This window comes from Symphalangus syndactylus, chromosome 6, assembly GCF_028878055.3.
Source record: "Symphalangus syndactylus isolate Jambi chromosome 6, NHGRI_mSymSyn1-v2.1_pri, whole genome shotgun sequence".
In the NCBI taxonomy this organism is placed as follows: domain Eukaryota; kingdom Metazoa; phylum Chordata; class Mammalia; order Primates; family Hylobatidae; genus Symphalangus; species Symphalangus syndactylus.
Genome location: NC_072428.2, coordinates 51,610,793 through 51,753,495, shown reverse-complemented (window position 1 = coordinate 51,753,495; position 142,703 = coordinate 51,610,793). Strand labels below are relative to the sequence as shown.

Sequence of the window (142,703 nt, the reverse complement as noted above, 5' to 3'; positions counted from 1 at the left end):
GACTCTCCAGTGACCTTCAGACACGAAATTGGATGATAAGCATGTTGACAGTTTCCAAGGCTGTACCCTATTTAATTATAAATTACGAGTGTTGTTGCTTGTTTTAATTTTCATAACGTTCGAGAAATACAACTGCATAAATCACAGGACCATTGTATATAGTTCTGTCCAGAAATTCACAAAATTTTACACCAATACCAAAAAATCCCATTCTCAACAACATATCTGCCTATGGTATTTTAAGAGTTATGCAACACAACATTTTCTGCATTTGATGTTATTGAAATCATAATGATTCTTCAGGGAATGGCGGAATTGATGCAATCCTCTGCCTCCAAGTACAGCTGAGTTCGAGCTTTTCTATAATTAAATGCAATGTTTAGAATTTTTTTAGTAGTCGTATAATTTATCAAGAAAATAGAAGAGATTTTAAAATTATGAATGGGGTTTCAAAAAAGAAGATAATCATGCCACTTTTGGATTGATTAGATTACGATAATGGACTGCTAAGTAATGGCAAGAACAATCAAAATGATTAAATCCCTAATTCAGTAACGCTCCACAAAGGTGGCCCCACCCAGTCACGACTGGTTTATAGGTGAGCTCTGTTTGCTGTCGCTCACTGATTTACCAAATATTGGGTAAATAATAATCTTTTTTTTTTTTGAGGAGTCTCGCTCTGTCCCCTAGGCTGGAGTGCCATGGCACAATATCGACTCACTGCAACCTCTACCTCCGAGGTTCAAGGGATTCACCTGGCTCAGCCTCTCAAGTAGCTGAAGACTACAGGCACGCGTCACCACACCCGGTTAATGTTTGTATTTTTAGTAGAGATGGGGTTTCACCATGTTGGTCAGGCTGGTTTTGTACTTCTGACCTCAAGTGATCTGCCCGCCTCAGCCTCCCAAAGTGCTGAGATTACTGGCATGAGCCACCTCACCCGGCCCAATTTTACTTGTTTTTATTAATCTTTCTTAAATGTACGTATAGCTCACATTTATTTCAATATAAATCGGACCAGAGACATCAGTTTTGTCCTTGAGGCAGGGATAAAATCCATCTATAAAGCAACATATTTAATTTTTCTATGTCCCTCTTAAGGTGATCCTTACATGGCAAATACAGCCGGTTCTCAAATAACATCTTTTTTTTTGTTTTGTTTTTTGAGACACAGTTTTGCTCTGTCACCCTGGCTGGAGTGCAGTGCTACCATCATGGCTCACTGCAGCCTCAAACTCCTGGGCCCAATCATTCCTCTCATCTCAGCCTCCTGAGTAGCTTGGACTACAGGTGTTTGCCACCATGCCTGAATAACTTCTGTATTTTTTGTAGAGGATGGAATTTTACCATGTTACCCAGGCTGCTCTCAAAAGCCCAGGGGCTCAAGTGATCCACTCGCTTCAGCCTCCCAAAGTGCTGGGATTACAGGCATGAGACACTGTGCCCAGCCTCAAATAGTATCATTTATTATAATATTAATTTAAAAAATGGACTTCTGGCAGGCCAATGTCTGCGTGGGGTTTGCATATTCTCCCCATGTCTGTGTGAGTTTTCTCTGGATACTCTTGTTTCCTCCCACATCCCAAAGATGTGCACATTAGGTGAACTGACATCTCTATGGTCCCAGTATGGGGGTGTGCCCTGAGCCCCGGATGGGGTCCTGTGGAGCGTTGGTTCCTGCCTCACACCTTGAGCTGCCGAGATAGGTTCCCGCCACCTGCCACTCTGAACTGGAATCAGCGGGTTGGAAAATGAATGAATACAAATTATTGAAAAGTAAAAATTCACAAAACATGTGGTAATCATACAAATGCAAGACAATAACGATGAGAGTACAAAATAGATCAGCCTGCCGTGTCTGTCATTATTGATTTTTTAACGGTGTAGTAGTAGCAGGAGGCGCTCCTTACAATTTTTTCTTTGCAAACATTTATTCCTTGATTTAACTTACCACAACTACGACCGCCATCACTCACTGATTCACCAAAAATTGGGTGAATAATAATCTTACTAGGTTTTATTAGGCTTTCTTAATTGTATGTACAGCTCACATGTATTTCTAAGTTTAATATTCTGTGTTGAATCTTTATTTAGAAGTTTGGTGATGTCTTTGTGACTCTTGTTCATATGAATTAGCCTATGATAAAATTAATTTTATTATACAGCATTTCACTTGAAGTCATCGTTTTGGGCGCGGTGGCTCATGCCTGTAATCCCAGCACTTTGGGAGGCTGAGGCGGGTGGATCACCTGATGTCCAGAGTTCGAGACCAGCCTGGCCAACATGGTGAAACCTTGTCTCTACTAAAGAAATACAAAAAATGTGCCAGGCATGGCTTCAGGTGCCCGTAATTCCGGCTACTCTGGTGACTGAGGCAGGAGAATTGCTTGAACCCGGGAGGTGGAGGTTGCAGTGAGCAGAGATCATGCCATTGCACTTCAGCCTGGGCGGGAAGAGTGAAACTCTGTCTCAAAACAAACAAACAAACAAACAAACGAACGAACAAACACACAAACTAGTAGACACCTTAAAGTTTCTCAAAGTATGTTCTCAGACTAGCAGCATTAGCATTAATTGAGAACCTGTAAAAAATGAAAATTTAGACCTCAAACGACTGAATCACAAACTCCAGTGGTGAAGCCCAGAGATTTGTGTTCTTTCCTTCACATTCCCATGAATCGTTGTTCAGGTTCAAATGAGTGATAATGTGTGGAAAGTCTTCTCTCAAGTAGGTTTCTCTGCTGGGGGACACAGGAGATAAACTGTCTGAATTGCCGTGTATCTTTCCTTCACCCTGGCAGAGGGGCCACATCCCAGCTGGGTACAGAATTGTTGGGCTGTAGTCCTTTCTCTCAGTAGTCCTTAACTGCTGGGCCACTGTCCGTTCCAGCATTGGAGATAAAATAGTCTAATCCCAGCATCATTCTTCTTCTGTAGATTATATGTTATATATATATATATATTTGTTATATTTTAAGTTCTAGTGTACAACGTGCAGGTTTGTTACACATGTATACATGTGCCATGTTGGTGTGCTGCACCAGTTAACTCATCATTTACATTAGGTATATCTCCTGATGCTATCCCTCCCCCTCCCCCAACCCCACGAGAGGCCCCAGTGTGTGATGTTCCCCTTCCCGTGTCCAAGTGTTATCATTGTTCAATTCCCACCTATGAGTGAGAAGATGTAGTGTTTGGTTTTCTGTTCTTGCGATAGTTCGCATGACGGAACAAGAAATACTATTTGCCCCAGCCATCCCATTACTGGGTATATACCCAAAGGCTTATAAATCATGCTGCTGTAAAGGCATATGCACATGTATGTTTATTGTGGCACTATTCACAATAGCAGAGACTTGGAACCAACCCAAATGTCCAGCAGTGATAGACTGGATTAACAAAATGTGGCACATATACACTGTGGAATACTATGCAGCCAGAAAAAAGGATGAGTTCCTGTCCTTTGTAGGGTCCTTGATAAAGCTGGAAATATGTTCTTTTTAACTGGATGTTTGTAAGATGTTTCTCTTTCTCCTTAGAGTTCAAAATTTTTACCAGCAGATGCCTCTGTGTTTCTTATTTCTCTTCACTCTAGTCCAGTATTTCTCCATTTTTTCATCAATCCCCACTTATGGAGCCTTTTAAGACACTTTTTCCTAATCGCTGTCACATAAAATTTTTTTTATTTTTTTTTTATTTTTTTTTTTATTATACTTTAGGTTTTGGTATACATGTTCACAATGTGCAGGTTTGTTACATATGTATCTATGTGCTATGTTGAATTCCTGCACCCATTAACTCGTCATTTAGCATTAGGTATATCTCCTAATGCTGTCCCTCCCCCCTCCCCCAACTGCACAACAGTCCTCGGAGTGTGATGTTCCCCTTCCTGTGTCCATGAGTTCTCATTGTTCAATTCCCACCTATGAGTGAGAACATGTGGTGTTTGGTTTTTTTTTTTTTTAAACAATAGAAATTTATTTTCTAACTGTCCTGAAGGTTAAAATGCAAGATCAGGGTGCCAGAATGGCCTGATTCTGATGAGAGGTTTCATCCTGCCTTGCAGATGGCTGCATTCTCACTGCATCTTCACATTGCAGAGAGAGTCGGCAAGAGAGGCAGAGAAAGGGGTCTCTTATAAGGGCACTAATCTCATGATGGAAGTCCCATCCTTATGACCTCATCTAATCCTAATTACCTCCCAAAGATCCCACCTCCAAATACGAATACATTGAGGTTCAGGGCTTCAACATATAAACTTTGGGAGGACACAAACACTCAGTCCATGACCTAAGCCATCCAGGGAGTGGTAATTGTTATGAGAAAAATAAAGCAGAGCAACTGGCAGAGTATGACAAGGCGTAATCAATGGAACCTTTTTGGGAAGTGATACCTGAATTGTTTTCACATGTCAGTCCCTTAAATCTCACCACTGTTTTCAGGGTTTCATGTCTTCTTTTGTGGCACCTCACTCTATACACTTGGATTGGATCTTAGGGGTGAGCAAGTCCCTGTTTTACAGTGTGTCACTAAAAGTGATTCAAAAGATGGCATCTGGGGTTGGGGCGCAAAACCCAGTTCCAAAGTCCAGCTGACAGTTATCCTAAGGGTCCGGGCAGAAAAGCAGAATTCAGGGATAAGGCAACAGTTCAGAATCCAGGGTCATCTACCGTAATATGAACGGTGCTCCTGACAGATGTGCAACATAGTGGCCCTGAAACATCCTAGAAGCTGGAGCAGAGTTACAGGTTCACAACAGACACTGGGAAGTAGGGCCTGAGAAAGTCCCTGAACCACCTGTAAAAACTCTCCGGCGACCAAACTCTCTTACTGCCCCTGTGGCTCCTCCCTCTCTTGTCTACAGATGAGGCCCACAGGTAAAGCCTCTTTACTATTAACTGCAAATATCGAGGGTTTGGATGTAATTCAGGTTGACCCTCCCCTGTTCACAACCTGTGACTTGGGCTTGGGTAATCACGTTTCACACTTCACAGCTGTGGGCTCAGCGTATCCTGCAGCTCCCCGTGGAGCCCCTCTTACTGAGAAGGGCCTCTCCACATTGCCTTCTGGAGACCATGGTTCTGGAAACTCCTGTTTCTCCTGGTTCCCTGGAGTATGGGGAACAGTGGGCATGGTGTCCTGGTGCCCGACCCTCCCCTCCAGGTGGGCCAACAAGCATTTCTGTCCAGTTCACAAAGACAGGGCCTGATATTCTCCCACTTCATGGCTAACACCTTCTGGTGGTGGCTGTGCAGCAGCTGATAGTAATGATGATGTTTAGTATTAACCTATGCACAGGTGCTGCCTGTAGCACACTGTAAAGTGCTGTCTTTAAATGGAGACCTAATCTTTCAAACAAGGCGCAGTGCTCAAAACCAGCTCCGGCGGCGAACGGGAAGGGCATTGTGGTACAGAGCAGGTAAGGAGAGGATCCCCATTCTTTCTGTCCATCTTCTCCATCCTCTTGCAGGCATGTTCAGCATCTTTCACCTTAGAATTCTCAGAGGCTCCACCTGCTTGCTCCCCAGGTTGGCCTCAGCAGCTGTCCGAGGGGGTAGGTGGGCACAAAGCCCTCGGGATGGAGAGTCTGCTGACCATTCACTGATATATATATATATATATATATATATATTTTTTTTTTTAGTTTTTTTTAAAATTATACTTTAGGTTTTAGGGTACATGTGCACAATGTGCAGGTTTGTTACATATGTATCCATGTGCCATGTTGATTTCCTGCACCCATTAACTCGTCACTTAGCATTAGGTATATCTCCTAATGCTGTCCCTCCCCCCTCCCCCAACCCCACAACAGTCCTCGGAGTGTGATGTTCCCCTTCCTGTGTCCATGAGTTCTCATTGTGCAATTCCCACCTATGAGTGAGAACATGCGGTGTTTGTTTTTTTGTCCTTGCGATAGTTTACTGAGAATGATGCTTTCCAGTTTCATCCATGTCCCTACAAAGGACACGAACTCATCATTTTTTATAGCTGCATAGTATTCCATGGTGTATATGTGCCACATTTTCTTAATCCAGTCTATCGTTGTTGGACATTTGGGTTGGTTCCAACTCTTTGCTATTGTGAATAGTGCCGCAATAAACATACGTGTGCATGTGTCTTTATAGCAGCATGATTTATAGTCCTTTTGGGTATATACCCAGTAATGGGATGGCTGGGTCAAATGGTATTTCTAGTTCTAGATCCCTGAGGAATCGCCACACTGACTTCCACAATGGTTGAACTAGTTTACAGTCCCACCAACAGTGTAAAAGTGTTCCTATTTCTCCACATCCTCTCCAGCACCTGTTGTTTCCTGAATTTTTAATGATGGCCATTCTAACTGGTGTGAGATGGTATCTCACTGTGGTTTTGATTTGCATTTCTCTGATGGCCAGTGATGATGAGCATTTCTTCATGTGTTTTTTTGCTGCATAAATGTCTTCTTTTGAGAAGTGTCTGTTCATGTCCTTCACCCACTTTTTGATGGGGTTGTTTGTTTTTTTCTTGTAAATTTGTTTGAGTTCATTGTGGATTCTGGATATTAGCCCTTTGTCAGATGAGTAGGTTGCAAAAATTTTCTCCCATTCTGTAGGTTGCCTGTTCACTCTGACGGTAGTTTCTTTTGCTGTGCAGAAGCTCTTTAGTTTAATTAGATCCCATTTGTCAATTTTGGCTTTTGTTGCCATTGCTTTTGGTGTTTTAGACATGAAGTCCTTGCCACGCCTATGTCCTGAATGGTATTGCCTAGGTTTTCTTGTAGGGTTTTAATGGTTTTAGGTCTAACATTTAAGTCTTTAATCCATCTCGAATTAATTTTTGTATAAGGTGTAAGGAAGGGATCCAGTTTCAGCTTTCTACATATGGCTAGCCAGTTTTCCCAGCACCATTTATTAAATAGGGAATCCTTTCCCCATTGCTTGTTTTTGTCAGGTTTGTCAAAGATCAGATAGTTGTAGATATGTGGCATCATTTCTTTTTTTTTTTTTTTATTATACTTTAGGGTTTTAGGGTACATGTGCACAATGTGCAGGTTTGTTACATATGTATCCATGTGCCATGTTGATTTCCTGCATCCATTGGCTCGTCATTTAGCATTAGGTGTATCTCCTAATGCTGTCCCTCCCCCCTCCCCCCACCCCACAACAGTCCCCCGAGCGTGATGTTCCCCTTCCTGTGTCCATGAGTTCTCATTGTTCAATTCCCACCTATGAGTGAGAACATGCGGTGTTTGGTTTTTTGTCCTTGCGATAGTTTACTGAGAATGATGTTTTCCAGTTTCATCCATGTCCCTACAAAGGACACGAACTCATCATTTTTTATGGCTGCATAGTATTCCATGGTGTATATGTGCCACATTTTCTTAATCCAGTCTATCGTTGTTGGACATTTGGGTTGGTTCCAACTCTTTGCTATTGTGAATAGTGCCGCAATAAACATACGTGTGCATGTGTCTTTATAGCAGCATGATTTATAGTCCTTTGGGTATATACCCAGTAATGGGATGGCTGGTTCAAATGGTATTTCTAGTTCTAGATCCCTGAGGAATCGCCACACTGACTTCCACAATGGTTGAACTAGTTTACAGTCCCACCAACAGTGTAAAAGTGTTCCTATTTCTCCACATCCTCTCCAGCACCTGTTGCTTCCTGATTTTTTAATGATGGCCATTCTAACTGGTGTGAGATGGTATCTCACTGTGGTTTTGATTTGCATTTCTCTGATGGCCAGTGATGATGAGCATTTCTTCATGTGTTTTTTTGGCTGCATAAATGTCTTCTTTTGAGAAGTGTCTGTTCATGTCCTCTGCCCACTTTTTGATGGGGTTGTTTGTTTTTTTCTTGTAAATTTGTTTGAGTTCATTGTAGATTCTGGATATTAGCCCTTTGTCAGATGAGTAGGTTGCAAAAATTTTCTCCCATTGTGTAGGTTGCCTGTTCACTCTGATGATAGTTTCTTTTGCTGTGCAGAAGCTCTTTAGTTTAATGAGATCCCATTTGTCGATTTTGGCTTTTGTTGCCATTGCTTTTGGTGTTTTAGACATGAAGTCCTTGCCCACGCCTATGTCCTGAATGGTATTGCCTAGGTTTTCTTGTAGGATTTTAATGGTTTTAGGTCTAAGATATAAGTCTGTAATCCATCTTGAATTAATTTTTGTATAAGGTGTAAGGAAGGGATCCAGTTGCAGCTTTCTACATACGGCTAGCCAGTTTTCCCAGCACCATTTATTAAATAGGGAATCCTTTCCCCATTTCTTGTTTTTGTCAGGTTTGTCAAAGATCAGATAGTTGTAGCTATGCGGCATCATTTCTGAGGGCTCTGTTGTGTTCCATTGATCTATGTCTCTGTTGTGGTACCAGTACCATGCTGTTTTGGTTACTGTAGCTTTGTAGTATAGTTTAAAGTCAGGTAGTGTGATGCCTCCAGCTTTGTTCTTTTGGCTTAGGATTGACTTGGCGATGCGGGCTCTTTTTTGGTTCCATATGAACTTTAAAGTAGTTTTTTCCAATTCTGGGAAGAAAGTCATTGGTAGCTTGATGGGGATGGCATTGAATCTATAAATTACCTTGGGCAGTATGGCCATTTTCACGATATTGATTCTTCCAACCCATGAGCATGGAATGTTCTTCCATTTGTTTGTATCCTCTTTTATTTCATTGAGCAGTGGTTTGTAGTTCTCCTTGAAGAGGTCCTTCACATCCCTTGTAAGTTGGATTCCTAGGTATTTTATTCTCTTTGAAGCAATTGTGAATGGGAGTTCACTCATGATTTGGCTCTCTGTTTGTCTGTTATTGGTGTACAGGAATGCTTGTGATTTTTGTACATTAATTTTGTATCCTGAGACTTTGCTGAAGTTGCTAATCAGCTTAAGGAGATTTTGGGCTGAGACAATGGGGTTTTCTAGATATACAATCATGTCATTTGCAAACAGGGACAATTTGACTTCCTCTTTTCCTAATTGAATACCCTTTATTTCCTTCTGCCTGATTGCTCTGGCCAGAACTTCCAGCACTATGTTGAATAGGAGCGGTGAGAGAGGGCATCCCTGTCTTGTGCCAGTTTTCAGAGGGAATGCTTCCAGTTTTTGCCCATTCAGTGTGATATTGGCTGTGGGTTTGTCGTAGATAGCTCTTATTATTTTGAGATACGTCCGATCAATACCTAATTTATTGAGAGTTTTTAGCATGAATCATTGTTGAATTTTGTCAAAGGCCTTTTCTGCATCTATTGAGATAATCATGTGGTTTTTGTCTTTGGTTCTGTTTATATGCTGGATTACATTTATTGATTTGCATATGTTGAACCAGCCTTGCATCCCAGGGATGAAGCCCACTTGATTATGGTGGATAAGCTTTTTGATGTGCTGCTGGATTCGGTTTGCCAGTATTTTATTGAGGATTTTTGCATCAATGTTCATCAAGGATATTGGTCTGAAATTCTCTTTTTTGGTTATGTCTCTGCCAGGCTTTGGTATCAGGATGATGCTGGCTTCATAAAATGTGTTAGGGAGGATTCCCTCTTTTTCTATCGATTGGAATAGTTTCAGAAGGAATGGTACCAGTTCCTCCTTGTACCTCTGGTAGAATTCAGCTGTGAATCCATCAGGTCCTGGACTCTTTTTGGTTGGTAAGGTATTGATTATTGCCACAATTTCAGAACCTGTTATTGGTCTATTCAGAGATTCAACTTCTTCCTGATTTAGTCTTGGGAGGGTGTATTTGTCGAGGAATTTATCCATTTCTTCTAGATTTTCTAGTTTATTTGCATAGAGGTGTTTGTAGTATTCTCTGATGGTAGATTGTATTTCTGTGGGATCCGTGGTGATATCCCCTTTTTCATTTTTTATTGCATCTCTTTGATTCTCTTTTCTTCTTTATTAGTCTTGCTAGCGGTCTATCAATTTTGTTGATCTTTTCAAAAAACCAGCTCCTGGATTCATTAATTTTTTGAAGGGTTTTTTGTGTCTCTATTTCCTTCAGTTCTGCTCTGATTTTAGTTATTTCTAGCCTTCTGCTAGCTTTTGAATGTGTTTGCTCTTGCTTTTCTAGTTCTTTTAATTGTGATGTTAGGGTGTCAATTTTGGATCTTTCCTGCTTTCTCTTGTGGGCATTTAGTGCTATAAATTTCCCTCTACACACTGCTTTGAACGTGTCCCAGAGATTCTGGTATGTTGTGTCTTTGTTCTCGTTGGTTTCAAAGAACATCTTTATTTCTGCCTTCATTTCATTATGTACCCAATAGTCATTCAGGAGCAGGTTGTTCAGTTTCCATGTAGTTGAGCGGTTTTGACTGAGTTTCTTAATCCTGAGTTCTAGTTTGATTGCACTGTGGTCTGAGAGACAGTTTGTTATAATTTCTGTTCTTTTCCATTTGCTGAGGAGAGCTTTACTTCCAACTATGTGGTCAGTTTTGGAATAGGTGTAGTGTGGTGCTGAAAAAAATGTATATTCTGTTGATTTGGGGTGGAGAGTTCTGTAGATGTCTATTAGGTCCACTTTATGTAGAGCTGAGTTCAATTCCTGGATATCCTTGTTAACTTTCTGCCTCGTTGATCTGTCTAATGTTGACAGTGGGGTGTTAAAATCTCCCATTATTATTGTGTGGGAGTTTAAGTCCCTTTGTGGGTCACTCAGGACTTGCTTTACGAATCTGGGTGCTCCTGTGTTGGGTGCATATATATTTAGGATAGTTAGCTCTTCTTGTTGAATTGATCCCTTTATCATTATGTAATGGCCTTCTTTGTCTCTTTTGATCTTTGTTGGTTTAAAGTCTATTTTATCAGAGACTAGGATTGCAACCCCTGCCTTTTTTTGTTTTCCTGTTGCTTGATAGATCTTCTTCCATCCCTTTATTTTGAGTCTATGTGTGTCTCTGCACGTGAGATGGGTTTCCTGAATACAGCACACTGATGGGTCCTGACTCCTTATCCAGTTTGCCAGTCTGTGTCTTTTAATTGGAGCATTTAGCCCATTTACATTTAACGTTAATATTGTTATGTGTGAATCTGATCCTGTCATTATGATGTTAGTTGGTTACTTTGCTCGTTAGTTGCTATAGTTTCTTCCTAGCCTCGATGGTCTTTACAATTTGGTGTGTTTTTGCAGTGGCTGGTACCGGTTGTTCCTTTCCATGTTTAGTGCTTCCTTCAGGAGCTCTTTTAGGGCAGGCCTGGTGGTGACAAAATCACTCAGCAGTGGCTTGTCTGTAAAGTATTTTATTTCTCCTTCACTTATGAAGCTTAGTTTGGCTGGATATGAAATTCTGGGTTGAAAATTCTTTTCTTTAAGAATGTTGAATATTGGCCCCCACTCTCTTCTGGCTTGTAGAGTTTCTGCTGAGAGATCAGCTTTTAGTCTGATGGGCTTCCCTTTGTGGATAACCCGACCTTTCTCTCTGGCTGCCCTTAACATTTTTTCCTCCATTTCAACTTTGGTGAATCTGACAATTATGTGTCTTGGAGTTGCTCTTCTCGATGAGTATGTTTGTGGCATTCTCTGTATTTCCTGAATCTGAATGTTGACCTGCCTTGCTAGATTGGGGAAGTTCTCCTGGATAATATCTTGCAGAGTGTTTTCCAACTTCGTTCCATTCTCCCCGTCATTTTCAGGTACACCAATCAGACGTTGGTTTGGTCTTTTCACATAGTCCCAAATTTCTTGGAGGCTTTGTTCATTTCTTTTTATTCTTTTTTCTCTAAACTTCCCTTCTTACTTCATTTCATTCATTTCATCTTCCATCAGCAATACCCTTTCTTCCAGTTGATCACATCTGCTACTGAGGCTTCTGCAATCTTCCCGTAGTTCTTGAAACTTGGCTTTCAGCTCCGTCAGCTCCTTTAAGCCCTTCTCTCCATTGGTTATTCTAGTTATCCATTTTTCTAATTTTTTTTCAAAGTTTTTAACTTCTTTGCTATTGTTTTGAATTTCCTCCCATAGCTCAGAGTAGTTTGATCGTCTGAAGCCTTCTTCTCTCAACTCGTCAAAGTCATCCTCCATCCAGCTTTGTTCCGTTGCTGGTGAGGAACTGCGTTCCTTTGGAGGAGGAGAGGTGCTCTGCTTTTTAGAGTTTCCAGTTTTTGTGCTCTGTTTTTTCCCCATCTTTGTGGTTTTATCTACTTTTGGTCTTTGATGATGGTGATGTACAGATGGGTTTTTGGTGTGGATGTCCTCTCTCTTTGTTAGTTTTCCTTCTACCAGACAGGACCCTCAGCTGCAGGTCTGTTGGAGTTTACTAGAGGTCCACTCCAGACCCTGTTGGGCTGGGTGTCAGCAGCGGTGGCTGCAGAACAGCGGATTTTCGTGAGACCACAAATTCAGCTGTCTGATAGTTCCTCTGGAAGTTTTGTCTCAGAGGAGTACCCGGCCAATTGAGGTGTCAGTCTATCCCTACTGGGGGGGTGCCTCCCAGTTAGGCTGCTCAGGGGTGAGGGACCCACTTTAGGAGGCAGTCTGTCCCTTCTCAGATCTCCAGCTGCATGCTGGGAGAACCACTACTCTCTTCAAAGCTGTCAGTCAGACAGGGACATTTAAGTCTGTGGAGGTTCCTGCTGACTTTTTGTTTGTCTGTGCCCTGCCCCCAGAGGTGGAGCCTACAGAGGCAGGCAGGTCTCCTTGAGCTGTGGTGGGCTCCACCCAGTTCGAGCTTCCTGGCTGCTTTGTTTACCTAAGCAAGCCTGGGCAATGGCAGGAGCCCCTCCCGCAGCCTCACTGCCTCCTTGCAGCTTGATCTCAGACTGCTGTGCTAGCAATCAGTGAGACTCCGTGGGCATAGGACCCTCCAAGCCAGGTGTGGGACACAATCTCCTAGTGTGCCGTTTTCCAGGCCCATTGGAAAAGCGTAGTATTACGGTGGGACTGACCCGATATTCCAGGTGCCGTCTGTTACCACTTTCTTTGACTAGGAAAGGGAACTCCCTGACCCCTTGTGCTTCCCGAATGAGGCAATGCCTCGCCATGCTTTGGCTCATGCACAGTGCCCTTCACTGACTGTCCTGCACCCACTGTTTGGCACTCCCTAGTGAGATGAAATCGGTACCTCAAGCAGAAATGCAGAAATCGCCCGTCTTCTGTGTCGCTCAGGCTGGGAGCTGTAGACCGGAGCTGTTCCTATTCGGCCATCTTGGCTCCCATAAAATTTTAATAGTAATCCGAGCTACTTGGGAGGCTGACGCATGAGAATCGCTTGAGCCTGGGAGGTGGAGTTGGCAGTGCATCAAGATCATGCCACTGCACTCCAGCCTGGATGACAGAGGCAGACTGTGTCTCAAAAATAAATAATAAAAAGGTCTATTAGATCCATTTGGTCCAATATTGAGTTTAGGTCCTGAATATCTTTGCTATTTTTTTGCCTTGATGATCTGTCTAATACTGTCAGTGGAATGTTGAAGTCTCCCACTATTTTCGTGTGGGATTCTAAGTCTCTTTGTAGGTCTCTAAGAACTTGCATTATGAATCTGGGTGCTCCTGTGTTGAGTGCATATATATTTATGATAGTTAGGTCTTCATGTTGAATTGAACCCTTTACCATTATGTAATGCCCTTCTCCGTTCTCAGGAGATGAGCGTGGTGCAGAAGTTCGGGGATCCAGGAAATAATGCAGTATAATAGATAAACAACTTTTAGCATGTCTGTATTTATTCAGTGCCTGGCTGAGAATCTAGCACATAGTAAGTACACATAATCATTCTTTCCCTGCCTCTCAGGTTCCATTCTCCCCATCTCTAAATTCAGTTTCCAGAGTAGGAAGATTTACTCCTATTTTTGTTCCTGCAGTACCCTCTAAGTAACGGCTGAAACGGTTTCAAAAATAAAATTATGTGACAAGAGCCCAGTAGAGGCTCCTTAGGATGTGCCTGCTGTGGACAGCAACTACCACCAGGTCAGCCTGTGATCACACAAGCACTATGAAAACGTATAATACCCCGAGGAAATTCGCCCTTCTGAAGGAGGTGGAATAAACCAAAACAGACATGAAAATGCCACTGGAGGTTGACGGCCAAGTGTGTGCACCACTATGCTGACAAAGTAACAGCCAGAAAAGAAGATCAAATGAAGCAATGTAAATCTTAAGTAGAAAAGAGAAGCCTGAAGAGGACCTGTTAAGCTAAGGGTGGCCATTTGGTACTTTGAGAGTAAAGAGGATTTTGCTTCTGGGAGGCAAAGAAGAGAGGTTAAAGAGCTCAATGACTGGGGCCTGGTCTATGGGTGAAATTGTGGGTACCTGAGTAGTTGCTTATCCACTCAACCCAATCTAGACAACTTCTCACCTGCCTCATGAATGTTCTCCTGTCTCGGTCCGGGTATCTTCAGCATCTCAGAGAATTAACTTCCATTGCCCTTCTTTGTGCTCCTGAGAGAATTACCCTCATTCAGGGTATTTTAAAATATCATCTCTCCAGCCGGGCGCGGTGGCTCACGCCTGCAATCCCAGCACTTTAGGAGGCTGAGGCGGGCAGATCACGAGGTCAGGGGATCCAGACCATCCTGGGTAACATGGTGAAGCCCCATCTCTACTAAAAATACGAAAAATTAGCCGGGCGTGGTGGTGGGCGCCTGTAGTCCCAGCTACTCTGGAAGGAGGCTGAGGCAGAAGAATGGCGTGAACCCGGGAGGAGTAGCTTGCAGTGAGCCGAGATTGTGCCAATGCACTCCAGCCTGGGCGACAGAACGAGGCTCCGTCCAAAAAAAAAAAAAAAAAAAATCATCTCTTCAATGTGTCAGCAATGTGCCTGTGAGAACGCTCACCTCATAAATCATTTCTTCTCTCTGATTTCACAAAAAGTCTAATTATCAGAGGATCTATCTCAGGAATAGGAGCATGTTAGATTACCTGGCAATGTTTCCCCTAACTGATTTAAGACTTTCTGAGGTGTGAGAATTATATTTTTTCTTTGTGTTTTTCCAGATTTCAGTACATGACAGCACAGTGCAGCTCCTGAAAATGTTTAACAAAACAACCAAATGACAAAATATTGGATGAGTGTGAAGTATCAGGGCAGGGTAGTCGTAAATAAGTCCCTTTTATTCCTTGGATATTTACAGTAGTCAAGATTGGAGCCAATGTAGAACCTTCTTTGGAGGTGCTCCAGGCTCAGAGCTCTTTGGCACATTGACAGGTAAAAAGGGTCCCCATGCCCAGAGTCTCCTCATTCTGCCATCCCAGACAGCATTTTCCATTCTACTGGCATAGCCCATATTTATGACTGTGGTTTGGTGGTGTGCTGGTAACCCAGCTAAAATACACACACAAAGATCAGTCAATCAATTAAAGCCCTGCATTGCAGTGTTTGCCAGTTTCAGCAGTGTATGTACTCCCACCAAGGTCATTTTCAAGGTATCAACATGACATCACTGAATGTGAAGTTTGCAAGGAATATGCACAGATGAGCCAGTACAAGTGGCTCCACCCCACACTGCTTTAGTCTCTCCAACTCTGTCTACCCAACTCCAGACAATAGTACCAATATTTTCAGCCACCTGCTTTAGTTCCCATGACATGTAGTCTAGATAGGGCCTTTCCTATCTAGACTAAAATTTTGCTCACAGCAATAAAAAAATCACTTACCTGCTTTAAATGGAGTTCTCTTGGGTTAGAACGGGATGAGTGACAATGAGGCTGTCAGAATGATGGGTGACAGGGAACTGAGATTTTATGTGTTGGCTTGAAAGCCTGAGGGGCTGCTATTATCCCAGGGAGCCCAAATACAGAATCGTCTTTTCAACATCTCCTCAATTCCGTACATGATGGCCAAGTCATTATGGCCCTCCAAGCCTGCCTAGTCCACCTTTTCCTCTAAACTTCCATCCCTTCTTAAGTATGCTCATGTACTTATTCCTAACAAAAGATTGTTAGCATTGCTACACCAATTATTCCTGTTTCCATTTTATGCGATCTGGAAAACATTAATCCCATTTTCTTTTTTAAAATTTTACATATTTTAATTTTTTTTTGTAGAGATGGGGTCTCCCTATGTTGCCCAGGCTAGTCTTGATTTCCTGACCTCAAGTGATCCTCTCATCTTGGCTTTCCAAAATACTGGGATTACAGGCATGAGCCACCATGCTCAGCCTGAAAATTATATTATTTAAAAAACACTTTTTATCAAAAGTGTTCCTTTGGAACTTGAATTAAATTTATGACATTTTCAAAAAAGCCATTCAAACTTTGGTATTTGTAATATTTTAAATATTTACATGGGAATAACTAAATATCACTTAAAAATAAATTTTCCCTACTTCTGTAAGTCAAGGTCAACTATGAAAAACATTCTGTACCCCCTTTTTCTTTGGCCACCAAATAATCCACATTTAATTTTCAGTTATCTTATTCACTAAAGCTCTTCCTGCTGATAAACTTATCTCTTTATGTATTCTTTTCATATCTTTTTATTTAATTAGTCCAAGTAAGTGTATATATACATATTTGTAAGGGAGAAACAGTTTTATGTTTAAGAAATATCTTTTTGTTTGTCACAGGGTATTTCTCAGTTCCAGGGACATGTTTAGTGGTAATAATAGTTATTGGGTGCTAATGATTTGGCTTGTGGGGCCTCTGACCATCTCTGGTCTTGTTGAACTGCAAGCAGAGGCTAGAAAACTGTTTACTGTGAATACTTTTTAGAGGCCTTCTGTTGGATTTTTAATTTGACCCACCAAGTGAGTTTAGTTGAGGGCTAATTAGAAGGATGGTCTTTCTTGGAACTGAACAGTTTTTCTAAACATTCTGCTAGTACTGCATGACCCGTTGGCATGACTGTTAAAGTGCCCCACATCTGCTTAGCATCCTCCAAGATCCTTTGGGTGTGTTCCACAAGATCCTTTGGCTCTTGTAAATAATTAATTAGCACTCCCAAGAGTGCCCTGTGGGACCCTCAGGTTTTTTGCCATTCCAGAACTACATTGTTTTCAACTGACCAACTTGCTTGCTGGGCCATGTCTCTTTCTCTGATCACATTCAAATGTTAAGCTCCACGGAAATTTAGATTTTTTTTTGAGACAGGGTCTCACTCTGTCACCCAGGCTAGAGTGCAGTGGCATGATCTCAGCTCTTGGCTCACTGCAACCTCCACCACTGCCCCTGCCACCCCTCCTGCTTTCAAGTGATCCTCCCACCTCAGCCTCCAGAGTAGCTGGGACTGCAGGCGTGTACCACCATGCCCAGCCAAGTATTTTTGTATTTTTAGTGGAGACAGGGCTCACCATGTTGCCCAGGCTGGTCTTGAACACCTGAGTGCAAGCCATCTGCCCGCCTTGGCCTCCCAAAGTGCTGGGATAACACACGAGAGTCATTGTGCCCAGCCATAAAATTTAGATATTTTATGCTTTGTTTTAGTGTTATAATAAATAAAATTGTTTGTAATTGTATTTTAAATTATTTGCTGGTTTTATATAAAGTATAATTTATTTTTGTATTTTAAACTTGGTGTCCCTGACCTTGCTAAATCCATTTATTAATCCCAAGTGTTGTGTAGATTCTTAGGATTTTTTTTTACATACACAGCCATGTCATCTCTTAATAAATACGGGTTTACATCCTCCTTTCTGACCTGAATATCTTTTATTTAGGTGTTATTATTTGATTTTTGCTTTTTTTTTTACAATTTACTTGCACATACACTGACTGAAGGACATCTTGATTGCCAGTTTTGGCAATTATGAATAAAGCTGCTATAAATATCTGTGTGCAGGTTTTTGTGTGGATATACATTTTTAACTCATTTGGGTAAATACCCAGGAGCATGATTGCTGGATTGTATGGTAAGAGTATGCTTGGTTTTGTAAGAAACTGCCAAGCTGCCTTCTTAAGTGGCTGTACCATTTAGCATTCCCATCAGCAGTGAATGAGAGCTCCTGTTGTTCCACATCCTCGCCAGCATTTACTGTTGTCAGTGTTTTGCATTTTCACCATTCTAATAGGTATGTAGTGGTATCTCATGTTGTGTAAATTTGTAATTCTCCAATGACATGATGTTTGGTACCTTTTCATATGCTTCTTTGCATTCTGTGTATCTTCTTTGATGAGATGTCTGTCCAGATCTTTTGCCTTTTTTATTTTTTTGAGACAGTCTCTGTCACCCAGGCTGGAGTGCAGTACCCACAGAGAGAACTGCCACAGGGGCAGAGTCACACAGAGAGGGTAATGCCTAGTGGAGCCATAGTAGTGGAGCCACCTCAAAGTTCCACTTGGGTAATGCCCAAAAGAACTGTAGTGCTGGGCTTCTCCCAACGCTCCAGACCTGTAGAATCACCAACGTGCAACTCTTGCTCGAGAGAGCCACAGGCACTGAACTCCAACCTATGAGAGGTACAGCATGGGCTGCATCCAGCAAAGACATGGAGGTCGGGTCCCCAGTGTGTCTGGAAGGCAGGGCATGGAGTCAAAAACTGTTCTCAAGCTTAAAGTTTTAATGTTATTTACCTTGTTTGGATTTGGGCTTGCTTGGGACCCATTACCCCCCTTTTTTTCTTGGCTATTTCTCCCTTTTGGAATGAAAGTCTGTTCTATGCTTGTCTCACCATTATATTTTGGAAACACATAACTTATTTGATTTCACAGGCTCACAGCTGGAGAGAAATTTGCCTCAGGATGAATAGTACTTTGGGTCTCACTTATATCTGATTTAGATGAGACTCTAGACCTTAGAATTTTGAATTGGTACTGGAATGAGTTATAACTTTTTGGGGCTATTAAGATGGAATGAATGTATTTTGTGTGTGAGAAGGAAATGAATTTGGTGGGCTAAGGATGGAAAGTTATGGTCTGAATATATTCCCCAAAATTCATATGTTAAAACTCAACCACCAATGTGATAATATTAAGAGGCAAGGCTTTTAGGTGGTGATTAAGTCCTGAGGACAGAGCCTTCCTAAATGGAATTAGTGAACTTATCAAAGGGTTAGAGGGAACTAGCCTAGGCCCTTTTTGCTCTTCTGTTTCTTTTGTCTTGTGAAGATACAGTGCTCAAGGTGGCATATTGGAAGAACAGACTAGGCCCTCACTAGATGCCACCCATGCAAGCACCTTGATTTTGCAATTTCCAGGCTCAAAAACTGTGAAGAATAAGTTTCTATTATTTATAAATTGTCCAGTCTCCGGCATTTTGTTATAGCAGTAGAAATAGACTAAGAGAGTAACACTAGAGGCCATTAAACATGTGGTTTATTCAGGATCCTTATAACAACAACAGAGCCTAAACCATCTGAACTCCTGACTACATTGATCAATACCCATGCTGAAGGCCTAGCAAAAGACAAGGTCTTCTTTTTTTTTTTTTTTATTATACTTTAAGTTTTAGGGTACATGTGCACAACATGCAGGTTAGTTACATATGTATACATGTGCCATGTTGGTGTGCTGCACCCAGTAACTCATCATTTAACATTAGGTATATCTCCTAATGCTATCCTCCCCCCTCCCCCAACCTCACAACATGCCCCAGTGTGTGATGTTCCCCTTCCTGTGTCCGTGTATTCTCATTGTTCAATTCTCACCTCTGAGTGAGAACATGCGTTGTTTGGTTTTTTGTCCTTGCAACAGTTTGCTGAGAATGATGGTTTCCAGCTTCATCCATGTCCCTACAAAGGACATGAACCCATCATTTTTTATGGCTGCATAGTATTCCATGGTGTATATGTGCCACATTTTCTTAATCCAGTCTATCATTGTTGGATATTTGGCTTGGTTCCAAGTCTTTGCTATTGTGAATAGTGCTGCAATAAACATACGTGTGCATGTGTCTCTATAGCAGCATGATTTATAATCCTTTGGGTATGTACCCAGTAATGGGATTGCTGGGTCAAATGGTATTTCTAGTTCTAGATCCCTAAGGAATTGCCACACTGACTTCCACAATGGTTGAACTAGTTTACAGTCCCACCAACAGTGTAAAAGTGTTCCTATTTCTCCAAATTCTCTCCAGCACCTGTTGTTTCCTGACTTTTTAATGATCGCCATTCTAACTGGTGTGAGATGGTATCTCATTATGGTTTTTATTTGCATTTCTCTGATGGTCAGTGATGACGAGCATTTTTTCTCTGTCTTTTGGCTGCATAAAGGTCTTCTTTTGAGAAGTGTCTGTTCATGTCCTCTGCCCACTTTTTGATGGGGTTGTTTGTTTTTTTCTTGTAAATTTGTTTGAGTTCATTGTAGATTCTGGATATTAGCCCTTTGTCAGATGAGTAGGTTGCAAAAATTTTCTCCCATTCTGTAGGTTGCCTGTTCACTCTGATGGTAGTTTCTTTTGCTGTGCAGAAGCTCTTTAGTTTAATTAGATCCCATTTGTCAATTTTGGCTTTTGTTGCCATTGCTTTTGGTGTTTTAGACATGAAGTCCTTGCCCATGCCTATGTCCTGAATGGTATTGCCTAGGTTTTCTTGTAGGGTTTTAATGGTTTTAGGTCTAACATTTAAGTCTTTAATCCATCTTGAATTAATTTTTGTATAAGGTGTAAGGAAGGGATCCAGTTTCAGCTTTCTACATATGGCTAGCCAGTTTTCCCAGCACCATATATTAAATAGGGAATCCTTTCCCCATTGCTTGTTTTTGTCAGGTTTGTCAAAGATCAGATAGTTGTAGATATGTGGCATCATTTCTGAGGGCTCTGTTCTGTTCCATTGATCTATGTCTCTGTTGTAGTACCAGTACCATGCTGTTTTGGTTACTGTAGCCTTGTAGTATAGTTTGAAGTCAGGTAGCATGATGCCTCCAGCTTTGTTCTTTTGGCTTAGGATTGACTTGGCAATGTGGGCTCTTTTTTGGTTCCATATGAACTTTAAAGTAGTTTTTTCCAATTCTGGGAAGAAAGTCATTGGTAGCTTGATGGGGATGGCATTGAATCTATAAATTACCTTGGGCAGTATGGCCATTTTCACGATATTGATTCTTCCAACCCATGAGCATGGAATGTTCTTCCATTTGTTTGTATCCTCTTTTATTTCATTGAGCAGTGGTTTGTAGTTCTCCTTGAAGAGGTCCTTCACATCCCTTGTAAGTTGGATTCCTAGGTATTTTATTCTCTTTGAAGCAATTGTGAATGGGAGTTCACTCATGATTTGGCTCTCTGTTTGTCTGTTATTGGTGTACAAGAATGCTTGTGATTTTTGTACATTAATTTTGTATCCTGAGACTTTGCTGAAGTTGCTAATCAGCTTAAGGAGATTTTGGGCTGAGACAGTGGGGTTTTCTAGATATACAATCATGTCATCTGCAAACAGGGACAATTTGACTTCCTCTTTTCCTAATTGAATACCCTTGATTTCCTTCTCCTGCCTGATTGCTCTGGCCAGAACTTCCAGCACTATGTTGAATAGGAGCGGTGAGAGAGGGCATCCCTGTCTTGTGCCAGTTTTCAGAGGGAATGCTTCCAGTTTTTGCCCATTCAGTATGATATTGGCTGTGGGTTTGTTGTAGATAGCTCTTATTATTTTGAGATACGTCCCATCAATACCTAATTTATTGAGAGTTTTTAGCATGAAGGGTTGTTGAATTTTGTCAAAGGCCTTTTCTGCATCTATTGAGATAATCATGTGGTTTTTGTCTTTGGTTCTGTTTATATGCTGGATTACATTTATTGATTTGCATATGTTGAACCAGCCTTGCATCCCACCATGATTATGGTGGATAAGCTTTTTGATGTGCTGCTGGATTCGGTTTGCCAGTATTTTATTGAGGATTTTTGCATCAATGTTCATCAAGGATATTGGTCTGAAATTCTCTTTTTTGGTTATGTCTCTGCCAGGTTTTGGTATCAGGATGATGCTGGCTTCATAAAATGTGTTAGGGAGGATTCCCTCTTTTTCTATCGATTGGAATAGTTTCAGAAGGAATGGTACTAGTTCCTCTTTGTACCTCTGGTAGAATTCAGCTGTGAATCCATCAGGTCCTGGACTCTTTTTGGTTGGTAAGGTATTGATTATTGCCACAATTTCAGAACCTGTTATTGGTCTATTCAGAGATTCAACTTCCTCCTGATTTAGTCTTGGGAGGGTGTATTTGTCAAGGAATTTATCCATTTCTTCTAAATTTTCTAGTTTATTTGCATAGAGGTGTTTGTAGTATTCTCTGATGGTTGATTGTATTTCTGTGGGATCCGTGGTGATATCCCCTTTTTCATTTTTTATTGCATCTATTTGATTCTTCTCTCTTTTCTTCTTTATTAGTCTTGCTAGCAGTCTATCAATTTTGTTGATCTTTTCAAAAAACCAGCTCCTGGATTCATTAATTTTTTGAAGGGTTTTTTGTGTCTCTATTTCCTTCAGTTCTGCTCTGATTTTAGTTATTTCTAGCCTTCTGTTAGCTTTTGAATGTGTTTGCTGTTGCTTTTCTAGTTCTTTTAATTGTGATGTTAGGGTGTCAATTTTGGATCTTTCCTGCTTTCTCTTGTGGGCATTTAGTGCTATAAATTTCCCTCTACACACTGCTTTGAACGTGTCCCAGAGATTCTGGTATGTTGTGTCTTTGTTCTCGTTGGTTTCAAAGAACATCTTTATTTCTGCCTTCATTTCATTATGTACCCAATAGTCATTCAGGAGCAGGTTGTTCAGTTTCCATGTAGTTGAGTGGTTTTGACTGAGTTTCTTAATCCTGAGTTCTAGTTTGATTGCACTGTGGTCTGAGAGAGTTTGTATTAATTTCTGTTCTTTTCCATTTGCTGAGGAGAGCTTTACTTCCAACTATGTGGTCAATTTTGGAATAGGTGTGGTGTGGTGCTAAAAAAATGTATATTCTGTTGATTTGGGGTGGAGAGTTCTGTAGATGTCTATTAGGTCCACTTTATGTAGAGCCGAGTTGAATTCCTGGATATCCTTTTTAACTTTCTGTCTCGTTGATCTGTCTAATGTTGACAATGGGGTGTTAAAATCTCCCATTATAATTGTGTGGGAGTTTAAGTCCCTTTGTAGGTCACTCAGGACTTGCTTTACGAATCTGGGTGCTCCTGTGTTGGGTGCATATATATTTAGGATAGTTAGCTCTTCTTGTTGAATTGATCCCTTTACCATTATGTAATGGCCTTCTTTTTCTCTTTTGATCTTTGTTGGTTTAAAGTCTATTTTATCAGAGACTAGGATTGCAACCCCTGCCTTTTTTTGTTTTCTATTTGCTTGATAGATTTTCCTCCATTTCTTTATTTTGAGTCTATGTGTGTCTCTGCAGGTGACATGGGTTTCCTGAATACAGCACACTGATGGGTCCTGACTCTTTTTCCAGTTTGCCAGTCTGTGTCTTTTAATTGGAGCATTTAGCCCATTTACATTTAACATTAATATTGTTACGTGTGAATCTGATCCTGTCATTATGATGTTAGTTGGTTATTTTGCTCGTTAGTTGCTGCAGTTTCTTCCTAGCCTCGATGGTCTTTACAATTTGGTGTGTTTTTGCAGTGGCTGGTACTGGTTGTTCCTTTCCATGTTTAGTGCTTCCTTCAGGAGCTCTTTTAGGGCAGGCCTGGTGGTGACAAAATCACTCAGCATTTGCTTGTCTGAAAAGTATTTTATTTCTCCTTCACTTATGAAGCTTAGTTTGGCTGGATATGAGATTCTGGGTTGAAAATTCTTTTCTTTAAGAATGTTGAATATTGGCCCCCACTCTCTTCTGGCTTGTAGAGTTTCTGCCAAGAGATCAGCTGTTAATCTGATGGGCTTCCCTTTGTGGGTAACCCGACCTTTCTCTCTGGCTGCCCTTAACATTTTTTCCTTCATTTCAACTTTGGTGAATCTGACAATTATGTATCTTGGAGTTGCTCTTCTCGAGGAGTATCTTTGTGGCGTTCTCTGTATTTCCTGAATCTGAATGTTGGCCTGCGTTGCTAGATTGGGGAAGTTCTCCTGGATAATATCTTGCAGACTGTTTTCCAACTTTGTTCCATTCTCCCCGTCATTTTCAGGTACACCAATCAGACGTAGGTTTGGTCTTTTCACATAGTCCCAAATTTCTTGGAGGCTTTGTTCATTTCTTTTTATTCTTTTTTCTCTGAACTTCCCTTCTCGCTTCATTTCATTCATTTCATCTTCCATCAGCGATACCCTTTCTTCCAGTTTATCGCATGTGCTACTGAGGCTTCTGCAATCTTCGCATAGTTCTCGAAACTTGGCTTTCAGCTCCATCAGCCCCTTTAAGCCCTTCTCTCCATTGGTTATTCTAGTTATCCATTTTTCTAATTTTTTTTCAAAGTTTTTAACTTCTTTGCTATTGTTTTGAATTTCCTCCCATAGCTCAGAGTAGTTTGATCGTCTGAAGCCTTCTTCTCTCAACTCGTCAAAGTCATCCTCCATCCAGCTTTGTTCCGTTGCTGGTGAGGAACTGCGTTCCTTTGGAGGAGGAGAGGTGCTCTGCTTTTTAGAGTTTCCAGTTTTTGTGCTCTGTTTTTTCCCCATCTTTGTGGTTTTATCTACTTTTGGTCTTTGATGATGGTGATGTACAGATGGGTTTTTGGTGTGGGTGTCCTTTCTCTTTGTTAATTTTCCTTCTACCAGACAGGACCCTCAGCTGCAGGTCTGTTGGAGTTTACTAGAGGTCCACTCCAGACCCTGTTTGGCTGGGTGTCAGCAGCAGTGGCTGCAGAACAGCGGGTTTTCGTGAGACCACAAATTCATCTGTCTGATAGTTCCTCTGGAAGTTTTGTCTCAGAGGAGTACCCAGCCTAGTGAGGTGTCAGTCTGTCCCTACTGGGGGGGTGCCTCCCAGTTAGGCTGCTCAGGGGTGAGGGACCCACTTTAGGAGGCAGTCTGTCCCTTCTCAGATCTCCAGCTGCGTGCTGGGAGAACCACTACTCTCTTCAAAGCTGTCAGTCAGACAGGGACATTTAATTCTGAGAAGGTTCCTGCTGACTTTTTGTTTGTCTGTGCCCTGCCCCTAGAGGTGGAGCCTACAGAGGCAGGCAGGTCTCCTTGAGCTGTGGTGGGCTCCACCCAGTTCGAGCTTCCTGGCTGCTTTATTTACCTAAGCAAGCCTGGGCAATGGCAGGCGCCCCTCCCCCAGCCTGGCTGCCACCTTGCAGCTTGATCTCAGACTGCTGTGCTAGCAATCAGTGAGACTCCGTGGGCATAGGACCCTCCAAGCCAGGTGCGGGACACAATCTCCTAGTGTGCCGTTTTCCAGGCCCGTTGGAAAAGCGCAGTATTAGGGTGGGACTGACCCGATATTCCAGGTGCCATCTGTTACCCCTTACTTTGACTAGGAAGGGGAACTCCCTAACCCCTTGCACTTCCCGAGTGAGGCAATGCCTGGCCCTGCTTAGGTTCATGCACAGTGCACTTCACTGACTGTCCTGCACCCACTGTTTGTCACTCCCTAGTGAGATGAAACCGGTACCTCAAGCAGAAATGCAGAAATCACCCGTCTTCTGTGTCACTCAGGCCGGGAGCTGGAGACCGGAGCTGTTCCTATTCGGCCATCTTGAGAGCTTTGTTTTTAACCCCCTTGATGTTTGCTTAGCTTTTTGAATCCGTAAATATATGATTTTTATCTAATTTGGAAAATTTTAGTAATTATTTCTTAAAATTTTTTTTCCATTCTCTCTCACATTTCACTTTGGGACCCAAAGCAAACTTTTTTTAGACCTTTTGATATTGTTTCACCAGTACGTGTGGCCTATTCATTAATTTTTCTGTTCTTTTTTCCTATATCTTTAGTTGGGTAATTCTACTGATGCATCTCATATTTAATTATTTGGAAAGGGCTACTTGGTCAAAGGTAAATGCATTTGTAGATTTGTTAGATATTAAAGATATAACACCATCAGGGTTGTGCCAGTTTTTCATTGCCACCAACAATTCATGTGTGTGTCTTTTCCCTCCTGACCTTGCCAGCAGAGTATGTTGTCAAGCTTTTGAATATTTGTCAATCTGATAGTTTGGTTGAAGTGTGGTTGAGCATCCACAAAAATGGCCACTAACAATTCCTCCCTCTGCTGAACACATGTACCATTCCTCCATCATGACATGTTGTTTATTACTCATCTCTTGGAATCTAGGATAGCTTTATGACTTGCTTTGACTAATAGAATAAGGTCAAAGTTATGCATATGAATTCTGGAGCTTATGCTTTCAGAGGCCTTGCAACTTCCATTCTGCCCTCTTGGAGGCCACCAGCCATTTAAATAGCTTATGATAGACAAATAAATAAGAGACCATATGGTGAGAGATGCCATTGAGGGAAACTAAGGCACAGCAGCTGACAACTATAAAGGCAAGGATTTTGCTTTGTTTACTTATTTGCATTGTAGACTTCAATTCTGCTTGGCATACTATAGGAACACAATAAATATTTATTGACTGAAAGTATTATTGAATAAATAAACTGATACTATGAATGATAGAATTATGTGACATCAGTTGCTGGATGTAAATTTTAAGGTGCTTAGGTACCATAAAGGCTGGAGATTCTCCAGCTAGAGACACCTGGTAGAGTTTTGGAATGTTTGAATGGTGTAGGACGATGCCAGGAGATACTATTTGGGGCCTATCTCATTGTTCAGTTGCAGAAAAGCCTTTCTTAAGAATTTCTGGCTGGGCTCAGTGGCTTACACCTGTAATACCAGCACTTTGGGAGGCCGAGTGGGCAGATCACCTGAAGTCAGGAGTTCGAGACCAGCCTGACCAATATGATGAAACTCGTTTCTACTAAAAATACAAAAATTAGCTGGGTGTGGTGGCATGCACCTGTGATCCCGGCTACTCGGGAGGCTGAGACAGGAGAATCACTTGAATCTGGGAGGCAGAGGTTACAGTGAGCTGAGATGGTGCCATTGCACTCCAGCCTGGGCAACAAGAGCAAAACTCCATCTGAAAAAAATTTTTTTTTTCACCTTCGGGTGGTAACTAAGGCCGTTAGGCATTTTGCTGTAGGTGACCTTTCCAGCAATATTTCCCATTTCATGTTTCACAACTGTTCCTCAAATACAGAACATAATTCATCATTTACCCTCCTTTTGTCATTCTCTGCTCTTCTACCTCTGAGTCCTTATTCTTGATTTTTCTGCCAGGAATATCCTCCTTCTTTGACTGATTGGTGAATGTGTACTTAGATCTCAAGAATCATCTGACGTCTTTGCTCATTCATAGAGCATGTTGTAACCATCCTTATACTAGGTAGTTTATGCTAATTTTTTTTTCTAATTAATTTTTTTTCTAATTAATTTTTCTAATTAATTTTTTCTAATTAATTTTTAAAATTGACAAGTAGTTTTATACAATATGATGCTTTGATATACATATACATTGTGGAATGGCTGAATTAAGCTATTAATATATGCATTAGCTTACATAAATTTTTTTGCACTGAGAACACTTGAAATCTACTCTATTCCCATTTTTCAAATATATAATATATTGTAATTATTGTACACCATGGTGTACACTAGATCTCTTGTACTTATTATTTCTAACTAAATTTGTGTCTTTTGACCAACATCTCTCCAGTCTTTCCCACCCCACAGTCTCTAGTAACTACCATTACACTCTTTGCTTTTATGAGTTCAACATTTTTAGATTCTATATGTAAATGAGATCATGCTGTATTTGACTTTTGGTGCCTGCCTTATTTCACTTAACATAATGGCCTCTGGGTTCATCCATGTTTTTGCCAATGACAGGATTTCCTCCCTTTATAAGGCCAAATAGTATTCCATTGTGTACATATCCCACATTTTCACTATCCTTTCATATGTTGATGGTCACCTATGGTGATTTGATATCTTGGCTACTATGAATAATGCTGCAATAAACACGGGCATACAAATAGATTTTTGAAATATCAGTTTTCTATCCTTTGGATATACACCCTGTGGTTAGATTATTGGATCATATGGTAGCTCTATCTTAAAATTTTCAGAAACCTCTATATTGTTTTCCATAATAGCTGTACTGTAATAATTTATATTTTGCCTACATTTATTTGTGAGGGAATCTGGAAGACAGACAGACAACATTAGGAGTAGGAGAAGGCAAGTAACATGAGTTTCAAAGGAGTAGTAGCTTCTAAAAGAAAGTGAATGAGCATTAGTCTAGAACAAAGCCTGGAAAATGTTTTGCATTTGCAGTAAAAATGCTCCCCAAATGGGCGTAAATCTTTAAAATATTAAGGGCTCCCATAGGTTCTAAATAAATGGCACCAAAATGCTAATAGAGAAAAATACTTAATGAGGGGGCTTTGCTTTTTCATTTTTATTTATTTTTTTCACTCTGTACCATAAATTCCACAACGGCACCTGTCTTCACTCCTTTATATCAGTGTGCCTGGCACAGAGTAGGTTTCAAGTTGAAAAAATTTTGATTTCTTTGCAAAAAAGATTTATAAATAATTATTAAAATATAAAAAATTTCCATCAATAATACCATACACAACGTAAAATGAAAACATTGCCATAACAATTTTCTTCTTGTGAATATCAAATATTTAATTAGAATAACCCATAACACCTACAAAAGTTCATATATAAGTATATTCATGACAGAATATTTTTAATAGAGAATAATGGAAGCTATATAAATGTTCAACGATAAGGGAAGGATGTAAACATATTGTGGTATGTCACCAGTGTGAAATATTTAGTCACCCATTTTATCTCAAGAAATATGTATAGAGTACTATGTATGTGGCATTGTGCTATACTGGAGACAAATGCAGCTGTGTTAATGGACCTGTGTAGTGATAAAAGTGTACTGTATTTGAGATTTCTGCTAAACAAGTAGATTTTAGCTATTCTTGCCACAAAAACTAGCAAAAATCAGTAACTATGTAAGCTAATAAATATGTTAATTTGCTTCACTTTAGTAACCATTTTACTATCTATACTTATTCCATAACATCATGTTGTGTACCTTAGACATACACAATAAAATTTATTTCAAAAAGCAAGAACAATTTCTTGAAATGGGAAAGAATAAAGGAGCTATGTGGGTCATAGAACATTTATTTCTATGAAAAATTTCTATATTATGAAATTAAATAAAAGAGCATGCTAAATATAAGACAACATAAAAATCAATAAATGGCCAGGCACGGTGGCTCACGCTTGTAATCCCAGCACTTTGGGAGGCCGAGGCGGGCGGATCATGAGGTCAGGAGATCGAGACCACAGTGAAACCCCGTCTCTACTAAAAATACAAAAAATTAGCTGGGCATGGTGGCAGGCGCCTGTAGTCCCAGCTACTCGGGAGGCTGAGGCAGGAGAATGGCGTGAACCCGGGAGGCGGAGCTTGCAGTGAGCCGAGATCGCGCCACTGCACTCCAGCCTGGGTGACAGAGTGAGACTCCGTCTCAAAAAAAAAAAAAAAAAAAATCAATAAATGGGGGGGAAGCTTAGAAGGCTATCAGTGAAAATGTTCTATGCATTATAGAATCAAAGTATTAACAAAATGATATAAATACATTTTAGATAGGCTTGATTTTGTTTAGCATTCTACTATGGTGCTGTCAATATAGTTAGCACTTAACCCATATTTGTCGAATTGGTGGAGAATGAGTAAATGAATGCTTGAGAAAATCTATAGAATTTCAGCTCCTAAAGGGTTTCTGTGCCTTCTGGAAGTCAGGGTTGAAGCGGATGGTATGGAACAAGCTTTGGGGCCTTGCTGAAGGTCTCTAATCACATTCCCACTCCGCACTGACTTTCTCCCTCTGAAACCACTCTCTCACCAAATCCTCTCTCCTGGACTCATGGAGCCTCTCAAGCATGCTTTTCATGGTGGGCTCCCAGCATCCATGCAGTGAAAGAGTTAAGAGAATTACAGTGATGTCACTGGAAGTAGAGGAGCTCCTAGGGGAGAAGGAAGTCACGTGGATAAGACCATGGTCCCTGAAGATGCTGAGAGAAAGAATAGTTTATCCTGCGGTTCCTCCTCCAGCTTGGTCCGCTGGTCACTGCACACAGTCTATGGTGTGGGGACACTCTGGGATCAAGACAGGGGCATGGCTCCAGTTGGCAACTCCTGATGACTGAGATGGGCTCTTTGGGGGTGAGGAGAGGTATAAGGTGGCACTGACAGCATAGCCTAGTGCTTCTGTGGGCCCTACCCCTGGGCATGAACCGTGGGGTTTGACTGAGTGTGGGGATAAAGGAGGTGAGAGAAATATTGAGTTTATTGATGAGAAACAATGATGAATTGCCTTCATCATTTGGCCACTCTATAGAGGTCATATTTGGAATTCTCTATCCCCTGAGAACAGAGTCAGAGACAGTGGACCAACATGTTACTACAGAAGATTTGTGGCCTCCTGGAAATACTATTGAAATGAGAGGCAAGAGGCTTGCTTCTAGACTTTCTTAACTCATTTCCTCTCAGTATGTAAATCTTCATTAAAATTTGTGAGAGTGAATATGTGGGATGGTGACTGTATGAATGAACATGTGTGAAATATGCACCTGAATGGAAGAGTGAGTGTGTGAGGGAGGGTGTGTGTGTGTGTGTGTGTGTATATATTTTCAGCTGGCAGAGCTGGAATTTGACCCAGGTAGGTCTGACTTGAAAGCTCTTATTTTTCCTATGTTCACTGTCTTACATGTTTTAGGAGTTGTGGCATAAATAGGAGAACTGGAACAGAGTGGGGTGGAAGCCCAAGAATGGCGGTTTAGGTAATCAATATAACGAAATGGAAGTTTTAAATACCGATGGAAGCTTTGCTAGCTACTAACAAGTTGTTTGACTTAGGACAAATTATCTGTTGGTTTTTTTGTGAATAAATTATTGATAATTTCAATTTCATAGGTTTGATGTGAAGATTAGAAATAATAATTATATATGATATGCAGTAGGTATTTAATGGTTGCTATTATAAAGCTAAGAAGTATTAGTAACAGAAATTGGAGATTATGAATGATAAGAAATGAAAAGTGACATTAGATTGGGCAATCGTAATGTGACAGATCATTTTAGAGAAGGAAACTTTTGTGGCATGTTAGGGCTATCGGTTCCATGGCAGTGGGTGAAGATCAAGAGGGAGGTGAGAGGATTACTGAAGAGAGAGCATATCCTTCCTTTTGTGACACTGAGGTGAAGGGGAGACAAGACACCCGAACATATTTACTCAGTAAGAACGATGAAGGAACAGAGAGGGAGAGGTTAAAATTACTGGAGAGTGACTGACTAATGGGGAGAGGTACTCAGAAAAAACGAAGGGTTGGACGCCAGTACACAGATGGAGGGCTTAGCCTCCAGCAGCAGGAAGAGGAAAAGGACAACTTGAGTACAAGTAAATTTGTAGGTGGCAGAGTAAAGGCGGTGGAGTTTAAGGGAATTTATAACTGATGACTTTGTTTTTCTCCTTGAACCAGCAGTCAGGAAATCACCAACACACGATGAATGGGATCGAGTGGCATAGGGCAGACATGAAGTGATTAAAACCTGGTCTGGAAAGCCAAATTCCAGCTCCATCATTTGCTAGCCCAGTGACCTTTGGTAGGGGTGCTACTTAAATTCTCAGAGCTCTGTGTGCTCCCCTATCAGCAAAACGGGGGAAATGACAACAGTTACCTCAGGCTGTGGTGACTGTAATAATGCACATAAAGCCTGCAGCACAGCACTCCTCCTAAATGATCCCTGTCTCATTCTCCAGTCTCCTCCGTGCCCCATCCATCTTACACAATACTGCAGGAGAGAAAACTACCTAAAATGTAAATTTACCATGCCATTCTCTCACTACAGATCCTTCAGTGACTCTCACTACTTTAACATCAATCTAAAGCCCTTAGAGTAGGACTCAAATCTCTCAATGATTTGGCCCCTACCTCACTCCCCTGCATTATTTTCTACAATTTTATTATCCCTCTCATGTCCTCTTTGTGGTAACCCTGCATCATTATAATTTTCCTCCAAACTCTACGTCTTTTCAGATCTCTACGACTTCATTCAAGTTCTTCCCTCATCACGTTTCTTTACTTGGCGAACTCTTATTTATTCTTCAAGGCAGCACTCTAGAAAGCCTTTTCCAAACCCCTAGGGAGTTCTTCCTCTTTCCACAGCTCCCTGTGCTTAGCTTTTCTTCTACAGTGTGCATATTAGATAGGTAGACATGTTGCTTGATTGTCTGACTACCCCAAGTAGGTCTTCAAGAAACCGTGCCTGGCATGTACTCAGTAAGTCTTGTTAAATTGATAGGTAACTCAGTTGCCACTTTCCTTTTGAGATGCACATCACATTCTGGTGTTCAAAGTGGAAACTGAAGTGCTTGTTATTCACAGCTCCTAACCATTTATAACAACCCGAGACTGAGATCTTTGGAATTCTAGGGCCAAAAAGTCCTCTTTTACGAATAATGTAATCCATTCTGTCCCTAACTTTAGTTTTAAGGTGATAAAAGAGACATCCAGAACAGGGAAGTAATTTTATTGAGATCACATAGTTCATGAATAGAATGGCAAAGAATTTTAGACCACATCCCCTGACTTCCTGAACAGGACACTTTTCACTACTCCATCCAATGAAAAATAATCTGTTCCCTCCTTCCCTACTCCAACCCCATTCAGCTTCTTGGGAAGACAGAAGAGGTGACTGCCGAATCCTACATACCAACGCTCAGGTGACCTTCCCTGGGCATGGCAACCCACAACTCCACTGGTAGCAGTCACTCACTCTTCATTCTGCTGGGCATTCCTGGCTTAGAAGACCAGCACACATGGATCTCTCTCCCCTTCTTTATTTCCTACCTTGTTGCTTTCCTTGGGAACAGCCTCATCATCTTCATCATCATCACTGAACGCAGCCTCCATGAACCCATGTACCTTTTCCTCTGCGTGCTGGCTGTGGCTGACCTCATCCTGTCTACTACCACTGTGCCCAAGGCCCTAGCCATATTCTGGTTCTATGCTGGAGCAATATCCCTTGATGGCTGTGTTACCCAAATCTTCTTTATCCATGCTACCTTCATTGAGGAATCAGGAATTCTGTTGGCGATGGCACTTGACCGCTGTGTGGCCATCTGTGATCCACTGCACTATACCACAGTGCTCAGTCGTGCAACAATCATAAAGATTGGCTTGGCTGTGGTCCTGAGAAGTTTCTGTGTGATAATCCCAGATGTGTTTCTGGTAAAGCGGCTGCCTTTCTGCCGTAGCAATCTGCTGCCACATACCTACTGTGAGCACATGGCTGTTGCCAAGTTTGCTTGTGCTGATATTCGTGTCAATGTTTGGTATGGCTTGTCTGTCCTTCTCTCTACTGTAGTGCTAGATGCCTTGCTTATCTTAGTGTCCTATGGCTTCATCCTCTATACAGTCTTCCACCTCTCCTCCCAAGGAGCTCGGCAAAAGGCTCTGAGCACATGTGGCTCCCACCTCGGAGTCATTTCCCTGTTCTACTTGCCTGGTATTTTTACCATAATTACCCAGCGGTTTGGGCACCATGTTCCTCTCCATACACACATTCTGCTGGCTAATGTCTGCATGTTGGCTCCTCCCATGCTGAACCCCATCATTTATGGGATCACGACCAGGCAGATTCAAGAGCGTGTGCTCAGTCTTTTGTCCTCAAAGAGGAAATGATGTTAGACTTGACTAATCTGATGGTATGTTTATCACTATAGGGCTTTGCTTTTTTTTTTTTTTTGCCTACTTTGTAGAGAACTACGAATTAAGATTCCACTGACTATAGATAAAGTGACTGATCATGACTTTGAAAATCAGATTATCATGTCACCTTGAAAAGTGTAGTGTTTAGGGAAGAACATAAGCTTTGGATCAGGATTGGGTTTGAATCCTGGCTTCCTTGATAACAGTGTGTTTGACCTTGGGTAAGTTACTTATTCTCTCAGAGACTCTTCCTGGCACATCCTTAGGGTGCCAGTAAAAGGACTATCAAAACAGTAATAACCAAATTAAACCATAAGAAAACTTTACGTACTAGGGCATTACAGTTAAAACACTTAGATAGACTCTATCTTAATGTAATCATATACATATATTTGATATCATTTGAAATACATTTTATTTTAAATTAGATACGGGAGGATGTCATAATCATTGCATTTCTTGATTGTCTTGATTGTACCTTTATCATAGGCCTATGATAAAAATAAATAAAATAAAGTATGAACAGGACCTTGAATATACATGAGACAAAATAAGCAGTGGATACATTTTAAATTTTCTTTCTTTTCTGCTCTACTGACTTTATCTTTAAAATTGTAGTATAATATCTGTTTTTCCTAATTCAAAAGGAAGTTGTAGAATCAAAAGAGATTAGAAAATTCAACTAGTTTGTTTGAATTTTAAAGGGCAATATTAATGAGAATTAGAATTAGTGCTGATAGAGTCTTTCCTCATTTCTCAGGAGAACTTTTATGTGACACACAAGGGTATACCTGGATTACTTGTTAGTGACTATTGGTGGCGGTAAAAGTTGAGATTCTGTGAAATCTCTACTACTTGATTTATTTTGGTGGAGACCAAGGAGGTATATCATCTGTATAATATAATGTGTATCTCCAAGTATAAAGGTAACCTGATATCCCAAGGTATTCAGATTTTGAGAACTGAGATTATTTAGGTTGATATCATTATGACAGTCTCCTCTCATCAGTATATCAATGAAAGGGTGCAAATCATCATTTATACTGGTCAGCTCTAAGGCAGAAACATAGAGAAGCAGAAAAGCTGATTTTATAATCTGCCCTTCTTTTTCTTCATATTTCTCCATGAACCTAGCAAATACAAGCCCACCATTCCCCAGTACATCCTCATTTGCATAAACATGAATTCTCTTCCATATTCCTGCTCCAGTTTATTACCCAAGGAACTGGTCGACTTTGTCATTTATCTTGATTTAGTTGTCATCTGAGGATTTAGGACCTGGGTCTTTTCCGTTCTTTTTATCTTTTCTTCATAGGATTCTTTTCTGTCCTATGTTAAAAGATAGACCATTACTCATCCTTAGAAACAACTCTTTGATCAATAAAGTCTTTTGAAAGTCACTGACTTCTTTGTACAGTATCTAAATTTTTCATGAAATATTTAGTAGAAATGGTGCTGAGGGCAACCTGAGATTCTATTTTAGATAAGGAATCGGAGTTCCTGGAATGCTAGGGCTCTCTCACAGTCTATTGTGATTCAAGTTTAGAGCTTTATTGTTCCAACCTTAAAAACTTAAACTAAAGTATGCTGTCAGCAGGTGATGCTGTTACCTCAGTCCTGGCTTTCATATCAATTAGGGTTCAACTGGAGAAGCAGAAAGAGTAGTAGATGTACATTAAGAGACTTATTGCAAGGAATTCACTTGCACAACTGTGGGGGCTGGGAAAGCAAGTCCTATATCCATAGGGCAGGCAGTAGGAAGGCAGGCTGGAACTCTCAGGCATGAGTTAAAGCTGCTATTCATAGGTGGAATATGATCTTCAGGGAAGCTTCAGTTCTGCTTTTAAGGCCCGATTGAATTAGGCCCACCCAGATTACATAGGATAATCTCCTTTACTTAAAGTCAAATAATTATGCACTTCAATCATATCTACAAAATACCTTCACAGCAACATCTAGGTTAGTTTGAATAACTAGGGGCTTACAGCTAGCCACCAAGTTGGCATATCAAAAGACCACCACACTATTTAGATTGATATTTCCAACCCCATGTTTTCTTCTAGGAGTTGTGTGGTTTCAGGTCTTAGATTTAAGTCTCAACTAATTTTGAGCAAAAATTCTTTAAGAACTTTTTAACTCTCTTGTGCACACTATCTCAGGCAAGGTGTCTCCCAAGTTTACTCCATACATTTTTACTAAGCATCTGCTAAATTCAGATGAGTCTCCAACAAATAATTGAATACTATGGTAGTTAATATAATCTATTTAAATATTAAAATATAAATCCCATGACATTAAGGTAGTTGCAAACATCTCTAAACTCCCTCACCGCTGCTTCTAGTTCCATATCATTATGTCCTCTTTGGAAAGAATAAGGGGATGGCCTTTCCTTCACCTTTAGGGATACAAGGAGAATGTTGATGAATATCATGTGGCAAGTATGGGGGATGTTGAGTGAAAACACATGGATGAAAAGAAGAAGATATAAGGGTCAAGTAACCAGTGAGATCTTCTATAGACTTTGGATTAAAATATAGTTGCAATCTGAGCTGTAAGACTTAGTTCATCTCTGCTTGGGAAGTGTTAGTTTAGTTAGGAACTTAGAGAGGAAGGTACAAGATGGGGCTCCTGGGGAAAGGAAGTAAGAACAGACTGTTGGGCCAACAGGAAAACTTCCCAATGTAGGGGAGAAGACTGGGGTGTAGGGCCTTCCACAATCTACCACAAATGCATATGGAGCTGACATCTCCCATGTCATTATCTCTTGGGTACCTAAAGTTGGGTGTGGTGGCTGTCAGCACAGCACAGACTCCTAAGCAGTGAGGAATTATAGAAATGACACCCACATTTTAGCAGAATTCAGGGCCCTCCCATAATCCTAATCTTGTGGTCTTTCTTTAGGTTTTGGTCCCTGAGCAAGGAGGGGATTAGTTTTAAGGAAGGACTATTATCATCCTTGCTTCCAAATTAAACTATAAACTAAATTCCTCCCATGTTTAGCTTGGCCTATGCCCAGGAATGAATGAAGACAGCCATCCTGTGAGGCTAGAAGCAAGATGGAGTCAGCCACATTAGATTTCTCTGTCATAATCTTTACAAAGGCGAGTTTTCTCTTTTCAACTTTTTAGATTCGGGGGTATATGTGCAAGTTTGTTACCTGGGTATACTGCATGATGTTGAGGTCTGGGTATGAATGATCCTGTCACCCTGGTACTGAGCATAGTACCCAGCAGTTAGTTTTTCAACTTTTGCTCTCCTCCCTTCCTCCCTTGTCTAGTAGACCCCACTTTGTTGCCATCTTTATGTCCATGAGTATCCTGTGTTTGGCTCCCACTTAGAAGAGAGAACATGTGGTATCTGGTTTTCTGTTCCTGCATTAGTTTGCTAGGACAAAGGTGATTTCAAAATTTTATTTGCATTTTGTTTTAACATAGTTATGATCCACCTTCTGAAATTATACAATTTGGTGTCACTGTCTTCACTGAATATATCATGGGCATCTCCCCCATGTTATTAATAATTTTATTTTGAAATGGCTGTGTAGTCTTCCGTTGACTAGTTGGACAGTAGTGCTAATTGTTGATCACTAATGCTATAACCAATTTTCACTGTTATTCATTGAAGAATATCTTTATGCATAGGGCTATTTCCCAATGTCAAGTTATTTCCTTAGGATAGATTCCCAGAGGTGGGATTATTGAATTAAATAATACGAAAATCTCTGAGGCCTTTGTTACATATTGACAAAATGATTCCAGAAATGTTTGTATCCATTTACATCACAACCAGCAAGGATAAATGTGACCATCTTGCCAGTATTGAGTATTATCATCTGACTAAATATTTGCTAATGTGATAATGAAAAAGTAGCATTGTTTTAGTTTGCATTTATTTGATATCTAGCACAGTCGAACATCTTTTCATGTTAAGTGGTTATAGTTCCTCTTTTGTGGATTGTTAATGTCCTTTGTTCTATCTGTTGAGGTCTATTTAATACATAACAAGGTCATACAAATTTAAGACATTAACCTGGAAAAAAAACCACCAAAAATAATATAGTCATTTCTTTTTTATTTTATCTCAAAAGAAAACTCATTCAAAAGCATAATAAACCAAAACAATTATACTCCTAGATATCTGACTCCCAAAATATACAAGTAGAACACTCACACACCCATATGCAAACATATGTCTATTCACCAAAAGATATATAAGAATATTCATATTTATTGCATACAGTACAAAAATGATATCAAGACTGTCAGGTAGTATTGCTTCCTTGGGAACACATTTTACAAGATTTTACAGAAGCTCTGACAATGTTCACCATGATCTTAGAGGTGGTGTAATAGCTACCTCTATATATTATTTATATTTTTATAAGTATATATATTTGTGAAACAAATATTACTTATATTTCATTTTATTTATTTTATTTTTTTTTAAGTTTTTATTTATTTATTTTTATTATACTTTAAGGTTTAGGGTACATGTGCACAACATGCAGGTTAGTCACATATGTATACATGTGCCATGTTGGTGTGCTGCACCCAGTAGCTCGTCATTTAACATTAGGTATATCTCCAAATGCTATCCCTCCACCCTCCCCCCGACCCCACAACAGGCCCCAGTGTGTGATGTTTCCCTTCCTGTGTCCATGTGTTCTCATTGTTCAATTCCCACCTATGAGTGAGAACATGCGATGTTTGGTTTTTTGTCCTTGCGATAGTTTGCTGAGAATGATGGTTTTCAGTTTCATCCATGTCCCTATAAAGGACATGAACTCATAATTTTTTATGGCTGCATAGTATTCCATGGTATATATGTGCCACATTTTCTTAATCCAGTCTATCATTGTTGGACATTTGGGTTGGTTCCAAGTCTTTGCTATTGTGAATAGTGCCACAATAAACATACGTGTGCATGTGTCTTTATAGCAGCATGATTTATAATCCTTTGGGTGTATATCCAGTAATGGGATTGCTGGGTCAAATGGTATTTCCAGTTCTAGATCCCTGAGGATTCGCCACACTGACTTCCACAATGATTGAACTAGTTTACAGTCCCACCAACAGTGTAAAAGTGTTCCTATTTCTCCACATCCTCTCCAGCACCTATTGTTTCCTGACTTTTTAATGATTGCCATTCTAACTGGTGTGAGAGAGTATCTCATTGTGGTTTTGATTTGCATTTCTCTGATGGCCAGTGATGATGAGCATTTTTTCATAAGTCTTTTGGCTGCATAAATGTCTTCTTTTGAGAAGTGTCTGTTCATATCCTTCGCCCATTTGTTGATGGGGTTGTTTTTTTCTTGTAAATTTGTTTGAGTTCATTGTAGATTGTGGATATTAGCCCTTTGTCAGGTGAGTAGGTTGCAAAAATTTTCTCCCATTCTGTAGGTTGCCTGTTCACTCTGATGGTAGTTTCTTTTGCTGTGCAGAAGCTCTTTAGTTTAATTAGATCCCATTTGTCAATTTTGGCTTTTGTTGTCGTTGCTTTTGGTGTTTTAGACATGAAGTCCTTGCCCATGCCTGTGTCCTGAATGGTATTGCCTAGGTTTTGTTCTAGGGTTTTTATGGTTTTAGGTCTAACATATAAGTCTTTAATCCATCTTGAATTAATTTTTGTATAAGGTGTAAGGAAGGGATCCAGTTTCAGCTTTCTACATATGGCTAGCCAGTTTTCCCAGCACCATTTATTAAATAGGGAATCCTTTCCCCATTTCTTGTTTTTGTCAGGTTTGTCAAAGATCAGATGGTTGCAGATATGTGGCATTATTTCTGAGGGCTCTGTTCTTTTCCATTGGTCTATATCTCTGTTTTGGTACCAGTACCATGCTGTTTTGGTTACTGTAGCCTTGTAGTATAGTTTGAAGTCAGGTAGTGTGATGTGTCCAGCTTTGTTCTTTTGGCTTAGGATTGACTTGGCAATGTGGGCTCTTTTTTGGTTCCATATGAACTTGAAAGTAGTTTTTTCCAATTCTGTGAAGAAAGTCATTGGTAGCTTGCTGGGGATGGCATTGAATCTATAAATAACCTTGGGCAGTATGGCCATTTTCACGATATTGGTTCTTCCTGCCCATGAGCATGGAATGTTCTTCCATTTGTTTGTATCCTCTTTTATTTCATTGAGCAGTGGTTTGTAGTTCTCCTTGAAGAGGTCCTTCACATCCCTTGTAAGTTGGATTCCTAGGTATTTTATTCTCTTTGCAGCAATTGTGAATGGGAGTTCACTCATGATTTGGCTCTCTGTTTGTCTGTTATTTGTGTGTAAGAATGCTTGTGATTTTTGCACATTGATTTTGTATCCTGAGACTTTGCTGAAGTTGCCTATCAGCTTAAGGAGATTTTGGGCTGAGACGATTGGGTTTTCTAGACATACAATCATGTCATCTGCAAACAGGGACAATTTGACTTCCTCTTTTCCTAATTGAATACCCTTTATTTCCTTCACCTGCCTGATTGCCCTGGCCAGAACTTCCAACACTATGTTGAATAGGACTGCTGAGGGAGGGCATCCCTGTCTTGTGCCTGTTTTCAAAGGGAATGCTTCCAGTTTGTGTCCATTCAGTATGATATTGGCTGTGGGTGTGTCATATTATTTTGAGATACGTCCCATCAATACCTAATTTATTGAGAGTTTTTAGCATGAAGGTTGTTGAATTTTGTCAAAGGCCTTTTCTGCATCTATTGAGATAATCATATGGTTTTTGTTGTTGATTCTGTTTATATGCTGGATTACGTTTATTGATTTGTGTATGTTGAACCAGCCTTGCATCCCAGGGATGAAGCCAACTTGATCATGGTTGATAAGCTTTTTGATGTGCTGCTGGATTCAGTTTGCCAGTATTTTACGGAGGATTTTTGAATCAATGTTCATCAGGGATATTGGTCTAAAATTCTCTTTTTTTGTTGTGTCTCTGCCAGGCTTTGGTATCAGAATGATGCTGGCCTCATCAAATGAGTTAGGGAGGATTCCCTTTTTTTCTGTTCATTGGAATAGTTTCAGAAGAAATGGTACCAGCTCCTCCTTGTACCTCTGGTAGAATTCGGCTGTGAATCCATCTGGTCCTGGACTTTTTTTGGTTGGTAAGCTATTAATTATTGCCTCAACTTCAGAGCCTGTTATTGGTCTATTCAGAGATTCAACTTCTTCTTGGTTTAGTCTTGGGAGGGTGTATGTGTCGAGGAATTTATCCATTTCTTCTAGATTTTGTAGTTTATTTGTGTAGAGGTGTTTATCGTATTCTCTGATGGTAGTTTGTATTTCTGTGGGATCGGTGGTGATATCCCCTTTATCATCTTTTATTGCATCGATTTGATTCTTCTCTCTTTTCTTCTTTATTAGTCTTGCTAGTGGTCTATCAATTTTGTTGATCTTTTCAAAAAACCAGCTCCTGGATTCATTGATTTTTTGAAGGGTTTTTTGCATCTCTATTTCCTTCAGTTCTGCTCTGTTCTTACTATTTCTTGCCTTTTGCTAGCTTTTGAATGTGCTTGCTCTTGCTTCTCTAGTTCTTTTAATTGTGATGTTAGGGTGTCAATTTTAGATCTCTTCTGGTTTCTCTTGTGGGTATTTAGTGCTATAAATTTCCCTCTACACACTGCTCTGAATGTGTCCCAGAGATTCTGGTATGTTGTGTCTTTGTTCTCTTTGGTTTCAAAGGACATCTTTATTTCTGCCTTCATTTCATTATGTACCCAGTAGTCATTCAGAAGCAAGTTGTTCAGTTTCCATGTAGTTGAGCAGTTTTGAGTGAGTTTCTTAATCCGAATTTCTAGTTTGATTGCACTGTGGTCTGAGAGACAGTTTGTTATCATTTCTGTTCTTTTACATTTGCTGAGGAGTGCTTTACTTCCAACTATGTGGTCAATTTTGGAAAAAGTGCAGTGTGGTGCTGACAAGAATGTATATTCTGTTGATTTGGGGTGGAGAGTTCTGTAGATGTCTATTAGGTCCTCTTGTTTCAGAGCTGAGTTCAATTCCTGGATATCTTTGTTAACTTTCTGTCTCGTCGATCTGTCTAATATTGACAGTGGAGTGTTAAAATCTTCCATTATTGTTGTGTGAGAGTCTAAGTCTCTTTGTAGGTCTCTAAGGACTTGCTTTATGAATCTGGGTGCTCCTGTGTTGGGTGCATGTATATTTATGATAGCTCTTCTTGTTGAATTGATCCCTTTACCATTATGTAATGGCCTTGTTTGTCTCTTTTGATCTTTGTTTGTTTAAAGTCTGTTTTATCAGAGACTAGGATTGCAACCCCTGCCTTTTTTTGTTTTCCATTTGCTTGGTAGATCTTCCTCCATCCCTTTATTTTGAGCCTATGTGTGTCTCTGCATGTGAGATGGGTTTCCTGAATACAGCACACTGATGGGTCTTGAGTCTTTATCCAATTTGCCAGTCTGTGTCTTTTGATTGGAGCATTTAGCCCATTGACATTTAAGGTTAATATTGTTATGTGTGAATTTGATCCTGTCATTATGATGTTAGCTGATTATTTTGATTGTTAGTTGATGCAGTTTCTTCCTAGCCTTGACGATCTTTACAATTTGGCATGTTTTTGCAGTGGCTGGTACCAGTTGTTCCTTTCCATGTTTAGTGCTTCCTTCAGGAGCCCCTTTAGGGCAGGCCTGGTGGTGACAAAATCTCTCAGCATTTGCTTGTCTGTAAGGTATTTTATTTCTCCTCACTTATGAAGATTAGTTTGGCTGGATATGAAATTCTGGGTTGAAAATTCTTTTCTTTAAGAATGTTGAATATTGGCCCCCACTCTCTTCTAGCTTCTAGAGATTCTGCTGAGAGATCAGCTGTTAGTCTGATGGGCTTCCCTTTGTGGGTAACCCAACCTTTCTCTCTGGCTGCCCTTAACATTTTTTCCTTCATTCCAACTTCGGTGAATCTGATAATTATGTGTCTTGGAGTTACTCTTCTCGAGGAGTATGTTTGTGGCGTTCTCTGTATTTCCTGAATTTGAATGTTGGCCTGCCTTGCTAGATTGGGGAAGTTCTCCTGTATAATATCCTGCAGAGTGTTTTCCAACTTGGTTCCATTCTCCCCGTCATTTTCAGGTACACCAATCAGATGATGTAGATTTGGTCTTTTCACATAGTCCCATATTTCTTGGAGGCTTGGTTTATTTCTTTTTATTCTTTTTTCTCTAAACTTCTCTTCTCACTTCATTTCATTCATTTGATCTTCCATCACTGATACCCTTTCTTCCAGTTGATTGAATCGGCTGCTGAGGCTTGTGCATTCATCACGTAGTTCTTGTGCCTTGGTTTTCAGCTCTATCAAGTCCTTTAAGGACTTCTCTGCATTGGTTATTCTAGTTAGCCATTTGTCTAATATTTTTTCAAGGTTTTTAACTTCTTTGCCATGGGTTTGAACTTACTCCTTTAGCTTGGAGTAGTTTGATCTTCTGAAGACTTCTCTCAACACATGAAAGTCAGTCTCCATTCAGCTTTTTTCCGTTGCTGGTGAGGAGCTGCATTCCTTTGGAGGAGGAGAGGCACTCTGATTTTTAGAGTTTCCAGTTTCTCTGCTCTGTTTTTTCCCCATCTTTGTGGTTTTATCTACCTTTGGTCTTTGGTGATGGTGATATACAGATGGGGTTTTGGTGTGGATGTCCTTACTGTTTGTTAGTTTTCCTTGAAACAGTCAGGACCCTCAGCTGCATGTCTGTTGGAGTGTGCTGGAGGTCCACTCCAGACCCTGTTTGCCTGGGTATCAGCAGCAGAGGCTGCACAACAGCAGATATTGGTGAACAGGAAATGTTGCTGTATGATTGTTCCTCTAGAAGTTTTGTCTCAGAGGAGTACACAGCGGTGTGAGGTGTCAGTCTGCCCCTACTGGGTGGTGCCTCCCAGTTAGGCTACTTGGGGGTCAGGGACCCACTTGAGGAGGCAGTCTGTCCATTCTCAGATCTCCAGCTGCATGCTGGGAGAACCACTATTCTCTTCAAAGCTGTGAGACAGGGACATTTAAGTCTGCAGAGGATTCTGTTGCCTTTTGTTTGGCAATGCCCTGCCCCCAGAGGTGGAGTCTACAGAGGCAGGCAGGCCTCCTTGAGCTATGGTGGGCTCCACCCAGTTTGAGCTTCCTGGCTGCTTTGTTTACCTACTCAAGCCTGGGCAATGGCGGGCGCCCCTCCCCCAGCCTCGCTGCTGCCTTGCAATTTGATCTCAGACTGCTATGCTAGCAGTGAGTGAGGCTCCATGGGCGTAGGGCCTTCTGAGTCAGGCGTGGGATATAATCTCCTGGTGTGCTGTTTGCTAAGACCGTTGGAAAAGCACAGTATTAGGGTGGGAGTGACCCGATTTTCCAGGTGCTGTCTGTCACCCCTTTCTTTGACTAGGAAAGGGAATTCCCTGACCCCTTGCACTTCCCGGGTGAGGCAATGCCTCACCCTGCTTTGGCTCATGCTCAGTGTGCTGCACCCACTGTCCTGCACCCACTTTCTGACACTCCCCAGTGAGATGAACCTGGTACCTCAGTTGGAAATGCAGAAATCACCCGTTTTCTGTGTCACTCACCCTGGGAGCTATAGACTGGAGCTGTTCCTATTCGGCCATCTTGGCTGCACCTACTTATATTTTAATAGCCTCAAACTGGAAATTACCTAAATGTCATTAACAATAGAATGGATAAATAAGTTGTAGTATGTCTATGCAATAAAATATAAAACAGCAATGGTATGAATGGATTGCAATTACAAGAAATAATAAGGATGAATCTTATAATGTTAAGTTCCAAACATGAAACTAAAATGAAGCTAGACTTCAAGATGGCCAAATAGGAACAGCTCCGGTCTGCAGCTCCCAGCGTGATCGACGCAGAACACGGGTGATTTCTGCATTTGCAGCTGAGGTACCTAGTTCATCTCAGTGGAACTGGTTGGAGAGTGGGTGCAATCCATGGAGGGTGAGCTAAAGCAGGGTGGGGCATCACCTCACCTTGGAAGTGCAAGGGGTCAGGGGAATTTCCCTTTCCTAGCCAAGGGAAGCCATGACAGACTGTACCTGGAAAAACGGGACACTCAAGCCCAAATACTGCGCTTTTCCCAAGGTCTTAGCAACTGGCAGACAAGGAAATTCTCTCCTGTGCCTGGGCCGGCAGGCCCCATGCCCATGGAGACTTACTCACTGCTGGCGCAGCAGTCTGAGATTGAACTCTGAGGCAGCAGTCTGGCTGGGGGAGGGGCATCCACCATTGCTGAGGCTTGAGTAGGTAAACAAAGGGGCCAGGAAGCTAGAACTGCACGGAGCCCACCACAGCTCAACAAGGCCTATGGCCTCTATAGACTCCACCTCTGTGAGCAGGGCATAGCTGAACAAAAGGCAGCAGACCACTTCTGCAGACTTAAACGTCCCTGTCTGACAGCTCAGAATAGAGCAGTGGTTCTCCCTGCATGGTGTTTGAGCTCTGAGAACAGACAAACTGCCTCCTCAAGTGGGTCCCTGACCCCCATGTAGCCTAACTGGGAGACACCTCCCATCAGGGGCTGACAGACACCTCATATGGGCAGGTGCCCCTCTGGGATGAAGGTTCCAGAAGAAGGATCAGGAAGCAATATTTTCTGTTCTGCAGCCTCCGCTGGTGATACCTAGGCAAACAGGGTCTGCAGTGGACCTCCAGCAAACTCAAACAGACCTGCAGCTGAGGAACCTGATGGTTAAAAGGAAAACTAACAAACAGAAAGGAATAGCATCAACATTAAAAAAAAGGACATCAATGCCAAAACCCCATCTGTAGGTCACCAACATCAAAGACCAAAGGTAGACAAAAAGAACAAAAATGGGGGGAAACCAGAACAGAAAAGCTGAAAATTCTAAAAACCAAAGCAACTCTTCTCCTCCAAAGGATCACAGCTCCTTGCCAGCAACGGAACAAAGCTGGATGGAAAATGACTTTGATAAGTTGACAGAAATAGGCTTCAGAAGGTTGGTGATAACTTCTCTGAGCTAAAGGAGCATGTGCAAACCCATCGCAAGGAAGCTAAAAACCTTGAAAATAGGTTAGACAAATGGCTAACTATAATAAACAGTGTAGAGAAGACCTTAAATGACCAGATGGAGCTGAAAACCATGGCACGAGAACTTCATGATGCATGCACAAGCTTCAATAGCCAATTTGATTAAGTGGAAGAAAGGGTATCATTGATTGAAGATCAAATTAATGAAATAAGGTGAGAAGAAAAGGTTAGAGAAAAAAGAGTAAAAAGAAACGAACAAAGCCTCCAAGAAATATGGGACTATGTGAAAAGACCAAATCTACGTCTGATTGGTGTACCTGAAAGTGATGGGGAGAATGGAACCAAGTTGGAAAACACTCTTCAGGATATTACCTAGGAGAACTTCCCCAACCTAGCAAGGCAGGCCAACATTCAAATTCAGGAAATACAGAGAACACCACAAAGATACTCCTTGAGAAGAGCAACCCCAAGACACGTAATTGTCAGATTCAACAAGATTGAAATGAAGGAAAAAATGTTAAGGGCAGCCAGAGAGAAAGATTGGGTTACCACAAAGGGAAACCCATCAGACTAACAGCTGATCTCTCAGCAGAAATCCTACAAGCCAGAAGAGAGTTGGGGCCAATATTCAACATTCCTAAAGAAATGAATTTTCAACCCAGAATTCATATCCTGCCAAACTAAGCTTCATAAGTGAGGAGAAATAAAATCCTTTACAGACAAGCAAATGCTGAGAGATTTTGTCACCACCAGGCCTGCCTTATAAGGGCTCCTGAAGGAAGCACTAAACATGGAAAGAAACAAGTGGTACCAGCCACTGCAAAAACATGCCAAATTGTAAAGATCATCGATGCTATGAAGAAACTGCATCAACTAATGAGCAAAATAACCAGCTAACATCATAATGACAGGATCAAATTCACACATAACAATATTAACCTTAAATGTAAATGGGCTAAATGCCCCAATTAAAAGACACAGACTGGCAAATTGGATAGAGTCAAGACCCATCAGTGTGCTGTATTCAGGAAACCCATCTCACGTGTAAAGACACACATAGGCTCAAAATAAAGGGATGGAGGAAGATTTACCAAGCAAATGGAAAGCAAAAAAAAAAAAAGTAGGGGTTGCAATCCTAGTCTCTGATAAAACAGACTTTAAACAAACAAAGATCAAAAGAGACAAGGCCACTACATAATGGTACAGGGATCAATTCAACAAGAAGAGCTAACCATCCTAAATATATATGCACCCAATACAGGAACAGCCAGATTCATAAAGCAAGTTCTTAAAGACCTACAAAGAGACTTAGATTCCCACACAATAATAATGGGAGACTTTAACACCCCACTGTCAATATTAGACAGATCAACGAGACAGAAGGTTAACAAGGATATCCAGGACTTGAACTCAGCTCTGCACCAAGCAGACCTGATAGACATTTATAGAACTCTCCACCCCAAATCAACAGAATATACATTCTTCTCAGCACCACATCACACTTATTCCAAAATTGACCACATAGTTGGAAGTAAAGCACTCCTCAGCAAATGTAAAAGAACAGAAATCACAGCAAACTGGCTCTCAGACCACAGTGCAATCAAATTAGAACTCAGGATTAAGAAACTCACTCAAAACTGCACAACTATGTGGAAACTGAACAACCTGCTCCTGAATGAATACTGGGTAAATAACGAAATGAAGGCAGAAATAAAGATGTTCTTTGAAACCAATGGAACAAAGACACAACATACCAGAATCTCTGGGACACAGCTAAAGCAGTGTGTAGAGGGTAATTTATAGCACTAAATGCCCACAAAAGAAAGCAGAAAAGATCTAAAATTGACACCCTAACATCACAATTAAAAGAACTAGAGAAGCAAGACCAAAAAAATTCAAAAGCTAACAGAGGGCAAGAAATAGCTAAGATCAGAGCAGAACTGAAGGAGATAGAGACACAAAAAAACCCTTCAAAAAATCAGTGAATCCAGGAGCTGGTTTTTTTGAAAAGATCAACAAAATTGATAGACTGCTAGAAAGAATAATAAAGAAGAAAAGAGAAGGATCAAATAGATGCAATAAAAAAGATAATAAAGGGGATATCACCACTGATTCCACAGAAATACAAACTACTATTAGAGAATACTATAAACACCTCTACACAAATGAACTAGAAAATCTAGAAGAAATGGATGAATTCCTGTACACATACACCCTCCCAAAGACTAAACAAGGGAGAAGTTGAATCTCTGAATAGACCAATAACAGGCTCTGAAATTGAGACAATAATTAATAGCTTACCAACCAAAAAAAGTCCAGGACCAGACGGATTCATAGCCAAATTCTACCAGAGGTACACAGAGGAGCTGGTACCATTCATTCTGAAACTATTCCAATGAATAGAAAGAGGGAATCCTCCCTAACTCATTTGATGAGGCCAGCACCATCCTGATACCAAAGCCTGGCAGAGACACAAAAAAAGAGAATTTTAGACCAATATCCCTGATGAACATTGATGCAAAAATCCTCAATAAAATACTGGCAAACTGAATCCAGCAGCACATCAAAAAGCTTATCCACCGTGATCAAGTTGGCTTCATCCCTGGGATGCAAGGCTGGTTCAACATACACAAATCAATAAATGTAATCCATCACATAAACAGAACCAACGACAAAAACCACATGATTATCTCAATAGATGTGATAAAGGCCTTCAACAAAATTCAGCAGCCCTTCATGCTAAAATCTCAATAAACTAGGTATTCATGAAACGTATCTCAAAATAATAAGAGTTATCTATGACAAACGCACAGCCAATATTATACTGAATGGGCAAAAACTGGAAGCATCCCCTTTGAAAACTGGCACAAGACAAGGATATTCTCTCTCACCACTCCTATTCAACATAGTGTTGGAAGTTATGGCCAGGGCAATCAGGCTGGAGAAAGAAATAAAGGGTATTCAATAAGGAAAAGAGGAAGTCAAATTGTCCCTGTTTGCCAATAACATGATTGTATATTTAGAAAACCCTACTGTCTCAGCCCAAAATCTCAAGGTAATAAGCAATTTCAGCAAAGTCTCAGGATACAAATCAACGTGCAAAAACACAAGCATTCCTATACACCAATAACAGACAGAGAGCCAAATCATGAGTGAACTCCCATTCACAATTGCTGCAAAGAGAATAAAATACCTAGGAATCCAACTTACAAGGGATGTGAAGGACCCCTTCAAGGAGAACTACAAACCACTGCTCACTGAAATAAAAGAGGACACAAAGGGAAGAACATTCCATGCTCATGGATAGGAAGAATCAATATAATGGCCATACTGCCCAAGGTAATTTATAGATTCAATGCCATCCCTGTCAAGCTACAATGACTTTCTTCATAGAATTGGAAAAAACTACTTTAAAATTCATATGGAACCAAAAAAGAGCCCACATTGCCAAGACAATCCTAAGCAAAAAGAACAAAGCTGGAGGCATCATGGTACCTGACTTCAAACTATACTACAAGGCTACAGTAACCAAAACAGCATGTAGTGGTACAAAAAGAGATATCTGGACCAATGGAACAGAACAGAGGCCTCAGAACATAACACCACACATCTACAGCCATCTGATCTTTCACAAACCTGACAAAAACAAGCAATGGGGAAAGGATTCCCTATTTAATAAATGGTGCTGGGAAAACTGGCTAGCCATATGTAGAAAGCTGAAACTGGATCCCTTCCTTACACCTTACACAAAAATTCATTCAAGATAGATTAAAGACTTAAATGTTAGACGTAAAACCATAAAAACCCTAGAAGATAACCTAGGCAATACCATTCAGGACATAGGCATGGGCAAGGACTTCATGACTAAAACACAAAGAGCAATGGCAACAGAAGTCCAAATTGACAAATGGGATCTAACTAAACTAAAGACCTTCTGCATGGCAAAAGAAACTACCGTCAGAGTGAACAGGCAACCTACAGAATGGGAGAAATTTTTGCAATTTACCCATCTGACAAAGGGCTAATATCTAGAATCTACAAAGAACTCCAACAAATTTACAAGAAAAAAACAACTCCATTAAAAAGTGGGCAAAGGATATGAACAGACACTTCTCAAAAGAAGACATTTATGCAGCCAAAAGACACATGAAAAAATGCTCATCATCACTGGTCATCAGAGAAATGCAAATCAAAACCACCATGAGATACCATCTCACACCAGTTAGAATGGCGATCATTAAAAAGTCAGGAAACAACAGATGCTGGAGAGGATGTGGAGAGATAGGAACACTTTTACATCATTGGGAGGTGTAAGTTAGTTCAACCATTGTGGAAGACAGTGTGGCAATTCCTTAAGGATCTAGAACTAGAAATACCATTTGACCCAGCAATCCCATTACTAAATACATACCCAAAGGATTATAAATCATGCTGCTATAAAGACACATGCGCACGTGTGTTACAATAGCAAATACTTGGAACCAACCCAAATGTTGTCCATCAATGATAGACTGGATAAAGAAAATGTGGCACATATACACCATGGAATACTATGCAGCCATAAAAAAGGATGAATTCATGTCCTTTGTAGGGACATGGATGAAGCTGGAAACCATCATTCTCAACAAACTGTCACAAGGACAGAAAACCAAACACCTGCATGTTCTCACTCATAGGTGGCAATTGAACAATGAGAACACTTGGACACAGGGCAGGGATCATCACACACCGGGGCCTGTCTGGGGGTGGCTGGCTGGGGGACGGATAGCATTAGGAGAAATACATAATGTAGAAGACGGGTTGATGGGTGCAGCAAACTACCACGGCACTTGTATACCTGTGTAGCAATCCTGCACGTTCTGCATGTGTACCCTAGAACTTAAAGTATAAGAGAATAAAAAAAAAATGAAGTTAGGCATAAAAGAATGGGTACTGTAGTTACATAGATTCAAAATATCAAAACAAATAGAGTTGTATATCTGAGGATAGTGATTACCTTCATGGGCTGTGACTTGAAGGGAGCTCATTTGGATCTGCTGGGGTGGTGAGAATGTTCTAGTTCTGTATGGATTCTATTACAGGGTTCTATTCAACTTTTTACAAAAAGAATCACTGATGTGAATGCTATGTGCACTTTTCTGAATGCACATTTATGTCAACAAAAAATGTAAAAAACTACACATCCCTGATCGTCAAGAACAGGAGCTCCAACCCCCTGGCCATAGACTGGTACAGGTCCATGGCCTGTTAGGAACTGGGCCGCACAACAGGAAGTGAGTAGCAGGTGAGCATTACTGCCTGAATTCCACCTCCTGTCAGATCAGTGGCAGCATTAGATTCTCATAGGAACATGAACTCTATTGTGAACTGCACATGTGAGGGACCTAGGCTGCGTGCTCCTTATGAGAATCTAATGCCTGGTATAATCTGAGGTGGAACAGTTTCATCCCAAAACCAACCCCCCTGATCCATGGAAAAAGTATCTTCCATGAAACAGGCCCCTGGTACCAAAATGGTTGGGGATCACTGATCGAGAAAACCAGTCTGGCACTACTGGGGCTTCCTCTTGGAGCTCCTACTTCCCTCTTGAATTTCCAAAGAAGCTTGAGGACTTTTAAACTTCAAAAGTAGGGGGAAAGAGGGAGAACAATGCATTTTGTAACTACAGTGGGAAGTGCCTTTTTGACCATTCTATTGTATCAATCACTTCCCCTGGAAGTTGAGTCTGTGTAAATATTTAGTCTTATACAGATAAGATACTCTGCCAACATCGGTCCAAGTGAAATTTCAGCTGGACTTCTGAGATGCATTCCAATAGCTATTTTCTGAAATCTGCTTTGTCCCTAGCACTGTGTTAGGCACAGGGGGTGCAATGGTCAAGCTCTGACATCCACACCCTTCTCAGACAACATCACCACAGGACTTAGGGTCCCTTCTCTCCATAGGGCAGAACTAGCTTTACATGTACTGCTGCTCCCTGTTGTTGGAGCAGTCCCTACAGACAAAGAGGCTTGGAGAAGGCTATGGGCTCTTCCTCTAGGGCCTGCACAGAACAGGTACTGAAAACCTCTCTGCTGAAACAGTTCCCAAGGCAGAATCACAAGGGGGCTAGGAGAGGGCACATTCTATGTCTCTAAGCAAGTGTCCCTCACATTAAGAAAGGCCTGTGGTATCTGAAATGCTCTGCCTTTTTTTTTTCTTTTTCTGAAACACTTTTTGAATCAACTTCATTATAATCAGGATGTGCATGGCTGGGAGAATTTCAGCCCCAATCCCTTGGTTTTAGGAACTAAAAACCAGGAGGAAATTTCATCAACAAAGCAGCAGTCAGTCACGTGTTGCAGTGACCCACACTCCCCTGGGTATGCACTAACTCCCTCTAGCTCCTTCCACACCTTAACCTCCCCACCTGCGGTCCCTCACCAGGCTTGGACAATTCCTGCAAGAGACTTAGGGAGACCAGCTCCACAGGCTTCTATGCTTTGACCTTTACCCCCATGGTGGGACCTTGACAGGATCTACCGGTAGCCCTCTGAGATCTAGGTCAAAGTTGAGGCCAAGAACAAGGTGGGTTGAGAGACAGGGATGTGTCATATGTGCATGCACATGTCTGTGTGTGTGTTGGGGAGTAGTTCAAAGGAAGAGGGGTTAGGGCAGATGGAATGAAGCAGAATCATCCAGGGCTGAGAAGTCTAAATCTGGAAGGAAAGGGATAGGAACACGGAGAATGGCTTTTTGTCAGAGAGAGCTGAGGGGGGAAGTGGCAACAATGAGAGATGCTCTGGGTTTGAAAGAAGGTAGGAGAAGGAAATTGCCATGACCCACTTATGGGAACACTCTAGAGGGAGTCTATGTCTCATCCTTTACTGCGACACCAGAGACCACCCCCACACTCCTGGATCTGTCTGCAGAAGCTGTCAGATGCTGGGCCCTTCCCTTCCCAGAGATGCATCTTTGACCCTGCTACAGCCCCTGCTCCTCTTCTCTCTGTCCTCCCATCCCAAAGCCCCAGCCCTGGGGCACAGGCCTGAGCTGCACATGCTAGAGAGGGCTTGTTAGTGGCTGTGTCCAGGAACTTAGACAGCTCCTTCATTTGGCTTTCTTTCCATATCCTTTCAACCTCTTCTTTCCTCGTCCAAACCATTCAAGTAGGAGGCATGGGGCCGGGGGCAGGAGTTTTAGGGGAGGTAGCCTGTTCATAGAGACAGGAAGAAGATGAAGCCATGCTTCACTATTACTCTTTGCTGCTGTGTTCTCTTCTCACCTCCACACAAAGTCTCTCCTCACCTTGCCTGAAAGGATACCTCATCCTCTGCAGTGGAAGCTTCTGGAAGACAAGATGGTCCCTTTCTTCCTAATACTCATGGCCTCACCTGCCGAATGTGAGCACATGCTGACACAGACACACATTTCTTCAGGCTCCAAATCCCTTTCTCATGATTGGGGATGTGGTCACACCCACAGCACACACCCCTTTTTTCTTTATCCCTTAGCGGATGCAACATTTACTCTTCTGGAAAAGTCAGAAAACTTTGCCCAAGAAAGGCGCATTCCAGAGAGAAATAACATTAAAATTGGATATTCCAAGGGGCACAGGAGTTGGCCAGTTGTCTAGAACACTGAAAGCATGGGGCAGCCCCAGAGAGCTCCAAGAACTTTGATGTTGTCACTCATCACTTACTGAGAACATGGACCGAAGGTGCTTCAGGTCTGTGAGGGTCAGAGATGCAGAGGTCACAGAGCTACCCCAGCCCCAGGAGAACTTTGTATTTCAAAAGCAAGTGTTCCCTCATGGTATGGAGGTAATATCCCCTCGGACAGCGATCAGAGCCCAAATGGCCTTCTATCACCACAGCGGCTATGACGGGGAAGGTGATGATGGGGAAGTACAGAAGACTTGACCTGGGTCTTCAGTCCAAGATCAAACATTTCAAATGGAGAAGAGGGGACAGTCTAGACATGAAAAGCATGTGCAATGTTAAAGACACATCACTATTAATCATATTCAGAGTTCTCAAGTATTTCAGAATTAAGGAACAAAGACTGAATGGGATAGACTGAGGCACAGTTTTTGAAATTTTATTTTTTATCTTTAGGAAGCCCTTTTGCAAACCATACAAGATATAATAGAGATCTCACCAAAGATGACACCCTAGAGATGGAGAGGAGAAAACAAAACTTAAGTCCCATAAAGAAGGCAGAAACATGTTTTTGGTTTATCAAGATGAGTTTGGGCCAAATATAAGGAGGCTGCTTCACTGGAGGGAATCACAAGGCCATCTGGGGCAGGAATGTTGATGGTGAAGTGACTTCCCTGCTAAAGCTCGCTTGCTGGGATCCGGATGCCTCTGCAGAGACAAAGGTGGTTCAGAGTTCATGGGGAAAAGAGGCAGGGTTTGTGGCTGAGAAGTGGTGCCAATGGGGAGAGTGGCAGTGTTCAGAGAAAGGCATCAATAGTCAGTGGATCCTTGTGATCCAATATTCAGTGGACAGAGGGTTAGAGGGGCTGTGTTTCTTCCTCCATCATTGAAACCAGGACTGAAGAAGGGCCGCAGAGGTCCTGTAAAGGCACATTCAGAGAAGGAGTAGATGAGGGAGCCATGGTCAGTGATGTTGTAGAAGGAGACCATGCCGGCCTCATAGTCCAGGAAAATCCCAACTTGGCATGGAGGCACCTGAAGGTGGAGGGGAGTCTGGGGGTAGGTGCCAGCCTCATATTTTTGTTTGTTCCACAACCAAATTGTCCAGAAGCCACTCTTGGAACTAAGCAAAAAGTGCCCCTTCCTGCGCACAGAGTCTCTGCAGACACCCAGGTCCCAGGCCTCCTTTCCTGTCACATCTACCTCCCAGTAATGTTTTCCAGAGTGGAAGTGCTGGGCACCCAGGACCATAGGATAACTATCAAATCTCTCTTCATTTCCAGGTATGCTCTGCTGGGTGTCTCCAAGCCTCACTTGTCTCCGATCTTCTGAAAGTATGAGCCACGGATTGGCTGTGTCTGGATCCAGAGTGATGTGGACTGCAGAGAGAGGACCACAGTCAGGCCTTGCATGGGGGGAGTCACTAACTCCGTGCCTGTGGTGGGGGGATTTTGTGTAAACTCCAGAGTAAGCATGAGGGGTGAACCTCCCTGTGTGGGGAAATGACCATTCAGCCAGTTCTGGCCTTGGTCCTGACCTTTGAAGAAACCATCTTCCTTACCTCCATCTCTGTTCCCCCTGCTCTGACCTGCCATCTCTCCTCCAAGTTGCCATCCAGGCTCCCTGACCCTGGGATCTACTCTGCACCCCATTATCCCCCACAAAACTAGAACTTGCCTCACCTGCACATGTCCTCAGCATCTTCTTCAGCCCTGGCACATGGCACACACTCCTGAGTTCTGGAGAGGAAATATCCAGGTCCTTCAGGTTCCAGGACTCACTCCTGGGGGAAAGAGAGTTTGAGACTCCTGTCTCCTACTCCTATCCTAAACCCTAACACTATAACCTCCATTGTGGAGGACTCTGATAATTTAATTCAACTCAAATTTACAACACCTCTGGTGTTCAAGTCTCCAGGGGTGGGTGTGAGAGGCAAACAATGCAGAATTTAGTTTCTACCTAGGAGTTCCTGGTTATAGGAGGCTCTGCAGCATGTGGACAGTCTGTCTCTCCTGTCTAAGCCTGAGGTCACCTGGCAAATGCATTCAATTTCATTTTATAGGCAAGCCATCTGAGACAGGCTGAATCACTTCTGCAAGGAACCTCAAGGAGTCTTGCCCACACTGTGGGTCTTACTCATGGCTCTTTTTGGGAGGTAACTGGTTAGATTCCACTGAGGAAAGGAGTCCCAGCAAGCCATGTCCCAGTAGTCTGAATTCTGGGAAGACCCAGAACTTCCCAGGATTTCCCTGTTTGGCAGGGCTTTACTTTCTGAGACCAGAAAATATTTTTATAGAGAATGAAGTTTTTGAGAATAGGAAGCCAGATGGGGAAAACTTCAGTGCATGTACTTTTAATTCAATAACCTTTGTCATAGGCATATATGCTTTCTGCTGGCCCCTCTTCTAACAAAGAAAACTCCTCCTTACCTTTCCAGGACAATTATCACCTCCTGAGGAGAAAAGAGACAGAAAGTAAGTTCTGGATTGCTGGATCGCCACTGAGACATCAGCCCTGTGGGTGATGTGATCCATCTTTGGTCCCTGGGGCACTGTTCCTTGCCTTCCTCTAGTCCAAGGCCCCAAAGATGATTCTGACCAGCTTGAAGCAGAAAGGATGTGTGGCTGCTTGTGAGGTAACCAGAAGCCCAGCATGGATGTGACCTACAGCTAGGGAAGGGTTATCAGTTTCAGGACTCTGACTCAAAGACCAGTTTTTTTTTTCCCCAGGGGAGAAAGAAATGAGGGCAGAGAGGACATACAGCCCAGCTTGGCTTAAGCCCAGAAACAATCACAGGCAGAGAATGGCCAAGTTCAGGTGTCTAGAAACTGCTCTATTCCACTTGCAGGCTAGCATTGCTTGGGAAGGAAAGGTTGGTTAGTTAAAGCTCCCTTGGGTACTTAATGTTGCCTCTTCCTGTATGTGAAAGCAAATCATGGAGAATATTTTTGTTGCAGGGATTGGGAGCCATTACATGGGAGCTAGCAGGCTCCTAGACTCAGTCAAAAGTGTGTTAGAAAGCCTGGTTCACGGCCAGGTGTGGTGGCTCACGCCTGTAATCCCAGCACTTTGGGAGGCTGAGGTGGGCAGATCACCTAAGGTTGGGAGCTGGAAACCAGCCTGACCAACATGGAGAAATCTCATCTCTACTAGGGATGCAAAATTAGCCAGGCGTGGTGATGTGAGGCTGAGGCAGGAGAATCGCTTGAACCCGGGAGGCGGAGGTTGCAGTGAGCCAAGATCATGCCATTGCACTCCAGCCTGGGCAACAAGAGCGAAACTCCATCTCAAAAATAAATAAATAAATAAATAAATAAATAAGTAAGTAAGTAAATAAAAAAAAAAGAAAGCCTGGTTCAATGTTGGGCAGAAGAGAGCCTGTCAAGTCAACCCAATACAATTAGGTTTTCTGCACAAACCAGAAAGCAATGGCTCATGACCACTCTGAGTGACAGTGAACAGGTGTAGGAAAAGAACTGTAGAATGTTAGAACAGAACGGACTTGTGAGACCATCTAGTCCATAGCTTCCTACAGTGAGGCAAACGTATCACTGGTGGATGCAAGATGATTCTAAGTGCAACATACATTGATTTTTAAAAAGGTCTTGTACTTATTTTCATCTTTACTTTGTGTCTTGAACGCAAACCATTCATGGGTTTGAATTCTACTTCATTTAAGAACATTCCAGGGACCAGGTGTCCATTTATTCCAATGGCAGTTCCAGATAGCTCTGGTCTTTTTCAGTTATTCCCTGAATCGTAGAAGGGAACCCCTCCCTGTCTCACCTGCAGCAGTTCCAGTGCTGAGCCGTGGCACCTTCGATCTAGCTCTGAGATGAGCTCCTGCAGGGCCTGGCCCTGCTGGGCCAGCTTGGCCTCTTTCTCCCCCAGGATTCTCAGCTGCTCCCTCTCATCCTTCTCCAGCTCCTGCAGCTGCCTCTGTTCTTCTTCAACCAGGAAGTTTTTTTGCTGCACAAACTCTGCGTGAATCCTAGATTTTTGTGTTTCCACTGTTTTCTTTAGTGTCAAGGGAAAGAGAGGTGGTTTTTATGAAAATCTCCCAAGCTTTGGGAATGGAGGTATTGGTACCTCTTCCTATCCCCCAGAGACTCCACTCTGGTGCTGTCTGGGAAAACACACGCACACATGCACATATGCAGGCACACACACACACAATTTTGCTTGGGAGGTAGGTGGTTGAGGTTTCCGGGACAGGGAGGGGAATGGACTTAGTGAGGGCACACTGTAGCTGGCCTACAACCACAGCTACATGAATATACAGCATTGGGGACTTTTTCCAACCTCTCTTCCAAACCCAGTCACCACTCAAATGTGCTCCTGTGTCTTCCTGTCTCAGTGAGTTACTGAGAAAAAAACACCTGTTCCCACCTCCAACAACCTCACAAAGCCAGGCTCACACCACCACTTCTAAGTCCTGGGAAAGGGGGCTTGGGGACATTCTTTGCTTTTCCTCTCCTGTTAGTAACTGGAAGGTCACTCGATGACACATGAGGGTCTGTTTTGTCACCACAACCCAACTCACGCCCTACCTCAATCCCAAATGTTCCTCTTCTGGGATCTACTGGGGATGGGCTCCTTATTCTCCCCTCTCATCCCCGACATGCCCCAACTCTCCTAGGAAATCATCAGTGCAGAACAAACATTGATTCTTCATTATATTTTGGACCAGAGATCTGGTCATGGTCAAGTAACCACCTGGTCAGATAGTTTCCTTAAGTTTATTCCTCACAGCCCTTGTCATTTCCTGAAAGGCTTAGCTAGCAGTTGGGTTTCTCCTAGGATATTTGTCTCAGACATCCAGGTGCTGATGCCGTCACACCTCTGAGACTAGACTCAGAGGATTTCGAAACTTTAGGGTATAGCTAGATCCTCTCAGCACTTTCTTCCAGGATTCTTTATCTTTAGGCCTGATGGGGAGCTCCCCTTTGAACCTGCATCATTTTTATTCCCCTCCATCTGGAAACCTAGAGAGCAGCTGGTTTCTGGAGAGTGAGACGGACCAACTCTATCACTGCTCAGACAGGCACAGCTACAGTTAAGGCTGTGAGTTGAGGACCCTGGACCCTGCCCAGCCTTCCAGCCTAAGATCCCCTTCAGGATGTCATTCTTGCCTTCCAGTCTGCTCTCTTCATTGCAATTTCCACTTCCAACTTCTCAGCCAACTCCTGCTTTCTTCTCAGCTCCCCTAATGCCACCTGGAGCTTCTCCTGCAGAGAAAGACAGCTTATTAGTCCCCATGCAAACCAAGTAATAGGGTAGGGTAATCCTTGCAGCATTTTCTCATGCGTATCTCCTATGCCTGGGGAATGAGGTTGGGTTTAACTTATAATTCTCCTCCTACGTTAGACATGGAGAGAGGTAAACCCCTCCTTTCTCTAACCCCTCCAATCCAGAGGTGGTACTCTCCCATTCCCTGCTCTGAAAACAAAGCACTCACCAGGGCCCATCTTCTTTCTTCCTGTTTGTGCCTCTAAGGCCTCACCTGGTACTCCTGTGCAGCCTCCTCAAGAGGGACCATAGTGTGGTCACGGTGTTTCCGAGATTGGGCACACACCCAGCAAAGGGCCTTCCCATCTTTCTCACAGAACAGTTGAAGTCTCTCTCCATGCACTGCACACTGTTCCCCCTGTGTGCCCTCTCTGGCCTCCTGGCTGATTTCTCTAAGGTTGTTCACCATGTTGGCTAGCTGTCGATTGGGCCGGAGATTCTTGAGCAGAAAGCGCTGCCGGCACACAGGACAGACGCTGCCCACACCTTTCCCAACCTGAGAGATGCATTCCTGGCAGAAGCTGTGGCCACACTCGATGCTCACAGGCTCCACGAAGGGGTCCAGGCAGACAGGGCATGTGACCTCCTCCCACATCATTGTCAAGCATGCTGCTGAAGCCATTGTCAAGTGTGCTGTTCAACAGCAGTGTGGAGACCTTCAGGGGGATTGGCTGGGAGAGAAGAAGAAAGGGAAAAGAGAATACGAGAACATTTGTGTAAGAAAAACAGAAGGTCAACATAATCCCTACCAAAATACCAATGACATTCTTCACAAAAATAGGAAAAAACAATCCTAAAATTTATATGGAATCACGAAAGACTCAGAATAGCCAAAACTATCCTGAGCAAAAAGAACAAAACTGGAGGAATCACATCACCTGACGTCAAATTATTCTGTAGAGCTAAAGTAACCCAAATAGCATGGTACTAGCATAAAAACAGACACATAGACCAGTAGAATAAAGAACCCAGAAACAAATCCATACATCCACAGTGAGCACATTTTCAACAAAGGTACCAAGAACATACAGTGAGGAAAGGACAGTCTCTTCAATAAATGCTGCTGGGAAAACTGGATATCCACATGCAGAAGAATGAAACTGCACTCCTATCTCTCACCATATACAGAAATCAAATCAAAATGGATTAAAGACTTAAATCTAAGGCCTCAAACTACGAAACTATTACAAGAAAACATTGGGAAAACTCTCCAGGACATTGGACTAGGCAAAGATTTCTTTCAAATATCCCACAAGCACAGGCAGCCAAAGCAAACTTGGACAAATGGGATCACATCATGTTGAAAAGGTGCTGCACAGCAAAGGAAACAATCCACAAAGTGAAGAGACAGCACACAGAATTGGAGTAAATATTTGCAAACTATTCATCTGACAAGGGATGAATAACCAGAATATATAAGGAACTCAAACAACTCTATAGGAAAAAAATAATAATCTGACTCAAAAATGGACAAAAGATCTGAATAGACATTTCTCAAAAGAAGTCATACAAATGACAAACAGATATATGAACAGTTGCTCAACATCATTGATTATCAGAAAAATGCAAATCAAAACTACAATGAGATATAATCTCATCTCAGTTAAAATGTCTTTTATCCAAAAGACAGGCTATAACAAATGCTGGTGAGGGTGTGGAGAAAAGGGTACACTCATATGCTGTTGGTGGGAAGGTAAATTAGTACAATCACTGCAGAGAACAGTTTGGAGGTTCTTCAAAAAACTGAAGATAGAGCTACCATGTGATCCATCAATCCCACTGCTAGTATATACCCCAAAGAAAGGAAATCAGTATATTAAAGAGATATCTACACTTCCATGTTTACTGCAGCATGTTTCACAGTAGCCAAGATTTGGAAGCAATCTAAGTGTCCATCAACAGATAAATGGATAAAGAAAATGTGGTACGTATACACAACGGAGTACTATTCAGTCATAAAATATAATGAGATCCTGTCATTCACAACAACATGAATGGAACTGGAGGTCATTATGTTAAGTGAAATAAGCCAGGCACAGAAAGACAAACATTGTATGGTCTCACTCATTTGTAGAAGCTAAAAATTAAAACAGTTGAACTCATGGAGTTAGATAATAGAAAGATGGTTACCACAGGCTGGGAAGAGTAGTAGGGAGGGTCTGTGTGTGGGGGAGAAGGTGGGATGGTTAATGGGTACAAAAGTGGAGTGAATTAGATCTAGTATTTGATAGTACAACAGGGTGACTATAGTCAATAATTTAACTGTACACTGAAAAATAAGAGTATAATTGCGTAGTTAGTATCACAGATGATCAATGCTTGAGGTGATAGATGCCCCACTTACCCTGATGTGATTATTATACATTGTATACCTGTATCAAAATATTCCATATATCCCATAAATATACCTACTATATGCCCACAAAAATTAAAAATATACTAAAAAAAGAAGAAAAAATGATGCAAAGGAAAATAAAAAATAAAAATAATGGGTCAGGCACGGTGGCTCACACCTGTAATCCCAGCACTTTGGGAGGCCGAGGTGGGTGGATCACTTTAGGTCAGGAGTTCAAGACCAGCCTGACCAATATTGTAAAACCCTGTCTCTACTAAAAATACAGAAATTAGCTGGGAGTGGTGGTGGGCGCCTGTAATCCCAGCTACTTGGGAGGCTGAGGCAGGAGAACTGCTTGAACCTGGGAGGCAGAGGTTGTAGTGAGCCAAGATTGTGCCATTGCACTCCAGCCTGGGGGACACAGCAAGACTCCCTCTCAAAAAAACCAAAACCAAAAAACAAAAAACAAAAAACAAGGCATAAAATTAATGGCAAAACAATTAATGTCAAAAACAGTAATTACTTTTGCACTGATCAAACAGTTTGTTGAATAGATTTATTCTTGTTCTGAATAACAAGAAATCCTCCATTGTTTGGTCCATTGATCCAGTGAGACAGAAGGAGAAACTGAGTCCCTAAAAGAGGGAATGAAAATTGGCAAGAACCTCATAAAGCTGTTGACAGTTCTATTCTCATCATGTCCATTCCTGCTTAAACTCTCAGTGCTCATCCATCTCCTGTCTGGTACCAACAGGCCTCCATGTTGCTGAGAAATTATAGCTACTTTTTACCATGTACCTTCCATGTGCCAGAGATACTTCGTGCTTTGAATATATCTTCATTAATCCTTCCTATAACGGTGGAAGTCAGGTGCATATATGTATGTAGGTGTATATGCATGTATACACACAGAGCAGCAGGAACTGTGGCCAGCACTCCCTCGGTTCTTTTCTCAGCTGCTCCAAACTTAGTTTAGTTTCTGACAACACTTATTCTAGGGCAAAGAATAATTTTGAAGGCCTATACATTTCTGGTTGAACATCCTAAACAGCCTGCCCCTCTCACCTCTGGAGGACTTTTGGACCTGGGAGTCTCCAGAATTGCAGACCTCCCCGACACTGCGCTCCCTACCCTCCTGGCTAGGCTGTAGTCCTGGCTATCCCAGCCGCACCCAGCCCTCATCCCAGGTCAGGTGCCAGCATGGGGGCAGCCGGGCCCCTTCCCCTTCTGGGTAACTCCACAGTCACGTCCACAACCCAGCCTCCTCCCAGGTAGGGGGCCAGCACCGGAAGCACAGCTGGTCTTGGGTTGAGGGATCCCTGGTGGGAGAAGGGGCAAATGGGACCAGCTCAAGGATGGAGACTGGTTGGAAGGGGCTCTGCAACCCTGGGGCAGGGGAGAGAGGTCCCCTAGGAGGGCAGGGGTCCCTTGATCTAGTGGGGTTCACTCACCTTTACAGGGGACTCAACGCTGGTAGCCAGCTCCCTATTTCACTTTCAGTTTCCGCTCAGAGGCAAGTCTGAGAGGAAAGGGGAGGGAGGAGGAGGAGCCGTGGGAGGAGTGAGGGAGGAACAGTGGGAGGAGCAGAGCCTTCAAAGGGTGTGTGGAGAAATGCGGCTGAGAAGGAAGAGAAGTCAGAGTTAGGCTGGGGGAGGCTTCTCTGAGACTGGGAAGGAGTGGAAACTCAGTAGCCCGTGGTCCTGGGTGCGCGCTCCCTCCCATGTCTTCATTATCTGATTTGGTAAAATATCTACAAGATGGGGGAGTCCGGGCTACTTTCTTTGACACTGGTCATCACCCCACACCTAGATGCTGTGTCCATGTCTGGAAGCTGCTTTTAAGGAAGTTTTGATGCAGAGAAGAGTGGCTGGTGCTCTTCCTCGCGTGCCACCATCTGCTTACTTCCAGAAGCTAATTATTTTCATGTGACTGATGTGACTAATATTTTTTAACACCTGCAGGTGAGTGATTTATTTTGCATGACCCCAAGGTAAGTGTCCCACCAGTGAGTGGTGAGAAGGAAATTGACATTTGACAACAAACTGTGTTCTTGTCACTGAGCTAGGGACATTCTCAGATTATATTATTTTTATCTTTAATCGTAAAACATATAGAACATAAAATTTACCAAAGTAATTTTTTTAATTTTCAATTTTATGTGTCTATAGTAGGTGTATATATTTGTGGGGTACATGAGATATTTTGATACAGGTAGAGCATACAATCCATAATAATCACATCAGGGTAAGTGGGGTATCTATCCATCACCTCAAGCATTTATCATTTGTGTTATATATAATCCAATTATATGCTTTTAGTTATTTTAAAATGATAAATTATCATTGACTGTATTCACCTTGTTATGCTATAAAATACTAGATCTTATTCATTCTATCTCATGTATCTTTGAACCCATTAATTATCCCCCGCACCCTTTCCCCACTACCCTTCCCAGCCTTTGATAACTATCATCCTCTCTATCTTCATGAGTTCAATTGTTTAAATTTTTAGCTCCCACAAATAAGTGAGAACGTAACAATTTGTTTGTTTGCCTGCGTTTGGTTTATTTTACTTAATAATCCCCAATTCCATCCATCCTAGCAAATGAAAGGTTCTCCTTCTTTTTATGGCTGAATAGTACTCCACTGTGTATGTGTACCACACTTTCCTTTTCCATTTATCTGTTGGTGGACACTTAGGTTGCTTCCAAATCTTGGGTATTGTGAATAGTGCTGCAATAAATATGGGAGTGAAGATATCTCTTTGATATACTGATTTCCTTTCTCTTGGGTATATATGTAACAGTATTTCTGCTGGATATATACCTAGCAGTATCCAGTAGGATTGCTAGATCATATGGTAGCTCTATTTTTAGTTTTTTTTTTGAGGAACCTTCAAACTGTTCGCCATAGTGTTTGTACTAATTTCCATTCCCATTGACAGTGTATGAGGGTTCCTTTTTCTACATATCCTTGTCAGCATTTGTTATTGCCTTTCTTTTGGATAAAAGACATTTTAACTGAGGTGAGATAATATCTCATAGTTTTGATTTGCATTTCTCTGATGATCAGTGGTGTTGAGCACATTTTCATATATCCATTTGCCACTTGTATGTCTTCTTCTGAGGAATGTCTATTCAGATCTTTTGTCCATTTTTGAATCAGATTATTACATTTTTTTCCTATAGAGTTGTTTGAGTTCTTTGTATATTCTGGTTATTAATCCCTTGGCAGATGGATAGTTTGCAAATATTTACTCCAATTCTGTGGGTTATCTCTATACTTCATTGTTTCCTTTGATGTGCAGAAGCTTTTTAACTTGATGTGATCTCATTTGTCCAGTTTTGCTTTAGTTGCCTGTGCTTATGGAATATTTGAATGAGATCTTTGCCCAGTCCAATGTCCTGGAGAGTTTCCCCAATATTTTCTTGTAGTAGTTTCATAGTTTGAGGCCTTAGATTTTTTTTTTTTAAATTATACTTTAAGTTCTAGGGTACATGTGCACAACATGCAGGTTTGTTACGTATGTATACATGTGCCATGTTGGTGTGCTGCACCCATTAACTAGTCATTTACATTAGGTATATCTCCTAATGCTATCCCTCCCCCTACCCCACAACAGGCCCCGTTGTGTGATGTTCCCCTTCCTGTGTCCAAGTGTTCTCATTGTTCAATTCCCACCTATAAGTGAGAACATGCGGTGTTTGGTTTTTTTGTCCTTGCGATAGTTTGCTGAGAATGATGCTTTCCAGCTTCATCCATGTCCCTGCAAAGACATGAACTCATCCTTTTTTATGGCTGCATAGTATTCCATGGTGTACCTATGTGCCACATTTTCTTTATCCAGTCTATCATTGTTGGACATTTGGGTTGGTTCCAAGTCTTCGCTATTGTGAATAGTGCCACAATAAACGTGTGCATGTGTCTTTATATCAGTATGATTATAATCCTTTGGGTATATACCCAGTAATGGGATTGCTGGGTCAAATGGTATTTCTAGTTCTAGATCCTTGAGAAATCGCCACACTATCTTCCACAATGGATGAACCAGTTTACAGTCCCACCAGCAGTGTAAAAGTGCTCCTATTTCTCCACATCCTCTCTGTCACCCGTTGTTTCTTGAATTTTTAATGATCGCCATTCTAACTGCTGTGAGATGGTATCTCATTGTGGTTTTGATTTGCATTTCTGTGATGGCCAGTGATGATGAGCATTTTTCCATGTGTCTGTTGGCTGCATAAATGTCTTTTTAAAAAAATTTTTTATTATTGTACTTTAAGTTTTAAGGTACATGTGCACAATGTGCAGGTTTGTTACATATGTATCCATGTGCCATGTTGGTATGCTGCACCCATTAACCCGTCATTTAGCATTAGGTGTATCTCCTAATGCTATCCCTCCTCCCTCCCCCCACCCCACAACAGTCCCCGGAGTGTGATGTTCCCCTTCCTGTGTCCATGTGTTCTCATTGTTCAATTCCCACCTATGAGTGAGAACATGTGGTGTTTGGTTTTTTGTCCTTGCGATAGTTTACTGAGAATGAAGATTTCCAGTTTCATCCATGTCCCTACAAAGGACATGAACTCATCATATTTTATGGCTGCATAGTATTCCATGGTGTATATGTGCCACATTTTCTTAATCCAGTCTATCGTTGTTGGGCATTTGGGTTGGTCCTGAGGAATTCACCACACTGACTTCCACAATGGTTGAACTAGTTTACAGTCCCACCAACAGTGTAAAAGTGTTCCTATTTCTCCACATCCTCTCCAGCACCTGTTGTTTCCTGACTTTTTTTTTTTTTTGTCCAAAAAGTGATTTATTTATTTATTTATTTATTTTTTTATTATACTTTAGGGTTTTAGGGTACATGTGCACAATGTGCAGGTTTGTTACATATGTATCCATGTGCCATGTTGATTTCCTGCACCCATTAACTCATCATTTAGCATTAGGTGTATCTCCTAATGCTGTCCCTCCCCCCTTCCCCCCACCCCACAACAGTCCCCAGAGTGTGATGGTCCCCTTCCTGTGTCCATGAGTTCTCATTGTTCAATTCCCACCTATGAGTGAGAACATGCGGTGTTTGGTTTTTTGTCCTTGCGATAGTTTACTGAGAATGATGTTTTCCAGTTTCATCCATGTCCCTACAAAGGACACGAACTCATCATTTTTTATGGCTGCATAGTATTCCATGGTGTATATGTGCCACATTTTCTTAATCCAGTCTATCGTTGTTGGACATTTGGGTTGGTTCCAACTCTTTGCTATTGTGAATAGTGCCACAATAAACATACGTGTGCATGTGTCTTTATAGCAGCATGATTTCTAGTCCTTTGGGTATATACCCAGTAATGGGATGGCTGGGTCAAATGGTATTTCTAGTTCTAGATCCCTGAGGAATCGCCACACTGACTTCCACAATGGTTGAACTAGTTTACAGTCCCACCAACAGTGTAAAAGTGTTCCTATTTCTCCACATCCTCTCCAGCACCTGTTGTTTCCTGATTTTTTAATGATGGCCATTCTAACTGGTGTGAGATGGTATCTCACTGTGGTTTTGATTTGCATTTCTCTGATGGCCAGTGATGATGAGCATTTCTTCATGTGTTTTTTGGCTGCATAAATGTCTTCTTTTGAGAAGTGTCTGTTCATGTCCTCTGCCCACTTTTTGATGGGGTTGTTTGTTTTTTTCTTGTAAATTTGTTTGAGTTCATTGTAGATTCTGGATATTAGCCCTTTGGTTTCCTGACTTTTTAATGATGGCCATTCTAACTGGTGTGAGATGGTATCTCATTGTGGTTTTGATTTGCATTTCTCTGATGGCCAGTGATGATGAGCATTTTTTCATGTGTCTGTTGGCTGCATAAATATCTTCTTTTGAGAAGTGTCTATTCATATCCTTTGCCCACTTTTTGATGGGGTTGTTTTTTCTTGTAAATTTGTTTGAGTTCATTGTAGATTCTGGATATTAGCCCTTTGTCAGATGAGTAGGTTGCAAAAATTTTCTCCCATTGTGTAGGTTGCCTGTTCACTCTGATTGTAGTTTCTTTTGCTGTGCAGAAACTCTTTAGTTTCATTAGATCCCATTTGTCAATTTTGGCTTTTGTTGCCATTGCTTTTGGTGTTTTAGACATGTAGTCCTTGCCCATGCCTATGTCCTGAATGGTATTGCCTAGGTTTTCTTCTAGGGTTTTTATGGTTTTAGGTCAGAATAACCAATGCAGATGAGTCCTTAAAGGACCTGATGGAATGGTGCTATCCAGCCCAGATACTATCTTTTCCCATGGTCTATGCAACCCACAGACCAGGAGATTCCCTCCTGGTGCCTATACCACCAGCACCCTGGGTTTCAAGCACAAACTGGGTGGCTGTTTGGGCAGACTCTGAGCTAGCTGCAGAATTTTTCACACCCCTGTGGCGTCTGGAACACCAGTGAGATGGAACTGTTCACTCCTCTGGAAAGGGGGCTGAAGTGAGGGAGCCAAGTGGTCTAGCTCAGTGGATCCCACCCCCATGGGGCCCAGCAAGCTAAGATCCATGGGCTTGAAATTCTTGCTGCCAGGGCAGCAATCTGAAATTGACCTGGGATGCTTGAGCTTGGTGGGGGGAGGGGCGTCTGCCATTACTGAGGCTTGAGTAGGCGGTTTTCCCCTCACAGTGTAAACAAAGCTGCTGGGAAGTTCGAATTGGTTGGAGCCCACCATAGCTCTGCAAACCCGCTGTAGCCGGACTGCCTCTCTAGATTCCTCCTCTCTGGGCATGACATCTTGAAAGAAAGGCAGCAGCCCCAGTCAGGGGCCTATAGCTAAAACTTCCATCTCCCTGGGGCAGAGCACCTGGGGGAAGGGGCGGCTGTGAGCACACACAGCTTCAACAGCCTTAAATGTTCTTGCCTGCCAGCTCTGAAGAGAGCAGCAGATCTCCCAGGACAGTGCTTGAGCTCAGATAAGGCACAAACTGCCTCCTCAAGTGGGTCCCTTACCCCTGTGCCTCCAGACTGGGAGACACTTCCCAGGAGGGGTCAACAGACACCTCATACAGAGCTCTGGTTGGCATCTGGCGGGTGCCCCTCTGGGACAAAGCTTCTAGAGGAAGGAACAGACAGCAATCTTTGCTGTTCTGCAGCCTCTAATGGTGATACTCAGGCAAACAGGGTCTGGAGTGGACCTCCAGCAGACCTGCAGCAGAGGGGCCTGTTAGAAGGAAAACTAACAAACAGAAAGCAATAGCGTCAACATCAACAAAAAGGATGTCCACACAAAAACCCCATCCAAAGGTCACCAACATCAAAGACCAAAGGTAGATAAATCCACGAAGATGAGGAAAAACCAGTGCAAAAAGGCTGAAAATTCCAAAAAACAGCATGCCTCTTCTCCTGCAAAGAATCACAACTCCTCGCCAGCAAGGGAACAAAACTGGATGGAGAATGAGTTTGATGAATTGACAGAAGTAGGCTTCAGAAGGTGGGTAATAACAAACTCCTCTGTGCTAAAGGAGCATGTTCTAACCCAATGCAAGGAAGCTAAGAAACTTGAAAAAAGGTTAGAGGAATTGCTAACTAGAATAACCAGTTTAGAGAAGAACATAAATGACCTGATGGAGGTGAAAAACACAGCATGAGAACTTCCTGAAGCATACACAAGTATCAATAGCCAAATTGATCAAGAGGAAGAAAGGATATTGGAGATTGAAGATCAACTTAATGAAATAAAGCATCAAGACAAGGTTAGAGAAAAAAGAATGAAAAGGAATGAGCAAAGCCTCCAAGAAATATGGACTATGTGAAAGACCAAACCTCCATTTGATTGGTTTACCTGAAAGTGATAGGGAGAATGGAACCAAGTTGGAAAACACTCTTCATGATACTATCCAGGAGAACTTCCCCAACCTAGCAAGACAGGCCAACATTCAAATTCGGGAAATACAGAGAACACCACAAAGATACTCATCAAGAAGAGCAACCTTGACACAATCATCAGATTCACCAAGGTTGAAATGAAGGAAAAAATGGTAAGGGCAGCCAGAGAGAAGTGTCTGTCCACAAAGGGAAGCCCAACAGACTAACAGCAGATCTCTCTGCAGAAACCCTACAAGCCAGAAGAGAGTGGGTGACAATATCAACATTCGTAAAAGAATTTTCAACCCAGAATTTCATATCCAGCCAAACTAAGCTTCAGAAGTGAAGAAGAAATACAATCCTTTATAGACAAGCAAATGCTGAGAGGTTTTTGTCACCACCAGGCCTGCCTTACAAGAGCTCCTGAAGGAAGCTCTAAATATGAAAAGGAAAAGCCGGTACCAGCCACTGCAAAAACATACCAAATTGTAAAGACCATTGACACTATGAAGAAATTGCATCAACTAACAGGCAGAATACCCAGCTAGCATCATAATGATGGGATCAAATTCACACAGATCAATATTAATCTTAAATGTAAACAGGCTAAATGCCCCAATTAAAAGACACAGACTGACAAATTGGATAAAGAGTCAAGAACCATGAGTGTGCTGTGTTCAGGAGACCCATCTCATGTGCAGTGACACACATAGGCTCAAAATAAAGGGATGGAGGAATATTTACCAAGGAAATAGCAAAAAATAAAAAATAAAAAAAAGCAGAGGGTGCAATCCTAGTCTCTGACAAAACAGACTTTAAACCAACAAAGAACAAAAAAGAAAAAGAAGGGCATGACATAATGGTAAAGGCATCAATGCAACAAAAAGAGCTATCGTAAATATATATGCACCCAATACAGGAGCACCCAGATTCATAAAGCAAGTTCTTAGAGACCTACAAAAAGACTTAGACTCCCACACAATGATAGTGGGAGAGTTTAACACCCCACTGTCAATATTAGACAGATCAAAGAGACAGGAAATCAACAAGGATATTCAGGACTTGAACTCAGCTCTGGACCAAGCAGACCTAATAGACATCTACAGAACTCTCCACCCCAAATCACAGAATATACATTCTTCCCGGCACCACATTGATTGCACTTATTCTAAAATTTACCACATAATTGGAAGTAAAACATTCCTCAGGAAATGCAAAAGAATGGAAATCATAACAGTCTCTCAGACCACAGTGCAGTCAAATTAGTACTCAGGATTAAGACACTCACTCAAAACCACCCAAGTACATGGACACTGAACAAACTGCTCCTGAATGACTACTGGGTAAATAATGAAATTAAGTCAGGAATAAATAAGTTCTTTGAAACCAATGTGAACAAAGACACAAAGTACCAGAATCTCTGGGACACAGCTAAAGCAGTGTTTGAGGCAAATTTATAGCACTAAATGCCCACAGATGAAAGCAGAAAAGATCTAAAATCGACACCTTAACATCACATTGAAAAGAACTAGAGAAGCAAGAGCAAACAAATTCAAGAGCTAGCAGAAGACAAGAAATAACTAAGATCAGAGAAGAACCGAAGGAGACAGAGACATGAAAAACCCTTAAAAAAAAAAAAATCAATGAGTCCAGGAGCTGGTATTTTGAAAAGATTAACAAAATAGATAGACCACTAGCCAGACTAATAAAGAAGAAAAGAGAGAAGAATCAAACAGATGCAATAAAAAATGATTAAGGGGCAAATACAAACTACTACCAGAGAATATCGTAAGCACGGCTATGCAAATAAACTAGAAAATCTAGAAGAAATGGATAAATTCCTGGACACATACACCATCTCAAGACTAAGCCAGGAAGAAGTCGAATCCCTGAATAGACCAATAACGAGTTCTGAAATTGAGGCAGTAATTAGTGGCCTACCAACCAAAAAAACCCCAGGACCAGATGGAGTCACAGCTGAATTATACCAGAGGTACAAAGAGGAGCTGGTACCATTCCTTCTGAAACTATTACAAACAATGGAAAAAGGGGAACTCCTCCCTAACTCATTTTATGAGGCCAGCATCATCCTGATACCAAAACCTGGCAGAGAAACAACAAAAAAAAATTTCAGGCCAATACCCCTGATAAACATCAATGAGAAATTCCTCAGTAAAATACTCATAAACCAAATCCAGCAGCACATCAAAAAGCTCATCCACCATGATCAGGTTGGCTGCATCCCTGGGATGCAAGGTTGGTTCAACATACACAAATCAGTAAACATAACCCATCACACATTAATATTCTCTGATGGTAGTTTATATTTCTTTGGGATCAGTGGTGATATCCCCTTTATTATTTTTTATTGGATCTATTTAATTCTTCTCTTTTTAATTATACTTTAAGTTTTAGGTTACATGTGCACAACATGCAGGTTAGTTACATATGTATACATGTGCCATGTTGGTGTGCTGCACCCAGTAACTCATCATTTAACATTAGGTATATCTCCAAAAGCTATCCCTCCCCCCTCCCCCCACCCCACAACAGGCCCCAGTGTGTGATGCTCCCCTTCCTGTGTCCATGTGTTCTCACTGTTCAATTCCCACCTATGAGTGAGAAAATGTGGTGTTTGGTTTTTTGTCCTTGCAATAGTTTGCTGAGAATGATGGTTTTCCAGCTTCATCCATGTCCCTACAAAGGACATGAACCCATCATTTTTTATGGCTGCATAGTATTCCATGGTGTATATGTGCCACATTTTCTTTATCCAGTCTGTCATTGTTGGACATTTGGCTTGGTTCCAAGTCTTTGCTATTGTGAATAGTGCCACAATAAACATACGTGTGCATGTGTCTTTATAGCAGCATGATTTATAATCCTTTGGGTATATATCCAGTAATGGGATTGCTGGGTCAAATAGTATTTCTAGTTCTAGATCCCTGAGGAATCGCCACACTGACTTCCACAATGGTTGAACTAGCTTACAGTCCCACCAACAGTGTAAAAGTGCTCCTGTTTCTCCACATCCTCTCCAGCACCTGTTGTTTCCTGAATTTTTAGTGATCGCCATTCTAACTGGTGTGAGATGGTATCTCATTGTGGTTTTGATTTGCGTTTCTCTGATGGCCAGTGATGATGAGCATTTTTTCATATGTCTTTTGGCTGCATAAATGTCTTCTTCTGAGAAGTGTCTGTTCATATCCTTCACCCACTTTTTGATGGGGTTGTTTGCTTTTTTCTTGTAAATTTGTTTGAGTTCATTGTAGATTCTTGATATTAGCCCTTTGTCAGATGAGTAGATTACAAAAATTTTCTCCCATTGTGTAGGTTGCCTGTTAACTCTGATGGTAGTTTGTTTTGCTGTGCAGAAGCTCTTTAGTTTAATTAGATCCCATTTGTCAAATTTGGCTTTTGTTGCCATTGCTTTTGGTGTTTTAGACATGAAGTCCTTGCCCATGCCAATGTCCTGAATGGTATTGCCTAAGTTTAGTTCTAGGGTTTTTATGGTTTTAGGTCTAACATATAAGTCTTTAATCCATCTTGAATTAATTTTTGTATAAGATGTAAGGAAGGGATCCAGTTTCAGCTTTCTACATATGGCTAGTCAGTTTTCCCAGCATCATTTATTAAATAGGGAATCCTTTCCCCATTGCTTGTTTTTGTCAGGTTTGTCAAAGATCAGATGGTTGTAGATATGCGGCATTATTTCTGAGGGCTCTGTTCTGTTCCATTGGTCTATATCTCTGTTTTGGTACCAGTACCATGCTTTTTTGGTTACAGTAGCCTTGTAGTATAGTTTGAAGTCAGGTAGCATGATGCCTCCAGCTTTGTTCTTTTGGCTTAGGATTGACTTGGCAATGCAGGCTCCTTTCTGGTTCTATATGAACTTTAAAGCAGTTTTTTCCAATTCTGTGAAGAAAGTCATTGGTTGCTTGCTGGGGATGGCATTGAATCTATAAATAACCGTGGGCAGTGTGGCCATTTTCACGATATTGATTCTTCCTACCCATGAGCATGGAATGTTCTCCCATTTGTTTGTGTCCTCTTTTATTTCATTGAGCAGTGGTTTGTAGTTCTCCTTGAAGAGGTATTTCACGTCCCTTGTAAGTTGGATTCCTAGGTATTTTATTCTTTGAAACAATTGTGAATGGGAGTTCACTCATGATTTGGCTCTCTGTTTGTCTGTTATTGGTATATAAGAATGCTTGTGACTTTTGCACATTGATTTTGTATGCTGAGACTGCTGAAGTTGCCTATCAGCTTAAGGAGATTTTGGTCGGAGATGATGGGGTTTTCTAGATATACAATCATGTCATCTGCAAACAGGGACAATTTGACTTCCTCTTTTCCTAATTGAATACCCTTTATTTCCTTCTCCTGCCTTTTTGCCCTGGCCAGAACTTCCAACACTATGTTGAATAGGAGTGGTGAGAGAGGGCATCCCTGTCTTGTGCCAGTTTTCAAAGGGAATGCTTCCGTTTTTTGCCCATTCAGTATGATATTGGCTGTGGGTTTGTCATAGATAGCTCTTATTATATTGAGATACATCCCATCAATACCTAATTTATTGAGGCTTTTTAGCATGAGGCGTTGTAGAATTTTGTCAAAAGACTTTTGTGCATCTATTGAGATAATCATAGGGTTTTTGTTGTTGATTCTGTTTATATGCTGGATTACATTTATTGATTTGCATATGTTGAACCAGCCTTGCATCCCAGGGATGAAGCCTACTTGATCACAGTGGATAAGCTTTTTGATGTGCTGCTGGATTCAGTTTGCCAGTATTTTATTGAGGATTTTTGCATCGCTGTTCATCAGGGATATTGGTCTAAAATTCTCTTTTTTTGTTGTGTCTCTGCCAGGCTTTGGTATCAGGATGATGCTGGCCTCATCAAATGAGTTAGGGAGGATTCCCTCTTTTTCTATTCATTGGAATAGTTTCAGAAGGAATGGTACCAACTCCTCCTTGTACCTCTGGTAGAATTTGGCTGTAAATCCATCTGGTCCTGGACTTTTTTTGGTTGGTAAGATATTAATTATTGCCTCAATTTCATAGCCTGTTATTGGTCTATTCAGAGATGCAACTTCTTCCTGGTTTAGTCTTGGGAGGGTGTATGTGTCCAGGAATTTATCTATTTCTTCTAGATTTTCTAGTTTATTTGCACAGAGGTGTTTATAGTATTCTCTGATGGTAATTTGTATTTCTGTGGGATCGGTGGTCATATCCCCTTTATCATTTTTTATTGCATCTGTTTGATTCTTTTTTTATAAATTTTTTTTTGCACACAAAACAATAAACATTTTCTAAAAATACATACAAACAAAAAGATGCATATCAAACATATTAGGAAGGTTGCACATGGGAAGTCGGGGAATAGAAATGGGGGGTGGGAATTAAAATAAATGAGAGAGGGACTTTATATGGATCAGTGATAATAACTCAATCCTCTATTTGAAAAAGAAGAAGGAGAAGGAAGAGGAAGAAAAAGAAAGTGGGATAAAGGATCAGAAAGGGAGGAAAATAGAAAAAATTAGAGTATGACTCCAGGGTAGACCAGTTTTGTTGTCACTGGGTTGGTTGGTTGGTTTGTCTGTTGTATTTTTCATGTTTCGCCATGTTGGCCAGACTGGTCTCGAACTCCAAGCCCAAAGTGATCAACCCGACTTGGCCCCCCAGAGTGCCGGGACCACAGGCGTGAGCCACCACGTCCAGCCCCCACATTGCTTCTGGCCTCCGTGGTAGACCTCCCAGATGGGGCGGTTGGGCAGAGGCGCACCCCACATCCCAGACGGGGTGGCTGGGCAGAGGGGCTCCTCACTTCCCAGACGGGGTGACCTGGTAGACGAGTTGCGCATTTCTTCCCAGACGGGGCGGCTGGGCAGAGACGCTCCTCACTTCTTCCCAGATGGGGCGGCCAGGCAGAGGTGCTCCTAACTTCTTCCCAGACGGGGCAGCCGGGAAGAGGCGCTCCTCATTTCCCAGACGATGGGTGGCCGGGCAGAGGCGCTCCTCACTTCCCAGATGGGGCGACCGGGCAGAGGCGATCCTCATTTCCCAGACGGGGCGGCCGGGCAGAGGCGCTCCTCACTTCTCCCCGGACGGGGCGCCCGGGCAGAGGCGCTCCTCACTTCTTCCCAGATGGGGCGGCGGAGGCGCTCCTCACTTCCCAGAAGATGGGTGGCCGGGCAGAGGCACTGCTGACTTCCCAGACGATGGGTGGCCAGGCAGAGGCGCTCCTCACTTCCCAGATGGGGCGACCGGGCAGAGGTGCTCCTCACTTCTTCCCGGACGGGGTGGCCAGGCAGAGGCGCTCCTGACTTCTTACCGGACGGGGCGGCCGGGCAGAGGCGCTCCTCACTTCTTCCCGGACGGGGCGGCCGGGCAGAGGCGCTCCTGACTTCTTACTGGAAGGGGCGGCCGGGCAGAGGCGCTTCTCACTTCTTCGCGGATGGGGCGGCCAGGCAGAGGAGCTCCTCACTTCTTCCCGGACAGGGCGGCTGGGCAGGGGCGCTCCTCACTTCTTCCCGGACGGGGTGGCCGGGCAGAGGCGCTCCTCACTTCTTCCCAGACGGGGCGGCCGGGCAGAGGCGCTCCGCACTTCTTCCCGGAAGGGGCGGCCAGACAGAGGCGCCCCTCACTTCTTCCCAGACGGGGCGGCCAGGCGGAGGTGCTCCTCACTTCTTCCCGGAGGGGGCAGCCGGGCAGAGGCGCTCCTCACTTCTTCCCGAATGGGGCGGCCGGGCAGAGGCGCTCCTGACTTCTTACTGGAAGGGGTGGCCGGGCAGAGGAGCTCCTCACTTCTTCGCGGATGGGGCGGTCGGGCAGGGCAGAGGAGCTCCTCACTTCTTCCCGGACGGGGCGGCTGGGCAGGGGCGCTCCTCACTTCTTCCCGGACGGGGTGGCCGGGCAGAGGCGCTCCTCACTTCGTCCCAGATGGGGCGGCCGGGCAGAGGCGCTCCGCACTTCTTCCCGGAAGGGGCGGCCGGACAGAGGCGCCCCTCACTTCTTCCCAGATGGGGTGGCCAGGCAGAGGTGCTCCTCACTTCTTCCCGGAGGGGGCGGCCGGGCAGAGGCGCTCCTCACTTCTGAGAAAATGGGTGGCCGGGCAGAGGCGCTCCTCACTTCCCAGACAATGGGTGGCCGGGCAGAGGCGCTCCTCACTTCCTCCCGGATGGGGCGGCCAGGCAGAGGAGCTCCTCACTTCCCAGATGGGGCAACCGGGTAGACGCGTTGCGCATTTCTTCCAAGATGGGGCGGCCGAGCAGAGTCGCTCCTCACTTCTGAGACGATGGGTGGCCGAGCAGAGGCGCTCCTCCCTTCCCAGATGATGGGGGGCCAGGCAGAGGCGCTCCTCACTTCCCAGATGGGGTGGCCGGGCAGAGGCGCTCCTCACTTCTTCCCGGACGGGGCGGCCAGGCAGAGGTGCTCCTCCCTTCCACACGGACGGGGCGGCCAGGCAGAGGCGCTCCTCACTTCCCAGACGATGGTTGGCCGGGCAGAGGTGCTCCTCACTTCCAAGATGTTGGGTGGCCGGGCAGAGGCGCTCCTCACTTCTTCCCGGACGGGGTGGCCGGGCAGAGGCGCTCCTCACTTCTTCCCGGAAGGGGCGGCTGGGCGGAGGCGCACCTCGCTTCTTCCCGGACAGGGCGGCCGGGCGGAGGCACTCGTCACTTCTTCCTGGACGGGGCGGCCGGGCGGAGGCGCTCCTCATTTCTTCCCAGATGCGGCGGCCGGGCGGAGGTGCTCCTTACTTCTTCCCAGACAGGGCGGTCGGGCAGAGGCCCTCCTCACTTCCCAGATGATGGGTGACCGGGCACAGGCGCTCCTCACTTCCCAGATGATGGGTGGCCGGGCAGAGGCGCTCCTCACTTCCCAGACGATGGGTGGCCGGGAAGAGGGGCTGCTCACTTCCCAGACGATGGGGGGCCGGGCAGAAGCCCTCCTCACTTCCCAGACGATGGGTGACCGGGCAGAGGCGCGCCTCACTTCCCAGATGATGGGTGGCCGGGCAGAGGCACTCCTCACTTCCCAGATGGGGCGGCCGGGAAGAGGCGCTCCTCACTTCCCAGACAGGGTGGCTGGGCAGAAGTTCTCCTCACTTATTCCCGGACGGGTGGCCGGGCAGAGGAGCTCCTCACTTCTTCCCGGAGAGGGCGCCTGGGCAGAGGCCCTCCTATCTTCCCAGATGAGGCAGCCGGGGAGAGGCGCTCCTCACTTCCCAGACGGGGTGGCCGGACAGAGGTGCTCCTCACTTCCCAGATGATGGGTGGCTGGGCAGAGGCGCTCCTCAATTCCCAGACGGGGCGGCCGGGCAGAGGCGCTCCTCACTTCCCAGACGGGGCAACCGGGTAGATGCGTTGTGCATTTCTTCCAAGATGGGGCAGCCGGGCAGAGACGGTCCTCACTTCTTCCCAGACGGGGCGGCCAGGCAGAGGAGCTCCTCACTTCTTCCCTGAGGGGGCGGCCGGGCAGAGGCGCTCCTCACTTCTGAGACAATGGGAGGCCGGGCAGAGGCGCTCCTCACTTCCCAGACAATAGGTGGCGGGCAGAGGCGCTCCTCACTTCTTCCCGGATGGGGCGGCTGGGCAGAGGCGCTCCTCACTTCTTCCCAGACGGGGCGGCCAGGCAGAGGCGCTCCTCACTTCCTCCCAGACGGGGCGGCCGGGCAGAGGCGCCCCTCACTTCCCAGACGATGGGTGGCCGGGCAGAGGCGCTCCTCACTTCCTAGATGTTGGGTGGCCGGGCAGAGGCGCTCCTCACTTAGTCCCAGACGGGGCAGCCGGGCAGAGGCGCTCCTCACTTCTTCACAGACGGGGCGGCCGGGCAGAGGCGCTGCTCACTTCTTCACAGATGGGGCGGCCGGGCAGAGGAGCTCCTCACTTCCCAGATGATGGGTGGCTGGGCAGAGGCACTGCTGACTTCCCAGATGATGGGTGGCCGGGCAGAGGGGCTCCTCACTTCCCAGATGGGGCGGCCGGGCAGAGGCGCTCCTCACTTCTTCCCCGACGGGGCGGCCGGGCAGAGGCGCTACTCACTTCTTCCCGGACGGGGTGGCTGGGCAGAGGCGCTCGGCAGTTCTTCCTGGATGGGGCGGCCGGGCAGAGGCGCTCCTCACTTCCCAGACGATGGGTGGCAGGGAAGAGGGGCTGCTCACTTCCCAGACGATGGGTGGCCGGGCAGAGGCGCTCCTCACTTCCCAGAGGATGGGTGGCCAGGCAGAGGCACTCCTCACTTCCCAGATGATGGGTGGCCGGGCAGAGGCACTCATCACTTCCCCGATGATGGGTGACCGGGCACAGACGCTCCTCACTGCCCAGATGATGGGTGGCCGGGCAGAGGCACTCCTCACTTCCCAGATGGGGGGGGCGGGCAGAGGCGCTCCTCACTTCCCAGATGGGGTGGCCGGGCAGAGGCGCTCCTCACTTCCCAGATGGGGCGGCCGGGCAGAGGCGCTCCTCACTTCCCAGACGGGGCAACCAGGTAGACGCGTTGCGCATTTCTTCCAAGATGGGGCGGCCGGGATAGACGCTCCTCACTTCTTCCCAGATGGGGCGGCCAGGCAGAGGTGCTCCTCACTTCTTCCCGGAGGGGGTGGCCGGGCAGAGGCGCTCCTCACTTCTGTGACAATGGGTGGGCGGGAAGAGGTGCACATCACTTCCTCCCGTACGGCAAGGCCGGGCAGAGGCGCTTCTCACTTCCTCCCGGATGGGGCAGCCAGGCAGAGGAGCTCCTCACTTCCCAGACGGGGCAACCGGGTAGATGCGTTGCGCATTTCTTCCAAGATGGGGAGGCCGGGCAGAGACGCTCCTCACTTCTTCCCAGACGGGGCACCCAGGCAGAGGTGCTCCTCACTTCTTCCTGGAGGGGGCAGTCGGGCAGAGGCGTTCCTCACTTCTGAGACGAGGGGTGGCCGAGCAGAGGCGCTCCTCACTTCGCAGATGATGGGTGGCTGGGCAGAGGTGCTCCTCACTTCCCAGACGGGGCGGCCGGGCGGAGGCGTTCCTCATTTCTTCCCGGACGGGGCGGCCGGGCAGAGGCACTCCTCACTTCTTCCCGGACGGGGCGACCAGGCAGAGGCACTCCTCACTTCCCAGACGTTGGGGGGCTGGGCAGAGGCGCTCCTCACTTCCAGGATGATGGGTGGCCGGGTAGAGGGGCTCCTCACTTCCCAGACGGGGCGGCCGGGCAGAGGCGCTGCTCATTTCTTCCCAGACGGGGCGGACGGACAGAGGCGCTCCTCACTTCTTCCCGGACGGGGCGCCCGGGCAGAGGCGCTCCTCACTTCTTCCCAGATGGGGCGGCCGGGCAGAGGAGCTCCTCACTTCCCAGACGATGGGTGGCCGGGCAGAGGCACTGCTGACTTCCCAGACGATGGGTGGCCGGGCAGAGGCGCTCCTCACTTCCCAGACCATGGGTGGCTGGGCAGAGGCTCTCCTCACTTCCCAGATGATGGGTGGCCGGGCAGAGGCACTCCTCACTTCCCAGACGGGGCAACCGGGTAGACGCGTTGCGCATTTCTTCCATGATGGGGCGGCCGGGCAGAGACGCTCCTGACTTCTTCCCAGACGGGGCGGCCAGGCAAAGGTGCTCCTCACTTCTTCCCGGAGGGGGCGGCCGGGTAGAGGCGCTCCTCACTTCTTCCCGGACGGGGCGCCCGGGCAGAGGCGCTCCTCACTTCTTCCCAGATGGGGCGGCCGGGCAGAGGAGCTCCTCACTTCCCAGACGATGGGTGGCCGGGCAGAGGCACTGCTGACTTCCCAGACGATGGGTGGCCGGGCAGTGGCGCTCCTCACTTCCCAGACGGGGAGGCCGGGCAGAGGCGCTCCTCAAATCCCAGACGGGGCGGCCGGGCAGAGGCGCTGCTCATTTCTTCCCAGACGGGGCAGACGGGCAGAGGTGCTCCTCACTTCTTCCCGGACGGGGCGCCCGGGCAGAGGCGCTCCTCACTTCTTCCCAGATGGGGCGGCCGGGCAGAGGAGCTCCTCACTTCCCAGACGATGGGTGGCCGGGCAGAGGCACTGCTGACTTCCCAGACGATGGGTGGCCGGGCAGAGGCGCTCCTCACTTCCCAGACCATGGGTGGCTGGGCAGAGGCTCTCCTCACTTCCCAGATGATGGGTGGCCGGGCAGAGGCACTCCTCACTTCCCAGACGGGGCAACCGGGTAGATGCGTTGCGCATTTCTTCCAAGATGGGGCGGCCGGGCAGAGACGCTCCTCACTTCTTCCCAGACGGGGCGGCCAGGCAGAGGTGCTCCTCACTTCTTCCCGGAGGGGGCGGCCGGGTAGAGGCACTCCTCACTTCTTCCCGGACGGGGCGCCCGGGCAGAGGCGCTCCTCACTTCTTCCCAGATGGGGCGGCCGGGCAGAGGAGCTCCTCACTTCCCAGACGATGGGTGGCCGGGCAGAGGCACTGCTGACTTCCCAGACGATGGGTGGCCGGGCAGTGGCGCTCCTCACTTCCCAGACGGGGCGGCCGGGCAGAGGCACTCCTCACTTCCCAGACGGGGCAGCCGGGCAGAGGTGGTCCTCACTTCTTCCCGGACGGGGCGGTCCGGCAGAGGCGCTCCTCACTTCTTCCCGGACGGGGCGGCCGGGCAGAGGCGCTCCTCACTTCTTCCAGGACGGGGCCGCCAGGCAGAGGCGCTCCTCACTTCCCAGATGATGGGTGGCCGGGCAGAGGCCTTCCTCACTTCCCAGACGATGGGTGACCGGGCAGAGGCGCTCCTCACTTCCCAGACGATGGGTGGCCGGGCAGAGGCGCTCCTCACTTCCCAGATGATGGGTGGCCGGGCAGAGGCGCTCCTCACTTCCCAGGCGGGGTGGCCGGGCAGAGGCGCTCCTCACTTCTTCCCGGACGGGGCGGCCGGGCAGAGGCACTCCTGACTTCTTACCGGACAGGGCGCCTGGGCAGAGGCCCTCCTATCTTCCCAGATGAGGCGGCTGGGGAGAGGCTCTCCTCACTTCCTAGACGGGGCAGCCGGGCAGAGGTGCTCCTCACTTCCCAGATGATGGGCGGCTGCGCAGAGGCGCTCCCCACTTCCCAGATGATGGGCGGTCGGGCAGAGGCGCTCCTCACTTCCCAGACGATGGGCGGCCGGGCAGAGGCGCTCCTCACTTCCCCGATGATGGGTGGCCGGGAAGAGGCACTCCTCACTTCCCAGATGGGGCGGCTGGGCAGACGCGCTCCTCACTTCCCAGATGGGGCGGCCGGGCAGAGACGCTCCTCACTTCCCAGACGGGGCGGCCGGGCAGAGGCGCTCCTCACTTCCCAGACGGGGCGGCCGGGCAGAGGCGCTCCTCACTTCTTCCCGAAGGGGGCGGCCCGGCAGAGGCGATCCTCACTTCTTCCCGGACGGGGTGGCCGGGCAGAGGCGCTCCTCACTTCTTCCCGGACGGGGCACCCGGGCAGAGGCGCTCCTCACTTCTTCCCGGACGGGACGGCCGGGCAGAAGCACTCCTCACTTCTTCACAGACGGGGCGGCTGGGGAGAGGCGCTCCTCATTTCTTCCCGGACGGGGCGACCAGGCAGAGGCACTCCTCACTTCCCAGACGATGGGGGGCTGGGCAGAGGCGTTCCTCACTTCCAGGATGATGGGTGGCCGGGTAGAGGGGCTCCTCACTTCCCAGATGGGGCGGCCGGGCAGAGGCGCTCCTCATTTCTTCCCGGACGGGGCGACCAGGCAGAGGCGCTCCTCACTTCCCAGACGTTGGGGGACTGGGCAGAGGCGCTCCTCACTTCCAGGATGATGGGTGGCCGGGTAGAGGGGCTCCTCACTTCCCAGACGGGGAGGCCGGGCAGAGGCGCTCCTCAATTCCCAGACGGGGCGGCCGGGCAGAGGCGCTGCTCATTTCTTCCCAGACTTGGCGGACGGGCAGAGGTGCTCCTCCCTTCTTCCCGGACGGGGCACCCGGGCAGAGGCGCTCCTCACTTCTTCCCAGATGGGGCGGCCGGGCAGAGGAGCTCCTCACTTCCCAGACGATGGGTGGCCGGGCAGAGGCGCTCCTCACTTCCCAGATGATGGGTGGCTGGGCAGAGGCTCTCCTCACTTCCCAGATGATGGGTGGCCGGGCAGATGCACTCCTCACTTCCCAGATGGGGCAACCGGATAGACGCGTTGCGCATTTCTTCCAAGATGGGGCGGCCGGGCGGAGACGATCCTCACTTCTTCCCAGACGGGGCGGCCAGGCAGAGGTGCTCCTCACTTCTTCCGGGAGGGGGCGGCCGGGTAGAGGCGCTCCTCACTTCTTCCCGGACGGGGCGCCCGGGCAGAGGCGCTCCTCAGTTCTTCCCAGATGGGGCGGCCGGGCAGAGGAGCTCCTCACTTCCCAGACGATGGGTGGCCGGGCAGAGGCACTGCTGACTTCCCAGACGATGGGTGGCCGGGCAGTGGCGCTCCTCACTTCCCAGATGGGGCGGCCGGGCAGAGGCGCTCCTCACTTCCCAGACGGGACGGCCGGGCAGAGGCGCTACTCACTTCTTCCCGGATGGGGCGGCCCGGCAGAGGCGCTCCTCACTTCTTCCTGGACGGGGTGGCCGGGCAGAGGCGCTCCTCACTTCCCAGACGATGGGTGGCAGGGAAGAGGGGCTGCTCACTTCCCAGAGGATGGGTGGCCGGGCAGAGGCGCTCCACACTTCCCAGACGATGGGTGGCTAGGCAGAGGCGGTCCTCACTTCCCAGACGATGGGTGGCCGGGCAGAGGCACTCGTCACTTCCCGGATGATGGGTGGCCGGGCACAGACGCTCCTCACTGCCCAGATGATGGGTGGCCGGGCAGAGGTACTCCTCACTTCCCAGATGGGGCGGGCGGGCAGAGGCGCTCCTCACTTCCCAGATGGGGTGGCCGGGCAGAGGCGCTCCTCACTTCCCAGATGGGGCGGCCGGGCAGAGGCGCTCCTCACTTCCCAGACGGGGCAACCGGGTAGACGCGTTGCGCATTTCTTCCAAGATGGGGCGGCCGGGATAGACGCTCCTCACTTCTTCCCAGATGGGGCGGCCAGGCAGAGGTGCTCCTCACTTCTTCCCGGAGGGGGTGGCCGGGCAGAGGCACTCCTCACTTCTGTGACAATGGGTGGCCGGGAAGAGGCGCACCTCACTTCCTCCCGTACGGCAAGGCCGGGCAGAGGCGCTTCTCACTTCCTCCCGGACGGGGCAGCCAGGCAGAGGAGCTCCTCACTTCCCAGACGGGGCAACCGGGTAGATGCGTTGCGCATTTCTTCCAAGATGGGGAGGCCGGGCAGAGACGCTCCTCACTTCTTCCCAGATGGGGCGCCCAGGCAGAGGTGCTCCTCACTTCTTCCCGGAGGGGGCGGTCGGGCAGAGGCGTTCCTCACTTCTGAGACGATGGGTGGCCGAGCAGAGGCGCTCCTCACTTCGCAGATGATGGGTGGCTGGGCAGAGGTGCTCCTCACTTCCCAGATGGGGCGGACGGGCGGAGGCGCTCCTCATTTCTTCCCGGACGGGGCGGCCGGGCAGAGGCGCTTCTCACATCTTCCCGGATGGGGCGACCAGGCAGAGGCACTCCTCACTTCCCAGACGTTGGGGGGCTGGACAGAGGCGCTCCTCACTTCCAGGATGATGGGTGGCCGGGTAGAGGGGCTCCTCACTTCCCAGACGGGGAGGCCGGGCAGAGGCGCTCCTCAATTCCCAGACGGGGCGGCCGGGCAGAGGCACTGCTCATTTCTTCCCAGACGGGGCAGACGGGCAGAGGTGCTCCTCACTTCTTCCCGGACGGGGCACCCGGGCAGAGGCGCTCCTCACTTCTTCCCAGATGGGGCGGCCGGGCAGAGGAGCTCCTCACTTCCCAGACGATGGGTGGCCGGGCAGAGGCACTGCTGAATTCCCAGACGATTGGTGGCCGGGCAGATGCGCTCCTCACTTCCCAGACGATGGGTGGCTGGGCAGAGGCTCTCCTCACTTCCCAGATGATGGGTGGCCGGGCAGAGGCACTCCTCACTTCCCAGACGGGGCAACCGGGTAGACGCGTTGCGCATTTCTTCCAAGATGGGGCGGCCGGGCAGAGACGCTCCTCACTTCTTCCCAGACCGGGCGGCCAGGCAGAGGTGCTCCTCACTTCTTCCCGGAGGGGGCGGCCGGGTAGAGGCGCTCCTCACTTCTTCCCGGATGGGGCGCCCGGGCAGAGGCGCTCCTCACTTCTTCCCAGATGGGGCGGCCGGGCAGAGGAGCTCCTCACTTCCCAGACGATGGGTGGCCGGGCAGAGGCACTGCTGACTTCCCAGACGATGGGTGGCCGGGCAGTGGCGCTCCTCACTTCCCAGACGGGGCGGCCGGGCAGAGGCACTCCTCACTTCCCCGACGGGGCAGCCGGGCAGAGGTGGTCCTCACTTCTTCCCGGACGGGGCGGTCCGGCAGAGGCGCTCCTCACTTCTTCCCGGACGGGGCGGCCGGGCAGAGGTGCTCCTCACTTCTTCCAGGACGGGGCCGCCAGGCAGAGGCGCTCCTCACTTCCCAGATGATGGGTGGCCGGGCAGAGGCCTTCCTCACTTCCCAGACGATGGGTGACCGGGCAGAGTCGCTCCTCACTTCCCAGACGATGGGTAGCCGGGCAGAGGCGCTCCTCACTTCCCAGATGATGGGTGGCCGGGCAGAGGCGCTCCTCACTTCCCAGGCGGGGTGGCCGGGCAGAGGCGCTCTTCACTTCTTCCCGGACGGGGCGGCCGGGCAGAGGCACTCCTGACTTCTTACCGGACAGGGCGCCTGGGCAGAGGCCCTCCTATCTTCCCAGATGAGGCGGCTGGGGAGAGGCCCTCCTCACTTCCTAGACGGGGCAGCCGGGCAGAGGTGCTCCTCACTTCCCAGATGATGGGCGGCTGCGCAGAGGCGCTCCCCACTTCCCAGATGATGGGCGGTCGGGCAGAGGCACTCCTCACATCCCAGATGATGGGCGGCCGGGCAGAGGCGCTCCTCACTTCCCCGATGATGGGTGGCCGGGAAGAGGCACTCCTCACTTCCCAGATGGGGCGGCTGGGCAGACGCGCTCCTCACTTCCCAGATGGGGCGGCCGGGCAGAGGCGCTCCTCACTTCCCAGACGGGGCGGCCGGGCAGAGGCGCTCCTCACTTCTTCCCGGACGGGGCGACCAGGCAGAGGTGCTCCTCACTTCCCAGACGTTGGGGGGCTGGGCAGAGGCGCTCCTCACTTCCAGGATGATGGGTGGCCGGTAGAGGGGCTCCTCACTTCCCAGACGGGGAGGCCGGGCAGAGGCGCTGCTCATTTCTTCCCAGACGGGGCGGACGGGCAGAGGTGCTCCTCACTTCTTCCCGGACGGGGCACCCGGGCAGAGGCGCTCCACACTTCTTCCCAGATGGGGCGGCCGGGCAGAGGAGCTCCTCACTTCCCAGACGATGGGTGGCCGGGCAGAGGCGCTCCTCACTTCCCAGATGATGGGTGGCTGGGCAGAGGCTCTCCTCACTTCCCAGATGATGGGTGGCCGGGCAGATGCACTCCTCACTTCCCAGATGGGGCAACCGGGTAGACGCGTTGCGCATTTCTTCCAAGATGGGGCGGCCGGGCGGAGACGATCCTCACTTCTTCCCAGACGGGGCGGCCAGGCAGAGGTGCTCCTCACTTCTTCCCGGAGGGGGCGGCCGGGTAGAGGCGCTCCTCACTTCTGCCCGGACGGGGCGCCCGGGCAGAGGCGCTCCTCACTTCTTCCCAGATGGGGCGGCCGGGCAGAGGAGCTCCTCACTTCCCAGACGATGGGTGGCCGGGCAGAGGCACTGCTGACTTCCCAGACGATGGGTGGCCGTGCAGTGGCGCTCCTCACTTCCCAGATGGGGCGGCCGGGCAGAGGCGCTCCTCAATTCTTCCCGGATGGGGCGGCCAGGCAGAGGTGCTCCTCACTTCTTCCCAGAGGGGGCGGCCCGGCAGAGGCGCTCCTCACTTCTTCCTGGACGGGGTGGCCAGGCAGAGGCGCTCCTCACTTCCCAGACGATGGGTGGCAGGGAAGAGGGGCTGCTCACTTCCCAGACGATGGGAGGCCTGGCAGAGGCGCTCCACACTTCCCAGACGATGGGTGGCCAGGCAGAGGCGGTCCTCACTTCCCAGACGATGCGTGGCCAGGCAGAGGCACTCCTCACTTCCCAGATGATGGGTGGCCGGGCAGAGGCACTCGTCACTTCCCGGATGATGGGTGACCGGGCAAACACGCTCCTCACTGCCCAGATGATGGGTGGCCGGGCAGAGGTACTCCTCACTTCCCAGATGGGGCGGGCGGGCAGAGGCGCTCCTCACTTCCCAGATGGGGTGGCCGGGCAGAGGCGCTCCTCACTTCCCAGATGGGGCGGCCGGGCAGAGGCGCTCCTCACTTCCCAGACGGGGCAACCGGGTAGACGCGTTGCGCATTTCTTCCAAGATGGGGCAGCCGGGATAGACGCTCCTCACTTCTTCCCAGATGGGGCGGCCAGGCAGAGGTGCTCCTGACTTCTTCCCGGAGGGGGTGGCCGAGCAGAGGCGCTCCTCACTTCGCAGATGATGGGTGGCTGGGCAGAGGTGCTCCTCACTTCCCAGACGGGGCGGCCGGGCGGAGGCGCTCCTCATTTCTTCCCGGACGGGGTGGCCGGGCAGAGGCACTCCTCACTTCTTCCCGGACGGGGCGACCAGGCAGAGGCACTCCTCACTTCCCAGACCTTGGGGGGCTGGGCAGAGGCGCTCCTCACTTCCAGGATGATGGGTGGCCGGGTAGAGGGGCTCCTCACTTCCCAGACGGGGCGGCCGGGCAGAGGCGCTGCTCATTTCTTCCCAGACGGGGCGAACGGGCAGAGGCGCTCCTCACTTCTTCCCGGATGGGGCGCCCGGGCAGAGGCGCTCCTCACTTCTTCCCAGATGTGGCGGCCGGGCAGAGGAGCTCCTCACTTCCCAGACGATGGGTGGCCGGGCAGAGGCACTGCTGACTTCCCAGACGATGGGTGGCCGGGCAGAGGCGCTCCTCACTTCCCAGACCATGGGTGGCTGGGCAGAGGCTCTCCTCACTTCCCAGATGATGGGTGGCCGGGCAGAGGCACTCCTCACTTCCCAGACGGGGCAACCGGGTAGACGCGTTGCGCATTTCTTCCAAGATGGGGCGGCCGGGCGGAGACGCTCCTCACTTCTTCCCAGACGGGGCGGCCAGGCAGAGGTGCTCCTCACTTCTTCCCGGAGAGGGCGGCCGGGTAGAGGCGCTCCTCACTTCTTCCCGGAGGGGGCGCCCGGGCAGAGGCGCTCCTCACTTCTTCCCAGATGGGGCGGCCGGGCAGAGGAGCTCCTCACTTTGCAGACGATGGGTGGCCGGGCAGAGGCACTGCTGACTTCCCAGACGATGGGTGGCCGGGCAGTGGCGCTCCTCACTTCCCAGACGGGGCGGCCGGGCAGAGGCGCTCCTCACTTCTTCCAGGACGGGGCCACCAGGAAGAGGCGCTCCTCACTTCCCAGATGATGGGTGGCCGGGAAGAGGGGCTGCTCACTTCCCAGACGATGGGTGTCCGGGCAGAGGCGCTCCTCACTTCCCAGACGATGGGTGGCCGGGCAGAGGCTCTCCTCACTTCCCAGATGATGGGTGGCTGGGCAGAGGCGCTCCTCACTTCCCAGGCGGGGTGGCCGGGCAGAGGCGCTCCTCACTTCTTCCCGGCCGGGCGGCCGGGCAGAGGCACTCCTGACTTCTTACCGGACAGGGCGCCTGGGCAGAGGCCCTCCTATCTTCCCAGATGAGGCGGCCGGGGAGAGGCCCTCCTCACTTCCCAGACGGGGCAGCCGGGCAGAGGTGCTCCTCACTTCCCAGATGATGGGCGGCTGCGCAGAGGCGCTCCCCACTTCCCAGACGATGGGCGGTCGGGCAGAGGCGCTCCTCACTTCCCAGATGATGGGCGGCCGGGCAGAGGCGCTCCTCACTTCCCCGACGATGGGTGGCCGGGAAGAGGCACTCCTCACTTCCCAGATGGGGCGGCCGGGCAGACGCTCTCCTCACTTCCCAGATGGGGCGGCCGGGCAGAGGCGCTCCTCACTTCCCAGACGGGGCGGCCGGGCAGAGGCGCTCCTCACTTCCCAGACGGGGTAACCGGGTAGACGTGTTGCGCATTTCTTCCAAGATTGGGTGGCCGGGATAGACGCTTCTCACTTCTTCCCAGATGGGGCGGCCAGGCAGAGGTGCTCCTCACTTCTTCCCGGAGGGGGCAGCCGGGCAGAGGCGCTCCTCACTTCTGAGACAATGGGTGGCCGGGCAGAGGCGCACCTCACTTCCTCCCGTGCGGCATGGCCGGGCAGAGGCGCTTCTCACTTCCCCCTGGACGGGGCAGCCGGGCAGAGGAGCTCCTCACTTCCCAGACGGGGAAACCGGGTAGACGCGTTGCGCATTTCTTCCAAGATGGGGAGGCCGGGCAGAGACGATCCTCACTTCTTCCCAGACGGGGCGCCCAGGCAGAGGTGCTCCTCACTTCTTCCTGGAGGCGGCGGCCGGACAGAGGCGTTCCTCACTTCTGAGACGATGGGTGGCCGGGCAGTGGCGCTCCTCACTTCCCAGATGATGGGTGGCTGGGCAGAGGCGCTCCTCACTTCCCAGATGATGGGTGGCTGGGCAGAGGCGCTCCTCACTTCCCAGATGGGGCGGCCGGGCGGAGGCGCTCCTCACTTCTTCCCGGATGGAGCGACCAGGCAGAGGCGCTCCTCACTTCCCAGATGTTGGGGGGCTGGGCAGAGGCGCTCCTCACTTCCAGGATGATGGGTGGCCGGGTAGAGGGGCTCCTCACTTCCCAGACAGGGAGGCCGGGCAGAGGCGCTCCTCAATTCCCAGACGGGGCAGAGGGGCTGTTCACTTCTTCCCAGACGGGGCGGACGGGCAAAGGTGCTCCTCACTTCTTCCCGGACGGGGCACCCGGGCAGAGGCGCTCCTCACTTCTTCCCAGATGGGGCGGCCGGGCAGAGGAGCTCCTCACTTCCCAGACGATGGGTGGCCGGGCAGAGGCGCTCCTCACTTCCCAGATGATGCGTGGCTGGGCCGAGGCTCTCCTCACTTCCCAGATGATGGGTGGCCGGGCAGAGGCACTCCTCACTTCCCAGATGGGGCAACCGGGTAGACGCGTTGCGCATTTCTTCCAAGATGGGGCGGCCGGGCGGAGACGATCCTCACTTCTTCCCAGACGGGGCGGCCAGGCAGAGGTGCTCCTCACTTCTTCCCGGAGGGGGCGGCCGGGTAGAGGCGCTCCTCACTTCTTCCCGGACGGGGCGCCCGGGCAGAGGCGCTCCTCACTTCTTCCCAGATGGGGCGGCCGGGAAGAGGAGCTCCTCACTTCCCAGACGATGGGTGGCCGGGCAGAGGCACTGCTGACTTCCCAGACGATGGGTGGCCGGGCAGTTTCGCTCCTCACTTCCCAGACGGGGCGGCCGGGCAGAGGTGCTCCTCACTTCCCAGACGGGACGGCCGGGCAGAGGCGCTCCTCACTTCTTCCCGGATGGGGCGGCCCGGCAGAGGCGCTCCTCACTTCTTCCTGGATGGGGTGGCCGGGCAGAGGCGCTCCTCACTTCCCAGACGATGGGTGGCAGGGAAGAGGGGCTGCTCACTTCCCAGACGATGAGTGGCCGGGCAGAGGCGCTCCACACTTCCTCCCGGATGGGGTGGCCAGGCAGAGGCACTCGTCACTTCCCCGATGATGGGTGGCCGGGCAGAGGCACTCGTCACTTCCCCGATGATGGGTGACCGGGCACAGACGCTCCTCACTGCCCAGATGATGGGTGGCCGGGCAGAGGCACCCCTCACTTCCCAGATGGTGCGGGCGGGCAGAGGCGCTCCTCACTTCCCAGATGGGGTGTCCGGGCAGAGGCGCTCCTCACTTCCCAGATGGGGCGGCCGGGCAGAGGCGCTCCTCACTTCCCAGACGGGGCAACCGGGTAGACGCGTTGCGCGTTTCTTCCAAGATGGGGCGGCCGGGATAGACGCTCTTCACTTCTTCCCAGATGGGGCGGCCAGGCAGAGGTGCTCCTCACTTCTTCCCGGAGGGGGTGGCCGGGCAGAGGCGCTCCTCACTTCTGTGACAATGGGTGGCCGGGAAGAGGCGCACCTCACTTCCTCCCGTACGGCAAGGCCGGGCAGAGGCGCTTCTCACTTCCTCCCGGACGGGGCAGCCAGGCAGAGGAGCTCCTCACTTCCCAGACGGGGCAACCGGGTAGATGTGTTGCGCATTTCTTCCAAGATGGGGAGGCCGGGCAGAGACGCTCCTCACTTCTTCCCAGACGGGGCGCCCAGGCAGAGGTGCTCCTCACTTCTTCCCGGAGGGGGCGGTCGGGCAGAGGCGTTCCTCACTTCTGAGACGATGGGTGGCCGAGCAGAGGCGCTCCTCACTTCGCAGATGATGGGTGGCTGGGCAGAGGTGCTCCTCACTTCACAGACGGGGCGGCCGGGCGGAGGCGCTCCTCATTTCTTCCCGGATGGGGCGGCCGGGCAGAGGCGCTTCTCACTTCTTCCCGGACGGGGCGACCAGGCAGAGGCACTCCACTTCCCAGACGTTGGGGGGGTTGGGCAGAGGCGCTCCTCACTTCCAGGATGATGGGTGGCGGGGTAGAGGGGCTCCTCACTTCCCAGACGGGGAGGCCGGGCAGAGGCGCTCCTCAATTCCCAGACGGGGCGGCCGGGCAGAGGCGCTGCTCATTTCTTCCCAGACGGGGCGGACGGCCAGAGGCGCTCCTCACATCTTCCCAGACGGGGCGCCTGGGCAGAGGCCCTCCTATCTTCCCAGATGAGGCGGCCAGGGAGAGGCCCTCCTCACTTCCCAGACGGGGCAGCCGGGCAGAGGTGCTCCTCACTTCCCAGATGATGGGCGGCTGCGCAGAGGCGCTCCCCACTTCCCAGACGATGGGCGGTCGGGCAGAGGCGCTCCTCACTTCCCAGACGATGGGCGGCCGGGCAGAGGCGCTCCTCACTTCCCCGATGATGGGTGGCCGGGAAGAGGCACTCCTCACTTCCCAGATGGGGCGGCCGGGCAGACGCGCTCCTCACTTCCCAGATGGGGCAGCCGGGCAGAGGCGCTCCTCACTTCCCAGACGGGGCGGCCGGGCAGAGGCGCTCCTCACTTCCCAGACGGGGCAACCGGGTAGACGCGTTGCGCATTTCCTCCAAGATGGGGTGGCCGGGATAGACGCTCCTCACCTCTTCCCGGAGGGGGCGGCCGGGCAGAGGCGCTCCTCACTTCTGAGACAATGGGTGGCCGGGCAGAGGCGCACCTCACTTCCTCCCGTGCGGCACGGCCGGGCAGAGGCGCTTCTCACTTCCTCCTGGATGGGGCAGCCGGGCAGAGGAGCTCCTCACTTCCCAGACGGGGAAACCGGGTAGACGCGTTGCGCATTTCTTCCAAGATGGGGAGGCCGGGCAGAGACGATCCTCACTTCTTCCCAGATGGGGCGGCCAGGCAGAGGTGCTCCTCACTTCTTCCCGGAGGGGGCGGCCGGGTAGAGGCGCTCCTCACTTCTTCCCGGACGGGGCGCCCGGGCAGAGGCGTTCCTCACTTCTTCCCAGATGGAGCGGCCCGGCAGAGGAGCTCCTCACTTCCCAGACGATGGGTGGCCGGGCAGAGGCACTGCTGACTTCCCAGACGATGGGTGGCCGGGCAGTGGCGCTCCTCACTTCCCAGACGGGGCAGCCGGGCAGAGGTGGTCCTCACTTCTTCCCGGACGGGGCAGTCTGGCAGAGGCGCTCCTCACTTCTTCCCGGACGGGGCGGCCGGGCAGAGGCGCTCCTCACTTCTTCCAGGACGGGGCCGCCAGGCAGAGGTGCTCCTCACTTCCCAGATGATGGGTGGCCGGGCAGAGGCCTTCCTCACTTCCCAGACGATGGGTGACCGGGCAGAGGCGCTCCTCACTTCCCAGACGATGGGTGGCCGGGCAGAGGCGCTCCTCACTTCCCAGACGATGGGTGCCCGGGCAGAGGCGCTCCTCACTTCCCAGGCAGGGTGGCCGGGCAGAGGCGCTCCTCACTTCTTCCTGGACGGGGCGGCCGGGCAGAGGCACTCCTGACTTCTTACCAGACAGGGCGCCTGGGCAGAGGCCCTCCTATCTTCCCAGATGAGGTGGCTGGGGAGAGGCCCTCCTCACTTCCCAGACGGGGCAGCCGGGCAGAGTTGCTCCTCACTTCCCAGATGATGGGCGGCTGCGCAGAGGCGCTCCCCACTTCCCAGATAATGGGCGGTCGGGCAGAGGCGCTCCTCACTTCCCAGACGATGGGCGGCCGGGCAGAGGCGCTCCTCACTTCCCCGATGATGGGTGGCCGGGAAGAGGCACTCCTCACTTCCCAGATGGGGCGGCCGGGCAGACGCGCTCCTCACTTCCCAGATGGGGTGGCCGGGCAGAGGCGCTCCTCACTTCCCAGACGGGGCGGCCGGGCAGAGGCGCTCCTCACTTCCCAGACGGGGCGGCCGGGCAGAGGCGCTCCTCACTTCTTCCCGGACGGGGTGGCCAGGCAGAGGCGCTCCTCACTTCTTCCCGGACGGGGCGCCCGGGCAGAGGCGCTCCTCACTTCTTCCCGGACGGGACGGCCGGGCAGAAGCACTCCTCACTTCTTCACAGACGGGGCGGCTGGGGAGAGGCGCTCCTCACTTCTTCCCGGACGGGGCGACCAGGCAGAGGCACTCCTCACTTCCCAGACGTTGGGGGGCTGGGCAGAGGCGCTCCTCACTTCCAGGATGATGGGTGGCCGGGTAGAGGGGCTCCTCACTTCCCAGACGGGGAGGCCGGGCAGAGGCGCTCCTCAATTCCCAGACGGGGCGGCCGGGCAGAGGCGCTGCTCATTTCTTCCCAGACGGGGCAGACGGGCAGAGGTGCTCCTCACTTCTTCCCGGACGGGGCGCCCGGGCAGAGGCGCTCCTCACTTCTTCCCAGATGGGGTGGCCGGGCAGAGGAGCTCCTCACTTCCCAGACGATGGGTGGCCGGGCAGAGGCACTGCTGACTTCCCAGACGATGGGTGGCCGGGCAGAGGCGCTCCTCACTTCCCAGACGATGGGTGGCTGGGCAGAGGCTCTCCTCACTTCCCAGATGATGGGTGGCCGGGCAGAGGCACTCCTCAATTTCCAGATGGGGCAACCGGGTAGACGCGTTCCGCATTTCTTCCAAGATGGGGCGGCCGGGCGGAGACGCTCCTCACTTCTTCCCAGACGGGGCGGCCAGGCAGAGGTGCTCCTCACTTCTTCCCGGAGGGGGCGGCCGGGTAGAGGCGCTCCTCACTTCTTCCTGGACGGGGCGCCCGGGCAGAGGAGCTCCTCACTTCCCAGACGATGGGTGGCCGGGCAGAGGCACTGCTGACTTCCCAGACGATGGGTGGCCGGGCAGTGGCGCTCCTCACTTCCCAGACGGGGCGGCCGGGCAGAGGCACTCCTCACTTCTTCCCGGATGGGGCGGCCCGGCAGAGGTGCTCCTCACTTCTTCCCGGACGGGGTGGCCGGGCAGAGGCGCTCCTCACTTCCCAGACGATGGGTGGCAGGGAAGAGGGGCTGCTCACTTCCGAGACGATGGGTGGCTGGGCAGAGGCGCTCCACACTTCCCAGACGATGGGTGGCCAGGCAGAGGCACTCCTCACTTCCCAGACGATGGGTGGCCGGGCAGAGGCACTGGTCACTTCCCCGATGATGGGTGACCGGGCACAGACGCTCCTCACTGCCCAGATGATGGGTGGCCGGTCAGAGGCACTCCTCACTTCCCAGATGGGGCGGGCGGGCAGAGGCACTCCTCACTTCCCAGATGGGGTGGCCGGGCAGAGGAGCTCCTCACTTCCCAGATGGGGCGGCCGGGCAGAGGCGCTCCTCACTTCCCAGACGGGGCAACCGGGTAGACGCGTTACGCATTTCTTCCAAGATGGGGCGGCCGGGATAGACGCTCCTCACTTCTTCCCAGATGGGGCGGCCAGGCAGAGGTGCTCCTCACTTCTTCCCGGAGGGGGTGGCCGGGCAGAGGCACTCCTCACTTCTGTGACAATGGGTTGCCGGGAAGAGGCGCACCTCACTTCCTCCCGTACGGCAAGGCCGGGCAGAGGCGCTTCTCACTTCCTCCTGGACGGGGCAGCCAGGCAGAGGAGCTCCTCACTTCCCAGACGGGGCAACCGGGTAGATGCGTTGCGCATTTCTTCCAAGATGGGGAGGCCGGGCAGAGACGCTCCTCACTTCTTCCCAGATGGGGCGCCCAGGCAGAGGTGCTCCTCACTTCTTCCCGGAGGGGGCGGTCGGGCAGAGGCGTTCCTCACTTCTGAGACGATGGGTGGCCGAGCAGAGGCGCTCCTCACTTCGCAGATGATGGGTGGCTGGGCAGAGGTGCTCCTCACTTCCCAGACGGGGCGGCCGGGCGGAGGTGCTCCTCCTTTCTTCCCGGACGGGGCGGCTGGGCAGAGGCGCTCCTCACTTCTTCCCGGACGGGGCGACCAGGCAGAGGCACTCCTCACTTCCCAGACGTTGGGGGGCTGGGCAGAGGCGCTCCTCACTTCCAGGATGATGGGTGGCCGGGTAGAGGGGCTCCTCACTTCCCAGACAGGGAGGCCGGGCAGAGGCGCTCCTCAATTCCCAGATGGGGCGGCCGGGCAGAGGCGCTGCTCATTTCTTCCCAGACGGGGCAGCTGGGCAGAGGCGCTCCTCACTTCTTCCCAGATGGGGCGGCCGGGCAGAGGAGCTCCTCACTTCCCAGACGATGGGTGGCTGGGCAGAGGCACTGCTGACTTCCCAGACGATGGGTGGCTGGGCAGAGGCTCTCCTCACTTCCCAGATGATGAGTGGCCGGGCAGAGGCGCTCCTCACTTCCCAGACGATGGGTGGCAGGGAAGAGGGGCTGCTCACTTCCGAGACGATGGGTGGCTGGGCAGAGGCGCTCCACACTTCCCAGACGATGGGTGGCCAGGCAGAGGCACTCCTCACTTCCCAGACGATGGGTGGCCGGGCAGAGGCACTGGTCACTTCCCCGATGATGGGTGACCGGGCACAGACGCTCCTCACTGCCCAGATGATGGGTGGCCGGTCAGAGGCACTCCTCACTTCCCAGATGGGGCGGGCGGGCAGAGGCACTCCTCACTTCCCAGATGGGGTGGCCGGGCAGAGGAGCTCCTCACTTCCCAGATGGGGCGGCCGGGCAGAGGCGCTCCTCACTTCCCAGACGGGGCAACCGGGTAGACGCGTTACGCATTTCTTCCAAGATGGGGCGGCCGGGATAGACGCTCCTCACTTCTTCCCAGATGGGGCGGCCAGGCAGAGGTGCTCCTCACTTCTTCCCGGAGGGGGTGGCCGGGCAGAGGCACTCCTCACTTCTGTGACAATGGGTTGCCGGGAAGAGGCGCACCTCACTTCCTCCCGTACGGCAAGGCCGGGCAGAGGCGCTTCTCACTTCCTCCTGGACGGGGCAGCCAGGCAGAGGAGCTCCTCACTTCCCAGACGGGGCAACCGGGTAGATGCGTTGCGCATTTCTTCCAAGATGGGGAGGCCGGGCAGAGACGCTCCTCACTTCTTCCCAGATGGGGCGCCCAGGCAGAGGTGCTCCTCACTTCTTCCCGGAGGGGGCGGTCGGGCAGAGGCGTTCCTCACTTCTGAGACGATGGGTGGCCGAGCAGAGGCGCTCCTCACTTCGCAGATGATGGGTGGCTGGGCAGAGGTGCTCCTCACTTCCCAGACGGGGCGGCCGGGCGGAGGTGCTCCTCCTTTCTTCCCGGACGGGGCGGCTGGGCAGAGGCGCTCCTCACTTCTTCCCGGACGGGGCGACCAGGCAGAGGCACTCCTCACTTCCCAGACGTTGGGGGGCTGGGCAGAGGCGCTCCTCACTTCCAGGATGATGGGTGGCCGGGTAGAGGGGCTCCTCACTTCCCAGACAGGGAGGCCGGGCAGAGGCGCTCCTCAATTCCCAGATGGGGCGGCCGGGCAGAGGCGCTGCTCATTTCTTCCCAGACGGGGCAGCCGGGCAGAGGCGCTCCTCACTTCTTCCCAGATGGGGCGGCCGGGCAGAGGAGCTCCTCACTTCCCAGACGATGGGTGGCTGGGCAGAGGCACTGCTGACTTCCCAGACGATGGGTGGCTGGGCAGAGGCTCTCCTCACTTCCCAGATGATGAGTGGCCAGGCAGAGGCACTCCTCACTTCCCAGACGGGGCAACCGGGTAGAGGCGTTGCGCATTTCTTCCAAGATGGGGCGGCCGGGCAGAGACGCTCCTCACTTCTTCCCAGACAGGGCGGCCAGGCAGAGGTGCTCCTCACTTCTTCCCGGAGGAGGCGACCGGGCAGAGGCGCTCCTCACTTCCCAGACGTTGGGTGGCTGGGCAGAGGCGCTCCTCACTTCCAGGATGATGGGTGGCCGGGTAGAGGGGCTCCTCACTTCCCAGACGGGGTGGCCGGGCAGAGGCGCTGCTCACTTCTTCCCAGACGGGGCGGACGGGCAGAGGTGCTCCTCACTTCTTCCCAGATGGGGCGGCTGGGCATAGGCGCTCCTCACTTCCCAGATGGGGCGGCTGGGCAGTGGCACTCCTCACTTCCCAGACGATCGGTGACCGGGCAGTGGCGCTGCTCATTTCCCAGTCGATGGGTGGCCGGACAGAGGCGCTTCTCACTTCCCAGATGATGGGTGGCCAGGCAGAGGCGCTTCTTACTTCCCAGATTGGGCAGCCGGGCAGAGGCGCTCCTCACTTCCCAGACTATGGGTGGCCGAGCAGAGGTGCTCCTCACCTCCCAGATGATGGGTGGCTGTTTAGAGGCGCTCCTCACTTCCCAGATGGGGCAGCCGGGCCGAGGCGCTCCTCAGTTCCCAGACGGGGTGGCCGGGCAGAGGCGCTCCTCACTTCTTCCCGAATGGGGTGGCCTGGCAGAGGCGCTCCTCACTTCCTCCCCGACGGGGCGGCCGGGCAGAGGCGCTACTCACTTTCCCGACGATGGGTGGCCGGGCAGAGGCGCTCCTCACTTCCCAGATGATGGGTGGCCGGGCAGAGGCGCTCCTCACTTCCCAGACGATGGGTGGCCTGGCAGAGGCACTCCTCACTTCCCAGACGATGGGTGACCGGGCAGAGGCGCTCCTCACTTCTCAGACGATGGGTGGCCAGGCAGAGGTGCTCCTCACTTCCCAGAAGGGGCGGCCGGGCCGAGGCGTTCCTCACTTCCCAGACGTGGCGGCTCGGCAGAGGTGCTCCTCACTTCCCAGACGAGGCGGCCGGGCAGAGGCACTCCTCACTTCCCAGATGGGGCGGCCGGACAGAGGCGCTCCTCACTTCTTCCCAGACGGGGTGGCTGGGCAGAGGCGCTCCTCACTTCTTCCCAGACGGGGGGGCCGGGCAGAGGCTCTCCTCACTTCCCAGACGATGGGTGACCGGGCCGAGGTGCTTGTCACTTCCCAGATGATGGGTGGCTGGGCCGAGGCGCTCCTCACTTCCCAGATGGGGCGGCCGGGCAGAGGTGCTCCTCACTTCCCAGACGGGGCGGCCGGTCAGAGGCGCTCCTCACTTCTTCCCAGATGGAGCTGCTGGACAGAGGCACTCTTCACTTCTTCCCAGACGGAGGGGCCGGGCAGAGGCGCTCCTCACTTCCCAGACAGGGCAGCTGGGCAGAGGCGCTTCTCACTTCCCAGTCGGGGTGGCCGGGCAGAGGCGCTCCTCACTTCTTCCTGGACGGGGCGCCCGGGCAGAGGCGCTCCTCACTTCTTCCCGTACGGGGCGCCCAGGCAGAGGCGCTCCTCACTTCTTCCTGGATGGGGCGGCCAAGCAGAGGTCCTCCTATCTTCCCAGATGAGGTGGCCGGGCAGAGACGCTCCTCACTTCCCAGACAGGGCGGCCGGGCAGAGGTACTCCTCACTTTCCAGACTATGGGCGGCTGGGCAGAGGTGCTCCTCACTTCCCAGACGGGGCGGCCGGGCAGAGGTGCTCCTCACTTCCCAGACGGGGCGGCCGGGCAGAGGCGCTCCTCACTTCTTCCCGGATGGGGCGGCCGGGCAGAGGCACCCCTCACTTCTTCCCAGATGTGGGCGGCTGGGCAGAGGCACTCCTCACTTCTTCCCAGACGGGGCGGCCGGGCAGAGGGACTCTTCACTTCCCAGACGGGGCGGCCGGGCAGAGGCGCTCCTCACTTCCCAGATGGGGTGGCCGGGTAGAGGTGCTCCTCACTTCCCAGAGGGGCGGCCGGACAGAGTTGCTCCTCACTTCTTCCCAGATGGGGCGGCCGGGCAGAGGCGCCCCTCACTTCTTCCCAGATGGGGTGGCTGGGCAGAGGCACTCCTCACTTCTTCCCAGACGGGGCGGCCGGGCAGAGGCACTCCTCACTTCCCAGATGGGGTGGCCGGGCAGAGGCGCTTCTCACTTCTTCCCGGATGGGGCGGCTGGGCAGAGGCGCTCCTCACTTCTTCCCAGATGAGGCGGGCAGGCTGAGGCGCTCCTCACTTCCCAGACGATGGGTGGCTGGCCAGTGGCACTCCTCACCTCCTAGACGATGGGTGGCCAGGCAGAGGCGCTCCTTGCCTCCCAGACAATGGGTGGCCGTGCAGAGGCGCTCCTTGCCTCCCAGACAATGGGTGGCCGTGCAGAGGCGCTCCTCACTTCCCAGACGAGGCGCCTGGGCAGAGGCATTCCTCACTTCTTCCCAGATGGGGCGGCTGGGCAGAGGCGCTCCTCACTTCCCAGATGGGTCGGCCGGGCAGAGGCGCTCCTCACTTCTTCCCAGATGGGGCGGCCGGGCAGTGGCACTCCTCACTTCCCAGACGATCGGTGACCGGGCAGAGGCGCTGCTCACTTCCCAGTCGATGGGTGGCCGGACAGAGGCGCTTCTCACTTCCCAGATGATGGGTGGCCAGGCAGAGGCGCTCCTTACTTCCCAGATGGGGCGGCCGGGCACAGGCGCTCCTCACTTCCCAGACGATGGGTGGCCGAGCAGAGGCGCTCCTCACTTCCCAGACGATGGGTGGCTGTGTAGAGGCGCTCGTCACTTCCCAGATGGGGCGGTCGGGCCGAGGCGCTCCTCACTTCCCAGACGGGGTGGCCGGGCAGAGGCGCTCCTCACTTCTTCCCGGATGGGGCAGCCGGGCAGAGGCATTCCTCACTTCTTCATGGACGGGGCACCCCGGCAGAGGCACTCCTCACTTCTTCCTGTACGGGGCGGCCGGGCAGTGGCCCTCCTATCTTCCCAGATGAGGCGGCTGGGCCCAGGTGCTCCTCACTTCCGAGGCAGGGCGGCCGGGCAGAGGTGCTCCTCACTTCCTGGACGATGGGCGGCCGGGCAGAGGCGTTCCTCACTTCCCAGACAGGGCGGCCAGGCAGAGGCGCTTCTCACTTCCCAGACAGGGCGGCCGGGCAGAGGCGCTCCTCACTTCCCCGATGATGGGTGGCTGGGCAGAGGCTCTCCTCACTTCCCAGATGGGGTGGCCGGACAGAGGCGCTCCTCACTTCTTCCCAGATGGGTCAGCCGGGCAGAGGCGCCCCTCATTTCTTCCCAGATGGGGCGGCTGGGCAGAGGCGCTCCTCAGTTCTTCCCAGACGGGGCGGCCAGGCAGAGGCGCTCCTCACTTCCCAGACGGGGTGCCTGGGCAGAGGCGCTCCTCACTTCTTCCTGGACAGGGCAGCCAGGCAGAGGCCCTCCTCACTTCTTCCCAGACGGGTCGGCCGGGCATAGGCGCTCCTCACTTCTTCCCGGACGGGTCGGCCGGGCATAGGCGCTCCTCACTTCTTCCCGGACGGGCACCCGGCAGAGGCGCTCCTCACTTCCCAGACGATGGGTGGCTGGGCAGAGGCGCTCCTCACCTCCTGGACGATGGGTGGCCTGGCAGAGACGCTCCCCACCTCCCAGGTGGGGCGATGGCCGGGCAGGGGCTGCAATCCCAGCACCCTGGTAGGCCATGTCAGGCGGCTGGGAGCTGGAGGTTGCCGTGAGCTAAGACCACGGCACCGCACTGCAGCCCAGGCAACACCGAGCACCGAGTGAGTGAGACTCCGTCTGCAGTCCCAGCACCTCTGGAGGCCGAGGCGGGCAGAGTAGTCAGGGTCAGGAGCGGGAGAGGAACGTGGGCAACATGGCAAAACCGCGCCTGCAGGCAAAGGAGAAAAAGCAGGCAGCAGTGGTTCTGGCGCGGGCAGTCCCAGGCAGTCCGTGGGGCGGGGCAGCAGGGAGCGGAGTAGATTGCAGCCTGGGCCCCAGAGGGAAAAAAAAGGAAGGAAGGAAGGAAGGAAGGAAGGCAGGCAGGCAGGCAGGCAGGCAGGCAGGAAGGCTGATTCTTCTCCCTTTTCTTTATTAGTCTTGCTAGCGGTCTATCAATTTTGTTGATCTTTTCAAAAAACCAGCTCCTGGATTCATTGATTTTTTGAAGGATTTTTTGTGTCTCTATTTCCTTCAGTTCTTCTCTGATCTTAGTTATTTCTTGCCTTCTGCTAGCTTTTGAAGGTGTTTGCTCTTGCTTCTCTAGTTCTTTTAATTGTGATGTTAGGGTGTCAATTTTAGATCTTTCCTGCTTTCTCTTGTGGGCACTTAGTGCTATAAATTTCCCTCTACACACTGCTTTGAATGTGTCCCAGAGATTCTGGTATGTTGTGTCTTTGTTCTTTTTGGTTTCAAAGAACATCTTTACTTCTGCCTTCATTTTCTTATGTGCCCAGTAGTCATTCAGGAGCAGGTTGTTCAGTTTCCATGTAGTTGAGTGGTTTTGAGTGAGTTTCTTAATCCTGATTTCTAGTTAGATTGCACTGTGGTCTGAGAGACAGTTTGTTATAATTTCTGTTCTTTTACATTTGCTGAGGAGTGCTTTACTTCCAACTATGTGTTCAATTTTGGAATCAGTATGATGTGGTGCTGAGAAAAATGTATATTCTGTTGATTTGGGGTGGAGAGTTCTGTAGATGTCTATTAGGTCTGCTTGGTGCGGAGCTCAGTTCAATTCCTGGATATCCTTGTTAACTTTCTATGTCATTGATCTGTCTAATGTTGACAGTGGGGTGTTAAAGTCTCCCATTATTATTGTGTGGGAGTCTAAGTCTCTTTGTAGGTCTCTAAGGACTTGCTTTATGAGTCTGGGTGCTCCTGTATTGGGTGCATATATATTTAGGATAGTTAGCTCTTCTTATTGAATTGATCCCTTTACTATTACGTAATGGCCTTTTTTGTCTCTTTTGATTTTTGGTGGTTTAAAGTCTGTTTTACCAGAGACTAGGATGGCAACCCCTGCCTTTTTTTGTTTTCCATTTGCTTGATAGATCTTCCTCTATCCCTTTATTTTGAGCCTATGTGTGTCTCTGCACGTGAGATGGGTTTCCTGAATGCAGCACACTGATGGGTCTTGACTCTGTATCCAATTTGTCAGTCTGTGTCTTTTAATTGGAGCACTTAGCCCACTGACATTTAAAGTTAATATTTTTATGTGTGAATTTGATCCTGTCATTATGATGTTAGCTGGTTATTTTGCTTGTTAGTTGATGCAGTTTCTTCATAGCCTTGATGGTGTTTACAATTTGGCATGTTTTTGCAGTGGCTGGTACTGGTTGTTCCTTTCCATGTTTGGTGCTTCCTTCAGGAGCTCTTTTAGGGCAGGCCTGGTGGTGACAAAATCTCTCAGCATTTGCTTGTCTGTAAAGGATTTTATTTCTCATTCACTTATGAAGCTTAGGTTGGCTGGATATTAAATTCTGGTTTGAAAATTTAACAACCTTTCAGGCCAAAAACTCTCAATAAATTAGGTATTGATGGGACGTATCTCAAAATAATAAGAGCTATCTACGACAAACCCACAGCCAATATCATACTGAATGGGCAAAAACTGGAAGCATTCCCTCTGAAAACTGGCACGAGACAGGGATGCCCTCTCTCACCGCTCCTATTCAACATAGTGCTGGAAGTTCTGGCCAGAGCAATCAGGCAGGAGAAGGAAATAAAGGGTATTCAATTAGGAAAAGAGGAAGTCAAATTGTCCCTGTTTGCAGATGACATGATTGTATATCTAGAAAACCCCATTGTCTAAGCCCAAAATCTCCTTAAGCTGATTAGCAACTTCAGCAAAGTCTCAGGATACAAAATCAATGTACAAAAATCACAAGCATTCTTGTACACCAATAACTGACAAACAGAGAGCCAAATCATGAGTGAACTCCCATTCACAATTGCTTCAAAGAGAATAAAATACCTAGGAATCCAACTTACAAGGGATGTGAAGGACCTCTTCAAGGAGAACTACAAACCACTGCTCAATGAAATAAAAGAGGATACAAACAAATGGAAGAACATCCCATGCTCATGGGCAGGAAGAATCAATATCGTGAAAATGGCCATACTGCCCAAGGTAATTTATAGATTCAATGCCATCCCCATCAAGCTACCAGTGACTGTCTTCACAGAATTGGAAAAAACTACTTTAAAGTTCATATGGAACCCAAAAAGAGCCCACAACACCAAGTCAATCCTAAACCAAAAGAACAAAGCTGGAGGCATCATGCTACCTGACTTCAAACTATACTACAAGGCTACAGTAACCAAAACAGCATGGTACGGGTACCACAACAGAGACATAGATCAATGGAACAGAACAGAGCCCTCAGAAATGATGCCGCATATCTACAACTATCTGATCTTTGACAAACCTGACAAAAACAAGAAATGGGGAAAGGATTCCCTATTTAATAAATGGTGCTGGGAAAACTGGCTAGCCATATGTAGAAAGCTGAAACTGGATCCCTTCCTTACACCTTATACAAAAATTAATTCAAGATGGATTAAAGACTTAAATGTTAGACCTAAAACCATTAAAATCCTACAAGAAAACCTAGGGAATACCATTCAGGGCATAGGCGTGGGCAAGGACTTCATGTCTAAAACACCAAAAGCAATGGCAACAAAAGCCAAAATTGACAAATGGGATCTCATTAAACTAAAGAGCTTCTGCACAGCAAAAGAAACTACCATTAGAGTGAACAGGCAACCTACAGAATGGGAGAAAAGTTTTGCAACCTACTCATCTGACAAAGGGCTAATATCCAAAATCTACAATGAACTCAAACAAATTTACCAGAAAAAAACAGACAACCCCATCAAAAAGTGGGTGAAGGACATGAACAGATACTTCTCAAAAGAAGACATTTATGCAGCCAAAAAACACATGAAGAAATGCTCATCATCACTGGCCATCAGAGAAATGCAAATCAAAACCACAGTGAGATACCATCTCACACCAGTTAGAATGGCCATCATTAAAAAATCAGGAAACAACAGGTGCTGGAGAGGATGTGGAGAAATAGGAACACTTTTACACTGTTGGTGGGACTGTAAACTAGTTCAACCATTGTGGAAGTCAGTGTGGCGATTCCTCAGGGATCTAGAACTAGAAATACCATTTGACCCAGCCATCCCATTACTGGGTATATACCCAAAGGACTATAAATCATGCTGCTATAAAGACACATGCACACGTATGTTTATTGCGGCACTATTCACAATAGCAAAGACTTGGAACCAAGCCAAATGTCCAACAATGATAGACTAGATTAAGAAAATGTGGCACATATACACCATGGAATACTATGCAGCCATAAAAAATGATGAGTTCATGTCCTTTGTAGGGATATGCATGAAACTGGAAAACATCATTCTCAGTAAACTATCGCAAGGACAAAAAACCAAACACCACATGTTCTCACTCATAGGTGGGAATTGAACAATGAGAACTCATGGACACAGGAAGGGGAACATCACACTCCGGGGACTGTTGTGGGGTTGGGGGAGGGGGGAGGGACAGCATTAGGAGATATACCTAATGCTAAATGACAAGTTAATGGGTGAAGGAAATCAACATGGCACATGGATACATATGTAACAAACCTGCACATTGTGCACATGTACCCTAAAACCTAAAGTATAATAAAAAAATAAATATTAAAAAAAGAAAATTCTTTTCTTTAAGAATGTTGAATATTGGCCCCCACTCTCTTCTGGCTTGTAGAGTTTCTGCTGAGAGATCAGCTGTTAGTCTGATGGGCTTCCCTTTGTGGGTAACCCAACTTTTCTCTCTGGCTGCCTTTAAGATTTTTTCCTTTATTTCAACCTTGGTGAATCTGACAATTATGTTTCTTGGAGTTGCTCTTCTCAAGGACTATCTTTGTGGCATTCTTTGTATTTCCTGAATTTGAATGTTGGCCTGCCTTGCTAGATTGGGGAAGTACTCCTGTATAATATCCTGCAGAATGTTTTCCAACTTGGTTCCATTCTCCCTGTATCAGATGTAGATTTGGTCTTTTCACATAGTCCCATATTCCTTGGAGGCTTTGTTCATTTCTTTTTATTCTTTTTTCTCACTTCATTTCATTTATTTGATCTTCCATCACTGATATTCTTTCTTCCAGTTGATCGAATCGGCTACTGAGGCTTGTGCATTAGTCATGTAGTTCTCATGCCTTGGTTTTCAGCTCCATGAGGTCCTTTAAGGACTTCTCTGCATGGGTTATTCTAGTTAGCCATTCGTCTAATTTTTTTTCAAGGTTTTTAACTTCTTTGCCATGTGTTCGAACTTCCTCCTTTAGCTCGGAGTAGTTTGATCGTCTGAAGGCTTATTGTCTCAACTCGTCAAAGTCATTTTCCATCCAGCTTTGTTTTGTTACTGGTGGGGAGCTGCGTTCCTTTGGAGGAGGAGAGGCACTCTGATTTTTAGAGTTTCCAGTTTTTCTGCTCTGTTTTGTCCCCATCTTTGTGGTTTTATCTACCTTTGGTCTTTGATGATGGTGATGTACAGATGGGGTTTTGGTGTGGATGTCCTTTCTGTTTGTTAGTTTTCCTTGTAACAGTCAGGACCCTCAGCTGCAGGTCTGTTGGAGTTTGCTGGAAGTCCACTCCAGATCCTGTTTGCCTGGGTATCAGCAGTGGAGGCTGCAGAACTGCTGATATTGGTCAACAGCAAATGTTGCTGCCTGTTCGTTCCTCTGGAAGTTTTGTCTCAGAGGAGTACCCAGCCATGTGAGGTGTCAGTCTGCCCCTACTGGGGGGGTGCCTCACAGTTAGGCTACTTGGGGGTCAGGGACTCACTTGAGAAGGCAGCCTGTCTGTTCTCAGATCTCCAGCTGTGTGCTGGGAGAACCACTACTCTCTTCAAAGCTGTGAGACAGGGACATTTAAGTCTGCAGAGGATTCTGCTGCGTTTTGTTTGGCAATGCCCTGCCCCCAGAGGTGGAGTCTACAGAGGCAGGCAGGCCTCCTTGAGCTGCAGTGGGCTCCACCCAGTTTGAGCTTCCTGGCTGCTTTGTTTACCTACTCAAGCCTCAGCAATGGTGGGCGACCCTCCTCCAGCCTTGATGCCACCTTGCAGTTTGATCTCAGACTGCTGTGCTAGCAATGAGTGAGACTCTGTGGGCATAGGACCCTCCAAGCCAGGCGTGGTATATAATCTCCTGGTGTGCCGTTTGCTAAGACCATTGGAAAAGCACAGTATTAGGGTGGGAGTGACCCGATTTTCCAGGTGCCATCTGTCACCCCTTTCTTTGACTAGGAAAGGGAATACCCTGACCCCTTGCGCTTCCTGGGTGAGGCAATGCCTCACCCTGCTTTGGCTTACGCTTGGTGCCCTGCACCCACTCTCCTGCACCCACTTTCTGACACTCCCCAGTGAGATGAACCTGGTACCTCAGTTGAAAATGCGGAAATCACCCATCTTCTGCGTTGGTCATGCTGGGAGCTGTAGACTGGAGCTGTTCATATTTGGCCATCTTGGCTCCACCCCCCTCTCATTTGTTTATTAGTCTGGCTAGCAGTCTATTTTGTTAGTTTTAAAAAACAGATCCTGGATTCATTGATTTTTTGAAGGATTTTTCGTGTCTGTATCTCTTTCAGAACCAATGACAAAACCACATGATTATCTCAATAGATGCAGAAAAGGCCTATGATAAAATTTAACACCTCTTTATGCTAAAAACTCTTAACAAATTAGATATTGATGGAATGTATCTCAAAATAATAAGACCTATTTATGAGAAACCCACAGCCAATATAATACTGAATGGGCAAAACCTGGAAACATACCCTTTGAAAACCAGTACAAGACAAAGATGCCCTCTCTCACCACTCTTATTCAACATAGTATTGGAAGTTCTGGCCAGAGCAATCATGCAAGAGAAAGAAATAAAGGATATTCAAATAGGAAGAGAGGAAGTCAAATTGTCTGTTTGCAGATGACATGATTGTATATTTAGAAAACCCCATCGTCTCCGCCCAAAATCTCCTTAAGCTGATAAGCAACTTCAGCAAAGTCTCAGGATACAAAATCAGTGTGCAAAAATCACAAACATTCCTATACACCAAAATAGACAAAAAGAGAGCCAAATCATGAGCAAACTTCCATTTACAATTGCTACAAAGATGATAAAATACCTAGAAATACAACTTACAAGGGATGTGAAGGATCTCTTCAAGGAGAACTAGAAACCACTGCTCGAGGAAATAAGAGAGGACACAAACAAATGGAAAAATGTTCCATGCTGATGGATAGGAAGAATCAATATTGTGAAAATGGCCATACTGCCCAAAGTAATTTATAGATTCAATGCTATTCCCATCAAGCTACCCTTGACTTTCTTCATAGAATTAGAAATAACTACTTTAAAGCTCATATGCAACCAAAATGACCCTGTATAACCAAGACAATCCTAAGCAAAAAGAACAAAGCTGGAGACATCATGCTACCTGACTTCAAACTATATTACAAGGCTACCATAACCAAAACAGCATGGTACTGGTACCAAAACAGATATATAGACTAATGGAATCAAAGAGAGGCCTCAGAAACACCACCACACATCTACAACCATCTGATCTTTGACAAACCTGACAAAAACAAGCAATGGGGAAGGAGAAAAGATTCCCTATTTAATAAATGGTGTTGGGAAAACTGGCTAGCTATATGCAGAAAACTGAAACTGGATCCCTTCCTTACACCTTTTACAAAAACTAACTCAAGATAAAGTAAAGACTTAAAGGTAAGATCTAAAAGCATAAAAACCCTAAAAGGAAACCTGGGCAATACCACTCAGGACATAGATATGAGCAAAGACTTCATGACTAAAACACAAAAGCAATGGCAACAAAAGCCAAAATTGACAAATGGGATTTAATTAAACTAAAGAGCTTCTGCACAGTAAAAGAAACTATCATCAGAGTGAACAGGCAACCTACAGAATGGGAGAACATTTTTTTAATCTATCCGTCTGACAAAGGGCTAATATCCAGAATATGCAAAGAACTTAAATTGGCAAGAAAAAGCAACCCCATTAAAAAGTGGGCAAAGGATATGAACAGACAGAAAGATATAAATGTCTCAAAAGAAGACATTTATGTGGCCAACAAACATATGAAAAAAAGCTCATCATCACTGGTCATTAGAGGAATGCAAATCAAAACCACAATGAGTTACCATCTCATTTAGAATGGTGATCATTAAAAAGTCAGGAAACAACAGATGCTGGAGAGGATGTGGAGAAATAGGAATGGTTTTACATTGTTGGTGGGAGTGTAAATTAGTTCAACCATTGTGGAAGACAGTGTCATGATTCCTCAAGGATCTAGAAACAGAAATACTGTTTGACCCAGCAATCCCATTACTGGGTATATACTCAAAGGATTATAAATCATTCTACTATAAAGACACATGCACACATATGTTTATTGAAGCACTGTTCACAATAGCAAAGACTTGGAATCAACCCAAATGCCCATCAATGATAGACTGGATAAAGAAAATGTGGCACATATACACCATGGAATACTATGCAGCCATAAAAAAGGATGAGTTCATATTCTTTGCGGGGACATGGATGAATCTGGAAACCATCATTCTCAGCAAACAAACACAGGAACAGAAAACCAAACAGTGCATGTTCTCACTCATAAGTGGGAGTTGAACAAGGAAAACACATGGAAACAGGGAGGGAAACATCACATACAAGGGCCTGTCAGGGGGTGAGGGGCTAGGGGAGGGATAGCATTAGGAGAAAAACCTAATGTAGATGATGGGTTGATGAGTGCAGCAAACCACCATGGCATATGTATACCTATGTAACAAACCTGCATGTTCTGCACATGTATCCCAGAACTTAAAGTATAATAAAAAAGATGCTGAAACAGTGAAAAATAAGGCCCACTGTTTTATATATAACATCTCACTTAAACTGCTCCAGATTGTTTTAGTATCTCAATTTTATAGAGTGGAAACTGATACTTTTAGAGGCTCGGTATCTATTCTGGGGCCACTTGGCTAATAAGGAGTTTAAGTGCTGTCTGATTTCATATCCAGTTAACTACAATGCTGGCAAGACTTTTATGTCTATATATTTAAGGCTAACACATCCTCAAAGTCTCCAATACCATCCTCTCTTACACGAAGTCTTATTTCTCTGTTATCGGCTAGGGTGTAGTGTAACGTAGCAGTTCAGTTTTTACACATAGTTTACTGTGTTTTAAGGTCATAGCTACTTGAGAACAGAATTGGTACCTGGTTAATCTCTAAGTAAAGCACAGTGCATAAAGAAACCCCAATTTTGTGAACCACTGAAAAGACTATTGAAAATGTAGATTTTAGAATGAAGAAAACACCCTGGGACTGCAGTGAAACAGAGAGAACTACAGAGTTCCAGGACATCTGTAACTGAGCCTTTCACCTGTAGGCTACCCTATGTTGGAGATTGAGGATGAGGGGATGGCTGAGGTTGGTGAATGGCAGTAGTCTCCATACGAGCAGAAAGAATCGATCTTGTGTTTCACCTGTCTACTTCCATTTATCATTTTCTCTCATATCCCAGATGTGACTGGCAATCTGATTGTGTCCGCATTTATTAGTTTTAAGGCAAATGAAGGATTCTAGAGACAGGCTGTAGAGAAGCTAAAGAAAATATTTCATCAGAGAGAAGTTAGCATTTCAGCAAAATACACATACAAATCCTTTAAAAAATTCTTATTAACTTTAGAGACTGAAACTTGTTAAGAACCTGTGAAATTTCTGACTGAAATTTCAATGCATGAACATAGGATGTATGATAGATATGGGAATGCCTGTATTGGGTTGCAGCCCATGGAGGTAAGAGATTGGTCTCCAGGTTGGAAGAACAACTTGGATGATCTCAGGAACTAAGGGACTTGAGCAGACTGAACTTTGAAATTTTCTCTTCTCTAATCTCCAGGACACACTGGGAACAAAGGACATCTGTAGCAAAGCCTTTCAACTCTAGATTGTCCTCTCCATCCTAGAAATGGAGGAGGAAGTGATGGCTTAAGTTGGTTAATTAAAAGCTCTGATCTTCTGTAAAATACCTAGCCAGTGTTCTTCAAGACTCTCAAGGTCATGGAAGCCTTGGAAAAACAGAAACTTCCATCTCAGACCAGAGGACACTAAGGAGAAATAATGACTAAATGCAATTTGGTATCCTGGATTGGATCCTGGAACAGAAGAAAGACATTGGAAAAACAGGTGAAATCCAAATAAAGTGTGGACTTTAGTTAATAGCGATGTACCAATATTAGTCCTTTGGTTTTGACTAACGTATTGACTAACTTACCATGGTTATGTAAGATGTTAACATTAAGGGAAATGGGTGAAGGACATTCAGAAACTCCATAAACTATATTTGTAACTTTTTTGTAAATCTAAAATTATTCCAGAATAAAGCTTATTAAAAAGAAAAAAAAAAGCTCTGACCATGAACGGTGGGGGAGGGTTAGTATGACATGCTGGCCATAGAGGAATCCAGACAGGTTATTGAACCAGTTCTCAGTTTCCTATTGGAGAGGAAGTTATGTGTGGAGCTTGCAAGCTTTTTTTTTTTTGCACCCTTTGTATATTCTAATATAATACTAGCAATGATCTCATGAAATAACCATAATCCCTAGTTTACGAATAAAGAATAAGAGGCTCAAGGAGATAATTTGCTCATTATCAAGGAGGAGATAATTTGCTCACAGTAGACAAGTGACAGATTCTGAAATAGATCATGGCTTTTTCACTATATTATGCTTGATATAATATCCAAGGGTGTTACTGGGAGAAAGGGATATTGCTTCATCAATATAGATTTTCAGTCACCAAAATTCTCTAGGTACAGGCATAAAGTTAGAGAACCTCTTTTCACTAACATGCTCTTGTGTCTAAAGCACTCATGCACATCTCTTTGGCTACACTGCCTGATATCTCTTTGGCAGAATTTGAAAAGAGCCAGTGTTTATTCTTTCTAGAAGCAGGAATTACTCATGGCCTCTGTTATCCCTGAAGGACAGAGTGTGTCTCAGTCTCTAACCATCCTGTTTTCCCCAACTTGCCTCCATTTGCCGCCAGGCAATTCATAGCCTGGCTCTTTGGAAAGAGCAGGTATGCAGTATGGGACATCTTTTTTTTTTTTTTTGAGATGGAGTCTCGCTCTGTCACCCAGGCTGGAGTGCAGTGGCACAATCTCGGCTCACTGCAAGCTCCGCCTCCTAGGTTCACGCCATTCTCCTGCCTCAGCCTCCCAAGTAGCTAGGACTACAGGCACCCGCCACCACACCTGGCTAATTTTTTGTATTTTTAGTAGAGACGGGGTTTCACTGTGTTAGCCAGGATGGTCTCAATCTCCTGATCTCGTGATTCGCCTGCCTCGGCCTCCCAAAGTGCTGGGATTACAGGTGTGAGCCATGGCCCCTGGCCATGGGACATCTTAATATCCTTCTGGTGTCCTCTAAGAAAAATCCTCAGGTGTGAATCATTAGGATACACTGCCTGATGCATCCTTCCATGTCCCAGAGCTGCCTGGCTCAGAACTCAGGGGGTTCAGGAAGTTAAATTGTGGAAATCTCTTGGATTTGCACCTGGATCCCAGCAGACCTATTATATCCCTACCTCCATCAAGAGGATTATAAAGTGTTGACTTTTACTGACACAGCAAGTAATGACTTTCACAAACAGAGGAACAGATGAGAGGAGATACAAGCTCTGGAGGTGTGGTGAGTTCAGGGGCTGGAGTGTCAAAGCTGGGGTCTGGGCTGGGGAGCCTGAGCTCTGAGGCCTTGGACCACTGGCCTGAATGGAATCTGTTTAGGGTGGGCAACTTCAGGTCCTTCCATAACCTGAGAAGAGTTACCTTAAGGCCTTTACTGATCCTCCTTCTTATAAAATAATGAGTTTGGGTGGGTATTTGTGATGGACTGTTATCACAACATTACCTTTTTTGGGTTGGACTATTCCTTGATGATCCAGGAACATGGTCATCTCATGATTAAAGGCAACAATGTTCCTCTTCAATCCTCGACCAACTGGTCAAATATGAGAAAAACAATGTATTGATAGTCCTCCAGGTTCATCTGCGGTAGCTGCTCGTAGCATAGTCTGAATTTGATAGGTGTCCTGAATCCTACTGTGGGACTTCTGCTTGTGGGACAGAAACAGGCCTACAGTATGGACTCTGCCTCAACCTTGGGTCTAGCTGCTTTGATGGCATAAACCTCCCCTTAGATGGCATATTATGACTAGTTTGAGGAGGGACAGAGGGGAGCTACCCTCCATCTTATCCTAGGCTAACTCAAGTCAGAAGGCTGTCAGCTATGTAATAGCTGATCATAGTTACCACTTATTCAGGTCTCAGGATTTCTTCGTGAGCTCCTTTAACCTCACCGCCACTCAATGACAGAAGTTCTCTTATTTCCCTCAGGACAAGAACACAGGACATAGAGGAGTTAAGAAATTTGCCCACAGTCTTACAACTAATAAGTAGTAAAGCCAGGATTTAAACTCAGTTTGGGTCTAGAGCACACACTTCTAACCCTATGCTGCCTACCTAGGATAAAATATATAAAATATGCCAACCTGTTCCAAATTTTGAAATGCCAATATGAGATGCATGCTGTTAATAGAATACGCATTATTTGTGCTATTAAAAATATTCAAGGAAGTTAAAGAGAGATCACATTTGCAGATATCTCAGCAGCTAACAGATAGATTAGCAGTATCTGTATTCTGGAGGGAAGATCACAGAAGGCCAGGTTACAAAATATTCACAGGAGCCAGATTTACACATAAAGGCCTCTGTACGAGGCTGAGTCTATTTATCTATCTATTTATCCATCCATCCACCCATCTATCACTTAAAGTTTAATGTCTTTCAATACTAGAGATATTCCTGATCCACTCCAGACCCTGGCTTCACCACTTAAATTTAATCAAGGATTTTGGTTGCCAACTATGAATGTGAGACAATATTTCTATGGTCAGATTTAAAGAGGATCTACTGCTTAAAATATTTAAAGAGATTAAAGGACAGAATTTAACAAAACAGGATCAGATTTATTTAATAATGATTTTTTTCTATATGGATCTTAAGTCTATACATAAACTAAAACCCTTGGAGAAACTCCAGTTTTATTTTAGTCAGATCTCACTGCAATTTCATTGATAGCTTTCAGGATCCAAGTCCTGTGTTAAAACTCAACGGCAACTCCTTAGTATTTCTCAGTTTTTAAATGGTGTGGGAAGGAAGGAGCTGTGGAGAAAAGGAAGCTTCCCCACACATCTTGCGTTCATCCCTATGACATAAAGCTGTCTGTTTGAAGCAACATGGGTGGAGGGGGTCTGAGTTGTTTTGGAGGGAGCTGGGGACCCTGTGGAGAGCTTGTGACTTCCTGGTTACAGGTACTTGGTCTGGGCAGGTTTATGCTAAGCTTATTTCTGAGCAGAGCAGGATTAGACCTAATTTTGGCTAATGCACAACAGCATCATGGGCTTGGGGAAAATGTGGGCTCCCAGCTCCTGACAGTCTTAGCAAAGAAAAATGGACACAAAAATTTTAAAAGCCATAATTTGGTTCTAAAAATTAACAAAATGGATATGCCTTCCTTCACAAATTAGCATTACAGAACAGGACAAAGCACACACAAATAAACAAGAATTAAAAGACATGACAAGTCCTATAGAAATGAAAGGATAATAAGGGGATATTATGAACATTTATACTAACATTGGTATATCATTTTGAGTTATATTTAGAGGAAATTTTGGAGGAAATAGAAAAATTTTGAAAATACAAACCTTAATAAATCTCTATCCATTAAAAATTGAACATGAAATAAAAAGAAAACTCCCTTCACACCTGGGTTTCTTTCATGCAGAATTCTATCAAATATTTAAAAAAATAAATGTTACATGAATATTATCAGAAAATAGAGTATAACGGATTAGTTTCCAGTATATTTTGTGAGACAGCAAAACCCTGATATAAAAACCTGATACGGAATTACAAGAAAATTAAAAAAGCAATACCTATCATGAACATAAACATAGCCTTATGAAAATATTAGTAAACTGAATCCAGCAATATATAAATATGATAATACATCATGACCAAGTGGGATTTAACTTTTAAAAATAAGCAGTATTTCGCAGCACTTTGGGAGGCCGAGGGAAACAGTTCACCTGAGGTCAGGAGTCTGAGACCAGCCTGGTCAATGTGGCAAAACTCCGTCTCTACTAAAAATACAAAAATTAGCTGGGTGTGGTGGTGCAAGCCTGTAGTCCCAGCTACTCGGGAGGCTGAGGCAGGAGACTTGCTTGAACCCAGGAGGTGGAGGTTGCAGTGAGCTGAGATTGTGCCTCTGCACTCCAGCCTGGGCAGCAGAGCAAGGCTCTGTCTCAAAAAAAAAAAAAAGTAAAATAAAAATAAAAACAAGCAAGTATAGTATACTGCATCAGCAGCATAAGGGAGAAAAACCAGATGGTTACCTAAGTATGTGAAGAAAAATAACTTACCAAATTCAACACAATTCTTGATGAAAACTTGCAACAAATTTCAATAGATGTATACTTTTTCAACATGGCATCTGTGAGAAATGCATAGTTAACATCCAAACTCAAACTGTCTACACAAAATAGGTACAAGTTTTTGCATATCAATTATACCTCAATAACGCTGTTAATATGAGAGTGAGAGACCATAGCAGGCATTAGGATGTGAACATATTGAAACTCTCCTACACTTCTGGTATGAGAAATGTAAAATGGTGCAGCTGCTCTAGAATAACTTTGGCAGTTCCTCAAATGGTTAAACAGTTACTACATGACCAGTAACTCTACTTCTAGGTATATTCACAAGAGAAGTGAAAACAATGTCCACACAAACAGTTGTACACGATGTTATAGTCACATTATCTGTAATCGCCAAAAGGTGGAAACAACCTAAGTATCTGTCAACTCATCAATGGATAAACAAAATGTGGTATATATTCATACAATGGAATATTATTCAGCTAGGAAAAGGAATGACATACTGATATGCTACAACATGGATGAAACTAAGCATTATGCTAAGTGAAAGAAGTCATTCCCAAAGTAGCATATATTATGTTTTCATTCATATGAAAGTCTGGAGTAGGGAAATCTAGAGAGGCAGGAGGAAGCCGACTAGTGGTTGCTTAGAGCTGGTGGGGACAGGAGAATATGAGGGTGATAACTACAGGGTATGAAGTTTGTTTTTGAGGTGAGGAAAATGTTTTAAAATTTACTGTGGTGACAGTTGCATGTATCTGTGGATATGCTAGAAACCATTGAACTGCACACTTTAAATGGGTGAATTGTATAGTATTTGAATCATCTCAATAAAGGTGTTAACAAAAGAAAAATATCAGAAACAAGGCAAGGATGTCTGCTTTACTAGTTTTATTCAACGATGTGTTGGAGGTCCTAGCCAGTACAATAAAATTTTAAAAATTAAATATCGAACAATCAAAACTCTAGCAATTTTTATAGAAATGAACAAATTGATTTTAAAATATATATGGGAATACAAAGAACCCAGAATAATAAGAACCACTGTGGAAGTATAGTGTTAGAAGACTTACATTACTTCATTTTGAGACTTACTATTAATACTATTATTAAGAAAGTGTAGTATTGACACTGTCTTGATCACTTTCTTGATCCCGGTGGCCAAGGCAAGTCAATTTGGAAAAGAAAATCTTTAACAAATAATTCTGAAACAATGGAATATTCATGTGAAAAATAAATCTTGAACTCTAGGTTACAACATACACAATTTTTATTCATGTTGGATCATAGGCCTCAAATTAAAAGCTAAATCTGTAAAATAAAGCAGTAACCATGAATGAAATTGATTATTTGGACTTCATCGTAATTAAAAATTTCCTGTAACCGAAAGATACTAGTAAGAAAATGAAGGTCAGGAGCTGTGGCTTATGCCTGTAATCACAGCACTTGGAAGGCTGAAGTGGGTGGATCACTTAAGCCCAGGAGTTTGAGACCAGCCTGGGGAACATGGCAAAACCCCATCTCTACAAAAAAGAAAGAAAGAAAGAAAGAAAAAGTAGCTGGGTGTGGTGGCTCATGCCTGTAGTCCCAGCTACTTGGGAAGCTGAGGTGGGAGGATCACTTGGAGCCTGGGAGGTTGAGGTTGTAGTGAGCCAAGGTCACGCCACTGCACTCCCACCGAGGTAACAGAGCGAGACCCTGTATCCAAAAATTAAAAAAAAAATCAAAAGGCAAGTCACAAAATTGAATAAAATATTTTCACTATGTATATCTGGCAAATGACTTGTATCCAGAATATATAAACAGCTAGTACAAATCAACAAGATAAAAAATTTATTAGAAGTGGGCAAAAGACTTTAACAAACATTCTACAGAAGGCATATGCATGAACAGAAAACATATGAGAAGTTGCTCAACATCAGAGAAATGCAAATTAAAATCACAAGTTACTAGCTTACTTTTAGTCAATGGACTGGCTAAAATGAAAAAAAGAATGACAATGTTAAGGACTGACCAGGATGTAGAACAGCTGGGAACTGTTAAACATCACCAGTGAGATTAGAAAATGGTGTGATTACTTTGAAAAAGCAGGTTCTATTAACCTCTGACCCAGCCATTTCACTGCTAGGTTAAGAAATATTCATAGCAGTTTTATTCATAATAGTAAAATATGGGAAACTCAGGTATCCAGAAGTAAACTTTGATATGTTCATACAATGGAAAATTACTTAGCAATAAGAAGAAATTAACAGTTGATGGACACAACATGAATCTCAAAAACGTTATGTTGAGCCAAAGAAGTCAGACAAAGTATACATATTGTATAATTCCATTTATGCGAATTTCTAGAATGGTAAATTTAATCCAAGGTGATTAAAAATTAAACAGTAGAACAATGGCTATCTCCATGGAGGGTCAAGGGTATTGCTGGGAAGGAGCACAAGGGAATGTTTTGTGATTGTGAATTTTTTTTTTTTTTTGAGACAAGATCTCACTCTGTCACCCAGGCTGTAGAGCAGTGGTACAATCACAGCTCACTGCAGCCTCGATTCAGGCAGACTCAAGCAATCCTCCCACCTCTCAGCCTCCTGAGTAGCTGGGACTACAGGCTAATTTTTGTATTTTTTGTAGACGAAGTCTTGCTATATTGTCCAGGCTGATCTCGAACTGTGGGGCTCAAGCAATCTGTTGGCCTGAATCTCCCAAAGTGCTGGGATTACAGACATGAGCCACCGTTCCCAGCTGATACTTTGCATCTTGATTAAGATGGTGTTTATACTGATGTGTATGTATTTTTCAGAGATGTATTTTATGTAAATTATAGCTCATTTAAAAAAGAGCTTTGGGAAAAATAATCCAGCCATAGCCAATATAGTCCCAAATAGGATGTAGCAAGTTTTCCTGACTTCCCCTACAGCTTGAGTTAAGGACCCTGGAGAATAGAATTTACTGGCTAATCTGTGGCCTCTGATTATCTGACAACCTGAGGTGTCTGTGGGCAAATTAAGACTACCAAACTCATTTGTGGTGAGACCTGGGGTGAAGGAAGAATTATTTGGATGGCTTCAGGTTGAGTAATATGACAGTCACTGAGATTACACGGGGGAGTTTTGCTGGGGTCCCATATTCAAGTTGTCAAAAATTTATCTTCCTGAATCACCAATAAGTCCAACACCTAGAATAGCATTTGGCATATTTCATGTTCTCAGAAATGTCAGTGATGTTAGGAAAAAAATTATCCTCTCACCCTTGGATCAGACTTTTACTAGAGTCTTGGTCTTAGGGTCTAGATTTATAGGAACTCACCTGGTAAAGAGTAAAAGGCATGGAATTTCAAATTAGAAATGTACTTGCTTTTTTGGGCAAGCAACTGTCTTCCTAATCTTCTGCCTCTGGCCCTGTAAGTTGGGGATAATTATCTCATCAGATGATTATGAGACTACAGTAAACGTACTTGGTGTACAGTAAATTCTCTTGGTGTACTGCAGAATGTGAAACTAATCCACTGTGGCTACTGACTGCAGTTCTGAGGACCCAGGGAATCCTGAGCCCATTAGAGGCCTTCTCCTGTTTAAGCTCTTTCCAAGCTTATTAAAATGCTTTCTCCAGGAGCCAAATAGCTCTCTAGTGGCTGCCATCATTTTATAATTTTCATTTTTATAAACCTGCCTCAGGAGGTCAAATTGGACAGAGTTCCCTTTTTGCTTCCCAAAGAAGGGACCTGGTTCCTTCCCTGGAACTTTGATGCTTAGTGGAATCTGCACAAGGCCACTCCCAGGGCATAGAAGGAAATACTTAGGATGTCATCTCGCATTAGGCTTTGCTCTTGCACCTTACACCCAGGCATGGCCTTACCTGCATACAGAGATGGGGTGAGATGAGGTGTGGCCTGGGGCCTCATTTCTCCTGAGCAAGTTGGTGTTCTTACACCCATGGTCTCTGTGCTTACCCTAACCATATTACAGTTTGGCCTTTGAACAACATGGGTTTGAAATATGCAGGTCCACTTATAGGTAACCAAACACAGATAAAAATATCAGAATTGCAGGATATAAAATCTGCAAATAAGGAGAGCCAACTTTTTGTATATTTCTGTTCTTAGGTCTCACTTGGAATATGCACGCATTTTGGTTTATATGGGGTTCCTGGAACCAATCCTCCCGCATATACGGAGGGACAACTGAAATAGTATGATTCAGTTTGGCCACTGTCTCCTTATGTGTGTTTCCTCTAACAGCAGTCATCACAAGAGGAGGCCTTTGACTTAATTTGCCCTAGATTTTAGCAAAATATTTGGCCCATAGTTCATGCTCAGTGAAAAGATAAAAACTACTCCAGAGAACCTTCCTAGATTGACATTATACCTTGTTACTTATTCTTGTGTACACTGGACAGTTTGCCCAGGATTCTCCTTCTTTTGTTGTTATTATCCCTATGGCTAATTGCTAAGTGCCTCATCTCTGCCTCTCTGCCCGATTCTATGTATGGGTGTGGGTGTGTTTCTCCCCAGTCAGATGTAGAACTTGCTAAGGGAGGTATGTATGTATTCCTATCGGAGTAGGAACACCTGCCTGTGGATGAGGGTTATTTCTCCTTGTCAGACCAGTAGCTATATCTTTCCCATTTTATCAATATCTTCTGGAAGGTAGGAACAATGTCAGACGCAGAATTGGATTCCCTGGGAGGCCATCATCAGTTTGGTAGCCATATTTCCCATTAGACAGGGGCTCCCTGAGCTTTGTAACCATATCTACATCATAAGTAAGAAACACCTGACAGATCTTCCACCATCTGACTTTGCTGTTGCTCCTTATCAAAGTACGGGTACCACTGAGCATGAGTTTCTGTGTCCCTATCATGTTGGGAGCCACCAGTCTCCCCCGAGGGCTGAGGGGCGAAGATAAAGGTTTCAGCGTGGGGTTGAAGACTTTATGACTAAGCAGGGCCCCACTTCAGAAGCCGGAGGGCCCCATCCCAGATCTGTTTGGTCTTCATGCCATAGATGGTGGGGTTGAGCATGGGTGGTACAACCAGGTAGAGGTCAGCTAGGAGGATGTGGATGTGCCGGGGCACGTGCTGGCCAAACCGCTGTGTGTAGAAGGAGAAGAGTCCTGGTGTGTAGAAGAGAAGGATGACACCCAGGTGGGAGCCACAAGTGCCAAAGCTCTTAGCCCTTGCCTCCTTGGAGGAGAGGCCTAACACAGCCCGGAGGATGAGTGCATAGGAGATAGCAATACAGATGGAGTCAGTGCCCACCACCAGTGTGAGAGTGGTGATGCCATAGATGTTGTTTGGCTGTGTTCCTCCACAAGCCAGCTTCACCACAGCCATGTGTTCACAGTAGGAGTGGGCCACCACTCGACTGCAGTAGCTCAGTCTTGCTAGTAAGCAGGTGAGTGGGGTCATGAGTCCCAAGCCACGAAGCACGGCTGCAGCACCCAGCTTGCCTACAGACTCTGGGGAGAGCAATGAGCCATAGTGCAGAGGCTGGCTAATGGCTAAGTAGCGGTCAAAGGCCATTGCTAGCAGTATACCAGATTCTACAGCTGAGAAGCCATGGATAAAGAACATCTGGGCAGCACAGGCCCCAAAGGTGATCTCAGCATCCTTTGCCCAAAAAAGTGCAAGGAGCTTGGGCACAGTGGAGGTGCAGAGGATGAGGTCAATGGTGGATAGCAGGCAGAGGAACAGGTACATGGGCTGGTGCAATACAGGCTCTGAATGTACCACTAGCAGCACTACCATGTTTCCCAGCACTGCCAGGGCATACATGGAGCAGAAGGGAAAAGCAATCCAAAAGTGGGATGCCTCCAGGCCTGGAATTCCCATGAGCAGAAAGGAGGTTGGGTTCTGATGGCTATGGTTTATGAGTTTCATGGCCAAGTAAGGTGGGTAGAGAAGACCTCACTGCCTTGCTCTGAGTCCTGGGAATCCCTGAGAGATGAAGCAACTGGGATTCATCTTTATGCTATGGCTGAAAAGCAGCAGGAAATATTTGCATTAGACTTCATGAAAAGCATCCAGGATGGGAAGATGGTAGGGCATTGGGAGATAATGCAAGACAGGAGGTGGGTTACTATCTTCAAGGTTCAAAGGAGCCCTTTACACTTCTATCTGATTCAATGATGTCCAGGCTGTGGGTGGTGCGCAAGTGGCATGGCTGTAGAAACTTCTCTATGGTGACAGGCTGTGGCTAGAGAATTTTACAGCTTTCTTCTACCTGTGAGCCCTCTTTTGCCTATAGTCTAATATTTTTTTCTTCGGATTCATCTGCCTGTGTGAAAATATAAAAGTAATATTAATGATAAAAAGTCAGGCAGATTCGATGGAAGACTCAAATGTGGTTACTTTTCAAGATGGAAAGATCAGGTCTGAAGGGAATTGATAGGGAGGAGGAGAGATCTTGGATGGATTTTTCAAGCCATTGAGCCTATAATAACCCATAGATGAGGCTCAGAACCTAGGTTCTGACCAGGAACAGCAAAACAGAGGTGTTAGGCTGAGTCTCTCATAGTCTGATACAGGCGTAAGATTGCCTGGCTTATGTTTAGTACAAGGATCCTGCACTTGCCTCAGGTGTTCTGTATGGATGCTGGTAGAAACAGCTGTGATCATGCACAATTGATCAGTGGTAGGGATCAGGCTAATTTGGCTATAAAAATAATCTGTTAAGGTCATTGAGAAATGATTGAATACAAGGCATTTTCTCTCATAAAAATCAAAAGTACATAAAAGAAAGAGGTAAGAAGTAAATTTTAGTAACTGGGAACATGGAATCATTCCCTGAAAGCAAAAATGGAGACCCAAGTTTGACCAAATGACAGTACTGTGCTTCCGTACATCTCCCCATATCTCCTGTCTATTACCCTCAAACACCCTCCTGATCTTCCCTCACCTACATTTTAAAATATATTTTTATCTCATTTTTTTCTTATCTAACCAGGTAGTAATTGGGAATTTGAGAGAAAGATTAAACAAAAAAAGGCAGGAAGGGGACAGTAGAGGGAGAGGTGGTGAGATAAAAAAGATGAGAACAAGAACCAGAAATAGACATAGGAGAGAGTAGAAAGAAAAGTACCTCTATCAGAAGAAAAGAGCTTCTAATATAATTGTATGTGACTGTGTTCCAATTGCTAATTGAAACAGAGATAGTGGAACAAATTGTACCCTATAGTGATGCTCATCTGTATTCCTAATCTTAAAATGCAATGCTCCTTGCAATCCTTAGTATCAGCTACCCATACCAAGAGATCATAGGAAACTGCTTTGGGGAAAGAGGTAGGAGCAGGAAGGAAGAGGGTAAGGTCTTCTAATGTGATCTTAAGGAAAGAACTGTGGTCCAGGATGCCTCCTTTCCATCCCAGTGTCAACTGTGGCTGTCACTCTCATACTGAGCAAATCATCTTGTTCCTTTCTGTCTTATCATCCCTTCATGTATTTCCTGTTTTTCTCTTCTATTGTATCTCCCTGGATTTCCACCATCCAGCTGGGGTCCAAGCAAGCCTAGAAGAGATTTTAGCCTTCATGGTAGCTGAAAGGTCTGGGATAGAGAAATTTGAGTGTGAAGAACCTTGTGAAATGATGCATGTAGAACTGTTCCATTTGATGAGAATGCAGTGTTTGGCTGGGCATGTGATTGTGTGTACCTATATATGTTATTGTGCAAGATGCATGAGCAAAGCTGTACTCAGAAGACACAGGGACATACATTTATGTAAGACATTGTTTTTGGAGTGTCCCTGCTTCAGTACCCTTTGTGGAGAAAATTGAGAGCTGAATAATCCAGTCGTGAATGAGACGGCCCTACTTTCTTTCCCTCCCTTCTTTTCTTCTTCCATCTCAGTCTTTTAATAATTGAATCAGATTTTCTCAGGCCTTAAACTGCTACTCAAAAAACTTTTGCTCCACCCTTGATCTGGAACTACACAGCATAATGACCACAATTTCCCCTTGTCTCACCCACTTTGCACAGATGGGGAAAATGAAGTTGGAAGAGCATATGTTGAGTATAATATTCCTGGATTTTAGGAAAGAGCTCAAGGTTGAGGTGAGAGCCTTGGGGGTCTTCACTTTTTGACTCTCCTACTAATATTTGAGTTAGACCTCATGAAAAACACTCAGGATGAGATTTTAGGGCACTGGGAAAGTATGCAAGGCAGAAGATGGGTTATCATCACCGTGTTCAAAGGAACCTTTGCCACTTTAGTCTGATTCAGTGATGTGTAGGCTGGGAGTAGGTGGCACGGCTGCAGAGTCCTCTCCACGGTGAATGTCTAGAGACTCTTAAAGCTTTCTACTCTCTGCCCATGAACACTTTTCTGCCTATACTCTAGTGTCATTTTCCTGTGATTCATCTGCCTACTGAGATCAGGCAAGGAAGACTCCCTGCCTCCTCCAGATAGCTCTCCAGAATAATAACTCTCCTTCATGCCCCTCATTCCTCTGCTTTGTTCTTATTTATTTTAGCACTTGGTATAAGAAAGGCCTTACCTAAAATATATAAGAATAGGAGTTCAAATGCCAGGAACAAGGCTGTCTCTTGAGGAAAGGAGCAAGTTCTTTATCCTGGAGGTGCTCATGAGCGTCTGGAAGTGACCAACCTAGAATTTAGCACTCACTCATGGATGCCCAAGGGCAGCCAGATTCAAATCCCAGCTTTATAACTCACCAGCTGTGTGATCTCAGTCAAGCCACCTAAACTCTCTCAAACTGTTTCCCTATCTGTGTAACCTGGAGAGGTTGATTCCTACTTCATAGGCTTCTATGGCAATTACTAGGGGAGACAGTTATCTGAAGAGCCAATTAAACTACATGGCCACAAAACAGTGGTCAAAAGTGTGATTCATTTGTAAGTCCTTTTAATCTGAAGGAGAGACAACCTCAGTGAAAAAATTACCTTAGTGGCAGTCATGTCTTTGTTCAACCATATAATAGGCACACTGAGAAGACCAAACAGACAGAGAGACAAACTTAACCAGGTCTGAGGCAGGATGTGATAGTGGAATCTGGTCCTACAGGGGTTAGAGTGTGGGAAGCAAAAGAGCTGGGGTATTTATCCTATTATTAGCATCCTACATGAGGGTAGCAATTCCCTGGAGGATAAAGACACTAAAAAGACCCCTGGGATGCTGGAAAGAGGCAGCAAATTGAAAGCTGGAAATACAGGCCCTGATGGGAGAGGGAAGGATAGGATAGCAGAGAAGATCTATCCTGCGAGTTCCATGTGGGTAGGTGGGGTAGTTGGAAAGGTCCTTGAGCATAAATAGTCTTAAAGGTTTTCTTGGCACAGAAACATAGTTTAGAATGTTTTACTAATTTTGTTTTTTTCTCCTGGCCCCCTCCCTCCATCTAAAACCAGCTTGTCCAACCTGCAGACCAACGCAAATTTGTAAACTTTCTTAAAATGTTATGAAATTTTTTTGTGACTTTTTTTTTTTGGTTCATCAGCTATCATTAGTGTTAGTGTATTTTATGTGTGGCCTAAGACAACTTCCAGTGTGGTCCAGCCAAAATACTGGATACTCCTGATAAAATATTTGCTTCTTGGTGTTTATTTAGGAAAAACTATTTTTTTTGAACACTAGTTCTTCATATGTGAAGTAGGGAAGCAGTGAAGATTAAATTAGATGATGTATACAAAATATTTATCATTTTGCCTGGTATCTGATAATCCCTCAATAAAAAGTGTTTATCTTATTTTATCAAATGTAACAATCACTTACTGAGCATCTATTATATGTGAAAGATTATGCTAGATTTTAAGGCATAGGGTTGAAGGATCATGCCCCTGTTCTCAAGGAGGTCACAGTCTGGACTGGAGGATGGACAGACATTAAAATCAATTAAAATTCAATGGGACATATGCAGACTTTAAAAAACAGACAGAGGCTCTTTTGGCAGGGGAGGGATTCACTATTAAGAATTAGTCGAACAAATTTACAAGAAAAAAACAAACAACCCCATCAAAAAGTGGGTGAAGGACATGAACAGACACTTCTCAAAAGAAGACATTTATGCAGCCAAAAAACACATGAAAAAATGCTCATCATCACTGGCCATCAGAGAAATGCAAATCAAAACCACAGTGAGATACCATCTCACACCAGTTAGAATGGCCATCATTAAAAAGTCAGGAAACAACAGGTGCTGGAGAGGATGTGGAGAAATAGGAACACTTTGACACTGTTGGTGGGACTGTAAACTAGTTCAACCATTGTGGAAGTCAGTGTGGTGATTCCTCAGGGATCTAGAACTAGAAATACCATTTGACTCAGCCATCCCATTACTGGGTATATACCCAAAGGACTATAAATCATGCTGCTATAAAGACACATGCACACGTATGTTTATTGCGGCACTATTCACAATAGCAAAGACTTGGAACCAACCCAAATGTCCAACAACAATAGACTGGATTAAGAAAATGTGGCACATGTACACCATGGAATACTATGCAGCCATAAAAAATGATGGGTTCATGTCCTTTGTAGGGACATGGATGAAACTGGAAACCATCATTCTCAGTAAACTATCGCAAGGACGAAAAACCAAACACCGCATGTTCTCACTCATAGGTGGGAATTGAACAATGAGAACTCATGGACACAGGAAGGGGAACATCACACTCCGGGGACTGTTGTGGGGTGGGGGGATGGGGGAGGGACAGCATTAGGAGATATACCTAATGCTAAATGACGAGTTAATGGGTGCAGCAAACCAACATGGCACATGGATACATATGTAACAAACCTGCACATTGTGCACAGGTACCCTAAAAAAAAAAAAAGAGTTAGTCAAGGACTTAGGGTTTAGACAGATAAAGTGGGTCTGAAGGGAGGAATACACCAGGAAGAGGACATAGCACGTGTAAAACCTGGAAGGCAAGGGACATTGGGCATTTTCTGGGGACCACTGAAGCCTAATTCAAAGCCAATGATTTCATGATTCTTTTCTGACACCCTGTGTGTGTCCTTTCTCTCTATTGCCATGCAGCATCATCAAATGCCATTCGTGGGATAGAGTTCACTGTAAATACTGTTGGCATGACCTCAGGTAAATTAAGTAACAACTCTTAGCCTCTTGTTCCCCATTTTCAAAAATGGCGAAGATTGAAATGAAATAGCGCATATACAATTTTAATAAAGTGCCTAGAACCTGGTAAATCATCAGTAGATTCCTACATGATAGACTTTGTGAAGGCAGAGACCAGGAGGAATCTCTCTCTCTGTTGGAATTTAAAAGAAGATTGTGATGATGTTAGGTACTGGGGGAAGGCTGTCAAAAGAACAGATTGGATTCTAATCAAATGTAGTCTGGGCAGATATGAAACTTGATTTTGGACAATAAGTCAACAAACACACATTGATGGCTTATGTATCTGCTATTGTCCCGGAGATATAAAGGTCTGGAAATATTCCTGCTTTTAAGGAGCTTTAAATGCAGATGGTGAAGGGAAGACCTAGTGGGGAATGACTTGGCCCAGATGATGAAGACGAAGGTGCAGGCTTTATTCTCCAAACCTATAGGTTCCCCGGGAGATCACAGAGAAATGACACTTCAAATATGAAAAGTTTGGGGATCCCAAGTTTTGGTCATTCTCGCATTTGGTTCTTCAGGGACTCAACTGATTCTACAGTGGCAAAACAGATACATTAAATGATTTACATTTTCTGCCAGCTCCACAATGATCAGAGCCAAGCCTCAGCTCTTCATTATTTTTATGGGTCTCAGGGACAGTCATAGATGTTTAGCATTAACTTAGGATACTATGGGGGCACATTTTATTCAGCCAACAACAACTATTCTATACAATATTATTGAGCACCCACTATGTGTCAGCATTTCTCTAAGTACTACTAGGAATGCCATATTGAACAAGGAAGACAAAGTTCTTGTTTCTTGGGACGTCTATGCTAATAGGAGACAATTGCATTAAAAAATCAATACACGACAGATATTGAAAAGTTCCATGAAATTAGAATGGCTATTATCAACATGATGAAAGATAAGTGTTGGAGAGAATATGAAGAAAAGCGAATCCTTGCACACGGTTGGTAGGAATGTAAAGCAGTACAGCCTTTATGGGAAATAGTATAAAATTTCCTCAAAAAGTTAAAAATAGAACTACCTGTATGATCCAGCAACTCCAGAACTGGGTGTATGTCTAAAACAATGTTAAAGAGATATCCACAATAATGTTCATTACAGCATTAAAGTGCTCTGAAGTTAGAATGGCTATTATTAAAATGTTGTAAGATAACAAGCATTGGAGATGGTATAGAGAAATTGCACATGGTTGGTAGGAATGTAAATTAGTATAGCCATTATGGCACATGGTATGAAGTTTCCTCAAAAAATTAAAAATAGAACTAACAAAACTTAAAAATAGAACTATCATATGATCTAGCAATCCCAGTATTGGATATATATCTGAAGGAATATGTTGAAGAGATACCTATACTCCAATGTTCACTGCAGCAGTACTCGTAATAGCCAGGATATAGAATCAGTCTAAGTGTTCATGGATGGATGAATGGATAAAGAAAATGTGGTGCACGTGTGTGCACACACGCACACACACACACACACACACACAATGGAATACTATTCTGCATTAAAAAAGGAGGAAATTCTGTCATTTGAGAACATATACAAATCTGGAGTTCATGTGAAGTGAAATAAGCCAGGAAAAAAAAGACAAATATTGCATGATCTTACTTAGATGTGGAATCTAAAGAAGTTGAACACAGAAGTAGAGAAAGTAGAATGGTAGTTCCCAGGGTGTGGGGGTGTCAGGACTGAGGAAATGTTGGTTGAAGGAGACAAAATTTCAGTTAAAAGAAATAAATTTAAGAGACCTATTGTATAAGATGGGAACTGCAGTTAATAACAATGTATTATAATTCTTGAAACTTATGAAGAGAGTAGATTTTAACTGCTCTCACCACAAAGATGGAAAAGTATGTGAGGTAATATATGTTAATTAGCTTGATTTAGCCATTCCACAATGTATACACATTTAAAAACTCCGTGTTGTACATGATAAATATATACAATTTGTTAATGAAAAATAAATTTTTAAAGTGCTGTGGGTAAAAACAGGATAATAAGACAGAAAAATGACATGGGACACAATTTTAGATAGGGTGGTCATGATAGGTCTGAGAAGGTGACATTTGGTAGAAATCTTGATGAAACAAGTGAACAAGGCATGCAGCTGTATGGAAGACAGTGCTCCAGGCAAAAGGAACAGACATACAGGCCTTGATTTCTGGAACGTGTTTGGTGAATTTAAGGGACAGTTTAAGGCCACCAGTTGCTGGACTGGAGTGACTAGGAGGAGATGGTAGGAGAGGTAGCAAATGTCCAGAGACCAAAAGGTATTTGTAAACCATGGTGAAGACTGAATTTTGTTTGATCTGTGGTGGAAAGCTATCAGAAGCTTTTGAACAGGGTTCTGTTATACTGTGACTTAAACTTTAAAATACCTGCTCCGGGTTCGACGTAAGGGACAAGGATAAAAGAGTTGTTATTTTTACAAAAGTTATTGTTATAGCCAACACAGGAAATGATTTTGCCTTAGACCAGGGTGGCAGCAGGGAGGCAATGAGAAGTGATCACACTTGGGATATACTTTGAAGGTCCAGTTGATAGGATTTGTTGGTAGATTGATTCAATATGGGGTTATGAGAATATGAAGGGCTTCAAGGAAGGCTCCAATCTGAGAAGTTGAGTAAAGGGAAGGGCTTCAATGCACAGGAAACACGAAGAGAAAAGTAGGTTTACAGGGGTGGAGGGAGAGAGGAACCAGAGTTCTGTTTTGGTCCTGTAAAGTTGGACATGTATATTAGATAAGAATAGATGTTAGAAAAGAAAATAATTGCCATTGCTTTTGGTGTTTTAGTCATGAAGTCCTTGCCCATGCCTATGTCCTGAATGGTATTGCCTAGGTTTTCTTCTAGGGTTTTTATGGTTTTAGGTCTAATATTTAAGTCTTTAATCCACCTTGAATTAATTTTTGTATAAGGTGTAAGGAAGGGATCCAGTTTTGGCTTTTTACATATGGCTAGCCAGTTTCCCCAGCACCTTTTATTAAATAGGGATTCCTTTCCCCATTTATTGTTTTTGTCAGGTTTGTCAAAGATCAGATGGTTGTAGATGTGTGGTATTATTTCTGAGGGCTCTGTTCTGTTCCATTGGTCTATATCTCTGTTTTGGTACCAGTACCATGCTGTTTTGGTTACTGTAGCCTTGTAGTATAGTTTGAAGTCAGGTAGCATGATGCTTCCAGCTTTGTTCTTTTGGCTTAGGATTGTCTAGCAATGTGGGCTCTTTTCTGGTTCCATATGAACTTTAAAGTAGTTTTTTCCAATTCTGTGAAGAAAGTCTTTGGTAGCTTGATGGGGATGGCATTGAATCTATAAATTACCTTGGGCAGTATGGCCATTTTCACGATATTGATTCTTTCTATCCATGAGCATGGAATGTTCTTCCATTTGTTTGTGTCCTCTTTTATTTTGTTGAGCAGTGGTTTGTAGTTCTCCTTGAAGAGGTCCTTCACATCCCTTGTAAGTTGGATTCCTAGGTATTTTATTCTCTTTGAAGCAATTGTGAATGGGAGTTCACTCATGATTTGGCTCTCTGTTATTGGTGGATAGGAATGCTTGTGACTTTTGCACATTGATTTTTGTATCCTGAGACTTTGCTGAGGTTGCTGATCAGCTTAAGGAGATTTTGGGCTGAGATGATGGGGTTTTCTAAATACACAGTCATGTCATCTGCAAACAGGGGGATCTAATTCAACTAAAGAGCTTCTGCACAGCAAAAGAAACTATCATCAGAGTGAACAGGCAACCTACACAATGGGAGAACATTTTTACAATCTACCCATCTGACAAAAGGCTAATATCCAGAATCTACAAAGAAGCAAATTTACAAGAAAAAAATCAAACAAGCCCATCAAAAAGTGGGCAAAGGATATCAACAGACACTTCTCAAAAGAAGACATTTATGCAGCCAACAGACACAGGAAAAAGTGCTCATCATCACTGGCCAGAGAAATGCAAATCAAAACCACAATGGGATACCATCTCACACCAGTTAGAATGGCGATCATTAAAAAGCCAGGAAACAACAGGTGCTGGAGAGGATGTGGAGAAATAGGAGCACTTTTACACTGTTGGTGGGACTGTAAACTAGTTCAACCATTGTGGAAGACAGTGTGGTGATTCCTCGAGGATCTAGAACTAGAAATACCATTTGACCCAGCCATCCCATTACTAGGTATATACCCAAAGGATTATAAATCATGCTGCTATAAAGACACATGCACGCATATGTTTATTGTGGCACTATTCACAATAGCAAAGACGTGGAACCAACCCAAATGTCCATCAATGATAGACTGGATTAAGGAAATGTGGCACATATACACCATGGAATACTATGCAGCCATAAAAAATGATGAGTTCATGTCCTTTGTAAGGACATAGATGAAGCTGGAAACCATTCTGAGCAAACTATCGCAAGGACAGAAAACCAGAGACTGCATGTTCTCACTCATAGGTGGGAATTGAACAATGAGAACACTTGGACACAGGTTAGGGAACATCACACACCGGGGCCTGTTGTGGGGTGGTGGGATGGAGGAGGGATAGTGTTAGGAGATATACCTAATGTAAATGCCAAGTTAATGGGTGCAGCACACCAACATGGCACATGTATACATATGTAACAAACCTGCATGTTGTTCATATATACCCTAGAACTTAAGGTATAATAATAATAAAAAGTCTGGAGTGGGCCTGAGAGCCTGTGAATTCCTCCCAGGTAATGCTGCTGATACAGGACCACACTTTCAGTGTTTTAAAGAAAAAATTAAATAAAACAGGCATGCCATTCAAAAAAAAAAAAAGAAAGAAAATAATTTACCAATTTGAAGTTCAAGGGAGATATCTGAGTTGAAGATATAGAGTTGTGAGTTATCAAAGAGTAGATAGTTAAAACCATGAAAAATGATGAAAATGCCTACAAGTTAGTGTACAAAGAGAAGAGATTCAAAGGAGAGGAAAAAAAGAACTAGCCAGAAGACAACACTAATGAGGAAGAAAGAAAACCTGCAAGATAATGTTGTTCAGGAAACCAGGAACTGGGAAATGCTCAACTGCCAAATGCTATTGGGTAAAATGGGGTTGGGTAAAATGAGGATGCAAAGCCATAAGGATGATACAATGGACTTTGGGGACTTAGGGGGAAGAGTGGGAGGGGGCAAGGGATAAAAGACAACAAATATGGTGCAATGTATCCTGCTCGGGTGATGGGTGCACCCGGTTCTCACAAATCTCCACTGAAGAACTTACTCATGTAACCAAATACCACCTGTACCCCAATAACTTGTGGAAAAAACAAAAAGAATTCATTATTTGTGTTTTCAAACAAATGGTGCTGGGAAAACTGGATATCCACATGCAAAAGACTGAAGTTGGACATTTACCATATAAAAAAATTAAATCAAATGGATCAAAGATGGAATATAAGATCTAAAATCATAAAACCCATACAAGAAAACATAAGCAAAAAGCTTCAGGACTTTGGATTTAGCAATGTTTTCTTGGTTATGACACCAAAAGTATAGGCCTCAAAAGAAAAATAAATTGGACTTCATCAAAACTAAGAACTTCTGTTCATGGAAGGACTATCAAGAGAGTAGAAAGGCAACCTACAGAATAGGAGAGTGTTTGCAAAGCATACGTCTAATAAGGTATTACTATCCAGAGTATATAAAGAACTCCTACAACAATACCCCCCCACCAAATAATCCAATTCAAAAATGGGCAAAGGACTTGAATAAACATTTTTCTGAAGATATACAAATGGCCAATAAGAAAAGAGGCCTAACATCAGTAATCATTAGGGAAATACAAATGGAAACACATTGAGATACTATTTTCACAGCCAGTAGGATGGCTATGATCAAAATCCAGAAAATAGTGTTGAGGAAGTAGTAAGGTTGGAATCACGTATACTGGTGGTGGGAATGCAAAATAGTGTAGCCACTGTGGAAAATGGCATATGGTGGTTTCTCAAAATAATTGAATATATAATTCAATCTTTCCCTAACACAGCCTGGTATCTTCCACAATGACGTTCCTAATATAAGCTTGTGAACTTCAAGTCTGGATCACCATCTCTATGTAGCCTGTGTCTGCTAAACTTAATTCAGATTTTCACAATGCAAGCCCTGTGTAGAAGTCCACCTCAACCCAATGTGTTCTGGAGACTCTAGGTGTGAGAGGCAAGTCCTTGTCTCTGAGGGACAAGAGTTAGGATAACCGATGGAAGATTTGTGTGTCTCTGTGGGAAGAAAGGGAATGTGACCAGAATACAGTCTCAGTAGGAGCTACTGGGCTCCCATCTAGAGTTATTTCAGGTTAAAGGACTTAAAGGCTACTGCAAAAACCGATTTCCTTTCTCAGGACCATGGCAGAAGAATAGCAAGCTCTAAGACCAGTAATAAGAGGGCTTATTGATATGTTGGTATTATTAATGGTTAATAATTGAGCAATAATAACATTGAGAGTTATTCCTCAATGGTCTCATTGGATCACCCCACCCAGTGAGGTGGGAAGGACTGGGATTATTGTCCCCACAACAAGAAACAATCCAAAGAACAGAGAGGTTAAGTGCCTTGTCAAGGTCACAAGCTGAGACAAACCTAGATTTGTCACCTATTACCTTAACTCACAGCTCTGTCTGCAAACAAAAACATCCAAACTCCAAATAAAACAAAGAATAGATAACCTTGACCAAGTTATGCCTGAACTCCACTTTTCTGAGTCACAACTGGAAAGCATACCCATAAGACAGCTGCTTGTGTATTCTTAGGAGGCTCCATTTTGCAGTTTGCACTGCACGGAAGGAAGGGGAGGGTGAAGAAAGAAGGGGAGGGTGGAGAAGGGCGCACCGATTACTGAAATCACACTCCATCCTGCCTCGAGGGAGAGGCATGATCGAATACCATATAATGGTGAAGGAGTAGGGCCTGTAGGAAGCCAGAGGCAGGAATCCCAGAAGAACAGAGCCTGAAGCAGGGAAGGCTCCTAGAGTTGGCCACAGAGAAGAGATTAGGCTCATCATGGGGCCCTTTCAGGGTATTCCTCAGAGACAGGGCCTGTTTCCTTTTTCTTTTGGGAAAACAGCAGCTGATTATGAGGATATAGCCAGACCCTCCCTTTCCAACTCTCTTTCCCAACCCTTCTCTAAGAGAGGAAAACTGCACCAGTTTTCCCTAAAGTGCGTGGCAAATTAATTGAGCTTCCTGCTGAGGGGTGAGCACAAACTGGGGCAATGGTGGAAGGGGAAGACCAGGCAGATGGAGGGCACAGTGACACAGCTGACACAGATGGGACCAGGGACAAGATGATTAGGGAGGGGTGCCTATGCTGGAATCAACTGGCTCCTGGGGCTGGAGCAAGTCAAGGGCATATGAGCTGGGGGAGCAGTGAAAACAGGAATAACCGGGATAATGGCAGAAATCAGACTGAAAATAATAATCACTAGAGGGAAAATCCAAACGCAGAGCAGAGACCTGATGGGAGAAGAATGTTTAATATGTGAGGGGAATAGGCTAGGTCAGGAAGCTGAGCCACGGAGTGTACAGAGCAGAATCCAGCTCTTACAGATCTCTTATGCTCAGACAATCTAACTTATCTTCATCTCAGGCATTACCTTATCTCCTGATTCTCTTCTCTCATTCTCATCCCTGTATATGTCTAACAGGAGAGCTCTCAACCCTCCTCAAAATACTTGCTTCTGCAAGCTCCAGATCCTCCATGCCATCATTATCAGAGGAACAACTTTCCTGCCTCTCAGGCATGCACTCCTTTTTGTGTTGTGCATTAGGGACCTCCTCCAGAAAACCTTAGCATTCAGCTACGGCCCAGACCATGTTAGTCACTTCCCTCCTACTGCACATTCTGGCCCAACCTAAGTCGTAGCTGCTATAATAGTCCAGGATAAAAAGGAGGAGGCTGAAATAAGGAGGTAGAAAGGACAGGTCAGGTACACTTACTTATTAAAGTTTTCAGCAACAACTAGTTATATCTTTGCAGCACGGTCTTATAGTAGTCCTATAGACCATGGGTCCCCAACCCCTGTGCCACAGACTGGCACTGGTCCACGGCCTGTTAGGAACTGGGATGCACAGCAGGAGGTGAGCAGTAGGTGAGAGAGCATTACTGCCTAAGCTCTTCCTTCTGTCAGATCAGCCAGGGCGTTAGATTCTCATTGGAGCAAAAACCCTGCTGTGAACTACACATGCAAGGGATCTAGGTTATGCACTCCTTATGAGAATCTAATGCATGGATTAGGGGTGAGGAGATGTGAAATTTAGTACTAGATATGCCGCTTATTTCCTCCATGACCATTTGGGGACTCAGTTTCCCAAACCCATCATTCTAAGGTCCTCTCAGGATACAGGTGTGGCCTGCCACATAGATAACAGCACTGACTGAATACTCTGTAGGTATGGAGTCCCCATGCACTTTTGGGGGAGACAAAGTCTTCCTTTTGTTGTTTGCTGACATCTTGGCTGTGAAGGCAGGAAACAAACATAAGACGACGACATGTAAGGACCGGACAAAGCACTCATGCCAAGCAGGTTCAAGGGTGTTGGGCAGAAGACCAGATAAGCAGAGTCAGATGGTGAATGGAATTAGAGGTACATTTGAATGGACACTGGAAAGAGGGAAAGTTGATGGATTCTCAGGCATTTTAAAACAGCATAGGCAAGCTGTGAGATTGAGGACAAATAAATGGGAGGGCCAGGTGTGGGCAGCAGGAGCACACTGGGAGTAAGGGAGATGAGGCCACTCAGGGAGCGGGGAGCCCTGTTTGGAATTGAAGCATATTCACTTAGGATAAGGGTGACAACATGTATAAGAGGACATTCTTTTATTTATTCAAGAAATAGTTAGCAAGTGCCTATATGGGATATAGTTGTGGTAAAGACACAAAAGAGTCCTTTCATCATGGGGCTTCCATGCATCCATCCCAAAGTTAAGTCCTGGAGAAAATGCACAGATATATGTTAGACTTTGAGGCAGAGTTTCTAACAACAGGCTTTTATTCTGACCTAGGTAACAAAAAGTGATGGGAAATTTCATAGAATTTTCCATGTGTGGAGGTAAGTCTCAGTTTGGATCAGAGGGTGGTATATTATGCAGTAGGAAGGAAGGAGTAAGTTTCTCCAGGAAGTGAATCATTCATGCATTCATTTAAAATAGCACTTTTCTTTTCCTAGTGCTATTCTTTATGGACAAAAAAGGGGGAACAACAGACACTGGGGCCTATCTGAAGGTGGAGGGTGGGAGGAGGGAGAGGAGCAGAAAAAATAACTATTGGGTATTAGGTTTAGTACCTGAGTGATGGAATAATCTGTACAATAAACCCCCATGACTCACATTTACCTGTATAACAAACGAACACATGTACCCTTGAACCTAAAAGTTTAAAAAGGTTAAAAATAAAAAGGCACTTATTGAGTATCAACCATGTTCAATAAAGTCTGAATATAGAAGTGAATAAAGTCACAGCCTTTGTACTCAAAGAATTCATGGCCTGATGATTACTAGATACATGCAGAGGTAACACAGATGGTACCCTCATTGTGCTATTTGATTCAATGCGTTAGTGAATCTTCATTGAAATGACTGAGAACATCTTCCTGGAAGAGTCTGAAAAGACTTCACCAAGAAGGTGGCAGGATCTTGACTAGGTATGAAAGGGGACAGAGGAAAGAATTCCAGATAAACAGTATGAGCTACAAACATTACCCTTTCAGGAAATGGCAAATAACCCAGTGTGGTTGAACCTAGGATGAATATTTAGGGGACTAAAAGGAGTAAGGCCAACAATTTAGGCAGGAATAGGTTTTCACAAGTGTTTAGTGATTTTTATTTTTCTTGTAGCAATGAGATCCTATAAGTGGTTTTCAGCACAGAAGTGTTGGGTTGGCTCAAAAGCAATTGTGGTTTTTGCATACAAAGTAATGGCAAAAACCACAATTACTTTTGCACTAAACTAATAAAATATGTGGTTTGTCACACTGTAGTGGATGAGGTGAGCAGGGGTAGAAAACTAAGGAGGTTTTTATACTGACACAGGAAAGAGATGATGATATGTCAATTATGGAAGGCACAGGGCATGGAGAGAAGAACAGTATGAGACAATTCAGGGGCAGGATCAAGGGCCACCATCACTGACTGAGAAATCCATGAGCTCCAGTATCTGTGGAAGGCCATATGCCTGGAGAATAATGAAAGGAGAAGGGGAAGAGATGAGGCTGAAAAGTGAGTAGTGACCAGACCAAGCAGGATCTTGTAAGCCAGAAGTAAGTACAATGGTAGCCCATGAAGGCTTTAGTGAAGGCCTTGCCTGATAGAACTTGCTTTCTTAAATGGCCTTTTTGGCTGCAGTACAGAGAATGAGTTATTATAGAGAGTACAAGATTCCATACCACTGAGAAGAGTTAAGAGACTTTTGTAGTCCAGATGAAAGATGATGGTGACTTAAGTAAGAGTGCTTGGCAAGGCACACACAAAAGAGTACGGACTGGAACATATAGGTTGATCACACTTGCCTTTTGAAATTGGATATAAAGGATGAGGAAGCAGACTGACTCAAGGATTACCCCCTGGGTTTCTGACCTAGCTATGGGATGGATGGTAATAATACATACTGAGATGGGCAAGTCATGGAGAGGAAAGAGTTTGTGGAGAGAGATTTCTGTTTTGGCCCTATTTTGTTTGAGATGCCTATGAGACTTTGAAGTAGAGCTATCCAGTGGGAAGTAGGATATGCTAGTTGGGAACTCAGAGTAGAAGCTAGACATTTGAGCATTCCCTGAATATTGATTTCTCTTGGCATTTTTACCACCTAAGAGAGTACCTAGAGAAGTATGAGAATAAAAGGGAAACAAAAAGAGGAGAGAAAAGAAGAGAGAGAGAGGGGAATAAATAAGCAATGATAAGATCATGTAAGGGGAGTAGAGGAAATGGGAGCTAGAACGGAAGGAATTTAAAATTAAGAGATGAGGAAGTAGAGAATGAATTACTCAACTTTTTCAACAAATGTTGTTGTGAAGGAAAACAGTTGCGGGTGTTAGATGGAGGGAGATATAAGGCCAAGGAATGCAGGATTGTGCTGATGTCAAGAAAAACATTTTAAAAAAGGGGGCAGATTTGTGTGGGAGGGGGAATATTGTAATGACAAATAACAGTTTTACAATGCTTTACAGTTTACAGGGACTCTTCTCATGATTTATATCTTTCCTCACGATGAAGCTGTAAAATTGTCATGGAAGATATGGTTATGCCTTCATCTATAGGTGAGGAACCTAAATCTTTAAAAATTTCAGTGATTAATACTAGTTTCTATTGGTAGGCTGATGGCTCAATCATTTCTTAAACCCAAGTGTTTAGATTCTAATTTTTTTCCTATATCATGATAATGAGTTTGAGTTATATTTCTGTTAACTTGAATATGCTGCTGGATTTATACTTCTTAGGAAGCAATGAGGTAGAAGCAGAAGAGTGTAGTGATTTAAGACATTGTATTGGGAGGCAGCAAACCAGAGTTCTCAAAGCTGAAGTTTCATCTTTGATGTTTTCCAACTGTTCTGATTGTTAGTGACTTAATCTTTTGTTTTCTCAATTCATAAGTGTCCACATTTACTGAGCACTGTTTCAGATTTGTGCTAAGTGTTTTAAAAGATCTCAAAATCCTCAAAAGAAAGTTTTTAGGCAGGAACTGAAAAAAAAGGTGGCACAGGTCAAAAATATTGGAAGGAAATATTTAAACGTTTTCAAGGGAAATGACAACAGAAGGTGGAAAAAGAATGATAAGGATCCCAGATGGAAAAATAGTGTGAAGGGAATAGGTCAGTCTTGCAAAAAGGTAAGTGTGGGGCATCTCTTCTTCTGAATGTCGTGAGGTCCAGGAAGGAAGAAGTATGTAGAGATGAAGGTTAAACTGCAGTTAGGTGAAAGAGAACAAAAGGGCTTCTCATGTTCTCAAGTTACCTGGAGGTAGGGCTTTAGCTGGAGGGATTTCTGAGTGTCAAATAAGGACCTACGAAACCCCTGCTAGAAAAAAAATCTAAAGAACTTGTAGGGAAGTGAATTATTAGAAAGTGCTAACTACATTTATTTTTCATATGACCAAGATTGACATTTCAGGGCAGAAACTCTTTCATAATTGGGAGTATAGTTTGAGCTGGAAGGCAATAGGAAGACAGTGACGGTAAATGTTTATGGGTATGATTTGAATTAAGCAGCAATCTGTATTCTTTACAAAGTTGCTTTTGGCCACATGCAGGCCACAAAAGGCTCTTCCTCCACTTGATTTCTCAATAAGGCTGCTTTGTAATACTAGCTTTATTGGAATTAAATGTCCTGAGCACCCAGTGTTTTTATAAGCACCTTAAGGGCAAGGATCATGCATAATATTTCATGATACATATGATTATTTTCTAATTTCTTTTAATGTCTAAAAATGGGGATAAGAACTAATCTTCTTACAAGAATGATCAGAGTTTGAATGTGAGCATTGTAATTCTGCTGATATTGAATATTCTCTGGAAGGGCCCTGTGGAAGCAGATAAGGAGGAAGAGAATTCCCAGGAGCCATGTCAGCCTCCAATATATCACCTCAACACATCCAATTGCCTTCTTGTTGATGGGGATTCCAGGCCTGGAACACCTGCACATCTGGATCTCCATCCCCTTCTGCTCAGCATATACACTGGCCCTGCTTGGAAACTGCACCCTCCTTCTCATCATTCAGGCTGATGCAGCCCTCCATGAGCCCATGTACCTCTTTCTGGCCATGTTGGCAACCATCGACCTGGTCCTTTCCTCCTCAGCACTGCCCAAAATGCTTGCCATATTCTGGTTCAGGGATCGGGAGATCAACTTCTTTGCCTGTCTGGCCCAGATGTTCTTCCTTCACTCCTTCTCCATCATGGAGTCAGCAGTGCTGCTGGCCATGGCCTTTGACCGCTATGTGGCCATCTGCAAGCCACTGCACTACACCAAGGTCCTGACTGGGTCCCTCATCACCAAGATTGGCATGGCTGCTGTGGCCCGGGCTGTGACACCAATGACTCCACTTCCCTTCCTGCTGAGACGCTTCCACTACTGCTGAGGCCCAGTGATTGCCCACTGCTACTGTGAACATATGGCTGTGGTGAGGCTGGCGTGTGGGGACACTAGCTTCAACAACATCTATGGCATTGCTGTGGCCATGTTTATTGTGGTGTTGGATCTGCTCTTTGTGATCCTGTCTTATATCTTTATTCTTCAGGCAGTTCTACTGCTTGCCTCTCAGGAGGCCCGCTACAAGGCATTTGGGACATGTGTCTCTCATATAGGTGCCATCTTAGCCTTCTACACACCTGTGGTCATCTCTTCAGTCATGCATCGTGTAGCCCGCCATGCTGGCCCTCATGTCCACATCCTCCTTGCCAATTTCTATCTGCTCTTCCCACTCATGGTCAATCCCATAATCTATGGTGTCAAGACCAAGCAAATCCATGAGAGCATCTTGGGAGTATTCCTAAGGAAGGATACGTAGAGAGTGAGGTGGAGAAAGAATGGGTTGGCTTGTCTGCTGGGACAGGCTATGGTAGGATGTGCACGGCTGCCAGGATCTTCATGTTTAGTTTTTTCTTGGAAAAAAAAAATGATGTCCTGAAACTCAGAGCCACCAGTCTGTTCAGGATTCATGGGTCTGTGTCCTCTGGTAGCCTGTGGATTGAACATGCTGACTGTGCTGTCTCCTCACAGTGCCCTCACCCCTATCAGTAACTTGACAGAGTCTTGACCCATGGGTCTCCAGGTGACTTCACCGAAAGACACAAAGATGCTTTCAACTTCATTTGCTGAAGAAAAGACTTTGAAAATCCGAGTTTCTTTTCTTAGTCATTGGGAATTTGGTGAACTATCCACTCAGGACCTGGGTGAAGGCCAACAGTATACCTGACATAGGAATCCTTCATTCATTCTGACTGGTGGTGTCCAGCTTCTGATGAAACACTCAGTATTAGGAAGTTTGCAAAATTCCAGGGCTGCAGGTTCTGAGTAAGACACCTATGCTTGCCAGAAAATCATTTTTTCACCTAAGCCAGTATGTGTATTCTTTAACTTATATTTACCAATCCATCCTTATGTCCAATTCCTTTTATTAAGTACTTTGAATAAGACATGTCCTCTGGCTTTATGTATCATTCAACTCTTTCTTTGCACATAGATGTATCTTATGTTTTCAAGAATGAGAATTGCTCATTTATTTACTAATTCCACCAAATCTGATAGGGGATGGTGACACATATACTAAATTAGGGGTGTCAGGCTTGTGTATTTGTCCTAAGACAGAGAAGGAAATGATAATTATGATAGATTCTGTTCTGAAATTTCCATCCCAAGGCCCAGCATAATAAAAGAAGAGCAAGACCAAGCAGATAGGAGGCAAGAATATTGATTTATGTTTCTCTTTTCCTGTCTCATGTGAACTTACCTACTATATAATTCTCTATTAATCCTGACAACACAGCTAAGCTTTTCACACAAGCCCTGTATAAATACATTGTTCTGCTGTTATCTTCTGACCCACTTGTTTCCTCAGATATTATTGTTTAGAAATTATATATCTCTTTTGCTATCACTATATCTTTCTCTATTTATCTATCTATATTATTTAGCCTTGAAAGATAATTTCCAAGCCTATGTCAGGTGGGGTGTAGAAGGCTGGAAGCTGTCCAGGAGGGAAGGGTATAGCAAGAACCTAGAGTTTTACTTCACCTTACATTCCACCTCTGCTGTTATAATTCCCTTTGACACATAAAAAAAATACCCCAGAGAAATAATGTATTACATAAAAAATTGCTACATGCTACATGTGTATATTTTTGGAGTATATGTGATATTCTGATATATTCATATAATATATAATGATCAAATCAGGATAATTGGAATATCCATGACCTTAAATGTTTTGTTTCTTTATGCTAGGAACATTAAAATTATTCTCTTCTAGCTATTTGGAAGTATACGGTAGACTGTTTTCTATAGTCCCTACTGATTTCTTGAACACTACGTCTTGTTATTTTTTATATCTAGCTGTATTTTTATACTCAATCAATCTCTTATCCTCCCTGCCTCCCTTCCCAGCCCCCAGTAACCACCAATCTGCTCTCTATTTTCATGAGCTATACTTTCTTAGCATCCATATGAGTGAGAAATACAATAATTGTTTTTCTGTACCTGGCTTGTTTCACTTAACTTAATGACCTACAGTTTCATCCATGTTGCTGCAAGTGACAGGATTTCATTCTTATGACTGAATAATATTCCATGTGTATCATATTTTCTTTATCCATTCCTATATTAATAGCACTTACATTGATTCCATAGTTTGGCTATTGTGTCTAGTACTAAATATAGGAATACAGATATCTCTTTGACATATTGATTTCTTTCTTTTGAATAAACACCTAGTAGCAGGATTACTCAATCTAATGGTAGTTATATTTTTAGTATTTTGAGGAACTTCCATACTGTTTTTCAGGGTGGCTGTATTAATTTGCTTTCCCTCCAGAACTGTTGAGGACTAGATACACTAATGGCAGCACAAGGAGGACTTTGTTTATCCTTAGATGAAAAATATTGCTTTTGGGTAAACCAACGGTGAAAAGTACAGGACAACATCACACGACTTCCAAATCAAGCCTCCATTTATGGGAACTTGCCTCTCAGGGTTGGTTAGATTGGGAAGGAGCCTGGAAATGGTTCTCCTGGGTTCTTTCCTTTTTAGGACCGCTTGTTATTCTCCTAGTTTTGCACCTTTTTGGTTCAGGTCTTCTCAATTCTAAACCCAATTTGTCTCCTCTCACCCCCAGGCTATCAAGCTCCAGATGGTCCTCAGTGAAGGATACTGTCCTCTCAATATTCAAGAGGTACCCTTCTACAGGGGACTGCTAGACTGCTCATCAGTGGACAGAAAGTAGGCAAAATTCTGCCCCTGTCTCCCTTGGACCTGGCTGGATACCACTTTTGCCAACCCACTGAGTCACCCTCCTGCCCTGACATCAAGGGGCCAAGACCCACAGAACCACCCCCACCCCTTTGTCAGCAGAAAGCAGTTAAAAAAGACTGACCTTCATCCATTTTCCTCCAAAGATTTGGGGTCTTGGGCTCTTGAGTGGGGGAAAACATTACAGGTAGTTAGACAGGCATGAGTGGGGCAGGAGAGGGCCCTACCACCTACCCACCAGGAATGTCTGACTATAGTCAAGTGATGGTTGGGCCGTTACCACACTGCCCCTCTAAAAATGATAACTTGGCCATCAGTGCCAGGGAGAGACAATCTCCTGGTGGTCCAAGCTGCCACACTAAAGTGTTAATTGAATTCAGGTACCTAAGACAGGCAACTTCCAAAATAGATGAAAATACTTGAGATTGGTAATCAGCTTCCAGTAAAATCACAGGAAATGAGCAAGTGAGCCTGGGCATGTTCATTAAAAAACAAAGTGGTGGAGTATGACCCTCCAGAGGCATTCTGCCAGAAAACTGAAGAAAGCCTCAGATGGGCATGTGTACAACTTCTTAAACACACTGCACATGCTCACTTCCTAAGGGTAAGGAGGGCACTGTGCATTCAGGCAGCCCACCCTAAGGGAAGAATCATGGGAAAGGGGTGCAAGACCCTTGAATTGGGCCATCTTATAAAGTCCCAGGATCAAGATTAAGTGGGGCACTTGTCCTTCAAGTAGCCTGCTTGGGTCTCTTCCAAGTGTACTTTCCTTTCTTTCCTGCTCTAAGGCTTTTTTTTGTTTTTTTTTTTTTTTTGAGATAGAGTCTCTCTCTGTAACCCAGGCTGGAATGCAATGGCATGATCTCAGCTCACTGTAACCACCGCTTCCCGGGTTCAAGCAATTCTTCTGTTGCAGCCTCCTGATTAGCTGGGACTACAGGTGCCTACCACCATGCCTGGCTAATTTTTCTATTTTTAGTAGAGACGGGGTTTCACTTTGTTGGTCAGGCTGGTCTCGAACTTCTGACGTCAGCTGATCCACCCACCTCAGCCTCCCAAAATGCTGGGATTACAGGTGTGAGCCACTGTACCTGGTGCCCGCTCTAAAGCTTTTTAATAAACTTCCACTCCTGTTCCGAGACTTGCCTTGGTCTCTTTTTCTGCCTTATGCCCCTCAAATTCTTTTTTCTGAGGAGGCAAGAATTGAGGTTGCTGCAAACCTATACAGATTCACTGCTGATAACTTGGATACCTTATATACCCATAACAGAAGCAGATATGGGACTAGATATTGGTGTTAGAGCAACTAAGTTCCTCCTCAAAACTTAACTCTTTTGTTGTAAGTTGTAAGATTGTAAATTAGCCCTTCTCCCTGCTTTGGCCTTCAAAGTCCTCATTCTCACTACCTTATATTTGGAAAAAGTTTCAAACTTCCTTTTTCTCTCTGTTCTGTGACCAACCCTCCCCGCCTTGCTGCACCCAGACATACCTAGACATGCCTTCCCTTCTGCCTAGTTAATAACAGTCTCTCCCTGCCCTCCTCCCTTTGCAAATTGTGCATTTACTCCATTTGGAAAAGTTTAAGTCTTTTACCCTATTTGGAGAAGTTTAAGTCTTAGCCAATCTGGATAGCTTAGATTGTGAGGTCCAACTGCAGCCAATGGGGAAAGGACACAGAAACAGGAATTAGGTATAAAAACCCCTTTTCTTCTTTGTTTGGTGTGCCCTTGCAATTGTGGCTGATACAGGTAGCACCATTCTGCAGAAGTAAATTGCCATTCTGAGACAACTTTTTGCCTGAGTGCTGGTTCTTCTTTGTGGCATTGAGCATTTGTTTCTAACAATTTGGGGGCTCATCAGGGATCCCATTCTCCTCCGGGGAAGGGTCTGCGATCCCCTGTCATGAGGAGACACATCCCGCTGCCTCACTGCAGTGGCCTCAGGAATAAGGAATTGAGCCCCACCCGGTGTGATGAATAAGCCAGGACTCTCAGCAACGTGGGAGGAAAAGGCCTACAAATACTGCAGCAACCAGGTAACTGTGCAGAGACTACAGTAAGAAAAACCACAGGGGCAGTAAAGTGTTTCTTGGCAGTCAGGGCATCCTGGAAGTTGAAAAGGTGTGAGTGAGCTGCACAATTGAGTGCAAAGCAAGTGTGGTCCTGATCTGCAGTTCCATGGTCACCTCATATGGCTTATGGTGGATTCCTGTTGTGGGGTTTATACCAACACACCAATGCTAAGAGGGACCTAAATTCGCTCTGGGGAAGCAGCCAGAGGTGGAAAAAGCAAAAGCAAAGGAGTGCAAGAAACCTCCAGTAAGGGGGTTGAGCCTCTA

General features: G+C 46.0%; 6 protein-coding genes across 8 annotated transcripts; 4 read left to right on the top strand and 2 right to left on the bottom strand.

The window, feature by feature from the left end:
* The first annotated feature begins 32,527 nt into the window (after nucleotides 1–32,527).
* OR52B4 (olfactory receptor family 52 subfamily B member 4) lies at nucleotides 32,528–33,472 on the top strand. The gene has a single exon (XM_055281331.1). It carries the CDS (start codon nucleotides 32,528–32,530, stop codon nucleotides 33,470–33,472), a length of 945 nt encoding a protein of 314 aa, XP_055137306.1.
* Nucleotides 33,473–53,533: 20,061 nt separating this feature from the next.
* TRIM21 (tripartite motif containing 21) lies at nucleotides 53,534–62,270 on the bottom strand. 3 transcript variants are annotated; one of them, XM_063641233.1, is made up of 8 exons: nucleotides 62,186–62,243; nucleotides 61,533–61,728; nucleotides 58,614–59,070; nucleotides 58,243–58,338; nucleotides 56,897–57,127; nucleotides 55,540–55,562; nucleotides 54,793–54,893; nucleotides 53,534–54,489 (listed from the first exon to the last, which is right to left on the bottom strand). In XM_063641233.1, the coding sequence occupies exons 3-8, from the start codon at nucleotides 59,019–59,021 to the stop codon at nucleotides 53,921–53,923; spliced, it is 1,428 nt and encodes a 475-aa protein (XP_063497303.1). In that variant the 5' UTR covers nucleotides 59,022–59,070; nucleotides 61,533–61,728; nucleotides 62,186–62,243; the 3' UTR covers nucleotides 53,534–53,920. The 3 variants fall into 3 exon arrangements, with proteins under 3 accessions (XP_063497303.1, XP_055138713.1, XP_055138712.1); XM_055282738.2 differs by lacking the exon at nucleotides 61,533–61,728 and having other exon boundaries at nucleotides 62,186–62,270; XM_055282737.2 differs by lacking the exon at nucleotides 62,186–62,243 and having other exon boundaries at nucleotides 56,897–57,134; nucleotides 58,250–58,338; nucleotides 61,533–61,713.
* LOC129485286 (collagen alpha-1(II) chain-like) lies at nucleotides 61,935–82,546 on the top strand. Its single transcript, XM_063642384.1, has 8 exons — nucleotides 61,935–62,005; nucleotides 62,235–62,294; nucleotides 75,897–76,081; nucleotides 77,956–78,060; nucleotides 78,651–78,676; nucleotides 80,780–80,872; nucleotides 81,933–82,045; nucleotides 82,360–82,546. Exons 1-8 carry the CDS (start codon nucleotides 61,935–61,937, stop codon nucleotides 82,544–82,546), a joined length of 840 nt encoding a protein of 279 aa, XP_063498454.1.
* A 2,685-nt stretch (nucleotides 82,547–85,231) lies between these two features.
* LOC134737063 (collagen, type I, alpha 1a-like) lies at nucleotides 85,232–108,725 on the top strand. Its single transcript, XM_063642383.1, has 12 exons — nucleotides 85,232–85,315; nucleotides 85,822–85,926; nucleotides 86,985–87,015; nucleotides 87,286–87,336; nucleotides 87,567–87,603; nucleotides 88,887–88,962; nucleotides 89,315–89,456; nucleotides 91,749–91,945; nucleotides 92,222–92,334; nucleotides 92,847–92,962; nucleotides 93,237–93,333; nucleotides 108,678–108,725. The coding sequence occupies exons 1-12, from the start codon at nucleotides 85,258–85,260 to the stop codon at nucleotides 108,723–108,725; spliced, it is 1,071 nt and encodes a 356-aa protein (XP_063498453.1). The 5' UTR covers nucleotides 85,232–85,257.
* Nucleotides 108,726–118,213: 9,488 nt separating this feature from the next.
* LOC129484548 (olfactory receptor 52P1-like) lies at nucleotides 118,214–119,155 on the bottom strand. The gene has a single exon (XM_055282725.1). It carries the CDS (start codon nucleotides 119,153–119,155, stop codon nucleotides 118,214–118,216), a length of 942 nt encoding a protein of 313 aa, XP_055138700.1.
* A 13,259-nt stretch (nucleotides 119,156–132,414) lies between these two features.
* LOC129485282 (olfactory receptor 52K2-like) lies at nucleotides 132,415–137,921 on the top strand. The gene is given in 2 exon segments (XM_055284660.2): nucleotides 132,415–132,488; nucleotides 136,918–137,921. Coding segments are annotated over 2 exon segments (1,065 nt in total). The 3' UTR covers nucleotides 137,909–137,921.
* Nucleotides 137,922–142,703: the final 4,782 nt, after the last annotated feature.

Excerpts from the sequence above, each read along its gene's own strand:
- LOC129485286 (XM_063642384.1), top strand. The coding sequence starts at position 61,935 with ATGGGGGCAGCCGGGCCCCTTCCCCTTCTGGGTAACTCCACAGTCACG. Across the intron at positions 76,082-77,955 it reads CGATGGTTGGCCGGGCAGAG|GCGCTCCTCACTTCCCAGAT; the intron begins GTGCTCCTCACT and ends GGGCGGGCAGAG. Across the intron at positions 78,061-78,650 it reads TTCCCAGACGGGGCAACCAG|GCAGAGGCACTCCTCACTTC; the intron begins GTAGACGCGTTG and ends CGGGGCGACCAG.
- LOC134737063 (XM_063642383.1), top strand. The coding sequence starts at position 85,258 with ATGGGGCGGCCGGGCAGAGGAGCTCCTCACTTCCCAGACGATGGGTGG. Across the intron at positions 85,927-86,984 it reads TTCCCAGACGGGGCAACCGG|GAAGAGGCGCTCCTCACTTC; the intron begins GTAGACGCGTTG and ends CGGGGCCACCAG. Across the intron at positions 93,334-108,677 it reads CTCCTCACTTCCCAGATGGG|GACACACTGGGAACAAAGGA; the intron begins GCGGCCGGGCAG and ends TCTAATCTCCAG.
- OR52B4 (XM_055281331.1), top strand. The coding sequence starts at position 32,528 with ATGGCAACCCACAACTCCACTGGTAGCAGTCACTCACTCTTCATTCTG.
- LOC129484548 (XM_055282725.1), bottom strand. The coding sequence starts at position 119,155 with ATGAAACTCATAAACCATAGCCATCAGAACCCAACCTCCTTTCTGCTC.
- TRIM21 (XM_055282738.2), bottom strand. The coding sequence starts at position 59,021 with ATGGCTTCAGCAGCATGCTTGACAATGATGTGGGAGGAGGTCACATGC. Across the intron at positions 58,339-58,613 it reads AGGCTGCACAGGAGTACCAG|GAGAAGCTCCAGGTGGCATT; the intron begins GTGAGGCCTTAG and ends CTTTCTCTGCAG. Across the intron at positions 54,490-54,792 it reads GATGCTGAGGACATGTGCAG|TCCACATCACTCTGGATCCA; the intron begins GTGAGGCAAGTT and ends CTCTCTCTGCAG.